This window comes from Equus quagga, chromosome 3 (assembly GCF_021613505.1).
Source record: "Equus quagga isolate Etosha38 chromosome 3, UCLA_HA_Equagga_1.0, whole genome shotgun sequence".
Classification (NCBI taxonomy): Eukaryota; Metazoa; Chordata; class Mammalia; order Perissodactyla; family Equidae; genus Equus; species Equus quagga.
Window position 1 is genome coordinate 91,376,078 of NC_060269.1, and position 144,179 is coordinate 91,520,256.

General features: G+C 40.4%; 1 protein-coding gene and 1 long non-coding RNA gene across 2 annotated transcripts; one reads left to right on the plus strand and one right to left on the minus strand.

The window, feature by feature from the left end:
* Positions 1 to 57,007: 57,007 nt before the first annotated feature.
* LOC124237361 (uncharacterized) lies at positions 57,008 to 82,094 on the minus strand. Its single transcript, XR_006887987.1, has 5 exons — positions 81,501 to 82,094; positions 65,658 to 65,811; positions 62,303 to 62,395; positions 60,714 to 60,875; positions 57,008 to 57,046 (listed from the first exon to the last, which is right to left on the minus strand). It is a non-coding gene; the product is annotated as an uncharacterized LOC124237361 (long non-coding RNA).
* Positions 82,095 to 82,409: 315 nt separating this feature from the next.
* On the plus strand, positions 82,410 to 115,642 carry RASGEF1B (RasGEF domain family member 1B). The gene is made up of 14 exons (XM_046656732.1): positions 82,410 to 82,536; positions 93,078 to 93,260; positions 94,935 to 95,057; positions 95,409 to 95,546; positions 101,266 to 101,478; positions 101,969 to 102,043; positions 103,377 to 103,472; positions 103,589 to 103,691; positions 104,433 to 104,512; positions 105,590 to 105,685; positions 109,562 to 109,657; positions 110,025 to 110,148; positions 111,331 to 111,403; positions 114,255 to 115,642. Exons 2-14 carry the CDS (start codon positions 93,084 to 93,086, stop codon positions 114,277 to 114,279), a joined length of 1,419 nt encoding a protein of 472 aa, XP_046512688.1. The 5' UTR covers positions 82,410 to 82,536; positions 93,078 to 93,083; the 3' UTR covers positions 114,280 to 115,642.
* Positions 115,643 to 144,179: the final 28,537 nt, after the last annotated feature.

The window sequence follows — 144,179 nt, forward strand, 5'->3', positions numbered from 1 at the left end:
GGCGACTTTGCTTGCCTGGCCATCTCCTAGGTCCCTGGTGCCTAGTTACATCCTCTAACTCTTTAGCCCTAGATAACTTTCTTACCCAGTTTCTGTATGCCCGTTTTCCATTGAACTGGATCTTGCTTCTCGCCTTCCTTACAAGTCTCATCCTGGACTTCCAGTGTTAAGTGGACATTCATACCATGGCCAACTAGTGTCAAATAGCTTGAAACCCAGACAAGATGACCTGCTGATGCCGCTCAGCTCTGTCTTTTCATTGATGACTGAGTCTGACTCAGATTGGGTTGGGGTTCCTCACCCTCCCTCAACACTTGTTTTCTAAGGGCTTTCCCAAGGGCTCTGACTTGGTGATGGCTTAGTCTTGTCTCCCAGGCAAAAGCTTCTGTCACAGCATGGCCTTGGCTAAACCATGTGTGAGACCTAGAAGTGTTTTGCATAACCCAAAGTAAAGAGAGCTTTCCAAGAGCATCATTTTCCATTTCAGATATTCTTGTAGATGAGAAACTGCAGAGGGTAACCACTAACATTCTGTTTGCAGATTCAAGAGTGTGGCAAGCTTCAGAAAATATGCCTTTCAAGATCCATTAAGTTGTAAACCAGGAGTGAGTTGTAGAAGTCACATCACATGGAATTTGTTGATGGTTATTATTCTCTAACATTAAAATATTTGAATTGGATGTATTCAACTGGTATAAAGCAACACATCTCAAAAAAAATTTAGTTATTAGCCATTAATAGCCATTAAATGATTTTATTACATTGAGTGCCAGATGAATTTGATTCTAGTTATAGTGTATTGATAATCAGAAAAATAATTTACCCCAAGGCCCTTTCCTAAAGTTGAAACACTATATAACCATAATTGACATTGCAGAAACTGCATGTTGAACATACAGAATGGCTTTTTCACAGAAAAGCTCCACTTCACCTTGTGAGAGGCCTAGGAAAACCTCTCAGAAAGGGTAACAGTTCCTAGAGAGAATGAATGATCAATTTAATCCTCAGAAGAGACCAACTGTACAAAGTAGCCAACACATATAATCTGGTTATTATCTAAGAAAATTGGAGCTTACATGTAGGATCTGTACTACTTTTGGACCCCACCAATTCACTACTTCGTTTGAATATTAGAAAAGCATCTTTTGTTTGAAGAAAGAATTGGTGGCTGAGCTCTGGAGGTAGTGTCATCTAAGAGAGTGGTCTTCAAGAGTTCCAATGCACAAGAATTACCTACAGAGTTTACTAAAAGGGCAGATATCCAGTCTCTACTATGAGAGATTCTAGTTCAGTAGTTTTGGGGTGAGGCTCAGTAATCTGCATTCAAAATGAGCACCCAAGTGATTTTGAGCTGGTTCCGTGAAACACACTTTGAAAAACTGAGGAAAGAATATAGATTTTGAAATCAGACAAAAGTCTTCAAATCCTAGTTTAACCACTTATTTGTTTGTAGCCTTAGGCAAGTTAATGCACGCTCTGAGTCTCAGTTTCCTCATCTGTAAAATGAGGATATAATACTCTCATAGGATTGTTGTAAATCCAGAGTGAAATTTGTATAGAAATCACATGGAACATATACTGGGTGGTCAATAGATGTTAGTTTTCTACCTAAGGTCCTTGGTGGAGTATATTAAAGATCTAATGATAAGATGAGACTTTGGGGGGAACTCTCAGTCCTCTATTGGTACATTGCTATGTAATCTATTGGCCAAACTTGGACACCTTTGAGAGTGAAAGGGGGTGCTATTAATAATTATGCCAAGATAACCAGTGTGACCTCAGGACAGTATAGTCACCCTATTAATTAGTAAGATCAAAGACCACATAATTGCATTGCCTTACGCCAGTCTACTCTACATTCTTAAACTGAGAGAGCTGGATGTGAGCTTTGCAGCTGTTTACCTGGCAAAGCTTTTCAGCCATTGTTAGAAATCTCCTTGCAGTCAGAATCTGCCCTTAATGTGTTTCTACTGTCTCCGCACTGCCTAGGCATTAGTACCGTGTACTGAACCTAGCAGGTTCCTCAGAAAATAATTTTGAATGATTAAATAATTTATTTTCTGTGTTAATCCAATTATTCCCAAATAAAAATCATAAATAGTCAATTCTCATTTTCTATTGTCTAAAAATTTCCCAAGAACCCAACTAATGAGAATCAGCACAATTCTATTCAAATTCTTGTATTTTTTTCCTTCCATGTAGACTATTTAGAATAAAACCCTATCAGTCCATGGAGCTCAGAATGCAGGTCAACTGACATCTTCCTATACCCAAGGTGCCATTTTAGTAATAGAAGCAGTTGATCTCTCATTTTAACAGGATCTCATACTTGCTATCAATAGATATTTTGATAGTCATGATAAGAGAGAGAGAAAATAAAGGATTTTTAGCTCTTTTAATACTTTGAAGCTTAAATCATTTTGAAAGTTGAATGTCAAGGAATGTTGATTTGATGATATTTATTGCACAAAAGTTTGTATCAGCACAGGACCAGAAACAATCTAAACATCCAACATGGTGGGACTGGTTAAATAAGTAATGACGACAGTTCTCAAAGTATAATCCAGACGCCTGGGATTGACTGAGAGGTCAAAGCCATTTTCTTAATAATACTAAGACATTATCCATCTTTTTCATTATTTTGACATTTGCACTAATCATGCAATGCTAGTAGTCATTATATTCTTCACCACCACACATGTCCATTAAAAAAAAAGCCAGTTTTACTTAAGAATGTTCTTGATGAAGCAGTACAAATGACCAATTTCATTAAGTCTTGACCCTTGAGTTCTTGTCTTCTAATATTCTGTGTGACAAAATGGGAAGCATGCAGAAAGCATTGCTTCATACTGAAGCACAGTGTGTGGGGTTACCTCCGGGAAGAGCACTTATGCAATTCTTTGAGTTTCAAGTTGAAGAATAACGGAACATTTTTACTTGAAAAACTGATGGGCAAAGTGTAGTTATTCAGAATTGGGTATTTCACAGATACTTTCTCAAAAATAAATAAAGTGAACTTATCACTTCAAGGAAAACAATGGACTGCATTTCTTGCCACTGGTAAAATTTAAGTTTTCACGAGGAGATAAGAATTTTGGAAAGTCCGCAGGAACTTGACAAGTTCTCAATACTTAAAGACTTTTCTGGGAAAATTGTTGGTAATATTAATGAATATTATTTTGTGATATGACATAGTAAAGTAGGTCAAAATTTGGGAGATCTGCATAGCTCAGTGAATCCTATTTTCCAAATGATTTGCATGATGCTACAAAATCATGCACAGCTAAAAGATCCATTCAAAGTTTAAGATAGAACAATAGTTAATAATCCTGTATTGCATATTTGAAAGTCGCGGAGAGAGTAGACCTTCAAAGTTCTCATCACAAGGGGCCGGCTCCGTGGCCGAGTGGTTAAGTTCTCATGCTCCGCTGCGGCGGCCCAGGGTTCGGATCCTGGGCGCGGACATGGCACCACTCGTCAGGCCACGTTGAGGTGGAGTCCCACATCCCACAACTAGAAGGACCTGCAACTAAGATATACAACTATGTACAGGGGAGGTTTGGGGGAGATAAAGCAGAAAAAAAAAAAAAAAGATTGGCAACAGTTGTTAGCCCAGGTGCCAATCTTAAAAAAAAAAAAAAAAAGTTCTCATCACAAGAAAAAAAATTCTGTAACTATGTATGATGACAGATGTTAACTAGACTTATTGTGATCATTTTGCAATCTATACAAATATCGAATCATTATGTTATACACCTGAAACTAATATGATGCTATGTGTCAATTAATAGAGCAATAAAAAATGCATAAGATAGACCAATAGATTTTAATGTAACAAAGTAGGAAAAGTTTACTGATGTGGTTTCAGATTCTATATTGCAACTAATCTTTAAGAAACTCCCACTTTGTTGAGTTTTAGTGTAGTCAGAGAAGAATATTCACAGTTATCCAAAAAGGCTAATAAAATACTCCTCCGTTTTCCAACTACATATCTTTGTGAGGCCAGATTATTTTCCTTGTATATTTCAATCAAAACAGCATTTTGCCAACAGATTGAATGCAAAAGCAAATATGGGAATCCGTTTGTCTCTTAAGCCAAACATTAAAGAGATTTACAAAATTATAAAGCAATGTGATTTTTCACACAAAATCTGGAAAATAAAGTTAATTTTCACAAAATGCATTTATGCTAATGTGCAGTGGGCTTATAATTGTCTTTTTTTTTTTTTGAGGAAGATTAGCCCTGAGCTAACATCTGCCGCCAATACTCCTCTTTTTGCTGGGGAAAACTGGCCCTGAGCTAACGCCTGTGCCCATCTTCCTCTATTTTATGTGAGACACCTGCCACAGCATGGCTTGAAGAGCAGTGTGTAGGTCTGCACCCAGGATCCAAACTGGCAAACACCAGGCCGCCAAAGTGGAATGTGCAAACTTAACCACTGCACCACTGGGCTGGCCCCGTAATTGTCATTTTTAATTAATTATTTAATTAATAAATACTTTCATTTTCTCAGAATTAATTTCTAATACATAAACATTTCTATATAATAAGTGTTACATAAATATAAGTGTAAATAAGAAGAAATATTTGAACTCTTCAGTAATTTTTTTTTTGAGGAATATTAGCCCTGAGCCAATATCTGCCGCCAATCCTCCTCTTTTTGCTGGGGAAGACCCTGGGCTAACATATTCCTCCATTTTATATGTGGGACACTGCCACAGCATGGCTTGATAAGCAGTGTATAGGTCTGCACTTGAGATATGAACCAGCAAACCCCAGGCCACCAGACAGATTGCACAAACTTAACCACTACACCACCAGGCCTGCCCCAGTATTTTTAAGTGTGTAAATGTTCCAGAGACCAAAAGGTTTGACAGCTGCTGAGTTATGGTATATTAGTTAAGTGGAGTTGCACACAACAATGGAAAAGAATGAAATAGATTTATAAGTACTTACTGGAATTTACTTCATTATATATTGTTAAGCAGATGAAGTGAGTTGCATTATAATATGTACAGTATGTTTCTATTTGTATAAAAATGGAGGGACTATAGATGTATAGTAGAAATAGAGTTATATATACATGCATATACACATTATTATTTCTGAATGGAGATTTCTTGTATATCCTAAACTATGGTTGCATCTTGGAAAGTGACGGGGGGTTTGAGCAGATGGGAGAATAACTTTTATGTTATATACTTTTGTATTTGAAAAAAATTTTTTACAATGGATTTATGCTGTTGAGAAAGCTATTTGGTAATTTAAAAAAGCAAAAATCATACAAAGAAGTGATAAATTGTCCAATATTAGATTAAAATACTTAATAGGACAGAATTGGTAATAGACCCTAGGTATATTAACATGGAGTTTGCCAACTTTGGCTCATTATCTATTAAACAAAAAGTCTCCCTTTGAGTTCAAATTTTAGCTTCAACCATAGCAAATAAGTTCTTTTTGTCCTGCTTCCTATCTTTCTGCAAATATTTATTTTTCATTAATGTTAAGCAATTCTACTGGCAGTGCTTATTTTTGTTAAAGTGGAATGGCAAAATTTCACGGGCAGGAAATCTCTTTTCTTCTTGCTAGATCCAGTTTATGGGAAGAGGGAAAGAAAGACAAACAGAACGTGAAGGATGAAAAATAAGGATCATGGGCAGAAATTACCAAAAAGAATAAGGGAAAGGATTAAGATGAGGAAGGGAATGGGTGATGATGGGGGGGGAATGGGGCAAGAAAAAGTGAAACAGGAAAGAGAGTAAAGAACAATATGGAAAGAAACTGGGAGAGGCGGAGGCAGAATGAGTGCAAGGTCAGAGAACCGGCACTTAGAGTTAGTGGAAAGGGGAAAGAAAAATAGACATTCAAACAAGGGAAGGCAGAGTTGAAAACAAAAAATAGTCTATTGAAGAGAAATGGCTCCCTCAGCAAGTAACTGAGGGATGGCTGACTTTGGCTCCAAGAGAAAGGGGAGTGAAAATCACTAGATGGAAATTCAGTGGAAATTGAGAAATTGAGTAAGACATCCACTTGATAGGAGGGGATCCAGAATATTTTGATTTAGACGAGACTGTTTTTTTTAGATATACATTCTGAGTAGATACTTTCCAGGTGCAAATGCTGGATCTCCTGAACTTTCTGTGTTCCACGTGGAAAGCTGAAAACGTAGGGAAGGAGACATTGAGCTGTGATGGGTGGGTAAAGGCAGAAACAGAGAAAGAAACTTCTGTGATTCCTTCTCCTGTGAGGAAGATAAAGAGAGGGGGCGCTGAAAGAGTCCTTTATCCACTGGCCTTGCAGCTGGAGCCCGCGTCTGTCTCTCAGCTGAGCGTCAGCCCAGTCACTCCTGACCCAGACAGCCTCTGACAAACAGTGTTCCACCCACCAGCCTTGGGCTGCGGCCAAGGGCTGTGGGAGGCGGGGAGTAAGCAGAACAACCTCTAGACTGGAATATTAGGGAAATGGAAACTTTGAGAGAGAAGGGGAAAGAAGGGATTGGCATTAGCAAAAGTGAAACTTTCACAATAGAAACACTTGAGTACTTAAATTGGGGAACAAAAAAAGATAGGGAGAGGAGCACTGGATGGAACAGGCAGAGAGTACACTCAACTGGATTTTGACTTAAGGGTGTGCTTATTCTTCTTTTTAATGAGTAAGATTTATTCTGTGACGATACAGAATTTGGGGGATCTGGGCCAGCAGCTTTTCAGTGTTGTTATCATCTCCTACATCTCCCAGTTTTATCTTTTAAGGCTGAGCTCTGGCAACCAGATTATGTCTAACCATGATCTGCTGTTTGCAAGCACTGATTGTGCCAGAGAGAGCTATTCAAGTTACACAAGGCGCCAAAGGAACTAGCTGCACAGGAATAATTCATTGATTTGCTAGTGTATGACATTTATCACATTTATCCTACAGTGCATACTGACACAAACATCCATAGAAAGCAAAGATGGGACAGTTTAGTCATATTCTTGTTTTTAAGTGCTGTTACCTCCTGTTCTAAATGGTGTCAGTCTATGGCAGAACTTAACATAATAGTCTAATATCAGGTAACACGAACCAAGAAGCAAGTGTTCTCAAGTGATGAGAAAAGTCAGTAAAAGTTTAAAAGATTACAATAAAAATAAATTATCTTGAAACATCTGGGGATGAGTCATTCAATATAGTTGACAATTTATCCCTTGAAGCAGAAGAATATTTTTACTGTAATTGTTTTATGTGGAAATCATATTAAACAACATAATTCATTCTTCTCTTTCTTAGAGAGTGTATTCTGGTCATACTTTTGCCTTTCCTTTTCACTCAGTGTTAATTATTGCTAAAATTAAGTTACCTTCCTCTACAACTATACAGTGATGAGCCGGGTCCTACAGAAGGGTGTAAACTTGTTTGCCTCTGTGCTCAATCTCTAGATCAACTAGATGTTTAAAGATTTTCTCTTAAATTTTTTTTTTATGGCTTTCTTTCCTTTTCCTTGTTGCCAGGCTGTCAGCAGCTACTCCACCCCACCTGGCTTCAAAGTTGTCTCTAATCTCCTAATGGCTTGAAAGTCAAATAGCGGTGTATACCAAAATTATGGGTAAGGTACCAGGAAATAGGCTCTGAATCAATACAAGAACAAAACACCTGAACTTCTGTGTGTCAAATTTGTCAGTCTGTTGGTTTTAGTGTGTGAACTGTGTGACATCTTTGGATGCTTATAGTTGTTTTTGTTTTACTTTATACTCTCACCTATGATCTTGTTAACAGAGCCTTCGAGGTGAATGAAGGAAAAAATGAAGTACTTTGAACATAAATTGAGAAACTCCTAGCCAATTGTTAAGACTTTATTGAATATAAACTTGACAGTGGAAATATAATGTTTGTGAAAGGGAGGGCAGATTCTTCTCTCAAAATCAAAATATATTTATAACTCTCAAAACTCAAATTCATGGTTATTTTACAAAATTTCAAAAATGAAAAAAGGAAAAAAAAGTCTCAAAAATATTACTGAAGATACCCTCTATTGATATTAAGATCTTTCAGGAACCACCGTTTAAATGACGTTAGGTTTTCTGTTAAATGAGAGCAATGAGAGAGTTAGAGGAGTTACATAACTCTGGTTATTTTGTATGTACAAGTTTGTAGCCTCTCTACTTAATATATAATAAATACTTTTTGCCTTGCTAAATAATCTCCATTAACAGTTAAATTATTGCATAATATATTGAATGGAGGTACTTTAATGCGCATGTTTAGTGGTCATTGTACATACTATGTATATTCTATGTGTGTACAATGGTGTATGTACAATATTTTGTATGATGTGTGTACAATATTTTTATACTTATACATTTATTTTGGCATTTTGAACATAAATGTTCTTTTATCAGATTGTCATAATTTTTCCTTAATATTTTATTTTTAGTTACTTTTAACTATACTAAAAATGAATTCATTTTTCTAGCAAGACATATTTTACAAAGATACGAACTAAAAAATAGAATTCATTTGGATGGGAATTTTCTTGACAGCAAACTCTCTGGAAACATGCTAATCAAAGACATCTGAGGTTGTTTTGCTCACTCAGATGTCAAAAAGTTTTTTCTTGCTCATCTTGCTTGTTTTTAAACTCTGTCTTCCCTTCCTCATCCAAAATAATAATTTTCTAAAGGTCACTCCTTTTCTGAATTCCCTGTATTCTCCAACTTCTAAATAAAATCCTTGACTCCTTTTGAAGTAGCAGTGACTCGAATCTTAAACTTAAACCAGGTGTATTGTTTTTATAGTCATTGGTAATAGAAGATATTACTTCACAGCATCCAAAGGCACCAGGAAAATTGCTATTATAGAATGCATGTGCCTCAGGGACGTCTGCTCACTCTTCGTCTTCCTCACAGGTATCTTGAGAAAGAAACACAGCTTTTCCTTCTCTGCGTCTGAAGTACATGACAAAAAATAGCAAGGAGTTTAAAATCAGATTATATGACTTATTAGATTTATTGGAATTTATTCATTTTAACTGTCTAGCCTGAATTTCTGTAAGAGGAGAAACTTCCATTTGGAAACTCAGTAACAGATTTAAAATACTTAAGTCAGGTATTACACCTCTCCCCAAGATTTACGGTATCCTTGGGCAAGAGTCTAAAGACAATAAGTTAAAGTAACATAACTAATCTGCTGAGGGACATGTTAGCCATCTCAGATGTGCCAGTAACAGGCTTTCTGACCTTGGGCTAGTCGCAAGCTTATCTAGGTCTCAGTTTCCCCATCTGTAAAATAAGATGGCGCATGAGGAGATCTCAGAGAATCACAGGACGTTCCACCTGGAGGGAATCTCAGAGTCAGCATTAGAATGTTGATCCATCTGAAAAGCTAAGCTAAGGATACCCTTCTCTTAAGACATTGACTCAACTGCCTATGGAGATTGTAAGGGGAAAAACCAATCCTTTCCCATTTTCATTACTACAGCTGCTGGTTTCATTTCCTCCTTGGGAGGAACCCCCTGCTGTGACGTACAGGAAGGATGCTTGGAATGGAAGCAAAAGCAGAAACTACAGGCAATATAGGAAACACCGAGTGAAACTATATGCCTGCACGGGGGTTCTGGTTCTTTATTGTTCTGAGTAATTTGGAAGGAAAGGTATTCACATCCTCAAATAAGACCTACCTTAAGTGAATGAACCGCCTAAATGATATTAAGCATATGAGTTAAAATTACAAGGTAAAACCTCCCTAGGAATTTTCATATAAGAGATGTAAATGTTGTCACCAACTGTCAGAGGTCAATTGGAATTTCTTTTTATAAGTATACCAATTAAATAAAACTGTTAGGGAGCCATTAAGTAGAAAAGCTCTTGAATGAGGCTGGTAATAGAGATGTCTTGTAAAAAGAAAAGATTTGTCAAAGATTTGTTTATGAGCGACTAGTTCAAACCCATCCAAAGTACCATCTTATTTTGCTAAGTATGTCGTTGGTACGAGTATGGACATTCTTCATGAGGGCGAAAGACACTGCCCCAAATCCAGCATCTCTCTGCTTGATTGCTTGTGTTCCAAGCTATTTCCAGTAGCTATGGCTGCCTCCAAGGCTAGGTCTAGAATAGCATTTTTAGATCTTTTTGACTATAATCCACAATTGAAATACATTTTTAACCAAGAACCAGTACTCACGTATGTGAATGTATGCATGTATGTATATAACTAGATGTCTCAGGAAATGATACAATCACCATATGGGATGTGCTCTGAGTCTTTCTATTTTAGTCTATGCTGCTTCCTTTGTTAAAATGCTATGGTGACCCACTATATCGACTATAAATCCACAAACAGGTTGCAGTCCACAGTTTGAAAAACATTGGTCTAGATCAATAATAATGATGATGATAAATATAATAACAGTACATAATAATAATATAATAAAAGCATCAATCAACGGAATGCTAAGCCTTATTTAGAAGAATCAGAGTTATTAGGAGTGACCTAGAGCGGAAGATGTGGAGGAGCTTTCTCACAGTCCCAGAGAATTTTCTGAGATAACAATTGACAACCACTTTGGAGACTCATTGTCCCCCTTCCACCTGTATTCCTGATTCGTCTAAATGGGGTTGCGTTAGATCCCTGAAAGACCTGCTTCTATGTATGCTCTGACCTTAACTGGATTTGCGAGTTAAAGGAAGATTCAATTGTATAACACACCATTATTTTATGAACTGCTAAGAAGGAAAACATGTTGACAATTATGATTATAAAATGTCATCAGTTATATGACGTATCTCTATCTTATAGATGTTAAAATATGAAAAAGAATGTGCATTTTAAAATCAAACTGGACTACTCACTTGGAGAGCTGTCCTCGAGCCTTCCAGGTCTTCTGTTCTTCCCTTGATAGGACCAACAGGGGCTTTCTTATCCATGGGGGAAATTACCTACTATTGTATTGTTATGCAGTTTCATAGGATTCTAAATTTGAAAGGCATCCTCAGTGATAATCTAGATTGTACCTCCTCATGTTACAGTTGAAGAATCTGATATCCAGGGAGATGAGGTGGCTTGCCCCAGATAACATACCAAAGTAGAGACAGAAACAAGTTAAAAACAACTTTAAAATTCTACGTTGCCACACTGGAAAGGGGAAATAGTAGTGCAGAGAAAATCAAGGCTGGAACCATGAGCCTCTGCTCCATTTAGTCTGTCTCCTCAGTTTTTGGTGTGGAATTGCTCGTATCAAAACAAGGTCATTAAAAGGGGGACCATAGAGCCCTTCTATCTTTTGGATCCAATATCTCTATTGTGTGGAGACAGATCAATTATTGCCTGACACTGTCTCCCTCATACATCCTTTTACTCATGATACTTTTCCCTTCTCAAGAACTCAATAGCTACCTTGGTTTCAATCAAATTATTTGTTTTCTGTCAGGCCACTATCTACTTAATTTGTTTATTTATAATTTATATCCTACCCATTTCCCATAAGGATTAGTTGGATCAGCCTTTCCACCTAGTTAACTTAATCCAGTCATACTGTCCTCATTCTCAAGGATTCTTGATGAAATCCCAATCTACTGTTCAAAGAAATCCTCCTGCCATCATCCAAACGTGGTGTGAGCCTTCTCACTTCCACTGCTTTACAAATGCTCCTCATGCCAATTCCTGTTTATCTTTTCTTTTAAATTCAACATTTACCCCCCTCTGGAAAACATTCTTTAATTAGTGTTGTTTTGTGGTTCGTGTGCTTAAAACATATTCTACATTCCTTTCATTTTTACTCAGTGGTTTGCTTAAAAGATACTTTCTAACTGATCTTGATTTTTACATGCTGTGAACCTTTAAGGGTACCATTTTTGCACTGCCCATAATTTTGAGGATGATGCTTAGTCTGAAACCTTCCCTGATTCGTATGGCCCCTGTCCTCAGGGATCTAACCACTCAGTAGGAAGGAATGTTCCAGCACACATACACTGAGACACAGGAAGGAACACGTGAACCAAACAGCAAAGCTGTATTAATGTTTATTCATAAAGGATTGGTTCATCACCTAATGAACAGCAGAAGGTACAGAATATTTGACTGAATTAGAGACTCTGATCTACTCTCCCAACACTCACCATCTGCTTCTTAACAGTTAACCCATGCTTAATTGTTTCCAGTTCCTCAAGAGTACTTTGTCCCCCTTCTGTGCCTTTATTGGTAACTTTCTTAGTCTAGAGTGCCCCTCATCACCTTCTTCACCAAGATTACATGTCCTTTCTGAAATCTCTCAAGAGAAGTTCTTTCTTAGCACCGCTCTGTCCATCTTCCCCTCACTGTGCGTCCATGGAGCCCTGAGCAGCGATGGCCCATCATAGCATTTGTCATTATTTCCTAATTGTCTGCTTATGTGTTTCCATTCTCAACTAGCCCGAGAGGTACTTGAGATAAGGCACCAAGGATTTTCTTTGAAACTTTGGCACCTAGAATGGTGCTGGCAACTGTAATTTGTGGTCAATTCATATCATCCCAGAAAAATAAGAAGAAAATAAATTTGAGGGAAATGCTATACCCACCACTGGAGGCAAGGATGCTTTTTCTGAAATTAGTGAGCAAACAGAACCACAGTTATTTCTCCTAGATATTAGAAGTTATTCTTAGAACCAGATTGCTCTTTAGGGTCTATCTTTGGTGTGGAATAAGTCATATAAGCTTGTTAGCAACATCTTAGAAAAAATATACTGTCTTCTAAAAGGTTAGAGCCAGTTGGACTTCTGTTTCAATGACTCATCAGGCAGCCTTAGAAATGCTCTTTCTCTCTTTAATGCTGCAGCAGTTTCATCACTGCCATTACATTGTGCAGGTTGGATAACTCATGTTGTATTGATTTACTCATTTTCTCTAGAGTTATAGTTTTCTTTACCCTTTAAAACTAGTTCTGTAGGTATTAGCTTTAATAAAGTTCTATTAATTCATTTCAGTTCACTTTATTCCTTACTGCTGCTACCTGCTCCCCCATTGACAATGTCTTCAGAGCCAGGGAAGGAATCCTCTGAAGGAAAGAGAAGACAATTGAAGTTTATTTTCATGTGCTCTATGAAAAACCTGAAGATCAGTCAATTTGCATTCTGGAATTCATAATCTGAGAGGTATTTCTTTTACCCTGAACCATACAAGAAGGACATCTCTGGACAGACCAATGGTGAGACTCAAATATAAGTCATATTAGAGTTTCTCACGTACCTGCTTTGCCAGACATCAGGAAGTTTAGCATAGTGGAAATGAAATGGACTCTGTAGTCATACTCCTACATCTGTGGAACGCCACATGCATTGTAAGCATGATGCGAAGGGCATCTGAGTCACACAAAGCTTGATTTGCCATTTGCCACTTGGGTGATATTGGACAGTTTACTTCTGTGCCTCAGCTACCTCATCTGTAAAATGGGATTTAAAACACCTGCCTCATAGAGCTGTTGTGAAACACATATGTGAAAGAGTACATGTAAAGGCTCATACACATTTAATGTTAGGTACATATTAAATCTTAAAAATGTTGATTATTACTAGTATTATCACTTCTAGGCTGTTTTATAAAATTATTACCTCATTAAATAATTTTTCATTATCATCTCACATTATTCAAAGATTTAAATCTGAAAAATGGTCAATAGCATGTAGGGCTTTGGCACCAACATTGACAATGTAGATTTAGGATTTCTTCTGTAACTTGTTTTGTTTTGTTCATCATCCAAGATTTACTGCTGGCTGACCCTGGGCCAGGCACAAGTATTATTACAAAGCTGAATAACTCGTGGGCCCAGAATACTGTTATTGATATTCACAGAGTTCCTGGTATGCAGAGTCCTTGTTAAAACTCTCGGGTGGCTTCTTTTGGCTGAATCAATTACTTTGGAAAATGTTATTGATCCAGGAAAAGTCTGAGCTGGGGAGACAGCACCATAAAATGACTCATAAATCCAAAGAGCAGCTTCCAAATTATTTGTCCATGATATGTGAGAAGACAGCTCTTGGTAAATCAGCAGAAAACAAGAGGAACTTATTCTCAAAAATATAGCCATGCCGACTTAAGCCATGAGGGATTACCTCAAGGTTCTGCTTATAGATTCAAGGTTGTGGGGCAGATTCTGTAAGCAGCAAGCCTATTTAAACCAATATCTATTTAAAAGCAGTTTGGAAAGTTGTTCATGATTTAGTTTTAAGTGAAAAGACAAATTCAAAAATACAGAATAGCTAGATGTATAAACATTAAAATATGAAGAAGGAGTGGTAGAATTGCAGGCATATTTTCTTTTATATAATATATATTTCTTTATATATTTATGCAATATATATTTCTTTTATATAATGTTCTAATTTTTAAACAATAAGCATATCCATCTTCTGTAACAAGGTAAAAATTACATGAAAACGAAAGTGAATGTGGTTAAAAATTTACCTGAATGAAGTTCAAGGACGTCTATGGCAGTTCATATCACCTGGTAACAAGTCATTTGAATACTGATATAACAGTGAAGGGAGTGGTGGATTATATTTAAAGTATCTGAACTGAGAGGTCCCTAGAAACTACAGTGCTTGCAGGAACCCTCAGCAACGCACGGGATTCCAAGATAGATGTAGACATTTGTTTCCTATTCATATGGGTAAAAGCATCTTCCACGAAATATTTTCAAAGGCACTTTTGCCAGGATCACTGAGACCAATATGCATCCTTCAATATTTCAGTAAAAACAGTTCTTAAAAATTGTGTTACTTATATGTTAAAATGATGATCCTATCATAGTAAGAAAAGAAGAATCTGCTTGTCATTGCAAAGGAGTGGCACAGAAGCCTCTTGGTAAAGAATTGGTTTATCCTACTAGTAATAAGATTGCAGAGTTTATTCTAAACCCAGAGGATTAAGAAGAATGGAACAAATAGAATCTTACCAAAAAAAAATTATATTTTTAAAAATTAAGATTGGCCGTATGAAGCAGAAACTTTCAAAGAAAAAGTAAGCTTGTCTTGCCTTCCAAAGTTAAAATCTTAGTAATGAGAATTCAGGAAACAAACAATACGAAGCTATATAATTGCTTACCACCGAAGAACGAAGCATGCCAAATGTCAGACCACAGAACCTCACACAACTCAACTTCTTCCTAAACCGAGAAGGATAAAGGAAGTCACAAAATAAAGAATGCTTTGTGTTTTTTACATTTTGGGTTAGATTTGAGGTAGCAGGATAAAAAGAGTCTCTTTACTAGAATGAAGCCAAGCAATCTTGAAGGTAAACTTTGTTGGCAAGAAACCCTTAGGCACTGAGCTTGCAGTTAGACCTCAGGTACACCAGGCCTTCAAGTTAGAGAAGGAACCCAGAGGCCACTACCTTGAGAGAGACTCCAACAATCCCACACCTACTAGTGGGTGAGTCTCACCCTCTTGTCGATTAAAAGCTTATGTTGGTTGAGGACAAGGGATGTGAGGGAGAGGAAAGATACTGGTATGCCAGGGAAGAATGGCATGATAGGGTTTGTTCGTTTTTGTATGGCTGTTCCTTTCGGATCTGAGTCTTTCCTGATTGAGGAAGTGGAGTGTAGGTTAATTGCATACTTCTTCACTCTAATGTTTTGTGATTAGCCTATACCTTTTCCTGCTACTCTAAACACTGCTTGTCTTGAGTGACAAATTACATGTTCTGCGAGTCATTGATCTTTCTTAGTTATTAACACTTATTTATCCAGAAATCCATGGATAAGTAGACCCCTACAATAGGCAGTTCCAGCAGAGACAGACAGTGATATTTCTAGTCTTCATTTGTAGACTTTTCGGGCGTGGGACGTAAGGGGAAATTCCCAATTGTTAAATACATATTTAGTTGAATAAAGGATGATTTTTACCATTATAGTATCACTACTCTAACAGAGTTAAGGAGAGTCAAGTGAAGTTGTATATCGAAATTATTACATATTATATAACTTTGCAATTAATTTATTAGGGTAGGCAAGTAGGAAGCAGATTGTGGGGCTCCATGTAGGTATCTAGTCTATCTGCACTTATAATACCAGTAACCTTAATTACAATAGAAAGTGTCATTTCTCTCCATATATCTTTTTTTTTCAATTCCATAAGCAGAATTTTTATTGGTACAAAGCGTTTCCCCCAATTTTTTTTTTTTTTTTTGATGAGGAAGATTGGCCCTGAGCTAACATTTGTTGCCAGCCCTCCTCTTTTCACTTGAGGAAGATTGTTGCTGAGCTAACATCTGTGGTAATCTTGCTCTATTTTATGTGGCATACCACCACAGTGGGGCTTGATGAGTGGTGCTAGGTCTGCATCCAGGATCCGAACCTGTGACCCCTGGGCCACTAAAGCAGAGTGCCCACCTGCACTTAACCACCATGCTGCCGAGTTGGCCTCCCAAATATTTTTAAACCAAGTACCATACCATTTCCTGCCCAGAAATATGGTAATTTGATCATTATGAAATCTATAGCTGTGTGATTTTTGTTTTAAGGATGGATTTTGGATTGTTCATTCAAAGAAATATTTATTGAACATCTGTTATTTGCGAGATAATAGGGAATTCAGATCTCCAGGCATTTACAATTTAGTGGAAAAAACAGACAAGAGAATAAGACTTCAATGTGATAAATGTGAATCTTAGGCATAAGGACAATATGCTAGAATAAATTCAGTAATTTCTTGACTTCTTTTTCTGAAACATAAAGTTATAGTAGCCTCAGGGCCAACTAGATCTAGGGGATCAAATGACACTATTAGGACCAGGGTCTCTTTCTCTTTCTCCATCTGTCAGCTTTGCTCTCATTGAGACAGTGTCATTCTTAGGCAGCAGATTGGCTCCAACAGCTATGAGCTTACTCCCACCAAAACAGAAATCTCATCCCACTAGTTCCTGCAGAAGTCCGAGGACTGGCTCTGATTCACCCTTTTTGAGTCGTGTCCACTTGTGATGCAAGCACTGTGGTCCTGTGACACACCACTCTCGCTGGCTACCTGGTCATGTGGACTGAGTTAGGGATGGGTGAGTCTCCAAGGAAAAATCAGGGTTCTACAAGCGGGGGAAGCAACAGATGCCCACCATACATGATCTCTGATTACATTAAACAGCATGAGCTCCCATAAGCTTCAGATCCACTGACTATGCTATGTCAATTTCTACTTTATACCAAATATATCTATTTTATACTTAAATATAGTCTACGGAGAGATCTGTACTAGATTATTCAAGGTGAACACGCAGAATCGCTCACTGAAACGGAGTTCCATCAAAGAGCACAGGAATTTGACTATTGCTCAAGTTGAGAGAAGCCCAAGGCATGAGCAGACAAGGCTGAAAACAAAAGACTGCCTCGGAAAGTAAGGTGGAATAAAGAAAAAGAAAGGAAAACAATGTTAAAATAAAGAAACCTGGTAGACTCAGGAGAGTATGTGCCCAGTTCCTTCGATCCATTGGTGTCAGGAGCTGCCTCTATGCATGGTTGTAATTTGTCCCATTAGCCCAGAGAGATACTATAGATCAAATGATCTGCAATGACTTCCGAGTAACAAACATTCTGAACTAAAATAAATGTTTTTCAGTTATTTAATTTAACTGAACAAAAGCAAGAAACAAACAAGAAACCTTGAAATTAATCCTTTCTTCTCGGAGAAAGATATTTGTTTGATTTTCCAAAATGTTGCTTGAATGGTGCTTCAGCGTGGCAGGTCAGTTACATAAGCAGGAAATAAGTTATCAGTAAACACATAACTGTGTTTTTCCACAGGACCAAGATGTTCCAATGGTTTCCCAGTAATTGAGTTTACTTTATTAAAGATCTATTTTCATAAGCCAGAGGTCATTACTGGTCGTTGCTACCATGAATATGCCATAATTAAACAAAAAAATAAGCACATTAAACAAATACTGTAATAAAAATCCAGGCCTGGGAATAGTCACGTATCAAAAGTTAAGCGTAGTACTTATCTTTTATATGTTCACAAATATTTTCAACTTAGGGACCTCCTAATGATTATATTAAAACTTAGTTGTTCCTCCCTCTGTACTTCACAGGACTTTATGCGTCTGTTTTAGCATTTGTCACATTGCATTTTTACAAAATTTACTGTGCCTGCCTTTTGGTGGAAAGGATTTACAACAGGTGTCATCTGCCTCTTTGCATGTCTGCTTCTCTACCTGGATGGTGAGCTCTTAGGGACAAGGATTAAACCTTTATCTTTTTATCCCCAGAAACTGTGTTCACTGCCTACAAAAATACTAAATAAATGCTGAGTAAAATAAAGAATAAATAAATGATTTCATGGACTCTTCCATTTTAATGAATTCCTGAATTCCTGTTCATTAGTTTCATGTTTTAAATGCTTCAAAGCTCAATTCTACATAAGTCAACCAGCTCCAAGTATATACTTGCTTACAAAATTAGATGATGACTTATGCAGAGAGTGGGGAATGACAGCTTGGGCCAGGGCCAGGTTCCCTGCTGCAGGACAGGCATGGTTGGCAGTGTCTGGTTAACTCACACGACAGACCACCAGTTGCTTTTTTGTTTTGAGTAAAGAAGAGACTCCTGGAAAAAAAAAAAAAAAAAAGCCCCAGCTATGTTTACTGCTGAGAATAGACGCATGTGGGTATGTTTGGCAAATTCTTGACTCTGCTCCAAAGAAGATTTTCATGTTAGGGGACTGTGATATCTCCTGGGAGAGAATTAATTTTAAGGGAAAATAGCCAAGCATGACAGACCAAGCCAATGGCACATCTTTTTTACTTTGGAAGGAAAGAGAATTCTGTGTGAAGCATGTCTGTCACTTAGATTGTCTCCTCTGCCTGCCCATTAGACCCAGGGAAAGCAGAAGGATGATAAGACCAAATTGGAAGAACTCTCTTAATAAACTCTTTAACATTTAGGGGCCCATTTCACAGTACTTTGGGATCCCTCAAATAGAGTAACACAAACTAGGGTCAGCCACTCTCCCCCTGCCCCTTCCTCACCAGCACTTTATCATGTTCTAGTACCTACTCTTAGGGGAAGAAATTTAATCGCCCATCTTCATGTGTTTGTTTGTTTGTTTGTATTATAAATTTATTTGTTTGTTCCTTCAACTTTTTTTTTTTGGTGAGGAAGATTTGCCCTGAGCTAACATCCATTGCCAATCTTCCTCTTTTTTGCTTGAGGAAGATTAGCCCTGAGCTAACATCTGTGCCAATCTTCCTCTATTTTGTGTGTGGGATGCTGCCACAGCATGGCTTGATGAGTGGTGCTAGGTCCGTGCCCAGGATCCAAACCGGTGAAACCCTGGGCCACTAAAGCACAGTGCGCGAACTTAATCACTACACCACCAGGCTGGCGCCTCAGCTTCATGTTTTCACAGAGGAAGGAACCTTTGTCCTCCTTCCCATCAAGACTGTGGCTTTGAAAGAAGGCTCCTACCTTCTCTCCCGGCCCCACACCTGCTTCCCCACAGAGGAGGGAGGGTAGCTCATTTAGGGGAGAATATCCCTGTGTTGACAGTGACTGCTCCTGCACAAGTCTCTTGCTCTCTAGGACCCACATGAGAGCAGTGGGCATTCAGGTTCTCTAGTTCTCTTTGTTTCTGTTCGATGAAGCACAAGGGGAGAGAATAACCTCTTACCCTCCCTTCATTACTCTCTGGTCAGTCAGTAGCAGGGTTGATGAGGCAGGCCTGTGATCTTCATGCACCTGGCTGGGTGGTGAGTTTACTCTGAAGACCTGTTTCTCCCTCACCTTCCTGACCCACCCCAGGCTGCGGCTGGCCCCAAGGCCTGCTTTTGGGTGGGGATGGCTTATATCTTACTTAGGCTTTAGATCTAAATTGTATTCTCCAATCTAAAATTTACCAGAGTTTGCAGAGCATCTTGCGCACTTGCCTAGTTCATTAATAAATCTGGTTCATTACTAAACACACAAGTGATCAATTAGCTGTCCGTCTCTGGAGTCTGTACTTTTTCCATTGGAATCTGTTGGAGAGGCAGGGTGGATCAGGACCTCCTCTCCCATACTCCCGAGATACTGTTCTGACACCGCCAAGGCCCGGAGAATCAGGGCTGTGTCCAACAGGGCAATGGCAGAGGAGTGGCACATGCCCTAGAAGAGCCAGCATGGCGGGCCTGATGGAGCATTGATGAAGCTCTCCAGGAATGGCTGGGCCTGGTTGGGCAGCAGGAGAAGCTGCGCATTGATGGAGGGGCTGCAGTGCCCAGCAGGAGTCTGTTCATGACTACATATGGGATACGAGTTACTGACTGGTGGCTTCCAGAAATGTTTGAGGATGGGGAAGCTTTACTTGGCTATCGAGGACCTACATCATATAGATGAAGCCAGTGAAAATGAAATTGCTATTTCAGGTGATCTCATTCATCTTCACAAACTGATGGCTGCTGACAAAATCCTGGTTACCCTCATTTTACTCTTAATTTGGGCGTTTGTTCATCAGAGCGCCTCGTCCAAGGTGGGCGATTATGATAGGGCTGTGAACTGGTTAATTCACTTGAAATGCTGACCATTCTCATGCTGCTGTTTAAGGAGTTATCAGTTGAAATAAGAAAGCCACTGTTGTTATGTGGTATTAATGTGCTAATTCAAGAATTTTAAATGATTTTTTGCTCATTTCTGTGTGCCCTGTGCTTGGAATATGGTGAAAAGTAAGACTGCAAACTAGAAATGAAGGCTTATTCCTTAAAAATTTTTTTCAAAGCTGATGTCATTATCTAAAGCTGATTCACTGTGCCTTAAAGAAATTCCCTTGCTTGCCACCTCAAAACCGCCTTGCAGATCAAAACTGTTTGGTCTCAAAGTGAATTTCTTTCAGCTAGGTTGTTATTTCAAAAGATAATGCCAAATCTGCATACAGTTTACATTTGAAAGCTGTTCCAACAAGTGGATGCAACTTAATGCAATTTTTAAGTTTGATTTTTTGACTTGGTGCCTAAATATATAGATATAGACACATTCTACACAAAATTTTATTTTGCTATAAAATGCCTTTTCATCTACAAGTATCATGGTTATAATTTTAGACGTTTCCTACATTTTGTGACATTTCCTTTTTCTGTCATAAACAATTACTTATTCTTTTCCAGGTAGTGGCAATATTTGTTTCCTATTTTCATTGAGATGGAAGCTAATATAGTCCTGAAACCATGAAAATACTTCTATTTGTGTAATAATATTCATATGGTTTCTGTTCTTTTTCCTCTCAAGAATAACATTTATATCAATTATTCTCTGTAGCCTGGATCAGTATTAGAATTTGGGGTTTTTCAAATGGCAAATTCACATCTAAATTGATTTTGATAAACTTTTACATCATTAGTCTACTCCATAAAGGGATTAGTTACAAAATGACATGTGTTCTCAATATTCTCAACAAGTAGGCAATCCTTAGGATGCTTTTCCAGCTATGTTGACAAATTGACAAATAGCTATTTTTTTCAGCAATCCTGCCCAAGTGTCTTTATCTCAGAGGTAATAATAATAATGCTCTGACCGTGGAAAGGGAGTTTGGTATGGTGAAGGAAAGGAGTGGACTTTTAAGAAAAGGAGTCCTGGACTCAGATCTCGGCTCTACAACTTACTAGTTGCACCCCTCTGAACCTCAGTTTCTGCATATGTGAAATAGGAATCATGCATGTGTGCTGGGCAGATTAAACAAGATAATATTTGTTGAGTACCTGTAACATGGCAGGCACTGAAAAATGCCCATTTTGTTATCTAGTAACATATTTCTCCCTGGAAGCTGAGCTGTCTCAATGGGTTTAATACACTATTCATATTTTTAACAGTTATAAAGTCATAGACTTTGGAACTTGAAGTTGCCTTAGGGATCAATTCATTAGTGGTATTTCACAGATGGGGAAAGCAGGGCACTGGAAAGTTAAATGGTATAGAGTGTTTTGCTACATGTTTTGTATAATAAGGAAACTGAAGACAGAATCATTACTTGCTCAAGTTCCCATCTGAAAATGGTAGGCAAAACCAACTCTCAGAAAAGTGATAACAGGTATGAGGCAAGCCTCAATAACAGTTTATGGTTCGCACCTAAAATGAGATAAACCCGACCTATTTCAAGAGAGAGGTTCCTTCACGTTACTGTTATACTGCTCCTGAATGCTTTGGAGGATCCTGAAAATTGTGAACTGAATGCATATAATCAGTTGTCCAATATCTGAGAAAGGAAAGTTTTACTGTGATTGATAATTCTACATCCCAAGGATATTTCAGATACACTTAAGATATTTTTATCTGAGACTATTACTATTACTATCAACTTGCTTCTAAGAAGTATGAAATCCTACGTCCTAATTCCCATGAACTTACCACATATAGAGGGCTTCATATTCATCAGCAGAACAAAAGAGTAGATGAGTGGAGTGTTTCCCACATTGCAATCCTTTACATTACCACAGTCACAATTTTTATCGTATTCACACCTGTAATGTTCCTTGCTTTTTAAAAATGGCCTCACTTATTAAACTTAACCTCATCCTAAATGATACTGTTTGGGTAGTGGCACATTCACTATACTGATTCTATTTTTTCTAACATAAAGATAATTTTATGACTATTAAAATAAAAGATGTCTGTTCATACCACCTAAAATTGTCTCAGGTGCCACTCTGGCTTCCTTACGGCCTAGTAGAGTCTCACTCTTACTCCTGCTCATCCCCAAGGCTGGTCAGAATACAGTTAGATTTGAAATGACAAAGCCCTTCCTATTCTCAACTGGTTGTCTCTGGGATAATAGAAAAAAGAGCCACCATTTAGATCCATGCGTTTTTTGGTGTGGGGGAGTCAGGTAGCATTCATGTGCTTTTGGATAGGCACTAAGAGAACACAGAACCAAATCCAGTAAAATTTCCTGTTTAAAATACTGTTTAAAGGAATGAATCACCACCATTGAGAAGTATTATTTATTTTCAGATTACTTCCAATAACATCAAATTAAGCCCAAATCTTTCCTATCAAGGAAACTTCATCTAAAAACTAACATTCTTTAATAACATTCCTAAAAGCCTATGGAAATTGTAACAAAACAACATTCCTTCAAAATAAAATATTTGAATAGGAACAAGTGGAAGAAAGTACATAAAAAATTAGCCCTCATTAATGAAGAATGTATATTTTGGAAAAGATCTTGGAGAGTAAAAGGAAATCCCAGCCCCATGTAAACGTTCCCCAGTAGACACTGACCTCTTGATTGTACTGGTTCATTTTCACAACATTCCTTCTGTTCACCAAGAACTTGAAATTGCATTCCACCATTTCTTTCAAATCTGAGAAGTCCATTTTCCCTTTTATTTTCATTAAATGTATAAATAGAATCATAGCTGTTTTCTATTACCTACATAGATGATTGATAGATGGAAAGACACGTATACATATGTATGTATGTCTATAGCGATATAATTAGCACAGACGTGGAATGCTTTATTTAGGAGGACTTTAGTGTTTGTTGAGCCCAGCATCACCCAAACTGTGTTCCACAATTTCCATGCAGAGTTAAATGGATGTTCCATTGAAAAAAAGATCCATGATCAAAGAACTTTGGTAAACATTGGATTAAATAAAACAACTTATAACACTATGCACATTTTGATTTCTAAGAAGAGCGTGTAGCAGTGTCTCTCAAACTTTAATGTGCATATAAAATTGCATATTGAATTAGTCTAGAATGGGGCCTGAGATTCTGCGTTTCTAACAAACTGCCAGTGATGTTGATGCTTCTGTTCCAAGAATCACAGTTGAATAGGAAGGATGTCTTTCTTAAAACCTTATTTTCCCAGTGAACTGTGCCCCCCCTTACACACAGTTGGTGTTTTGAGCTTTTTGGTTGGTTGGTTGGCTGGCTAGCTGGCTGGCTGGTCACTTGTGAGTGGTATTTGTTGGTTTTGAACATAAACAGCAGTGATCTACAATTTTTGAAACTCTTAATATAACTGAATCTCTTCATTTTATAGGATGGTGGATGTCATTTTTAAAATCACCCTAAATTACCTAATTAACTTTTGTCTTTTTGATGGCTTGGCCTTGTTTCACTCAGGTTCTGCTTGGGAAAATTTGAAATCCTATACCATTACCAGAAGGGGTGAAGGAAATAAAAGGACGGGTGTCTCTTGAGTCCTATTCCAATTTGCAAGAAAGATGTGGTCACTTTAAAAAGAATTTTTTTTTTTTTTGAGGAAGATTAGCCCTGAGCTAACTGCTGCCAATCCTCTTCTTTTTGCTGAGGAAGACTCGCCCTGAGCTAACATCCGAGCCCATCTTCCTCTACTTTATATGTGGGACACCTACCACAGCATGGCTTGCCAAGCGGTGCCATGTTCGCACCTGGGATCCGAACCAGTGAACCCTGGGCCGCCGAAGCGGAAAGTGCACAGTTAATCACTGCACCACTGGACTGGCCCCGGATGTGGTCACTTTTTAAGCACTCTAAAAAATATACTTGACTCCTATAGCCAGACTAAAATTTACTAGTAAACAATTGTTTGGATTTATATTATTGACATTTTTTTGTTGGCTGTTGAACACTTAATTGTGAGATCACACAGCAAATTACCCAACTGCTTTAGGTATGTAGCAAGCCAGTTGCCTGACACTCTTCCAACCTACTTATCCACTCACTACCATTCACCTCTCCATCCACTTGTCTAACTATACACTCATCCACACACACATCCAATCTCCACCCATCTGTTCAGTCATGTGTCCACCACATGTCCACCTGCCTACACAACCACCCTCCCATCCATCCATGCACCCATTCCTTTATGTTAATTTGTTCAACAACATTTATGTGACATTGTTTCTTTGTCTGAGATAGCACTGGAAGGTGAGAGAATGGCGCAAAAAGACCAAGTAGGGTTCTACTCTGCTGTACACAGGGTTCCTAGGATGGCACTAACAGCAACAATATACTTCCTATGTGCTAAACTCTCAATCTGTAAAAAAGAGTTATTTCAATGATAGATTTTAAACAATGACTGGGACGGTGCTAGTGTAGGGAGAGAAATAAGCTGCCTGTGAGCTGAGATCTGAGCTGTCCAACGTGTCTCCTCAATCTGACATTCCTAATCCTTCATTCTGTGAAGGATTCATTCAATCCTTTCCTACCACATTTCCTGGCATTCCCCTTCATGCTCCTCACCAGCCAGCTAAACTGAGCTCCTTGAAATTGCCCAAGCCATTCCTTTGATTACACGCTTCTCTCCATCTGGACTGCACTTCCTGTCCATCCTAGATGTCTAGTTCACAGCCCAGCACATCTCTTTCCCCCCAAAAGTTATCCCAGATCTGCTCTCTGATTTGTCATCTGCACTTCTCCTGTGGCGCTCACCACTTTTGACCTTATATTCTGGTCACTTATGGGTGTGTCTGATCTCACATGTTAGACACAAAGCTCCCTAGAAAACTGAGGTCTGTACCTGATTTGTCTTTGCTTCCTTCACAGAATCTCAAGCAGGGCCACTCAGTAAGTATTTCTGGAATGAATGAATTACTCCATCTACACTTCTAATTGAATGAAGACTTTGTGTGTGGTGATTTCATGAGTAACAAGAATTTGAGGCTAAGAAACATCCTGATGCCTATAAAATTCTTAATTAACTGTACTAGTGGATTATTGTTGCTGAATCTTCTGTAAAGTACTTTGCCATGCCTTTATCTAAGGATATTGGTATGTTTCAAAGTAATGTTATAGTCTTGGTTTAATAAAAGTATTGACTTTCTGGAGCATAAGCTGTTAAAATAATATGTCCTTACTCCTAGATGTATTGATTTTTACACTATTTATTTTCCCCTCTAAAACTTTCCTTCTATTAATAGTCAATTCATTGTCAAACTTGTAAAGAATCCCATGGAACTGTAGTTTGGAACTTATTATCTAGTGATAATTTCTGTTGTTACCTTTGGCTTTCAGATCACATTGGAGATGCAAAGTCTCTTTATCATTAGCAAAATTCTGACCTACTCTTTTCCATTTAAGAAAATGATGAAGCTTTCTATTGTTATTGCTATTCATTCCTTTACATTGTCCCAAACACTGTATGAAGTCTCAATAATTATTATATTAAAGAGAGAGAGAAAGAAGAAAAGAAAATGACCCAGCTGGTAGCTCAAAATAGTAGCCTACAGAATTGTCCCAAGCCTGGAGACAAAAGTGAATTTGTGTTAAAACTCTTACTTCCCTACAAACATATTTCTTTAAGATGTAGTCTTAACACTTCAGGTCCTAGTCTTGGTGTCTTTCCAAATCATAGGATTGTGTTGAGGTAGACATAGATTATATTTTGGGGTTTTCTCTTTTTATCATTAAAATCTTTGAATTTTAGAAGGCCAATTTTGACAATTATCTAATAAAAATATTTTTAATTTGAATAGTGACAGGAAAATATATGAAGGGCTTCATTAACATTAACTCAGTTGTTGATGGAAATTTACCTGGGCCTTTTCAGACTCTTATTGGAACTGGCAAGCTCAGAGCGACAGAGCAGCTTCCACAAATGCCCAGAATCACCTGGCATCCTTACTCAGTGACCATACTTCATCAGCCCTGTCAAGTGAATGGACTTTTCAATTTGAAAAACATCGCTTCATTTTGGTGACATTGAATAATAGTATTCAATGCATATATGAAATCTTCCCATGGCCCTCAGGTCTTCTCCATGGTATCCGCCCGCTCCAGGATCTCGATTGTTTCTCAGCTACTGCCATGCTTCCATTGGCCTTTAGGTTAGGGCTGTGGCCTGGGACTGTCTGACCACCAGGAATGGAGTTGTCGTGGCCTTAGGCATGCAGGATTTTTGCCCCTTCGTTAAAGAGAAGCAAAAGAAGAAAGGACAAGGAGAGTACATGCCAGCCAAACATAGTAGCTTCCTCTCTCTCTGAACCTTCAACAGTTTAGTAGACAAATGTTTGACATACTTTTTAATTTCCAACACTTCCAAAGGATACTTTTTCTCTAGTACTTACAACTAGGTCCTCTAGTTGCTTACTGGAAGTCCCATCTGGCCTGCCTCCCTTGACACTCGCATCCCCAACTGAAAGGCCCTCCCCTACATATTCCACCCCACTCTCACTGTCAACTGCCCAGGATAGAGCGCCACTGAGAAGTGGCCCATGAGGGACGCTCCCCAACATAGCATCTAACAGCTTCCCTTTGTTGGTATTTCTGCTGACTCTACAGTCCTGCCCCTCAGTCTTTCCCACCAAACCCTTCACCATGTGAGGACTTGGAGGCAAGAGGGGACAGGGGAACTTTGAGTACTTTCTCCTTTAGAGACCTAGAGAGGCCCATTCCATCATTTCTAACATAGTCTCTTTTGGAAAAGATAGTTTAAATTCCAAACAATCAACTTTCCAATGAATTTGGGACACAGACTGATTTGCGGACTCTGTGTACTTACATTGAGGAAGTGAGGTTGCATATACAAACTTCTGTCTGACTGCTGAGTGAGCACTTAACATTTTTTTATGATTTAATTCTCTAAGGACAGGAAACTGAAGGCAGCTGCTTTTCCACCCATTCAAGAAGCACTTTGCTCCTGTATAGAAAAAGAGCTGAACTCTGAAATGAGCTGTGTTGTCTGGGCTGGGACTAGATATTTTGGCAGCCATTCAAAAGTCTTTTTTGATGGTGTGTCCATCAAATTGCAAGTTTGTGAAGTACCGTTTAGAAGTGCTTGGTCTTATTCTTTGAAGATTAGAGCAAGATAGGAAGGGAGGGGGAATCCAGAGTTACACATAATTTTTTCTTTGCAGCTGGAGAAACTGAGGCAATGAAAAGAACATTATGCAAGATCACAGAGGGGAGCCTGCAATTTTGAGAAAATGATCTTCATTTACTCTGTCATTTCCAGGCAGCTGGTTGAAAGCTAATCTTATTTTTAGATAAGCTTAGTTGTCTGGGATATTATTGGCCTCTCCATCATTGGGAAAGGTAGTGTGTTTTAGGAATAAGGTTAGTTATCAGACTTCTATCAAAGACAAAATTTAAGAAACAGATTTATTTGCTTATAAAACTATTTTAGCAAGTTTACTTTTTATTATTGGATACAAGCAAAAAGTTAATGTAACACAAATTGAGAATATATTTAAGTTATGAAACATAATGAAACCCATTCTCCAACTTAAGAACTAGAATATTAACACCACAGAAATTACTTATGTGTTCTCCCCCACTTGCCTCTACTTTCCCTCCACCCTGCGCAAAGAGGTAATTATACTCCTGGCTTTTATGTTTGTCTACTCTGTGGCTTTATTTAATAGTGTTATCATATAAGCATGTATAATTAGACAATATAATATTAATTTTTGTTTTTTTGAAATTTTCTTCATAGAAGTGGTATCACATTGTATGTATTTTCCTGCATCTTAGTTTTTCACTCTAATGTTATCTTTCTAAAATTCATCTATACTGTTGCTTAACTTGTGGTTTACTCATATTCGCTGCTGTATAATATTCATTATGTGACTATATCAAAATTTAGCTTGTCACTCTTGACAGTGGATTTTGGGGTCTGTGAGTAAAAGATTAACAATCAGGACTGGGCTGATGTGCTTGTCCAAAAATCTCTCCTGCTCAGTGGCTTTCACAATTTTTTTTACTCCTCCTATAAAAACCAAATGTGTTTTATATTGCATCCCACTACGCATACACGTATAAGTAATTGAAACAAAGTTTAACGAAATAATACTATTTTTACCATGTGTGATGTACTCTAATATTTCTATTGTAGTCTATTCTATTTCCTTTTTCCTTTTTAACATTTAACTAACATTTGGTGAGGCCCGCCAAATTGGTGTCATCACTCTCTATGCTGCAGATCACAATTTGAAAAACACTGCTCTAAGTCTTACAGTGAAGAATGAATTCATAAGTGAAAAAGCATAGCATGCTTGTTTTTAATACTATGAATTTTATTGGGTCAAGAAAAACAATGTAGCAAAATCCATAAATATTCGTGCATGCTTTTCTTTATTACGATCACCGTGATTATAAGATTTTGTCCCTGATATCAATAAAGCTCTTTTAATGAGATAAAAAATGTTCTACAGACTTAAACACTTCTAGAAGTCTTTTTATTTAAACTATCTTTTGAAAAAGCCAAACACAAGATAAGAGTTTTTAATAAAATAATTCTTCAAATCACTTCAGATGATTTAATTTTGTTATCAGAAAAAGCAAAATACTTTTTCCTTTCCTTTGCCATAGGAGATAATAGGTGGCTCTCCAGATTAGGAGTCAGAGAGCTAAGCACCCACAGACCTTATACTTGGGCATCTCCTCTGTGAGTTTCTAACTCTGCAGCAGGCAAGCAATACTAATTTCATGAGAGCTACACCCTTCTCTCTTTGACTGCATAAAGACAGCAGGAAAAATGCTCTATTTTAGCCTTCTGAGGGGAACTTTGGAGAAAAGCATCTTTCATTCATCCCCCAATGCAAAGCAGCCATGAAATCCCCCTTTTGTACTTTATCAGAGCTGATGGGGACTTACCATCTTCCACTCCAAATTACAGACATCTTCAAACCTCAAGGGACAAAGTTTCCTTCCTGTGACAAGAGAATTCTGGAAAGCTGGGTAGGTCTGTGTGCCAGGTATCCTCACTCCAAAGAAGACAGAGTTGAAAGAAGGGATTCTGCAGCCACGTTGCCATTTACACCTCTCGTACCCAGTGTGAGGAGTGGGTTAAAGAGTTGGGGGTCCTCCATGAGGTACTCAAGATCTTAGAATATCCACTCTCTCTTGCTTGGGAATGGAATTATTCGATATTAGAAGATCTGCTGGTGTCCTCTCTGAGTAAAGCAGGAAATATTTTTAGGAAGGATTAAAAGCATATTTTTGTAATTATGATAACACTGGGTTATTCTTGGATCGTGAATTGGTCTCTTCTTAACCTTCCTTTCTCTTTCTTCAGAGACTAGTCAAAAGTCACAACATTTCAATTTCTAATTCTTTAAGCAGATTTTTTATTTTTCATGATTTCTCTCGTTTCTATATGATTTTATTAAGCACTTTTGATTAGCATTCACAATGGTCCCTATTCCTTTTATCCCTTTATTCTTGTTTGTAAATCATTGGCTGTTTCACAATTTTTGTTTAGGAAACAATGTTTATATAAGAAAGAGTTTGCATTTTGGAAAGAGTCTTTAGTGATGGAGAGTGAGGGCTCTGGAGCCAGACTCTTGGTTTTAAAGCCCAGCTCTTCTACTTACTAATTTTGTGCCTTTAGCAAGTTACAGAAACACTTGTGCCTCAGTTTCCTCATCTGCAATATAGAAATCACAATGATAATATCTTCCTTTGGAGGGTTTTGTAGAAATAAGCAAGTTAATACATATAAGTGCACAGACCAGTACCAGATATACAGCAAAGGCTCAATATGTGTTATTCTTATAAGCGTCATCATTACTACATTATTACACAGTTATTATATTGTGTGGTAACCCACGACGTCCCTCTTACTGCCTAAGAAGCTAAGACTGATTGTTTCTAAATTTGTTAAAACCGACACTTTTTTCCTCTTTGGGGAACTATATATGCAACATAACTTTCTGATGAAAGTTTAGCTTCGCTTAGTTATCAAATGAGATAAAGTATATAAAGTACTTTGCACATCATAAGGTGCTATATAAATATCAGTTATTATAATACATACTACAAAGAAAATTTCTATTTTCCAGATGCCATTACTTAAGAGAGGTCTTATCTCTGTTTTTGGAAATAAATTCAAAGTGATTTTCCCATAAAGAGTAATCTTTCTGGAGCCTCAAAGATCTTAGACTAAGATTTGTTGATGGCGTTTTTCATTATTGGGATAAGGATTTAGATTGTATCAGATTTGAACACATTTGCAATTTCAGCCTTTCCTTCAACAAAGATATGAACAGATTGCTGTCCCTGGTCTATCAAAAAAAGCAAAGCACTCTTGGTTGCAGGAATTTCAAAAATAAATGTTAAATAAAATAGGTTTCCAAAAACTTCAACTCTCAGACCATTTGATGCATACTTCATTTAGCTAACTGTAATTAATGGCATATCTTAAGAAATTTCCTGGGAAGGAGAAATCCAATGTGCAGACCAACACTCAATTGCTGAAATTTCTCAGGCCATCAACACACAGCATTCTCTCCTTCTTCGCTTTCCTTTTATACACGCAATGCAAGTCTCTCGTAAATGACGCCTTGTCATGATATGTATTAGTCTTTTCTCGGACTGTCAGTCCTACACAATCTGGCATTTTGTTATCAGCATATAATGTTATTATATGTAAAATTATTTCCTGAGTGTATTTGCCTCCTCAACTAAATTTTAAGCTCATGAAATCAAGGATCATATTTTACACTATTCATAATCTTTTTTATAATGGCCAGCAAAGTCCTAAGCATATAGTAATTGCTCACGGGGTGCTGACTGATTGATATTTGAAATTCACATGAACCTGTTCTAGAATCCAATGAGACAAAGCCCATATTTTCCCCCAAATGAAACAAGACCTCGTAACGGAATTTTTTCACTTTTCCTCAGCCTCTTCTGTAGGCTTCCCTGATGCTTCTGTGACTTGTGGATATAGCAGGACAAAGGAGAAAGAACCCCAATTGGAGTTAAAAATGTCTGGGTTTCAAGTACTGAATGTAAGCAGGATATTTAACTTCCCTGAGCCTCAGTTTTCTCATCAATAAAATGGGAAAAATAATTTCTGCCTCAGTATTTTTGGGATTGGAGAAAATATTTTATATGAAACGCCTAGCACAGCGCCTTGTTGGGGTGCAATAAAAGTAGGCTATTACACACCTGCTTAAGTGGAGGTGCCGATTTGGCATTTATAGCTGGTTTTCTCAAAGACTCAGTTTGTCCAAAACCAAGCTCATAATTTTTCCCAACTCTCAAACCCGGCCCTCCTTCAGGGATTGTCACCACCACCCATCCTACCTATGCAAAATAAAATCTAGAATTCATCTCTAATACCTCTCTTGCCCTCTCCTGCACTTCCTATCCCCAAACCAACACAAACTGATTACCTCCTAAGCCTTCCCACACCTCCCCACCTTCCACAACCACTGGATCAGTAGAAGCTGATCCATCATCTCTCCCTGGGTCCACCACACACCTCCAGCTGAGCTTCCTGCATCCTCTATGAGTGGCTCTAATCTGCTCATATCACCTGAGTTACCTTCCTTTATGAATGCAAATCCAATCACATCTTTCCCTTGCTACCTTTCACTTTGAGAAGAACAAATACCCAAATCCTTCACTTGGCCAATAAGATCTGGTCCATGATATTTTCCATTTGCGCCCCCACCCCCTACCCCGATCTACTTTATCCTTCTCCACTCCACTCTGTGACCTGGGTGCTGACTTTTATAGGCTGCATCAAAGGGCTCCCTCCCTGTCTGACTTACAGTTCATTTGACTCAAAAAAGGTGGGAGATGGGAAGATGGCTGGAGATTGCAGTAAGATATTTATTCCCCTGGATCTCTCCATGCTGTCTAGCCTCAGACTGGCTGCATCTCCTTACAGCCACAGCCACTGTAAAGGGTCTCTTTCCTGTAGCTATTTTCTCTGGTAAATGCTCCTATCTTCCACTTGGATGCCAAGACATAGGAGCAGCTTTTCATTCTTGGCTGCTGTACATGCCTTGTTGATTTCCCTTAACCATTCAGACACCATTGTAGAGCGTCCTTTTATTAAACTATCCTCAGTGGCCCCATTTGAGTGTGCCCTGTTTTCTGCTAGAACCCTGACTGAATCATTCTTCTCTCCTGAAGCCACTGGCCTTTCAGGTCTTCGAATATTCCATGCTTCCTTCCACCTCTGCCCAGATGACTCTTTCTCTTTCCCTAGCTGACACTAACTCATCCTTCAAATCTCAGCTCAAGTATCACGTCCTAGTGGAAGCTTTTCCTGACTCCCAAAGAAGGTCAAGTAGCTCAATGCTTTCCTACTTCTATGTAATTTTCCACAACACTTATAATAAGATAAAAATACATCATTTAATTAAAGTAGTCTCTGCCGTGAATGTAGGAATCACGTCTGTTTACTCATCACTGTACCCCAGTTCCTACACAGTGTCTGGCACATGTGGTTCTCAGAACACAAATGGTAAAAGAATAAATGCCTTCAATTTGGTAGCCATTAACTAAAAACATGCTGATCTTTAGGTGTTTACAAGTGGACCACATTTATCTGTTTATTTTGTAAATCCATACATGTATGCTAATCATAGTTTGGACAGAGAGCTTATCTTTTATTATTTCTTCCAATCACAGTTTCCAAAGCCAAGCATTTCAAAGTCACATTGTATTAGGAATTTCCTGGCTACCTACTTGCCTCAAATGACTGTCCCTTTCTCCTTCTTCCTGTATCCTGCTCTTTCTTTTTTCCTCAGTGAATAGTTTTCCACTTTCCATCATCTCTGGTTTGTAGCCTGGAATGCCCTTCCCCACCCATATCCATGTGACTAACTCCTTCACCTTCTTTAAGGCTTTGCTCAAAGCTTTCCTATCCTCACCACACTATTGAAAATTTCAGAAGCAACCCTTTCTCCAAAGCTCCTGTGCTCTGCTCTGTTTCCATAGCTTTTATCATCGTCTAGCATCATTTATGTTTTTATGATGCTTATTGTTTATTGTCTGTCTCCTCTACTAAGATCTATATATCTCTTGTACCTGCAACGGCGCCCAGAACACAGTAGGCCTTCAAAAGTGTTTGTGGAATGAATTAGATCCGTGTCATTCTCTCAACCTTTGGCTGGCCTGTGCCTCTTCATTCACATCTGCTCTTTCCCGTAAACCAAAAGGCAGTTATAGGGTTACGGATTCTCCCTCGCCCCTCCCTCTGCCTAGACCAAACTCTACCTAGACAAAACCGTATGAGGCCACAATTTTAAAAGAAGTCCCATGTGATTTAAAGGGAACGCTCTTACCATACATACTTCTCAAATTATTAATTAAGCAATGTGAACACAGGAATTATGCTTTTTGGATTAAACGTCCTTCACCCAGTAAATATTTTGTTATGAGAGCAATAAAGATGAAAGCAAGTGTTAGTGAAAGTCCGTAAAGGTGTAAGTGAAATGCCTAATCTCTATTTGCTAAGCAATTAATTTCTATCTCCATTTTATCTGCAAGCTACTTTAGAAATATTGCATAAAAAGCAAATTTATCATATAATCTAGCAAAAGAAACTCCTTATGAGTTTGTACTTTTGCCATTCTGTGTTATATTCATCATTGATGTTCAAAATAATTTGTCAAGGCTCTGCAAGATCCCAAAGTGCCTTCTGAGTCATTAAACACTAAATTTTCAATAGCATTTTGGGCCCCATCTTATTTATTGAATATTGGTTATCCATGCCCTGTATACATAGTTACCCTCCGGTAACCAGAATATTCCAACCAATCAATCCGACAGGAAGTATATATTAAACGACTAGGGTGTGCTTATCCTAGCATTGTTTTAACCAGAACACCGTGCCTCTGAGCATGCTGCATGCTGAGAATTTAATGTATTACTAACGAGTACTAATATCTGTTAGTTTGAAATTATTTTCACCCAAACGGCACTAAATGGCTGAAGAAAAAGAGAAGTGAAGTCTGGTTGACATTCATGCCACTTCTCATCCCTTCGTGACGCTGCCTCTTCCCAGAGGATGTCCCTTCTTTCTCCTCGTGATTGGTCATGTTGAGACTCTCATTGTTTTTTTCTCCTTTAAGGGAAACATGGTAGAAAATCTTATCTGAATTATTTTAAGTGTCTTTTTTTCTCCTTTTTACATTACATGTTAATAAAGGAGCAATTAGGAATGACAGAGGGGAGAATAAAGAAAAATTAATTCCCAATTCACCCACATATTTCATCACTAAAGGTAACTACTGTTAATTTGGGGATCTATTTCTTTTCATGGTTTTTACACACACACACACACACACACAACAGTGATCTGAGACATGTCAGTAGTAGTGAGCTAGAAAAAGAACAGCCCAACCTATAAAAGTGACATCTATGAAAAACATACCTAAAAGAAAAAAAAGCCAAGAATGAAAATCTAGCCTCTAGGGTAAAGGTTAACAACGGAACTGTCATTTATTGTTGATGATTTGCTTTCTCCTAAGCTCAGAACTTTCAGGGAATTAGTTTATGATCCCAGGCAGCTTGCTCGGCCCCGGGGGAGGGTGCCCAGTTAGCCCTAATTATTATGTTTTGTTTCACATTCCCACTTAAACAGCTAACCTTTTTTTCTAATGGGTCTGGACTCTGGCAGCCACAGCTTGAACTGACTGAGCTGTTCTTTCTCTAAATGGCCTTTTGTGTGTGGATAATGACCCCACTCTCTTGAATAGGGTTTTTCTCTACTTGCTGTAGCTAAATGCATCATTGGAAAAAACAAAGCAAAGAGAAATTACAGTAAAATGGTACATAATGGCCCCCTGGGGTGGGAGGTGGACTTGGCGCTCAGACTTTCACACTTTCCTTCTTCTAAAGTCTCCTACAGAATAATAGTTTACCTCACAGGAGCAAGTTGGGGGCTGCACCCTGTGGGATTTGGGCTGTGTTTGGGGCTGTGATTTGAGAAGATAAGCTGTCACCAAGTTAAGGGTGCCTTGGTCTTCTCAGGAGAAATACTGTTCTGCTTCTTAACTCAGCTTATTGAGTTAGAACCTACCTCAGAATAAGTGCTTAGAAATATGAATTTCTTCCTGGTCAACCTCAGGCTTCCAAGGGACATTGGTCATTCTTGTCCTTGTGCTACAATTCTGTCGTGATATCTGAATTTACCGTGTCTGTGGCACCGGGGAGCCTTGTGAAATAGATGAATGCAAGCTCTTGGAAACCCACTTTATGTACCAAGATTTAGAATTATTAAAAAAAAATTCTATATTTTAGACAGAATAATGGTATCAAAGTTCACAAAACTTTAAGGCAGATTTTGATCCACTTATTTTACATTTAAAGTTAATTAAGAGGATAACTAGGTTCTTTGTAGTCTCAAAATATTTCATTACCTCAGTGTAACTTACAGTCACAAGAAGGCAATTTTAAGGTCTAGAGACTGTATGTGTTAGTGGAGCCCCCCACCTCTACTCCTTCTCCATCCTCTTCTCCGCTCCTTCTCTTCATTCTCCTCCTGTGTGTGAAAAACACTTGGTAAGTTACTAGACATTATATAAATACTAGTCAGCGCAATCTAATCACTCACCCTTCTCTCCTGTACTGAATTCCCTCCTTGTACCTTATTTACTTGATACTTACTAATTCCGACCAATCCTTTTCTCCCCCCTCATCCCTTAGCTATTTTAATAGCTTCATTTAATAAAGTAATAACCCATAATGGGTTACTAAAGGACAGTTAGGAATGCTAGGGGACAGCCCTTTGAAGATCTGTCAGTTACTTCCCTAAGGTGATTCATTCACTTCCACTTCTGGGTGCCTTAGGGGGTAATAATAATCATACATATCTTCTTTACTCAAATAAGTGGAGATATAGCTGTGGCATGTGTATGTGTGTTTAATATTTTTAAAGTTCAGCATCTGCATAAGCAAGAGGGCAAGTCATAGGACTGACACATGGACAGAAGGAAGCTGAAGAGATTGTTTCCTCCCAACGACTAGCTTTGTGAGGAGAGACAAATATTGGCAATTACAATGTATATTAAGTGAACATGATCATTTTTGTTTCATCACAAGAAATTCTGAATAGGTTTTAAGCATGTTTTCTGAGGCAAGTGCACCTTTGCCCAATAGCTTTGGGCTGCAGCTGCTGAAGAGGAGAGTGGCACTAAAGAGAAATACTGATCAGTTTTTAGCACATGGACCACCTGCCTTTTTGCTCTATCGAACTTAAACACGTTACATGTGACCTCGTCTTTATGGCCCATATGAGAATCTGAAAGGTGCCTAAAGTTTCTAACACTGGGAAGGTGTCTATGGTTTAGAGTAACACTTCTCTGAAGTGCTCTTTATTGGTCTGTACATGTGTCATCATGAGTCAAACCATTTGCTAGTGACCCGGATCAGTGCAGACAGGCTTGGAACACTTTCAAAGCAGATGCTAAACAGTGAAGGCTGACATAAAGAAAGGTCATAGACTGGGGCTAGAACAATTACAATTAGATCATTACTGATGAAATACTGACTTTCTATATCACTTTACACTACATGTGGAATTCATTCATTCATGGATTCACAAATCCTTATTGAGCGTCTCTTATTTGCTAGACATGGTTTTAGGGTCCAGGGATACAGAAGATAAATAAAACAGGATTACCACCGCCCTCATAATCACATTCTACTGAAAGAGACGGAGTATAAATAACAAAATAATAGCTCTCATTTGTTTATCCCAAGTGAGTTCCTCCTACTGTGCTAAGTGAGTTGCGTGTACTCACCCACGTAATCTCACAATAACTAGATGGGTAAGTATTATTACTATCCCTTTTCTACAGATAACTGAACTGAGGCACAGAGATGTTCGTACTGGTACAGGGTCACACAGTAGTAAGTGATGGGGCCAGGATTCAAACCCAGACCCCTGCTTTTCACCACTGCCTCTGACACCATATTCTAAAAGAAAACTATAAAAGGGGGGTCAGGAATCCCTGGGAAAAGATTGACACTGTTTTTAAACCTTAGTTTTATTCCTATCTCCCATATGTTAATACTGTTAAGAGCTTGGTGGATTTCCTTTCATCTTTCTATGCAGCTGGTTTTGCAGCATTTTTTTTAAAAAAAACATAGTTGTAATTATATTGTATATATAATTTTTACCATGTAACTCTGAAGTCTGTCTGTAGGCTTTGAATGTTATTAAGCAATGATGGAGGGAGTCCTTGCAAATGATTGTTCAAGGGCTTTCATGGCCCAGGAGATATTATTTTTTTATACTACATTTAAAAAACTGATCTCACCATCATTTGCTTGTATAAAGTGTATATTATAATAATAATAAGCGATTTATCTTTAAGAATCATCATGAAGGCTCACCTACATATTGAAGTAACTAGAAGTCTCAAGTATCAAAATGATATTTAAATACTTTTACATCCTCTTATTTAACATGTGCAAGTTAAATTGGTGCATCAGAATTTAAATGCCTTTATAATTTTATAAACTTGCACAAATATTCACCAAGAACTCACTGAGAATAATGTTTCTTTTATAGCAGTGCTAAAAATTGGAAATGGAGGAGGGGATTGAAAAATCATAATTATGACCAGTCTGTCCATAAAGCGCATGTCTGTTTAAACTTTAATGGTGGTAAAAACAGGAGTACATTGCACTCCGTAGGTTACCCATCTCCTCTATTAAGAAGGCCCGGGAAACTCTCGTTAGACAGATAAGGAGGTGGGTAGGGGAAGGGGGAGAAAATTCACACTTTTAAACTGTAGCTACTGCCTTTCATTTCAGAAGCCAGTTCTTGCATTTGCAACCCCAACTGATCTAAGCAAATTTTTAGCCTGCCGACTAATGAGTTTAAAAATGAAGCCCTCCTGTTGTTGCTTGATTTTCTTTCTGCTTCAGTTGTGCTTTCGAATAAAACCCTGAAATGCCAAGGAAGCAATTTTCAGAAATGCGTTGGTAGCTACACCACAGCCGTATGTTGAGCACACACGTAGGTGGACTTCACTCGTGTGACCTGAAGCCTCGAGACATTCGAATGTTATTTAAAGGCGGAAAATCAATGGCTAAATAGGGGAACTTCTTTGTCTGGGTAGACAAAAGCAGAGTAGAATTGCACGGTCATGAAGTCATAAAAAGACACTAGACTTTTCTTTATGATTGCCAAATTCACTAAAACCTCACTCCAACATTAATTTGATAGTAAATTATTCAATAGAAGACAAATTTACTTAAATTTGTTCCAAAATAGGCTTGTAAAAAGCAATGATGTTAGACCCAAGCACTTCACTTAGATGATCTTATTTCATCTTCATAACAACCTTTGAGAAAGCTACCAGAATTTCCTTCATTTTACAGATAAGAAAATTGAGGCACAGGGATTTTAAGTGACTAGCCCACTTTTACAGTTAAGGAGTGGCAGGGCTGGAATGTGAACCTAGATAAGGCTTCCCAAAGCCTTACTTTTTGCTACTTCCTCATCCAAAATCTCCAATGGCAGCTAATAGCCTATCAATCCAATTGACAAGAGACGAGTGGGCCAGGAGATGTCTTTGGAGGGCAGGGAATAAAGGAAGGCACAGGGAAATGAAGGCACGAAATTTTTTAGAATCAGCTGTCCTGAACGTTGCTAAGAGAGTGAATCTTAAAAGATCTCATCACACACACACACACACACACAATTTGTACATACATGTGCATGTTAACTAGACTTATTGTGGTGATCATTTTGCAATATATGCAAATACTGAATCATTGTGTGGTACACCTGAAACTAGTATAATGTTATATGTCAATTATATCTCAATTAAAAAAAATGGATTTCCGTTTTAGTTCACCATATGGACTGGTGATTCTGTCTGCCTCCATTCCTAGATCCGTTCTCCAACCTTCTCTGTCTTGCTCTCATGCCTTCTGGCTTCTAGTTGGGTTCGGCCAATGGAAGGCACTGGCAGGAGGATGGAGGCCCGAAGGAGAGATGTTGGGGTACCGCTTCCTCACGTCCTCCCTACTTCAGTACTTGTCTCTCATAATAACTGCATCTTTTCTGCCAAATGGCTGCTTCTGCCCTTTCAGCCTTAGGGGTGCTATCAGCCTCCTGTTGCTAGTCTCTCGGTGCTTTGACATCCCTTATTTCTTCCCTCAACCATACCTCTTTAAGTCATCCCTTCATTAAAGTGGAACTTGAATTATCTGGGGGAAATTCTGTTTCTTGCTGAGACCTGACTGATAGACTTTATCTTTGTAGCCTTATTCCTCTCTCATCTCTACATAAATCCATTCATTCATTTATTAAACAAATATTCACTGAGCCAGGTACTTTCCAAGGGCTGGTGGTGAGGGAAATCATGGAATAAGGCGGACAATGTCCTTGCTTTCTTGGAACTTAAAATATCTGATGCCTTCGCTTCCCTATGCTTTTGTTCATTCCCTCCTCCTCACTCATCCCTTGCCAATTGTAATACTTTAAGCCCCAGTTCCAATATTTCTTCTTCAAAACGGCAACATTTAGACTTCTTTTGAGCACTGTGAAGGGCTAGGTTCTGTGGTAACAACAAAGATTCTAAAAAGATTTCCGAAAGTATTCATTGGTCACCCCAGCACTCCCGATCTTCTTTCCAAGAATTCATAACTGAAAAATCCACAGAAGCAGATGGAATTTTCCTCAGTGGACTGCAGCTGACGATTTGCCTCTTTGAAGGGGTTGACTTCCCTAGATGATAAAGAGATGCTTGTGTTGCAGGATAATTTATGGGATTATTAAAGTATTTTCCCCTAATCATTTCCAAACAAACAGCAAGACTTTGGGGCTCCTTTGCCTCAGGATAGAGGTGTGTTGAAGAAAGCAGTTTTCCACATCAACCTACTTTTTTGGCTTTTGTTTCTAGAGGCCGGAACTCTTGAGGAAATCACGGTGGTGGGAGGGGAGAGGTGAAGGTAGTTGGAGGCAGGAGATGGAGAGGTGATTGCTGAAGCCTCAAGAAGGAGGAGAGGCCGCTGCACAGCATTCCAGAGAGGTGTCAGTGGCTGTATGTGTCCCCAACGAGTCTGACTTCTAGTCTCAGCCAGAACAAAGACCCAGGATGGCTACACCAGGGTCTTCCTGGACTCCCTGCCTCCCTTGCCCAAATTGGAACCAGAGTACTGACCCGCCAGCCTTCAAGGGACACAAGGAGCAAGGTGCAAGCCTACCTTCATCTTCTCTGAAGTTTGGTTTCCAAATAAAGTAATTACACACTTTCAGATGCCAATGTCATTTGACCTCGTAGCAGCTGGGCGTACTGTCTACTATTGTTTTCTCCAGCATCGAGGTCATAATATTTAGTTGACATCAGCTTAAACCTGTATCTAAATATGTGTATGAATCATTAAATTGTATTTACAAAACCCTAAGCTGCTTATGAGAAATGAAATTGTAGCCCCTTGCGTAAGGAGAAGTATTTCTTCCAAAAGGGCCTCCTGTTCTTCCTGTCTGCTTGTCTGTGACAGTGGGACAGTGAGAGAGAGAGAGAGGGAGAATGAATTGGTCCAGTTCAAGAGATGTTTTATAAAATCATCATTTAGGGTAGGAGTTGGCAAACTGTGTCCCACAGGCCAAATCCTGCCCATCACCTGCTTTTGTATGGCCGATGAGCTTAGGATAATTTTTACATTTTTTAATGGTTGAAAAAAATCAAAAGAAGAAAAATATTTTGAGACACGTAAATTATGTAAAATTCTAATGTCAGTGTCCATAATAAAGTTTTATTGGAACATAGCTACACTTATCTGCTTATGTGGCTGCTTTTGTGCCATGATGCAGAGTTGAGTAGTTGTGACAAAGACCCAAAAAGCAGAAAATATTTACTACCTGGCCCTTTATAGAAGTTTGTTCACCCTTGATGTAGAGTGAATGTGGAAATACTTGTTGCTAGGCTTTCAACTTGGCTGTCCGAGACAGGATCTAGTGACCTAACACCTAGATTTATTTCTATCTATTTAAGGAATAGACCGAAGTTATTACTCACTCAGGGGTATTGTCAATATCAGAATAGGCTAAATCCAAAAGGGGGGCCTTCTCTATGGGACAGATAGAAATCAATACATTTTGAATGAGCTTAGCCTGACACAGGAAGTTCTCTCAAAGACATTATAATAACAGCTTCCATTTATGGAACTCTTATTATCTGCCACATGCTTCGTTAGCGACTCAATTTAATCCTCAAAGCCACCCTGAAAGGTGGGTGTTTTAAAGAGGTTATGAAGGTGGGGCAATGAGTCGAAATATAAAAATCAAAAGGTGTGCGATCCACATAAGACTCTAGAGGTCAGAGAGTGAAGAGAAAGTACTTCTAAAGCACAGTGCAAACAGCTGGGGTTTCTGTCCACCTGACGTGAGGCCTGGTGGTGAGGCAGATGAAAACACCAACTTTACACAGTTGTTACAAGGAATCAGTGACCTCCTTCATGGAAAAACACCTACCAGTGCCTGGCAAAGAGTGGTTGCCCAATAAAAGTTGGTTTATTTCCTCCCTCTTTTTTTTCTAACTAAATTTCATATTTACCAACTGTAAGTGCGTTCTATGTAAAGAAAGATTGGAAAAGTACAGCAGAAGTTAATAAAATTGTTATTGATGGGGGCTGGGGTGACAGGGACAGGAGCGGGAACATTGCTTCTTTTTATCTTATTTTCATATTGTTTTGATTTTGAAAAATGTAAATAAATTAGCTATCAAAAATTAAATTAAAAATCTGTAATGAGGCTTAATTTGGGACGTATACACTTTAGACCCTCCCAAGTGGACAAACCTACCCAATTTTATGATAGTAGTTTTCCTTGTACATTGATTTCATTCCATTCTGTTCTTTTTTTCCATCTACTTTGGAATTAATTTAGTCCTTGATTTGAACACTTAATAAGTATCCCAATTTCTTTGTTTACACAGATAACTCGTACGACTAATAGTGAGTCTTCAGCCAGTGGTTCATTTTTATAACTGAAACTTAGCTTCTGAGAGCTTGTTACATCTGGTTTTCGTATACCTTTTCTACCTACTATTGTTTCAATCCAGCAGCAGTGTTGTTACAAACACATGTATTCTGTAGTAGGTAAAATACAGACTGTAAATTAAATAGTAACATACAAATTAAAAGAATTGTTTCTAAACTTCCCAAAGTTGTTTCTAAACTTACCAAAACATTTCAATGGCTTGTGATTGTAGAGAGAATCAAGTCCTGGCTCCTTAGCAGAAAGTGTACAGTCCTCTGGGGCCTGCACCCTGCCTTCCACCCTATTCTCTCCTGATGGCCTCTGATTCATCCTCCAACATCACTAAGCCACTTGCAGGTCTCAGTGTTCCCATGCCGTTTCTCACCTAAGTGCTTGTCACTTAGTAGATGCTTAGTAAATATCTGAGAAATTGGTGAATGAATGACCAATAAATTTCTGATATTGATTTAATTTTCCAGAATGCTGTTCCTATTAGAGAGGAACTAGATAGGCTAACTTCCTTAACATGCATACACCCCGTTCTTCTTAATAATTATCTGTAGCTTTCTAAATTATTAAACTGGCTTTTTATGAACCAGCTCTCCTGAGTTTAGTTAACACGGATCAAACCTATAGGTAAATTGGTGAAAACAAGTTTCAAGACCCACTGAGCGTATGGCTTGGAATGAACACTCTAGAAGCAAGCATTTGAGACACACAAACAGCTTTCTCACCTCTGCTCACATGACTCTAGCAGAGTTCCTGGGCCTAAACCATGTCGCCAGTCTGTCCTGAATAGCAACAACCACTCCAGAACTCTGCTTTCATTCTCTTTCTGAAGACTGCATAGACCACATTCTATTGGGTTCATAATCAAGGCTCTTTATCAACTGGTCCCAATTTGCTTTTTGAGCCGTTTCCCCTAATAAAGCTCTCTGCTCCAGGTCCATCGGTTTCCTGCACACAGGAAATGTGTTCTGTTCATTTCCACCCTCAAATCTTAAACCACAGTCTTCCTATTAAAAAAAATCCCCCCAGGTTTGTTTATTTTATTTATGCCAATTAAAATTCTATGTCGTAAAAGCCTAACTAAAGCCCATCTCTTTCCCTTAATCTCTCTTGGCACCTGCTCTTTATACCATAACCTCTAGTCCTTGTCTATAGGTGCCCTAATTGCTTCTCAGTTGCGTTTTATTTATACATCTTGTCTTCTCAGATAGAAGGAGTGTTCTTCTGAGACATGGTTGGGTTTTCTATTTCTTTACCATTTCTCATAATACCTACCGCAGAGCTGGCTGGACTGAGTAGCTGTTCCAAGGATGCCAATTAAACTAAATCTCCAGAAAGTACTTTCAAATTGGAAGGAAGAAAATGAATAGAATAAATACATAGTATCTGCCGTGATAGGTGTTTGTTCTTTGTTATCCAATGTAATCTTCACAAAATGCTGCCGAGCACGTATGGTTAGCCTTATCTTTTAGAGATGAAGAAACAGATGTTCACAAACGTTTAGTGACTTACCCAACATCACACGGCTAGTATGCGGCAGAGCTGGAATTTGAAAACACATCTGCTTGATGTCAAAGTGTTTTTTTCTCTCTCTCTTTCCACTCAATATTTTACTAGTAGCTAACAGTGGTAACAATCTTTAAGACCAAAGATCATAAAATGTTAGTATTCAGTCTTAGTGGGTAATTTGATGAAAAAAAACTAGTTTTGCCTATAAAATGGCATTTTTATCTTTCTTTTAAAATAAAATTAAAATTACATAGGGGACAGCTTCTCTTTATCAAATAAAATATGGAAACAAGGAGAAATCATTAGGGAAATGCAGTCAATAGTTAGAGAAATAAAACCTTGCCCATTTTAGTTAACTAACAAAAAAAATCCTGAGTTTAGACAAGCTTCAGGATCCCTGATTTCTTGGAGAGGCAGCGAGAATATTGAGACCTTTTGCCTGAAAAAACGTCTTTCAAAAACCGAGATTTTTTTTATCTTTTCTCTTTTGTTTAACTTTAGAAGACAAACTAAAATAGTAGTACAAGTGTAATTTCTAAAACTTTCCAAAATAAAATCCAGGCCCAATATCCCAAGAAGGCAAAAGGGCAAAAAAGAGATCTTGTAAACTTCTTCCTGGAAACCCAGATCCTCTTCCCACTTACAAACCTCAACCACATTCCCCTGTCTCCCTGTTCCTGGGCCCCCCACCTGCCCTGGAAGCAGAGTATGTGGGTTTTTTAAAATCTTTTCTCTGTTGGGCCTGGTTTTGTTTCTCTCTGGTTCTCACTGAATGGGAGACACCTGTGTCCTGTGGCGGGCGTGCTGGGTGTAGCCAGACTGTGTCTCGCTGCCTGACCCGGGCAGGATGGTGTGTGGCAGACAGAAGGAAGGATTCAGCATGTGAGCATGTGTCACAGCTGGGCAACTCCCCTGAGAAACTTTCAAGCTCCTTTTGTGAGATGACTACAGAAAAATACATTTATTGACATCTTCGTTTCCAGTTCTTCCACCGCCTTTCCTTCCCATGAGATGTGGAAACTCACATGATAAGCCACACCCCTGAAAGTCCTCTAGCTGACAGATATCATTCTGAGGCGGGATAATAAGAGGAAGGGAAAGGATGAGGGGGAGGATGGGGGTTTTTTGAGTAGGCTGAAGCTTTCTTTACATAGAAAAACCATTTCCCTTTATTCTAACCCCGGGCTTGTTTTAATTTTAAGCTACTAATTTGAAATAGCTAATCAGTTGCCACAGGCATACACACATTGCCCAGACTGCAAAATACCTGCCCTTTTCTAATCAACCCCAAAGAGAGAATGATTTATATGTATAATGTGCACTTAGCCTGAAAAGCCCAGGCACTTTCCACGGGATGATTTGCACAGATTATTCAGTAGGATTTTCCAATTCATACCAATGGCAGAGGGGCCCATGGAGGATTCCAACATTTTCATGATTGAACAAGACAGGGAACATACACTTTAAAAAACCCACAAACTTTAGGAAGAGATTTCACAAAGCTTATTTTGCTCATTTATTTGGACAAGTATCATTCTGTTTTGAATGTTTACCATTCTCAATGGAGTACAAGTGGAGATATCCTAGGAGCCCCCAAAGAGAAGTAAGGGTTACACAGCGTGAGCTTTCATTGCTGCTCTGATACCAAATATTTACTGGGGACTAGGATGGGGTTTTCATTTAAATGAGAATTATTTGGTTTGGCTTAATGAAGCAAGAATCAACTGTTGGCTGTGTCTCTTAACCCACTGCTGTGATGTATCTGTCTTTATTAAGGAAACCTAATATATTCTTGGCAGGTCATAGCAACACTACACATTTGAGGGAATCGGTAAGAAAGACAATTGATTTTAATAGAAATGACAGCAGGAATTTGAGCAGAATGCAATAGTCTGCATTGAAATGTTACTGCCATCCCAATGAGAGTCTGTGTCCTGTCTTCTACCCAACTGACCAGTCAGAGCTTTGGTGACATTGCAAAGTGCTGTTTTGACCATCCCCTTAAATCCCACTCTGGGGATTCTATTTCCATAATGAGGTGCTCTCTCAAGGGAAAGTACAGCTCTAGCATCATTAAGTGCCAAACCCAGCATAGCAACTTCCCTTGGAGTTCTGCCATTCAAGTCAACTGCAGTGTTGACCCAATTGAGATTATGAAATATTTTGGGAACATCATAATCCTAGGGGACGTGGTTGCAAAAAGATCAGTTTACACTTGCTTGAATTTGACTCACTTTTTCCAAAAAGACTTTCTCAAACTAAGATATATTCAATCTTGTAATTAAAAGATTGAATTACAAAAATATTGAATATTGAATATTCAAATGAGTAGATTTCTAAGGCAGAATATTTTCATTAGAGATAGGGAGTCATGAGAAAAAAGAATGTGGGGAACAAGAGAAGTAACTGAAGATTAGTTTTGCAAATGGGAATTTTATTTGCTATGCTACTTTACAATAGTGCTATTTTATTTTAGCGCACGCCTGTCAAAGATCTCAATATACTTTCCCAAAAATATCCTTTTCTTATTTGTGTCTTGGTTTCTAAATTTTGTAACTTCAAAAATATGACTTTTCCCAGTAATAAGACAGAATCCTTTAATTTTTTATAGCAGATCCCTATAACATCATTTTGGTAGAATAGTAGAATAATTTTTTTGATCCTTTCTGTAGATCCTTGTTGCTGTTTTCTGATGTCATATTTCAAGAAAGAAAGAAACCCTATACTGCCTGGAATGGATAGGAACATGAACATATTCAGGCCCCATTCTCTTTGTGGAATTCATTTCCAATTCAATTGGAAACATTGAAAATAAGGAGAAGAATATCAAATTAACTTGTTGCATTGCGTGCCACTAAGGTTGCCAGTTTACAAAGTGAATCAGTTGGACCTCATATCCAATACTTGCCCAATACTATTTGGATAGTTATAGATTGAGCAAATTGGTGACGATATGTTTGCAGAACACAAAGATACCTCGGGAAGAAGTATCAAGAATTCAGTTCCCCCCAGCCAATTCTGCACAAATTCCTGTACGTATCTGTTGTTATGGGAAATGAGCATGTTCCTCAAAGATGCCCCATAGCTCTTCTGGTCCCAGGTTTCTCTCTTCCTGTTATCACAGTCATATTCTGAGGTAATTCCATCCTAATGTGCCTGTCACCTATCCTAATAGAGGTCACAGTACATTTCCCCCACAGGAGATGGTTTCTGTGGATAAGTGATACACAGATATCTGGATTGTCATATATTCTAGAAACCCCTTGGGTTTACAAATGTTCTAAATTTACAGTTGCTAGTTTTAGGACGTGTGAGTGTGTAGGAGGCTGTCAATCAAAAATGGAGCTTCACATTTACTGTGACTTGATATTGAAATACGATTCTTTTTCTTCCTCTGCTGTAAGCTCAGAAATGGAGTGGAACCAGTTAATTAAAACACTGGTGGCTTAATACTTTTCAGCCACTGATAATTTCCAGTCAGCAGTTCTCTGGAGCATTCTTTTGTTATTGTGAAGCTCATCTAGAGCCAACAGAAAGATTCTTTAGAAAACACAAACTAATTTCTTCTAAGCTCTCTCTGCCCTCTTTCCAGATCTGAAGGCAATAATCTTGTGGGCTATTCATTACTGCTTTAACCCCTGTGTGGTACCATGGAAAGTGTGGGTGAACATCACATTTTATAAGCACATATCTAGAAAATAGCTTAGCAGCCGGGATCAACTTGTCTTTACCTGTGCGCGGACGCTGAAGTGTCTGCCCACCGGCAATCAGCTAAATCCTGAGGAAGAAATAACAACAAAATCCTTCAGAGGTTTTTTAGGTTATTTTTGGCCCTTGATGCCCTAGATATAGAAATATGCAGGAAGAGATTTATTTGTACATTGGATTCTTTGCTCTGTGTGGAATTAGTTGAAGAATCATTTTAAAACTAAAATATATATTTTTTTCAAAGATTGGCACCTGAGCTGTCAACTGTTGCCAATCTTCTTTTCTTTTTTCCTGCTTTTTCTCCCCAAATCCCCCCAGTACATAGTTGTATATTTTTAGTTGTGGGTCCTTCTAGTTGTGGCAAAACTAAAATATTTCACGATACAAGGAGTGAGAAAGCAATAAGGAATGTTCCTCTTCCAGAAGTTACAAACTGGTGGCCCAAAGGCCCCATCCACCCTGTAGACATGCTTTTTGTCATCTATGTGTGTTTTATTAATTGAATTATGAGCCCTTTTTGTGAACTGGAAATTTCACATAGAAATATGGATTTCGGGATTAAAACAAAAAATCTGTCAATACGGGGTCTGCACTACCCCTAGGTAGGAACTAAGCAGCAACTACTCACTCTCTTTAGATGGGGCTCAGGCCCTGGGTGGAGGTGGACCCCTTATATCAGACTTGAATCCTTTAGTTGCCCCCTTCAGATGGGACATGAGCCCTCCTGTCACCTCCTTAGGTCGGCATGGCCCCTCTCATTTGCCACAGTTTTCCTCCACAAATCACAAAATCAGATCCTACTGTGAGTTTACCGAAGACATTTGCTTTTGTGATCCCTGCTCTTGACACAGAACTTTTTGATATCATAATCATTATTAGCAATAATGAGAAAAAAACCTATAATTAATGCTTTTTTGAGATCCTTAAGTAACTTCCTTTACAAGAAGATGACCCGTCATTCCTTAAGCACTTCTCATGTGCCAGGCACCGTTCTTACCCTATCTCATGTGATCATCACAACTCCAAGTAGGTGTTTTACAGACAAGGAAAGTGGAACTCAGAGAGACTGCGTAACATGCCTAAGATCACACAGCTCTTAACCGGCAGAACTAAACTGCATTTCTAGGCCTGCCTAGTTCCAAAGCTCAGACTCCTCCACTAAACCTCTCAAAGACTTCAGATGACTCCATACAAAATCTCATTCCTCTTACCACATCCTTGTTGAGAGTAAGGAATTGAGTCAGAAAGGTGGAAGAGGAAAGAGAATTTTTAAGTTTTTTTCGCAATTGCTATGTCATCATTTCTTTCTTAGAACTGCAATAAAATTACCTATTTTGGTTTTCCTAATTCCTCAGGACAAGCTGTAAAACTTATGTGTGGCTCCTGTAGGCTGCTGGAAGGTTGGCATCCACATGGCTTTTATTTCTTCATTGGCTGTGTATTCTCACCCCTCAATTCTGCACAGCTGTAAGGAGCTCCAATTGTAATAAAAGTGGTTTAGTGCAAACCGTACATACATAATGGTCTTTGATTTCCCCCTAGGCTTTGAAAATCTCTCTTAATTATCTGCCTGTAGGCTTGGAATTTCTTTGCCAAGTCTATCTTCATTTGCTGAAGTGTCTCCAGAGCACCACTTTTAGAAGAATTTCTTCAGAAGTGGAAACTGGCCTCAAGCGCTCATGTCAGGAAGGTCAACGTAAATGATAAGTTGACTTAAAAACTTACTCCAGTGAGGAAGGCCCTTCAGAAAAGACACGCTGTGTCCATTCTGTAGGAAAAAGTTGTAGAAATGGGAGTGAGGGAGGCAGAGAAGAACACTGTACAAGCCAGAGCTAAGGAAATAACAACATCGTTGAGCTGATCCTTGGGGGCAGGAGGGGGCCTTCCTTCTGCTCTGTATGCCTCCAAGTTCCTCCTTGTCCCAACACACTTATGCAACTCTCCACATCCCTTCATTTGTAGATTCTTTCATCCATTCGAGCCATCTCTGAGCACCTCTATAAAATGGCACCTCTCTATCCCTCTCTATCCCCTTGTTGTGCTTTCCTCTTTCTTTTTCACATGCATCACTGCCACATTCTATTATATATTCAACTGTTTTAGATGTTGTTTGTCTCTCTCACCTAAATGTAAGCTCCCTGCGCACAAAGACCTGGTCTGTTTTGTTCACCACTATACCCCTAGCACCTTGTGTGTGGCGTGTAGTAGGAACCCAATAAATATAAGTTATGGAATTCCCACTATGTACTTAGGATCTAAAAATGAGTAAGAAATGGTTCCTACCTTCAAGGCATTCATAAACTTTTTGGAGAGAGAAATATTAATATAAATGCAACTCATACTATGAGAACTTGGCTTGTGTTCATGACTTTAGCAAAAGTGATTTAACTGACTAACTATTAAACTCCATGGGTGTGATGGTTAATTTTATGTGTCAACTTGACTGGGCCATGGAGTCCACAGATATTTGGTCAAAAATTATTCTGGGTGTGTCTATGAGGGTGTTCCTGGATGAGATTAACATTTGAATCAGTAGACTAAGCAGATTGTCCTCCCTAATGTGGGTGGGCCTCATGCAATCAGTTGAAGGCATGAATAGAACAAAAAGGCTGACACCACATCCCCACCACCACCACCCCTACCCCTTCTCACACCCCCACCCCAGGGTGTAAGAGGGAACTCCTCCTGCCTGACTGCTTTGACACTGGTCTTTTCTGTTCTTCAGACTCAGACTAAAACGTCAGTTCTTCTTAGATCTCAAGCCTACTGACTTTCAGATTAGAATTTACACTGCTGACTCTCAGGCCTTCGCAGTTATTCATCCTACACATTGGCTCTCCTGAGTCTCCAGCTTGTCAACTGTAGATCTTGGGACTTCTCAGACCCTTTAATCACATCAGTCCATTCTTTATAATAAATCTCTTTATGTATAGAATATATAATCTATTGGTTCTGTTTCTCTGGAGAATCCTGACTAATACTGTGGGCCCGGCATGCACACTTTCAGAAGTGTCATGCCCTGCTTCTCTTAGAAGCAGATGCCAAATGGAATAAAATGCACAAGAGGTTTATGGAGGGAATTACCTGTGAAGGATGAGGGATAAGGTGGGAAGGAGCAGGAGTAGACAGGGAGAGCCTTCAGCCCACAGTGTAGGTCTGAGACCCATGAAAGGAAAAAGGGAAGGAAGGATTGAGTAGGAAGAGTTTCAGACCACAGCACAGTTCTGAGAAAGTTTTTGCCATCCTGATGGAGAGTCCCCAAGCCAAAAGTGCCCAAACCAGGAATTCCCCTCGAGCCAGGAATGGCCCAGCTCTAGCACCCCCCCCACCCCCCGCTGTGCTGGGAGCAGCCCTGGGGAAGTGTGACCTCAGAGTGAACGATGCCGTAGATCCAAATAAGGCAGCCAGAGGCTGTCAATAAGGTAAGCGCCAGAATAGCTTCTCTCAGAGGGAGATCTGAGCAGGGCACCTTCATGATCCGTTCTTCCCGCATGCCCTTCTGAGTCTGGGGGTGGGCTTTTGCCCATTTTGGTAGTCTAGAATCTGTTTGAGGGAGGGACAATGTGTTTTCAGGGGGGAATCCTAGGGAGTTATCTTGGAGCACATGGTCTTACTTAGATTGTTTATTTATCAAAGCCAATCTTAGAGCTATCTTTGCCCACGAGCAAGAGTGGGTTAGGCCGAGGAAGGATGATGGCGGGAATCTAGGGAAAGGGGACCATAGAAGCTGAGCTATCTGAGAACTCTGCCGAGGCCAGTGGTATGGGAACAGCAGACTCCTGTCCTCCCAAGTGATGAGAGGAAGACCTGGTTTTTGAAACCAATAATACATCAATCCATGGACCAGTTTTGGTACCCACACTCTACTTGACAGACCTCTGGCCGAGACTCTGAGGATCTGGATACATTTCAATAGAACTGGGAGGAATATGGCAGACATCAGCTCTCCTTAGTTGGAGCAGAAAATCTCCTTTGAGTGGGCAGGAAAAGATAGTGGGCCACCTGTTCTTCTGGTAAACCAAATAGTTCTTGTTTTGTTAAACGATTATAATTCAAGTTCTTTCTTTTATTTCTCCTTTAGGATCAAAATTTATTAGCAATTCAGACAATTTGTGTGGGCTGGGCTTCCCCTGTAAACATTTCCCTTCTTTAATGTATTTCCCCATCTCTACAAATTAAGAGAACTGCCACTTAAAGCTTGTAAAAAACAACCCTGTCAATTAATTTTGATGGAATCACAGTGATAAAACATTAGTGCTAGACAGGAGTTTGGAGATCCTTTATTGTTACATTTAGGGAAATTGAAACCCAGAGAAATGAGTGGTTGCCCTGGCTGGCTAATGACAGAAAGAAGGCTGGAACCCAAAGCTTTGGGTTTTAGGCCAGAGCTCCACCCACCACGGCAGCCTAGCTTTCTTCTCTGATTGTACTGCTTTTTATTTCAAGCCCTTTAAACACATATTTGGTTAGCCAAAGATTTTTCATCACCCCTTTACTAGGAAATCATTTTTTTCTCTGGCTAAGAGTTTTGTGACCTTACTTATTGTTAGAAAAAAACAAAAACAGAACAAAAGATCAGTGCTGTGCTGCAGGAGCCTTGAAAACTGACAGTGGCAAAAGCCTAATACAAACCCTGTGTGTGGAAAAGAAGGTCCCCAAGTCACCCAGCTTTGTAACTGGTAGAGCCAACACTTGTTTCCTGATGTGTAAGATTCTGGCAGCTGCTTGTCTGTAGATGCTGAAACGTCGTTGAGCTGGAAGGAATCTTGAAAATGATCTATGAGGAAACAGAGCCCCAGAAAAAGCAAGTTAGGACTGGAATCCACACCTTCTGACTCTTAGCCAGATGACTGTCTACAACAAAATACTTTGAGGAGTCCAAAGATGAGACTTTTAACTTAAGATAAGCAAGGGCAAATTAGGAAGTTGTGTCAAAAGTCAGAGCACATTGGCAATGATAACCACTATTGTGAGCTACTTATGTTCCAGGCTCTGTTCTCAGTGCTCCACATGGACGGAGTGCTTCTTTCACTGGACTGGGAGACACCTGCACCAGGTGATGTCCCAGCAACAACCCCCAAATCTCAGTGGCTTACAACAAAGTCTTATTTCTTGTGTGCTATATTTTGATTGTGATGGCTGAGGCTCTCCCCCACACGGCTTCTTCAGTGCAGGATCCAGCATGAATGAGCTGACCCTACTGAGATATCAGTCTTGTGGCAGAAGGAAAAGGATGCAATGCCCTGAAAGCTTCTGATCAGTCATGGCATATGTCACATCCACTGACATTCCACTGGTCAGAGCAAGTCATATGGCCAAGCCCAATGCCAATGCAAGGAACATGGCAAATCATGTGACAATGGGCAGAGGAATACATATATTAAACATGAAAGGCAGCAATATATTTGAAACAATATTGCAATCTACCACAGTGGGAATCACTGCCTCACATTTATTACCTCCTTTAATCTTTACCAAAAAACCTATGAGCCAGTACTGATGGCTTAGTGGTTAAACTTTGGTGCTCTCACCACTTCGGTGTCCGGGATTTGCTTCCCTGTCTTGGAACCACACCACTCGTCTGTCAGTTGCTGTGCTGTGGTGGTGGCTCACATAGAAGAACTAGAAGGACTTACAACTAGGATGTACAACCATGCACTGGGGGCTTTGGGCGAGAAAAAAAAAAAAAGAGGAAGATTGGTAACAGATGTTAGCTGAGGCAAACCTTTCCCTGCAAAAAAACCCAAAGAAGTACGTAAAAATATCATGTGATGTCCAAAGTTTATACAACAGTGAAGAGACAGAGCTGATATTTGAACCCAAGCTGTCTGGCTCAAGAACCGACGCGTAATCAATAGGCTTTTCATAATATGCCTCCTTTAATCTGATAACCCTGACACAGTTCCCCTCTCCCCCTCCCTCTACCAACTAGCAAAGTCTGCCTAATGCCTAATGCCCAGACTTCAGCCATCTGTTATTTTTACCTGCATTGCCACATTCATTTATTTATTCAAAAAATATATATTGAGCATCTGTGAGCATGACATGATACAAAGCAGTAGGCGGAGAGTGGTTCAAAGATAAATCAGAAACAGCTGATGGGCCCTGCTCTCAGAAACCTAGTCAGGATAAGTATAAAATAAAGTGCATGGAATAAAATGATAAATCATAAACACACAGGAACCTACTGTTAAATTGCTATGGGGAAGTAATAAGAGATTTCTTTAGAGGAGGGAGGCCCAGGAAAGAATGGAAGAGGGATATTTTAATTTAGCCTTTGAAGGAGAGGTTGGGCACAAAGATGTACAGATGGAGGGGAAGGAATGGAATATATGAAGACAGAGCCTGAGGAAATGAGGTGGGGCAGGAGAGCCATTAGTTCAAGGCACACGTCCAACAGGGGCCTCAGAAGAGTTTATGCCCTGTCTCAGCAACGTATACTGGCAAGAGTAAAGACCTTTGTCACCCTATTTTAAACTGGTGTTCCAGTACTGGGTCACACATTCCTAGTGACTAGCAGTGAATGCTTTTATAACTCCTGTAATTATCTTTGAATAGCACAATTATATTACATTGTGTTTAATAAACATTAAAAGCATTAATTTGATAAACATTATCTTTTAAAATATATCAAATATTTCAAAGTCCTGTTTCGGCTTTTCTTCATTTTTGAACAGTATACCAGCAGCTTCAGAAAATGAAGGCAGATTTCATGCCTTTCAATGTCCAACAGGCTCTACAGTAAAACACAGGGGAAAGAAAGTATAATAATTTGGGCTGGGAAAATTGTTTTCATTCATTCATTCATTCAACCAGCAAATATTTAATGAGCCCTTAACATAAACAAGCCATTATTCTAGGTTTGGGGGATGCAGCAGTGAATGAGAGGCACAAATTTCTGCCCCCGTGGATTCTGCATTCTGCTGAGTAAGCGAAGAGAAGTATTAAGAACCAAAGAGCTGAATTGCACATTTATGGGAGAAGCAAACCTCGACTGTCAGGCTGACTAGTATCATTTTTCTTCTGCAGACTGTGGGGTGTCATTGAAGGTCTCCTGCAGGGAAGACATAATGCGAGGTTTGCAGCCTAGTCTCTGGGAGGAGCAAGGTGGTTTAGCCCAGAAGTATAGAGAGAGGGCCTCGGCACCAGGTGGCCCTACCTTCAAAGTCTGGCCCAACATTTAACAGCTGTCAAGCTTTGGGTTGATTGCTTAACCTCTGAGCTTCAATTGCCCCATCTGTAAAAGTGAAGTAGAATCCCTAATTTGCAGGATTAAATGAGACAATAAAAATAACTTTAGCAACACAGACTAAGTTCTCAGTAGCTTTTTGTTGTGATTATCATGGTTACATGGAAGATGAACAGGCTTGGGGCATGCAATTGCAGGAACTGCAGGACATCCAAAGAGAGGTGTAATCACAATGTATTAACGTTTATTTTTTGAGCATCTACTGTGCTAAACATGACAAGCTTTAGCTCAATTAGTACTCCTGGGAAGCCTATGAGGAAGCTAGGGCAGTCATCAGGATTTGATAAATGAGGAAAGTGAGATCTAGTTAACTCAGCTTAGCCTAGCCTACACAGCTAAGAGGCAGGATTTGAATTCAGGTCCCCTTGACTTGAAAGCCCAACATTCACCTTTTGGGGGGCAAACTCAGAGGTTGCGCTTGTTTAAGAACACTTACCTCCCCTGCCCCTCTGTCCGCAGACACCTCTCACATCCCCATGTGGCCGCCTGATTCTCCTGCTGTGCAGATGAAGGAATGAGATCAATCTCAAGGGGACCTCCCTGTCCATCTGAACAGTACCTTGTGGATTGGAGTAGATTTTGTGTTTCCACTCAGATACCTGTCAGTCAGCCTAATCACCAGCACATACAGCTCCTTTGGTCTGGAGAGGTACTGTCCTTCCAGTCTTACTGTCCCTTTCTCTGGTAATTTGACCAAGCTCCCTGGGGCTGGGAGCTAATGTGATGGAAATACACCAACCCAAGAAGTCAAGGCCCAGGTTCAAGCTGGGCCTCCACCATTTACTACTTGTGTGATTTTGCGAAAGTACCTCATCCTTTTTGAGCCTGTCTCTCTTCCTCATTTGCGAATGAGAGATAATGACCCCAGGCTCAGCTCAAACTACAGGGCAAAGAAGGTGGTCTGCAGAAGGAATGACTGTGTAAATAGCGGCTGCTCTCTGTGACCTCTCTGTCCTAACGGTGGCCAACTGGAGGAGTGGGAAAAATCCGAGATCTGAGCGCCCAGATGTCAAAGTCTTGAGCCACAGAATGCTCCCAAGGGGAACATCTTGCCCGACCTTTTTCTTAGACTACCTTGAACTTATGTAAAATCTATTTTAACTCTTCTTTTGTTTCCCAAGTGTAGCTATATTGAGTCATTTTTCACTCAAGAAAAAGTGTCATAGTCACAGTTCTGCCTCTTCTATTTTGATGTTAATTTTAGCATTACCTGTGCCGATTACAGGTTTCTGATCCAAAACAAGCTCTGCTTAGAATAGAATGGAGGCAGCTCTCTGACTTAGCTAACAGTTTAATATCGAGCATGCTGATAGCTTTGCCATTTCTCAGTGAACAGATTCTGGCAACAAAGCCTACTGTAGTGTTCTTTCCTAATAATTTTCTGTATGAGGATCCTACCAATTGGCTTTCAAAAATCCAAGGTATAAAGACGGCATTTGCCAGCTAGTATTTGGGAAGAATTGGCTATTATCACAAGAAAGCATGGTGCCCATTGTTCTACCTGTGAAACAGGGGGCTCGACTTTGCCTCTTATTCTAAGTCGATCCTTTTAAAATATTAACTCATCCCAGGGAGCAAAGACCTGCCTTTTTATGAACATTCACTTCTGACTTACACTGTCTCACAAGCAGGCATTTTCTTGTTTTTCTTTTCTTCTCCTCCAATGTACGATCTGGCCTGCCTAAGGAGACACCCAAATGCCAGAGCAGTGGAGCAAATAATTGGCATTTACTCTGGGCTCGGCCACATTTCCTAACCAGAAGGACGGTGGAGTTGAATGAGTGGGGGTCTCTTTGCGTGTGGCTTTGTGCGGCAGGCCCGCCAAGCATTACTATTCCAGCCTTAAACCTGTGCCAGACTGTTAATGTCTTAATGCTTATTCAAGTGTCAGGGAGTGCTGGCAGATGTCAGAGAGAATGGGAGGCTGTCAATAAGGAAATTACTTACATTCACGGGGTGATCGTGGCAGTCTGTCAGGTAGCGTTTGAGAGGATGTCAAGCTGAAAAGAAGAAAGCAGAGAAAAAAAGAAGGTGGCAGGAAACAACATTGGGGGAGGGTCCTTTTTTTTTTTAATAAATTGTCTAGAGATATTTTATTTGCCTTTGATTTCTAGAGCTAAACTCCAGACACAGCAGTCCTAGGTCAAGAAATAAACAAGAAGTTGTTTCCTATTTCTGGAGCCTTAACTATAAGAGCTGTGTGACTGGAGCCTTTTGTTTTTGACACATGACAATTCAAGTTCTAGGCAGCAGGAGCCAGTTCCCTGGTCGTCAGGGAACACACACGGTTTTCTATACGTTATATATTTCACTCAAAATCTACTTACTACCTACTAGGTGCCAGGCGTGGTAAATAACCCAATGACTAAATGTACACAAGAAATATATTTTAAAACACACTCTTTAAATTCTGGAGAGGAAAAGGCATCCTCTTTGCTGCGTGGTTTTAAGATTAAGAATCTGAACTCAGTAGAATCCCCCCGTGGAACTAACAGCACCTGCCTGTCTCCTTTGCCTGTGTAGTGAGGAGACTTGGTGACGGAGCTTCTGGAGAAAGAGGCTCGGAGGCAATCTGGCCTTTACAAGCTTCTCTCAGTTCCGGATTTGCCATGGCAATTCTATTTATTGCCTCTTTATGCCCATAAAGCTGTATTCCTGTCTCGTTTCTTTACTAGTCTCTATACCCGCGGCCCCATCCCTCCAGTGTGTGAATGTGTGTGTGCTTGGAAGACGAGGGGGCACAAATACTGTTGTCATTGGTCAATACTCAGATACAGTGGTCTAATTACAAGTGAAAAATGCGCACATAGTTACAAAACTTACGTTCTAAATGAAAGGCTGGGCCACTCAGAATCACCCTGGAAACATGAGACACCTTCAATGTTTATCCCCGGTGATGAGAAAAGCACCATTGCATTTAAAGGGAACGTGGCATTTCCATTCATAGTTAATGGTGACTTTTTAGGGCTGTCTACACTTAATGTCTCATATCTGCTATTGTAACCTAGCTCTCTTTAATATTTTAGAATTTCTCCCAGAAGGAATAGAAGAGAGGAAGTTAGGCACATTTGTGAGTTGCTTTTAGACTACTTGAGGAAAAGTAAATACTTTACTGACGGAAACTGCAGGGCTAGAGGTGCCCGGGAGTCCAGGAATCAAGGGCAGGGAAATCTTCCCAGAGTACCTGAGTCAACTAAACTCCTGAAAGATGCTGCTGCAGGGACTGGACCCTGTGGGGACCAAATCAGCTGGGTGGTAATGGGGGGTGAAAGCTCAAGTCCAGACTCAGCCTGGACGGAGATGGCCCTGGTGATGCCCGTGGGCCCTGCTCCCCACTGCCCTTCCTATGCTACCCAGTCCCTCTCCCCACCCCCAGATGAAGGTGTGGAGTTTGGATTCTGGATAAGAATGTGCTCGTGTCCACATCAGCTCAGCTCCCACGAGCACCCCGCCTCCCTGCTGACCTGGCTGTGCACTCACGGATTTCCAGGATGTGGACGTCCAGGGAGTTGGAAACTCACCATGGACGAGGCTCCTGGCCCTTTGAAGTGCCCTCTGAACCTTTCAAGTGCTCTCCCCAAGGGGGCATAAGCAAACCTTTCTCCGAAAAATGTGGTATTACTTAACCCATCCCCAAAGGGATGCTTCCAGGGACACCTCATGTTTCAGGAAAGAGTAAATAATGTTTCTATCACCTTAACCGACAGCTTTCTCTATTTTCCTTGCTAAGCTGAGGCAGAGAGCAATCAGGCTGGAAGCTCTCTGCGATCCATGTATTAGCTCTGAAACATCTTTCCTCCTTAGCGCTACGGGTTCTCTATGCTCACCCCTAAGCCTTACACACCCAAGTAAAGTCAGTCTAGCACTTTCTTCTATATGCTGCAATGTTAAGCTCTGGGTAAAGGAACATGTCAATCAATCAGTCTATCGATCCAGGACTAATGCTGAAAGAAATACTTAAAAACACAGAAAAGCATGCTATCAGCAGTCATAAGCAGTATCATGACAAAATCCTGGGGGTGTCAGAAGAACATTAACAAAACATTAGGCTTTCTGTATGCACGTATTTTCTCATTTGCTTACTTACAATATACTGCTTATTTTACTGAAGCACTCTACTTTTCGAAAACTAAAATCCATAGCATTTTCAAAATATTTTCTTTTTCTCCCTTGTCCTTTCTACTTTTATGATTGCTATTATTCTAAATCTTTGTTTCTTTTATCCTGTTCTCTAATTGGTTACTGGTCAAGGCATAATGAGAAAAATAAAAATATCAAGGCCAGTAACTACCATTAATTAAGTACTTACTAAGCGCTGGGATAAGCTCTTTGTATTATCTCACTAAGACTTTAGGACAATCCACTACCCCTACTTTACAGGTGAGGACTGAAGTTTAGAAATGTTAAACAACTCAAGGTCTCTTGTTTTGTAATCTCAGGTTAAAGGTCACTTCCCCAGGGACTGCCCTCAGCTAGGACACATACCCCTCTTTAAATGTTCTTATAACATCTTGTACCTTTCCTTCATACTTCTTATGAGAGTTTCTAATTTTACATTTGTGTAATTATTTGATATAAGTATTTCTCCCTACTAGACTGAGTTCTAGGGTAGCAGAAACGATGTCTATTTTTGCTATTACTGAGCTTGATACAGAGTAGGATTATAATACATATTAAATGGATGACTATTGGAATGACTGACTTAATGAATAAATAAGTCCTTATCTATCCAACTCCAAAATTTGAGAGTTTAGTCGAGGCAGTAAGATCGCTTTCTAAATGAAGTCCTAGGTGATAGAACATGTGAAGTGTTATGTCATAGGCAACATTGAGTAGTGGTAGCTGAACTGCCTGGGTTTGAACCCCAGCTCCACCATTCTTTAGCTGTTTGATTTTGGACAAGTTACTTAACCTGTGCCTCAATCTCCTCATTTGCAAAATGGAGATAATAATAGACCTCACTTTGTACAGTTACAGGGATTAAATGAACGTGTAATCTCTCAGATCAGTACATGGTACTTAGAAAGTTCTGTATATGTATTAGATATTATCATTATTCAGGAACTTACTTAGTCCAGAGAAATAACATATCTCTGGATGTTTTCATTTAAAGACTCTGTTGGGGAGGAAAAATTTATCCTCTATCCTTCTAAGTTCTTCTGGCTGGTCTAAGAGTTAAATAGACATGAGACAGATTAACAGGAGGAAAACTAACAGAAATTTAATAGCATGTATACCTCCTGCCTACATGGGAGAGACCCAGGAAAACTGAGTAACTCACCCAAATGGCTGAAGACATCACCTTAAATACCTTCTTCAGCTAAAGACAAAAGAAGATGTTGGGGATGGGTGCAGTTATGGGCAGTCACCAGGAAAAGCTCAGGAAACAAGGGTGAGGTATGCAAATTTCAGTCATTGCCTTCTCTATTGATAAGAGTTTCTAGAGACGGAGTCATCCCCCTCTTTGTGGTAAAGCAAAGTATATACACTTACAAACCAAGATTTCCCTTACAAATGTAAATAAATGTCTTTTACCAAGGGTAACTTCTACTTGGTTTTCCTAGCTTCTCCCATGTTGGCTGTTTCTTAAAAATAACCAGGTAAAATAATTTTTATGCCAAAAAGCCATATTTTGGGGTGATAGATTATGTTCCCCTACAGTCCTACCTTTGAAACTTCCCCCAAGAAGTTTCACAGTCCAGAAGCTAAGGTGATAGATTGCTCCATGTCATTGAAATAGTCACTCAGTCCTGAGAATAGGTCAGTTCAGTTAAACAGTTGTGTCTCATTTCAGGAGGTGGTGATGCAGCTGAATTCCCAAAGTTAGGCCTGTATTGTGGAGAAATCAGGTATTTAATAAGAGGCATTCCTATAGAAGCAAAAGAAAAACAAATGTTAATGATTGGAGGAGACTATAAACCAGTTTCTGAGCCCAAGAGGCAGCCAGTCAAGAAGATTTCTAGATTTCAAGGTCAAGCCATCTTTTTGCAGACTGAAAGGTCTCTGATGATGTCCTTGGGTGTTCAGGTAAACTTTCTGAGTGCCCCACACAGCAACAGGCATGAAGCAAACTGTCTAAACGTGAGCTATTGTGACAGTTTCTCTGAAGTTTATATCAAGTTGTTCATATTCAGTTTGCAGGGCTGCGGGGGGAAAGGCAGCTTTAATTCTCAATGATTCCAAGTCAAAAGAATGGGAGAAAATTAGAAATGTTAGTCTGGAGATGTGTAGCTAAAAGAAATTCAGGATCCAGTCCAGTTTACAGGCAGAAAATAAAACCTTACAAAGCAAAGAATGGCACTAGAATCTAATACCCACAAACATTACTGAAACATAATTTTTCTCTCTAAAACTATTCCCATTTTTACCAAAGATAGCCAAATTAAGACTAATTTGTCTGCAAAATAAGTCTAGTCTCATTATAATTGGCTTAGTTATTTACATAAGTGCAGCAAAAATAGTGATTGATCATATAGGATCTTTTAATCTGCTTTGCTGGAACTTTTCATAAGGATTCTTCCGAGTGAACTTTTAAAGACCTCTCGAGGCCAGGAAAGCCAAGCTAAGGGCTTGTCATCAGATTCTGCCTGCAATAGCTATAGATTTGGGCAAATTTCTCTCTTCTTAAGGTCCCCCAAATATCTTGAGTTTCCTGTACTTGCCAGGAAATGACCTTCTTTTCTCACCTAGTAAGATTGCTGGGAGCTCTGTAAGCAAGGTACCAGGCTGGTTTTTTTTCAAGGGGCTTTATTGATTCCATAAAGTCAATCTTAGTTGCTTAAAGCTGTCTGATCATATCTGAGTCTATGTATGTCTCTCTCAAGGATGGCATTCCAGTTGAAGCCTTGGTAATATAACAGTGTTTCCAATTGTGTCCTGTTACAAGGAAAACAGATTCTTATTGAACTTATGCAAATAATTATATTGCCATGAAAATTCAGGAATCCTCACTGGGGGTTTCTGAATTCTAGAGAAGTCAGGTAGGGAAAATAAGATCAATATTTCAATTCTGCTTACAAAGGTATAATTTACCAAGTTGCTGTAAGTCATACCTAGCTAAAGAGAAAAGTTTTTCCTTATATCTGGAAAACAAGAAATTAAAGAACCAGTAACATTTCAAACAGAAGTCATAAAAATTATAATCATCTTCATTAGTTTATTTAGTCCCATGTAATTGTTTCTTGTTGATCTTGCTCTTTTGTTAGCAGTTTTATGTAAGCCATCAGTTTCTCCATTAGAATTCTGTAAATTCTTACCTAGTTCAATGGTGTGATCTGAAAGTTTATCAGAAACCTGTATTCTGGAGTACAAGGTGTCAGAGTTCTTTCCATGAGATTCCATGAATCTCTCTGAAGAGGAAACATATTTGCAAAAGCATCAGAGTAAAACAATAACTCTCTGTAGATGACAAAGACTTAAAATGCCCATGGTTAAAGGTCAGATAAGAGTTAATTATAATGCAATAATGAAATTTGGTTATTTCTGTGGCACACAACATTAAGATAATAACTGGAATTACAAATGGTGACATTATACCAGAACATATCAGATTTTAGGAATTTTGTACTATTTCTAGAACATTTATATTAACATCCACACAAAAAATCTAATAAGGTTTAGCATTACTTCTTATTTGACAATATTTCCCATATAATTTAACATATCAAATACTCTTAATTAGTTAAACATCTCCCTTTTTATAAGGAGTATCCTTTTAAATGTTCCAGGGGTCCTCTGGAAAATTTCAAAGTTGGTTGAGGTCAAAAGGACTTCACTTAAAATTTGATTTGGGGAAATTTGTCAAAGATATCAAAAGATTTGGACACTTGGTCACATAGGATCGTAGGTCACTATGAAACAATGCTTAATTATCTATTTGACCAAAGTGATGATAAAGATTTCAAAGGCAAATACAGAAGGCTACATAGCTGTGAGCAAAACCAACCAAGGACCTGATAAAGCACTGAAAATTATTTTGATTAAACACAGAATTTTTTTTTTTTAGGAAGACTAAAGGTAAACAAAACTTTTCATAATACCTTATTAAGAGCAGACCAATAGTCCAAGCAAACATTGTCCTTTCATCAGATGAAAGAAAATTAAGTTTTTGTTTTATATAAGTATACTATTGATATTAAAGTTTAATCTTAAAAACTCTTGTAATTAATTCAATTTTTAGCCAACTTGACCCTACAAGATTCTCTCTTTATTTCTCTCTCTCCTTAACTTCAATGTCCATAGTTTGTCCTTCATTTTCTTTGTTTCCAGTTTTATTTTAGGACAAAATCATTTTCAATTCCCTCAACAAAATGTATTCCCATACCTCACACTTTTTCTAATCTAAAAACACAACTTACTTTCCTTGCATACAGAGCTGTTTCTCTAATTATTTATAGTAGCTTTAATTACATATATTAATTAGAATTCTTAACCCTTAGAAGCCTTAATTTCTAGTGAAAAGTAAGAGGTAAGCAATTGTGGTCTGTCTTTTATATTAGCATTCTATGACTTGGCAAATTTTATAAATATCTTTTATAATTTTTAGAAACATGTTTTACAGCATGGCATAAAACATGTTTACCAACAGACCTAAATATCTTTAGTTCCTCTGTAATAAGAGATCTTATAAAAGTAAATAAACTGAGATTTATTTAGCAGTTAATGTTTCCGTATTTGATTTTATTTGGAAATGATCTAGACATGCAATGAATTCCCATCCTTTAACTCAGCTTAGCAAAACTCTTAAGGTTTCAAGTTACCCAAAAGATTTTGGAAGCTATTTTTAAGTACACATGCTAAAATTTTATCTGTAAACTATTATCTCACTTACATCTATCTAAATCATTTGCTTCTACAATTATGTTTAGATTACCCACAAAAACTTCATGAGACATTAGCCAAAATCAGCTGTCATTCTAAATTTTTGTTTTGCTGACAAATTTTGCAACAGAGATAGCATGAATTTGACTAGTAAAGCCTAAAAGAATAAACATTTTTTATCTGCATGATATCCAATTTTGATAACTCTAAAGACATATCTGTTTTAATTAAGTCAATGAACTTAAACTAGCTTTAATACCTAATATTTTCCCAGATCCCATGAACGTGAAATTCATTTGGGTTAGTTTCTGTTATATTCTGAGAACTTAGAATGCCCAATCCTTAATTTATATAAGTGCTTGTTTGTTTTAAAGCCAATTGAATGGAGCTCTTTACAAATTAATTTTGGCAATACCATGCAGAGGTAAAAAAAATATATATATATTACACATCTACAACATACATATGTAGACACATACAGACAGACACAGACAGAGACCTTATAGTTCCTAATATTTGTAGAGAAGTCACTTAAGATTTTTCATTTGCTCAGTTTCCAAATATCTCTCATTTTTGTTGTGGTTTGGTTTTGTTTTTAGGAAGATTAGCCCTGAGCTGACATCTGCTACCAATCCTCCTCTTTTTGCTGAGGAACAGTGGCCCTGAGCTAACATCTGTGCCCATCTTCCTCTACTTTATATGTGGGATGCCTGCCACAGCATGGCTTGCTGAGCAGTGCCATGTCTGCACCTGGGATCCGAACTGGCAAACCCTGGGCTGCCAAAGTGGAACATGTGCATTTAACTGCTGTGCCACCGGGGTGGCCCCAAAATATCTCCCCTTTATTTCCCCCTTCTGATGAGGAACTTCTCCCTAAAGTTTGCATTTCAAAGAATGGCTCTTAATTCCTAGAGAAGATGGGGGTAGAAAATCTACAACATAAAGGCATAGAAAAAGTATTCAAGTCTTCTCCAAGATGGAGTTTTTGGGGCAGTTTTGCCTATTATCAGACATCTAGGGCCATTTAAAATTTTAAGTGCAGGACAATTTGGTTTCTAACATACCAGTATCTATAAGCAATCTGAGATGAATAAGGGAGGTTTGGGGGATGGTAAAGATAGGTGAGCTTTTGAGTTGCTTCTAGAGCCATATTTCTGGTTTTGTAGAAATTGGCAAGACAGACAGGTGTTTTCAATTCCTCAAAGAATTGTGTTGTAGCCTGAATAGCAAGAGATGGACCTGCCCATCCAATTAAACTTGCTTCTTTATATCAGAGAGATTTCCAACTAAGATGGAAATCAAAAGATTTCTATGTTCCAGAACTTCAGGTAAATTACTTAGATTGAGAGCTCTCTAAAATTTTTTTCAATTTAGAAGTTTTTCCAATTAAGAAGATCCATCATCTTGCTATTGACGAGTAGGATCTATTAATTTCAGTGAAAGAAATTGACCCAAAAGAAAAACTTCATCTGATTTTTACATAGGGGCTCAAACAACAGGCTCATAGGGCCTATGCCTGCATTCTTACCCTCTGGTTTTTCCTCCTTTTGACAAATGACACAACAGATAGAGACAAACAGAAACACTGACCATCTCTGAGAGGGGAAGGATCAATAAAAACTGAGAGTACTCTTTACCAAAGTTGCTAGACCCCAAAACTTAGTTCCACAAATATTTCCTCCTGCTAATCTAAATTTAGAAAAGAAAAAAAAAAAAAAAAAACCTCACCACTCTTGCTTCCATTGGACCCTGCAGGCAGAGATCTGGGAAAATGATGTGATAAGAACTTACCTTCTGCCAGCTTTTGTCATATGTCCCAGGATCTCTCAGAGGCAGCAGTCCCAGAGCAAGCAGAGTGCCAGCCTGTAAAGTTGGTCCTGCTGACTCTACCAACTGTTGGGGAGGAAAATTTTCTCTTCTCCCCTTCAAAGTTCTTCTGGCTGGTCTGAGAATTAAATTGACATGAGATAAATTAACAGGAGAAAAACTAACAGAAGTTTAATAACATGTACACCTCCTGTGTACGTGGGAGAGATCCAGGAAAACTGAGTAACTTGCCCAAATGGCTGAAGACACCACCTTAAATACCATCTTCAGCTAAAGAGAAAAGAAGACATTGGGGGTGAGGGGAGTCAGTTGGGGGGGGGGGGGGTGTTTACCAGGAAAAGCACAGTAAACAGGGGTATGGTTGTTATGTAGATTTCAGTCATTGCCTTCTCCATTGATAAGAGTTTCTAGAGATTGAGTCATCCCCCTTTTCCTGATACAGTGAGGGAGACACCCTTATAAATGGAGATTTCCTTTACAAATGTAAATGTCTTTTATAAATGGTAACTTCTACTTGGTTTTCAGAGCTTCTCCCATGTCTGCTGTTTCTTAAACATGACCAGCCTAAAATGGTCCTTATGCCAAGGAGACATATTTTGAGGTGACAAATTCTGCTCCCCTACAACTCCTATGTGATAGTATTTATTCATTGACTCAAACTCCCTGTTGTGGTCCTTCTTAGAGGAGGATCCTAAAAGTGTTCATCTTAAAGAAGTGGCCCCAGATTTTTCACTCTCAAACAGAAAACACCCAACATGAGTCCATCTTGAGATATTTACTAATCTTTCATCCTACAAGTTCAGAAAGTACATATTTAGTGAACATAAATTATTTTTAAATTTTGAACATGTATTATAAATATTCTTTAAAAAATATCTAATATGCTCCCATTGGGCCCACATTCTCTAGAATCTTTATCAATAATTGTGAAATGAGGCAGAGCAATCAGGGGCCTGACTCAGGGTCCACAGTCCCAGATTTCATCACAGCCCTGCAACCTATTAGCTGTCCGGTCTTGCATCGTCTGTTAACTGCTTCTTGTCTTGTTTTCTCAACTAGAAAATGTTGATGACATTAATTAGATTGTTGTGATAGTTAAATGAGATACAGTTCTAAAGACCCTGGTCAGTCAGAAATGCTTAATAAACATTAGTTTTCTATTACCCCTTCCCTCTTATTTTCCTTTTTATGACCATCCCAACCAGGATTTGACCAATACTCTGCTGTGCCTTTGTACTTTCTCTGATCACTTCTCCAGTGTTTCTCCAGCCATCCTACGACCAGGGTCATTGTCACGTGGCCCTTTTGTTTCATCACATTTTCTATGTGCTCTTAAAGCTTAAAGTAATAAAAGTATAGTAGTAGAAAAATGAGACATTAAACCAAAACACCTGGATGGGAATTTGTCTCCAGTTCTGCCTCTGAATGGCTACCTGATTTTCAGCAAGTTATTTAACCTATCTAGGTTTCCTTTAGCTCATCTGTAAAAATGAGACTAAGTCTCCATGAAGCATATTCTGGAATTATTTTTTCCTTCCTCTGCCCTGTTTATATCTGTCATAATAACAGTAACAATGGTATTATTTTCAATGTACACTTTCCAAAGTCTTTCATATTTACTGTATTATTTGGTCACCATATCAGAGTTCTGAAGTATTCCAGTTGGGTACTATCATCCCATTTCAAGATAAGGAAATTGAGAGAGGACAGGGAGAAGATATATGACTTGGCGAGGTCACAGACGCCCTAGAACACAGATATATTTTACTGTGATATGTCAGACTTTTATGGTACCCCTGTTGTGTGTGTTGCACCAGGCAAAGTGCTAGTGATAGAGCAACGGTCTCCTACCTCTTTGTAATATAATTCACACACAAAGATAACCGATAACTGAAAGGAATAGATGCTAAGAGCCAAGTGACTACACTGCAATTTCTTTTCATCTCATTGATTTGCCTGTGAAGAAAGAATCCCTTCTTTTGTTTTGATAGAATTCCCCTATCTCTTTGCGAGTCCACTCTTGTGGAGTCCATGGAGAGCTCCCTGGGAGAAAAAGACTAATTTTACTTTGACATCATTACTCGAATTTTATATAAGCACTAGCCTTTCAAGGGCTATCTTTCAACAATGGTCTGTTTGGACTTTAAATAGTGCGTGTTTTAATGTATGCTAAAACTTTGAAATTCTGTAGAACAACAAAAATCAAGATTGGAAATTATCTTGATAAGTTTTCTTCTGAGTTTTTCCCTGAGTCCATGTTTTAGATCTGGGTGTACGAGAAGTATGCAGAGTTTCAGTTTCATTTTTAGTGAAATTGAGAAGTAACAGAATTTACTCTGAAACTCCACAAAAAGAAGACTGTAAGAATATCTGGGATACTTTCTATTTTTAACAAGAATACATTTTTGGGTCAGCCCTGCTGGCCTAGTGGTTAAATTTGGTGCACTCTGCTTCAGTGGCCCGGGTTGGTTCCCAGGTGCAGACCTACACCACTTGTGAGTGGCCATGCTGTCACGGCAGCTCACATACAAAACAGAGGAAGACTGGCCACAGATGTTAGCTCAAGAGAGTCTTCCTCAGGAAGAAAAAAAAAAAATTCCTAGGACGTTTGATAGGGCTTTTAGGAATATTTAAATTTTTGAATATGTCATATATTTACACAATTCAAACATGATAAAGTGTGAGAAGGTGTCTTGTGAAAAGTGTCCTTCCTGTCTGTTTATCTCACTGTCGTCTACCTACCTAGTTCCCATCTGCTCCCTCGAATAGCTAACCACTTTTCAGTTCCGTGTTTATCTGCCCAAAGATTTTTCCTTTTTTGAGGAAGATTAGCCCTGAGCTAACTACTGCCAATCCTCCTCTTTTTGCTGAGGAAGACTGGCCCTGAGCTAACATCCATGCTTATCTTCCTCTACTTTATATGTGGGACGCCTACCACAGCATGGCTTTTGCCAAGTGGTGCTATGTCCGAACCCGGGATCTGAACCAGCAACCCCGGGCCGCCAAAGTGGGATGTATGCACTTAACCGCTGCGCCACCGGGCCGGCCCCTGCCTAAGGATTTTTTTATGTAAAAAATAATACAGTACAAATATATATTCCTTCTTGTTTCCTTCTTTTATATACATTATAGGACACACTACATAACAATCTGTACCTTGTTTCACTAAACACGAAACACTATAAGCATTCCATATCAATACACAGTTTCTTTATTTTGCATTATACTTGCAAAGTGTTTGATTCTGGAATGTATCAAAACTTATTTATCCAGTTCTCTAATCATGGACGGTTAGTTGCTTCCAATCCTTTAGCTGAGGAAATGAATAACTTTGTCATGTGTTATTTTGCATAATGAGTAGAGTGTATCCATAGGATAATTTTCCTTAGCTGGTATTGGTGGATCAAAAAGTATGTGCATATGTAATCCTTCACAACAGATTTTTGCTAATCTGATATAGTTAAAGAAAAAGATATATCAGTACAGTTTTAATATACATTTTTGTTAATATGAGTCAGACTGAGCATTTTCATCTGTGTAAAAGCCTTCTCAGATGCAAACTGTGTTCATATCCTTTGCTGATTTTCTCTTGAGTTGTTGATGATTTTCATTCAGTAGAAGTCCAATAAATAAGCGTATACTCACTATTTCTAAGTTTGCTATGGTATAGGCTTCTTTTTTAGGAGAAGGTGGCCATTCTTATCTCCTTTGTATTTCAAGCTACAGATGATTAGTTTTGCAAGGCCTAACAAACCATGCATCTTTTTATTCTGTTTTTAATATTTGGCCAAAGTTGAATTTGAACTAATAGAAGCGTAACTATACCCAAAGTTCCTCTCTTTCTATTGCACTCCACATGGTTGAAATTTGCTAAGTATATTTGAAAGAAACAACAATTACAACTAAGACAAATGCCCAGTCTTTCTTCCTCTGTAAGTAATTTTAGTAATTTCGCCAGTCCTTAGGATAAGAACTGGTAATGTGAAAAGAAAAAACAATGGAATTGTCTGCAGCAGAATGAAGCTAACACAGTAAACTCTGTTTTCTCTGTCTGCTTTGTTTTCCTCTTTTAGAAGTTTGATTCTATTTCAATTGATACGTAGTTTTCAGAAATTTGGAAAATAGTGACATATTCTGACTTCTCTAAACATACTATAAAATTCACCTATTGGTTTCATAGTACACCATTTAGAAAAAAAGAAAAAGCTAGAGTATGAAAGGAGGATCATTGCCTATATGCTGAATATTAATTAATTGATTCAGCATGTATTATTGAGCAGTAATTATGAACCAGGCATTCCACTGAACTCTGAGAGTACGTACTAGTAAGTGAGAAAGGTGCACCCTTGCCTTCTCAGAGCCTGTTCTAAACCAGCCCCTCTTTACCCTGATTACAATGAGAATTGCCTAGAGAAGCTTTACAAAAATATCAGCGCCTGGGCCTGAGGCAAGAAACTCTAGGGGTGCAACTCAGGAACAAATTTTTTTAAAACTCCCCAGATGATTCTGTGTGAAGCCAGAGCTGAAAACCACTGGTCTTGCCATATCCCCAAGATAGCTCCAAAACCACAAAATATTTTGAAGAGGAAGTGGTCATGGAACTTTTGATATGATGTAATATGAACTACGTAGCATCAACTTTGAAGCATTCTTGCCACAATGTTTAACTTAAGAGCAATAAAGCCTTAAAACCTGCATTTCAATTTAGAGATAACTTAGAGGATAAAAGAGCAAGTTAAATGGCACCCCGAGGAAAAATATCAGACAAATCCAGAAACTGGTATTTTCTCTGAGACAAATGGTCTGGTTTCTTGAAAAAAGGCAATGACAAGAAAAGAAGAGAAGGCCTAAGAGTGGGATGGGGACTGATGGAGATTAAAAGAGAATAAAGAAACAACCACCAAATATAACACATTAACCTTGATTACATCCTGGTTCAAAAAATCCTTAGGAATAATTTTGGGGGACAATTTAAGAAATTTAAATTCTTAAATACATACTAGAAATTAGATATTAGTTAATATTTGTTGATTTTTCTTAGGTCCTTAGATATATCAGTATCTATGTACAAGAATGTCTTTATTTTTAGGAGATGCATGCTAAGTATTTAAGGGTGTCAGCAATTTCAAATGGTTCTTCAACAACACAAAATGATATCACACATATACATAAGCAAATATAGTTGGATTTTTTTAAGGAGTTTGGAAAAGGCTGAGGTATTAAAGATGAAAGAGGCTTCTGAATAATGATGATAATTATATTTAATTAACTACCATTTATTGAGTTCTATGTTCCAGATACTATACTAATGACGTTATATGTATATTATTTAATTTTTGAAACAAACATTATTATTTTAACTTTACAAATGAGAAAACTGACGTTCATGATGATTACACAACTTATTCAGTTTCACACTGAGCCAGAATTTGAACCAAGTTCTTCCTGTTTCCCTTGTGGGAGATCTTAGTCACTATGCAGCATTGCCCTGCCCCCAAACTGCACCGTAACCACTTAGGTGGTAATGGAAAGCACATGAGCTTTGGCTGCACTTCAATTACAACACTTACTACAATGCAAATCCATCTAATGTTTACGTGTCTGTTCTATAGACTGTGTCCTCCTTGTCATGCCGAGACCATAGACTTTGGAATCAAGCCCACCTGGATCCAAATGTGGGCTCTGTATTTATTAGACGTTTATTCTTAGGCTAATCTCTAATCTCTGAATTTAATGGGACAGGAAATGGCAAGAGAAAGTAAGGGGAAATTTGGTGGGGAGGAAACAAGAGGATATAGCTGTTAACTCCATGTAGGCAACAAGCTTAAGTAAAGAGGCAAAGAGGGCTGTGAGGTCTCAAGCCTGAGTGACCAGGAGAATAAAGTTACTGTGATCAGAAATGGGGAAGTATAAGGGTGAGCTGTTTCAGGGGAGGTGAGAAATTTCCTAATGCAAAAGTGGAATTTCTTACACCTCTGCCTTCTCTTAATTCATAACCCCACAACCCACCGTTAGAGGCAGGTCATCATAAAGCTGATGACTTGAAACTATGAGGTATATCTCTCCTCAACTAGGTAGCAGAGCACCTAACATCTTATGAGCCAATACATGGGCACAGAGCAAAGGAAAGGGCTTCAAAAACTCTCTTGGATCCAGTGGGCACAGACTGGCTCAAAATAGCCCTGGGCCTGAAGCTTATGGGTATTCCATGGCCCATAGGATCTATACCTTTATGGACAGGCTAATTGAAAAAAGGGGAATAATTCAGGGAAAGTGATTTTCACAGAGCTACATAGTAGATCAAAAGGTAGCAATATTTTCACCCATTTATTCAATGGATACTGAACACCTACTATATACCAAGTATCGTTGTTGGCATGGAGTTATAGATAAGGTCTTTGCTTGCATATGCTTTTTATTCAAATTATTCTATTAGAATTTTTATTCTAAATCTATTTCTAAGTCAAGTATATAAATGGATAAATAAGATAATTTTAGAGAGTGATAATATTCTTCTAAGGTTTTCTTAAAGTGCATCTTCATTCTTAGAAATGACTTAGAACTAACCTGTCCTGGCAATACTCATGACTAACTCTTGTCCTTCAGGTCTTACTTTAAGAGGAGCCTTTCGTGACCCTCCCTCCACATCTGTTCTCCATCCCAGTAATGATCACCATCTATAATGATTGGTTGTTTATTTATTTCCTTGTTTAATGCCTGTCTTGCTCACCTGGATGGTAGCCTCATAACAGCAGGCACCTTGTCTATTTTGTTTTCATTGGGTTCCCGCTGCCTTTTGCAGGACCTAGCCCATGGAAGGTTCTCAGTAAATATCTGTGGAATTAGGGTGACCAACCATCCCAATTTGCCTAGAGCTGAGAGTTTGCCCAAGATATAGGGCTTTCAGTGCTAAAACCAGGACAGTCCTGGGCAAATCAAGACAATTGGTCACCCCATATGGAATGCATATCTATTGGATAAGAAATTAGTCCCGCATCTTCCATAATCGAAGTTGAATCTCAAGTCTCATTAAACCAGACCCAGAGCAGAAGTATCACTAGGCCATGGTACATTTAGCTGAAGCCATTGCTTCTGGTTTAGGCAGAGGCTTAGGGAAAGTGAAAGCAGATCCCCAGGGACTCTTTCAAGCATCCAAATCACTATAATAATGCAGCCCTTGAATTCCAGGGAAAGGCTATGCCCATAATCATAAAGTTAGTGGGGCTACATCAAGTCTATTACTTCTGGGCCTCCTCAAGCCTCTTGGCTGGCTGCTGAGCAATCCAGATGGAACCAGTCTAAAAACTAACAATTAAAAACAGTCAATATTGGGCCGGCTCAGTGGCCGAGTGGTTAAGTTTGCACGCTCCGCTACGGTGGCCGGGGGTTCGGAACCTGGGCGCGGACATGGCACAGCTCGCCAGGCCACGTTGAGGCGGCGTCCCACATCCCACAACTAGAAGGACCTGCAACTAAGATATACAACTATGTACAGGGGGGTGGGGTTGGGGAGATAAAAGCAGAAAAGAAAAAAAGATTGGCAACAGTTGTTAGCCCAGGTGCCAATCTTAAAAAAAAAAAAAAATACAGAAAAACAGTCAATACGAAGTAGCATTTGACAGCTAGAAAACACCTCTAAAATCATGTCATCCAATCCCCTCATTTCACAGTTGAGGAAACTAAGAATCTGAGATGTTAACATCTCAAAGGAGAGCAAAGTTTTATAGGATCCTCTTTATTCTGACCAGAGTCCCTTTGAAACCTTGGTCACTGCTCTTACTCTACAAGTGAGAAAATGAGTCCCTTCCATTGTTTACTCTCAACAGGCTGACCTGTTTTGCATTTCCTCCCTCATTTTGTATTCTCTGGAATAAGTTCTGCCAGCCCCTTTTTGCAAGTGACTTATTTCAATATACTGGTTTTTTTCTCCCCAGAAGAACTCCTGTTTGACAGGTTCAAACCTTCCCTCTTCCTTGAAGCATAGGTTGATGACGACAAAATTTGGAGTGAAAAATTTTCACCACTATGTAGTTTGTAGATCTTAAAAAACAAAGAAAGAAAAGAAAACCTAAAAACACCTATAAAAATTTATGAAGGGGCCAGCTTGTTGGCAGAGCGGTTAAGTTCACAGGTTCTGCTTCAGTGGCCTGGGGTTCCCCAGTTTGGATCCCAGGTGTGGACCTAGGCACTACTTGTCAAGCCATGCTGTGGCAAGCGTCCCACATATGAAGTAGAGAAAGATGGGCACGGATGTTAGCTCAGGGTTAATTTTCCTCAAAAAAAAAAAAAAAATATGAAGCCTAATAGACACCTTACTTGTGTCAGGTGAGATGTTCTTGGAGTTAAAGTCATTGTGATATACTTTAAAGGATTGGGTCTGACAATAGATATATGGGTTTTTTCCTCACCAATGGAAAGACACAGACCAAAATTCACATTCGTTTTTATTTTGTTGCATGTTCTGATTCTAAAAATGACAATATGTCTGCCATTAGCATTAATGCAAGAGCAAGGCCAGGCCTAACCAAAATCACATCTAGAGATATTTTCAAAACAGTATGTCCTAGTTCAACTCTTTTGGGAAAAAATACTGTTTGTTGTTAGTTATTTTGGAAGTTAGAAAGTTTGGGTTCACGACAGCCTTTTACAACAGCTGGTGTTTGACTTTTAACTTAGGAAGGCAGAGTATTCAAAAAGAGTTTGTTCTGAGTTCTTAAAAAACAAAACAGAACTTAAGACAAATGTTTTATTTGTCTGTGGAGCTTCATCCAGACTGAGACATTTTGTTTAACTCTTTGTTATGAATTTCTTGCTGCGAGAGGTGTTAAATTCATACCTCCATAGAGAAGGCCTTGGTCTTTCTTAGACTTATTTCCTTCCATGCTTTTTCTTAGGAGATAATCTCTTTAAAATCATTGAACAACAGTCTGGGCCAGAAAATTCCTCTTCTCTTCCAACTGTTTCCAAACTTCACCTCTACAAGCAACAGCCACGTTCTTTCAACCCATTTACTTACCCAAACACATCTCCAAACACACACCTTGACTCTCTCAACAGATCTTAAGTAAATGGACCATTCCACTAATAGGGAGCGATATCAACATAGTCAACCTCCATTTTCCTTCAGTTCGTGACCACTCTTCAGAGACAGCTAATTGGAGACAATTATGTAGATAATTGTAGATTCTAAAATTATCACTAGTTAATTCTAGGCCCTAGAAACATTAATCATATGCTAGTAGTGTTACCCTGTGGGATATTTAACTCTAAAGCAGGTTTCAGTCAAGAATCAAAGCTCTTTTGTGTGTTACCCACAAGACACATCTCTATCTGAGAGGGGATACACACAAGCACATCACAAAGCAGGAGGGGGCTCATTTTGATAAACCATGTGAGATACATAACATTCTTTAACACACTTTTCATGTATTATAATTTTGTATAGTGGGACCAAATAAACTCTGGACTTTTGACTGACAGTTATCCTTTACAAATGTGATTAATCAGTGAGCAGAAAAACATAAAACAATAACTTTACCAGTATATATTACCTTAAAATGTAAGCTTTAAATATAGAAGTTTAAGGTTATGCTGTATAGCTATATGAAAACATCCAATTTTGATTATAAAAATCTTTTGGCTTTTTGAAGAAATTTACAAAGTAAAAAAAAAGTATAGAAACCTGTGTACCCACCCCCCACCAATGATAATCATGAACATTTTGTCATATCTGCTTTATAGCTTTGTTTACGAAAGAAATGAAACAGCACACATAAAGTTGAAGTTCCCTTTGTCTCCCGTCACCAGTCCCGCCTCCACTCCTCCGCAGAGGCAGCCGTTCTCTCTAATTCACTAGTGAAATACAGTTAAATTATATGATCTGCTCCATTTGTTTCTATGCAGAAAATATATTTAGCATTATGTTTTTCCATAGCAATATCTAACTATATTGTACAGAAATGCTGGTTTTTCCAGGGAAATAATGATTATCCATGTGTCAAAATGAATGTTGGGACATTTTACAAAATTAAACTTCACAGAATTATCTAGAAATTATAACAATGCTGTAATATTTTTAAAAGATGATATAGTCTTATTAAAATCAAGTATTTTATTATATGACAGAGAAAATACCTTAGGTATATGTATTCATGATGACAACAGTAAATGCTTATTAAGGAAGCTTTTTTGATCAACTTTTTTTTTGTTGCAGAAGATTCACCCTGAGCTAACATCTGTTGCCAATCTTCCTCTTTTTTTTTTTTCCCCTCCCCAAAGCCCCACTACATAGTTGTATATTCTAGTTGTAAGCCCTTCTAGTTCTTGCATGTGAGACACTGCCACAGCATGGCTACTGACAGACAAGTGCTGGGGTTCCGCACCCGGGAACCAAACCTGGGCCTCCAAAATGGAGTGCACCAAACTTTAACCACTAGGAAATCAGGGCCAGCTCCATAATTTCTTTAATATACTTTATGAAGTCTCATTAATAGTCTAGACCATGGGTACTTTAATCATAAAGCCACCAAGAATTTACTATTTTACTATCTTGAATATTAAATAAGATAAATGGTATGAGCAATATTTAGAGAATTTTAATAAAAGTTATTAGCAACATCTAGAGAATTCTCCTTGATTATTTTATCAAGAAGGATTTTGTAGAGAATATTTGTCATCAATATTTGAAAACAAATTGTACTTCTGTAATGTCAAAGTAGCTTCATAGATTTCACCCCTGTAGGAATAATTAGGAAGTAAAATCATGTAGTTGAAGTCTCTTCAACTTGCGTAACTTTGCTGTTACCTTGTTGGATGGCCTTGGAGAGATCATTTTATCTCTAGGATTCAATTTCCTCATCTCAAAATGCCTTGGTTGGTGGCATGGGGGTGGGGAAAGATGAAAAGAGATGATCGTTACTATTTTTCCCAGCTATAAAATTTTATTATGCTATTATTCATTTTCTCCCTTCTCCCTTCTCACTCAATGTTCTAGGACATAGGTCGGTAATTAGTCAAAACTGAGAGGATCTTCTAGCAAAATAGTCAGACTTAACATTAAAAGGCATAAGAATTTGAAACAGGAAAATGTTTACTTAATTCACTATAAGATCAACTCATTCACAAGAAACCAAACAAAACCTCTAGAAGGAGAAATTAGAAACAGAGAAATATGTTTATATTTATAATTTACCATAAAGATGATATAGAATGAAGAATATTTATCTAAATAAACTTATGTTAAACATAGTTGAGTTTCTACTCAAAACAGTGATACATCATATCAAAATGATGCATGTTTAACGTTATGAAATATTTCTTTGTGCAGAAAAAATGTCACTATGTATTTTAAAATCAATGAAGATGATGAGACTGTCTCATGACCTCATGATCAGGCTAGGTTATATGATTTCTCAATATTAATATCCCTTCTGAGGATATTACAGATAATTACTTTGTAAGAGTAAATAAGAATTGACAAATGAGAGAGATAATAATGCTTAGAAAGGAAAAATAATTTTGCCTTTCAACAGTTCTTGTCTAATATGAAGGAAGATATAGTAATTTTTTGCATCTTCTTAGGGGACTTTGAAAACCTACTATCTGTTGTGGAATTTTCCATGCAGTCATTACACTGTTGTGCACAACTTTCAAGTCTGAGAGAGAAAAAGTGACAGTGATAGAGCATTGCATGGATATGTGGAAGAGACTTCCCCGAAGTTATCTTTTCTAGTCAATTTCCTTCTATTTAGGAGTATCTTCTCAGCAAATTTAAATGAATGATTCTCTATAATATTTTTAGTAATCCCAGGAAAGGAAAATATATGCCTCTGTAATGACCACTGTTAGAAGTGAATGACCCTCACAGACCCAAAGTTCTCCCTAAATGAGATAATGGATGTGAAAGAACATTGTAAAATATAATAAATGTTGAGAATTATTCTTGAGATGATCATTCCAAGGATGACCCTACCATGTGTTTCATCACAAAAAGCCCTTTTAAGTGGCAGGGTTCATTGTATAGTTAGCAAGGGATTGAGGTGACTGGGCAGGGACTCAGGGTCTTGAATGTCTAAATCTTCATGTCCTGCCTTCATCATCCTTCTTTCAGGTTCCAGGGAAATGGTATGTAGAGAGGTCAATGCCAAACACATACGCACTCTTTATTACTGTGAAATTCCACCATGGCTCCCCAGGAAGCTAGGATGGCCCATGGACAGAATTGCTTTTACTCTGGCTAGAAGCAGGAAGAGGGCATGAAACCAAAGCATGCCAAACAACCTCCTTCCCCCTTTCACTCTAGGCTGTCAGATGATGAGGAAAGGGAAGTCAAGGAAAAGCACACTAAAACACAAGGGGAAAGTAAGGGGTTTTCTCTGAGGTCTAGAGCCAGGCTGGTCTAATTGGCCTGTCCAACACCTTGCACAGTAATTCATCTTACCATTGCAGCCAGATGGGCCAGAGAGGCCAGAGAGAAAGGATCACAAGAAATGGAACCCAGATCCCAAGAAATGAGTCCTATGGCACCAAGATATCTTTGTCTTGACTGAGCCATCCCACTATAGGATTTCCTCCTCTGTGAAAGGGTGGAGGTGGCAGTGGAACAGTTATATTTTCTTCCTCTTCCTTTAAATCTATTCTCTGTGCAATAGCAATTACTTTTTTTCTTTTACATAAAATAAATACTTTGGTATCTGTGCAGTACTGTACGTATCATAGGTTTTTGTTTATTTCTTTCCTGTTCAAAAAAATAACTGGGTTTGTGTGTCCCAGAGAAGCCATGACTAGTTCAGAGATGTTATAAGTCAAGTTAATCAGCTGCAATGTTATATTAACATACCTTATTTAGAAACTGTTAAATGATTTTCTCAACATTGCACCTGATCATTCTTCATATTTCTGCTTTTTAAAATTCTTGTAATCTTTTGTCAAAATACATGACAGGCAGTGCACATCATACTTACCAAAAACTGGTTTGTCTTCCTTGGCTTTGAAGGTGAGGAGGCCAAGGCTGCAGTCTAGATGGACTGCCACTAAGCAGTGTGACCAACACCTTTGTTTTCTTTCATTTATAAACTGGGGCTAAGATTCCATATCCCTGGACTATTCATCTCCATATTCCAGAGTGACATTGAGAAAATAAATGAAAGAGAAAATGTGGAATTATTTTGGAGAGTTAGTTGGCCATTTCACGAGGCCCTTTAAGATCCAGAGAGACAGAATTCAATCTTGAAAAAGCCTGCTGTTTCACTTGGGACATCTTTAATGTTCTTCTTATGTTGAAGCTGTGATCCATTTCTTATACTTTTCTCTCTTTAGTCCTATCTGGTATTCTGGAGCCCCACTCCTCTTTGAGATGACAAGTTTTAAATATTTGAAGGCAGATATGCTTTTTGAGATTTTCATTTAAAGTTCAAGTGTTTTAAGAAAATCATAAACCACAAATAATAATTTTAAACTTCTATCTCTGAGCCAAATAATAGACATTGTTTTGCAATGAAAACAACTGGTCTCTAGTTTAATTTAAATATACATATCTACTGGTTTTAGCTGCAATATCTTGGACATGTAAAATGAATCAAATTCATGATAGAAGATTTTTTCAGACATTATTTCATAAATCTTACAGTAAGTAATTAAATCCATTTTATAGTGAAGGAGATGGGAGCATTGGAATCAGAGAGACATGGGTTTAATTCATGGCTTCTCCAGCTGTATGGCTTTGCCTAATTATTTACCTTCCTAAGCATCATTCCTTCATCTCAGAAATGGAGAGAACAGTACCCATCTCTCAGGGTTTTGGTGAGGATAAAAGATAATGTAAGTAAAAAACATAACACAAATATGGTGAAATACTCAACAGGGGGTAAAAGGAGTGAACAATACCAACATATGTCATCAACACATGGATAGATGATTAAAATCAAAAGGTAAAGGGAAAACAGTGAGAAACAGAACAAGACTGATTGCACAATAGCATTTGGGTAAGTGCACTCATGTGGTACTTGCATAAAACAATGCCATCATTGTTCGTGAAGATGGATTGAAAAACTCACACTAACTACAATGTGAAAGAGTAAGTGCCTTTGGGATGGTGAAAACGGGGATTTTAGATGGAAATGAAAGAGACTAAAACAAAAGAAGAGTGTTGGACATGGATCCATCATGGGGATTGCTCTAATTTTGTGCACTTGAGGTCCAAGAAGAAAGGAAAAGAAAATTGCTGTTTGGCACAGGACCTGCCATATAGCGGAAGCTCAATGCAGGTGGCTATTTTTATTACTCAGGTCAGGCTCTACTCAGCAGGGCTCTATCTGCATCAATTCAACTGGTATTCTTGAGCTTCCCAACATTTATGGGGATAAGAATTGAACCAATGGCATCAAAAGACAAGAAAGAAACTGTGAGAAGTAGAGAATGGAAAGAATATCTTTTTATGATAGAGAATAACTGATGCACAATCATTGCAGCTATTATTTATTGAGTGCCTACCATGTGCTAGGAAGTCATCAGTTGGTTCAAACAACATGTATCTAATAAGTGCTTATTATGTGTGAGACACTGCTCTAGACATCAGAAATATAGCAGGAAAACAACTACAATGACAACAACAAACCTGGCTCTTATGGAGTATATATTCTCATGAGGGGAGAGAGGCACTAATGAGTAAAATATATAGTATGTTAAGTGGCAGTAAATCCTGTGGAGGAAACAACCACAAAACGAGGAAGGACCATGTGGAGTGGGGGTGATTGTGATTTTAAATAGGGAGGTCAGGGAAGGTTTCTCTGAGAGAAATTGTTCCAAACCCATTTCATGTATTATCTCATTTAATTGATCTTCTCAACACCCAGTGAAGAAGTTACTTTCATAAACCATGATTGCTATTTTGAGACGGGGAACCTGGGGCCTAGAATCCTTTGGTGCCTTTTCTAAGGTTTGATACTTGGCTAAGTGAGAGAGACAGCCTTAGGGTTTGGGCTACCTAGCTGTGGAGCTGTCCCCATATGTATTACCTCTCATACAGGGAGCTGGAAGGAGCCCTGAGGCATCCACCAGAATGGGGAGCAGAATGTGGTTTGGTAAAGCATTGAATCAATATTATCATAGTATCCATTTTACATTTTGAAAAAGTAAAATAAACATATTTTGTTTTGGTGTAGAAAAACTTCAGAAAGTAGAACTAGGCAAAATCTTCCAGGCTGGAGGGTGTATCCAGAGGTTACAAAGGATATGTGAAATATTTCCATTAAGAAATCCTGATTTAGTCCAACCCTTTTAATTTATTGCTACAGGACCAGGAATTTCAAGACTGTGAATGACTTGCACAACCTCATATGGCTTGTTTGTTACAGAACCAGGATGGAAAACTGAGCTTGAAAGACTAACCAACCAGCACAACCACAACAGCTGGGCTGGGCCGCCCCAGCCTCCGAGCTTTCCCCTGCATGCCTGACCAAGCTGTCTTGGCTGTGAGGCTTTTCTTTTAAACTGCAGAGATAGGGAGAGAGAATTTCTGAGTCAGGCAGACCATTTGCAGAAGAGAAGGAAGGAGTATAATTAGAGGAAAAGAAGTGAGAGGAGGCACGGATGAAGAAAATGAGGGGAGGACTCAGCTAAGAATAGGCAAGGTGAACTTCAGGATCACTATTTCCACCCCAGGAAGGAGCAGGGAGGGAGGGAAGATGCAGCCGGGACAGAAAGGGTTCCTTTATCTCAGTAATCCCAATTATAGTCCTATAGGACAGGTGGGAACAGTGTTGTTTTATATGTGGGAAAACTGAAGCTCAGAAAAGCTGCTTTACTTACTCAAGCTCACATAGTTGGCAAGAGTCTCCTGATGCCTTTTTTTTTCTTTCCTTGGGTCTCTTTCTTCCATTAGTTGTTTCCATCGTTTCTTCCCTCCAGCCCGCTTTTATTTGTACAAGGTGAAGTCGTGAGGTTTTTACCTTTTTTCTAAAATAGTTATCAAGTATCCAGTGACAGAGTATGTGGTTACCGTGACAACCCAGCCTTTACTGAGGACTGGCCTCCTCGCTGTGCCTCCAGAATCGTATTTCACGGCACAGGTTCCCTTCCTTTGTGGATCTTGTAACAGCTTCAATTTCACATTTTGGTGTGTTAACGTTTGTCCTCCGCTAGACTGTAAGCTTCCAAATGGCAGGGACCAGCCTACTTTTGCCTGAAGTGTGCCCCCAGCGTTTTGCACAATGCCTAGCACCCGGGCTCTCCGTAAATATTTGCTGAGCGAACGTTCTTGTGGTTCCTCTCGGCTCTCTTCTGAAAGTTACATGGACAGGACTTTTAGCTCATAATTATGTTAAGAGATACTGTATAAACGAGTTGGGCCGGTATTTACAGGTAGTACACAGGTAAATGAACACACACACACACACACCTGACTGCACAAACAGCCCCAGGCAGGCGCGCTCAGGAGGAAACGCAAGCCGTCGGAGCGAGCCGAACCAGCGCGGGTAAACACCGCCGCGCCGGGCTCGGCCGCGTGGGCGGGCACCCTGGCGACCGCGCCGCGGGAGTCCCGGCCCCCTGGGACGCGTGGGCGGGTCCCTGGCGCTGGAGGCGGCGGCGGGGTGGGCGGTGAGCTGCGCCGTGATTGGCAGGTGCCTGCCGGGGCGGGGCGGAGCCGGCGGCGGGGGCGGGGGCTCGGAGCGAAGTGGGTGTGTGCGGTGGCTGGAGCAGTAGTTTCAGTATAAACAAGGCGTCCGACTGGTTGGACGGATTTTCTTTTCCTTCTTCCCGCGCGCTTTCGCTGCCTGTCCTTTGGTCGCGATTGTGGGCGCACGGCGCACAGCCCGAAAGCCGAGGACCCGGGGTCCATCTGCAGGTGGGTTGTTCCCTGGCCAGGCAGTTCTCCCGGGAAGGGCCAAGCCCCGCAGCGGGAACGCGCTACCGTGCTGCGCTCTGCGCTCGGAGCGAGTGCGGCTCCGTCTGCGCCCCGGCTGCCGGCGCCCCCGAGGCGGCCAGAGAGCCCGGGGCGAGCGAGCGCTCGCCGGAGCTCAGCGGCCGGCGAAAGCCAGGGACTGGAGGAGTCCGCTGCCCGGCCGCCGAGGGCGCCTGGGGCTGCCCCGGGAGCGGACCCGGCGCCAACAGGTGCGAGGCTGAGCCACTGGGGCCCGGGCGGGGACAGGCTTGGGTTTTGCCTTGCTTCCTGCGTCCGGATCCCGCAGCCAGGCCTTCTGTTTCGAGATCTTGGTACAGTTTTTGAGGATTTGTCTGAGTTCTAGTCGTGTTCATCTTTTATTCATCCTCTTCCCTTCCCGTGCACAGCTAGGTTGTTTCCTTCTATTTCTTGGCTAGTTTCGTGTGTGTGTGTGTGTGTGTGTGTTGTTTATTTTTGGTGTCGGAGCCTCATAATCTAAGGTCAGACACTTAGGAAGGGACAGGGACCATAAGTCATGTGCTCGCTACTGATGAGGTGATATTCTTTCACCCCAACGTTCAAATGGCGAACTTGGGACACACGAGTAGCCTTTCTCTTGCCTGAGCTCAGGAGAGTCGCCGCGGGTCACCTGGCCGGACGATAATAACGTCAACTGGGGGCACCTGGGAGCCTCAGAGGCAGCTAGCGTGAGGGAGGCTCCTCTTTCTAGGGGAACCGTGGGAACAACTTCAGTGCTGTACAAGAGAAAAGGGCAAACGAGAGGGCTGGTGTGTGCTCGCCTCTGTGTGTGTGTATGTGCGCGTGTGCCTGCGTACCACTTGAGTCTTGCTTCCCACCTTACCCCAGCCTAATTGGCGCAGTTCTGGGAAAGCAACGTAGCTAAGTGCTTTGACAGTGCAGAGGGTGGCGCAAGTGTAAATAGCAGGAGATACCGAGGGAGCGACTTTCTCTTCTCAATGTAGATGTGTCCGTCTTCGCCGATAAATTCAGAGGGTATAGTGTATACAGATGAATATGCACACAAATGTGTATATGTGTGTTTGGGCGAAAGCGTCTCCAAGGAGTCTTTGGTCAGCAGCGCCATGTGACGGTGATCAGGAACTGCTGGTGTGCGTAGAGCTATATTTAGCCGTGGATGATCTCCGGTGGCGAGGGAGGGTCTCTGAACTGGGTGCATAAAGGGGAAGAGTCCAGGGATCAGGGTTTCGCACTCTTGAATAATGTCTGGTACAGTCAGACTCAGATGGGGTGAATAATTATTCTTTCCTCCCGAAGACAGTAGCTAGCGCTGGGCATGTGATGGCTGTGTCTTAATTCAAAACATAGTTGGACCATGGTGATAAGCTTATGCTGAGAAACCAGGAGGAGCGGGTTCACCAGAGTGCATACCTGATTGGAGATCTGGGAGGAAAGTAACTGGTCCGATGAGGTTTAGACCATGTAGAATCGATTTCTAAAAGGAAATAAAAATAAAAGTTCTTGCTGTTGAGATTTTCATAACAGAAAAAAAAGAAGAAAAGAGTTGCAGCTTGTTAGACCCTCTCATTAATGGCCATTTTATTTTGGGAGGGACAGTGGTTGAGCCAATGAGGACCCGGGGCGCTTTTGACAGAAATCAGTGTTCACAAGCAATGCAGTATTGTGCCTTTTAGGCAGGTTCTCTGGCAAAGATGAGAAGATCAACTGCTGATTAGCAAGTTTCTTGTTGGCATTCTTCCACTACACCTCGGTCCGTCCTTTGTTTTCCTAGAGGTGGCAACGTTTCTGGCCACTAAGCATACTGGCCTTGTACTTCCCAGTTGTCTAATGGAGTGTTCAATTTTTAGAATTTATTTCTCCCATGGTGCATTTCAGTCTTGCTCCATTTTATGTGCTCTACTAGACACTTAATCTGATACTACCACACCTGGTACCTGGGAGCATACTGTCTTTTGGAATAGAGAATCACCAGAAAGTATTTAAATCTATTGGCTTTTTTTCTCAGAGTAGTAGTTAATCTAATATATTCTTAGATATGTATTACTAAATATTTCTAAAATTTATTATTTATTATCATAATACATATTTCTTATGTTATTACGAACATTACATTCTTACAATCTAAAACTAACTACTGGCTAATAAAATACAATAGACAAGAAAAAATTTAAATAACACCTATCTAGGAAAAAGAGAAATGGTAAGGAAATTGAAGGGAGAAAGTGAGCGAGTTTCTGTGTGGGGTAAAGTACCTGATGTGGCACAGGAAGTGATGGGATTAACTTTATCAGTCTCCAAAGGTGACCTGGAAGAACTGGACTTTGCAGGAGCATTTGGATGACCCCAAAGAGAGGGATCTGCTTGTACAGGGAATGAGGAAAGGAGGGCATTGTCCCTTACTTAGGAGAAAATTCTGGAATCCCTGCCGCAAAGATTGAGAATCTTGATTCTGATGCCACAGATAATTAATGGAAAAGCCATTGTAACATTTTGTGAGATCTTAAAGAGACAGATTGTGCTGTTGAAAAATATTGCTTAAGATTTCTGGGATTTTTCAGGTGGTTGAATTCAGGTGTTACCTCCCCACCCCCTTCACTTTTCAAGAACTACAGTTGTCCTTTTTGGTTCTCCAGTTAAATCTACAAAAGTTAGATCTGTGCAAACCTTGATTATCCTAAACTGACAGATGTTGCAGCCCGTGCTGTGGGCAGATTTCTGCCCTGGGAATAGACTTGGGTTCTGGCCCATCTGGAGCCCTAACGAGTCACTTGCTCTCTCCCTGTACCTGCAGTCTCTGTAAAGTTGACGGGGTCTTGAGCTAGATGATTTTTGACTCCCTTTTAGCTCTGTGATAACTGATTTATTTGGCTGTACTGTCACTTCATGCATTTGCACCCTGTATTAGAAGTGGAAGATGAAGAATGAAGTGTCTACAGTTCGATGTTTAGCTGCTTTCTGGGTGCCTGGAAATGAAGAGAGGACAGTGAAGTTTCTTTTTTATTGATAAAAACTATATAGAGATTCAATATTTTCTTGAACTGCTTTTTGCTTTTCTTTTTTTCTAGAAGTGTATTAAAAAATAATAATTATCAAGAAAGTTGAGTCAAATTTTTTTTGACCTATTAAGTCAGTGTTACTAACTACGAAATTTTTGTCTAATTTTTTAACCATTTTTCCTTAGGTTTATATATTTCATTTCAAGATATGTCTATATCTGGAAGTCATTCAGTTGATTCAAATTTTATTAGGAAGCCTGGTATGAAAATTAGTTTAACACAGGGAAAGTACAAATTAGCCTTGTAAGAAAGGAAAACACTCTATAGACTACCCTTATCTCTCCATTTATCAAAAAGAGAAGAATGGAGAGGGAGAGAGAAGCACAGTTTTTTAAGAACTGCAGCCAAAAAGTAAAATTATCCCAGTAACCATGTTCCAGAATAAAATGTAAATAGAAAATTCTGCTTGTTTACTGAGCATCCTCACTAAGTATCAGGTCATGTTCCTGCTGAGAGGAACTGGATTTAGAAGCATAATCCCTTTTAGTAAAGGATACTCCCATATGATATTCTATAATTTGGCTTAAGATCTATCATGTATAAATGACGATTCAGCCACTTATATCTGTGCTGTTCAGTATGGTAGCCAATAGCCACATGGGGATATTTAAACTTAAGTTTAATTAAATTAGGCAAAATTAAAAATTTAGTTTCCCAGTTGCATTAGCCACATTTTAAGTGCTCAATAGCCACATGTACTAATGGCTACTGTATTGGACAGTGTGGAAGAGGAACATTTCCAATATCCCAGAAAGTTCTTTGTGACAGCACTTCATTAGATAATGATGATTTTGATTATCCAGAAGATCGCTTTTATTCTTCTGGGAAAATGAAGTAATTAATTCTCATTATAGACGGGCACCTAAGACATAAGGAAATAAGATCAACTGGCTTTATAAGCCAGTGTATGTTTTCAACTGTACAGCATGAGCAATGCCACTTTCCTAAGTTCAATAATATGCTAGGATCACAAACACTAATTTCTCAATTGTTTTCTCCAGAACTCTAGTCCTTTTACTTTTCTAAACCAGCACCTACTGTTACTGCTGGAAAGCGCCAACCCTTACCAAGACAAGGGACGTGGAGCCACCTACTGTTAGGCTCAGGAACTGCATGGAAGTTGTAGATGATTAAAAACAATTAATATGTAAAGTGTCAACATGTTCTGTGATCAGTTCCCACACAGTGAAGATTTATCTCATGGAAAAGTTTTAAATGACTCTCCAAGCCCATTTAGAGTTGCCATGTACTGAAATGTTGTTTTATGTTTTAATAAACTGCTAACAAGACATCCCCATGACAAGCGATGACAAATTTCAGCTTTGTTTTGCTTCCAGGGAAACCAAAGATAGTAATTATTTACGTCAGAATCCCCTTCCTCCATCAATTAGGAATTAGTAAAGATTTTTTAAAGTAACGTCTAAGACAAATCAAGAAAAATTCATTTTTTGTAAAGAAGTCTATAACAAATCAGAAAATAATACTACCATTTCATTGTTGTAGAGAGAAATAGGACCTTCTTTCCTCAAAAACACTGATTTTTTTTTCCTTGACTGTGAAATCTACTAAGCATTTGGGACTCAGGTCCAAAGCATGCACTTATCTGGGAGTTACTTAGTTTTTGTTCACATGCCAAAGAAGTGAGTTGATTCTGAGTTGTCTACCCTGTGTTGTTTGTCCTCTTAACACAATCCCTCTGTTTCAAGAAGGTTAGCAGAGGTGTAGCATTTCTGCACTTTTTAGAGATGCTGCTAGAAATCTCTGCTTTTAGGAGGTCCCCTGGCTGAGGAAAGAAAGAAGAAGGTAATCTGCTAGACATTTTCAAGCTCAGAAAAAGGCATGTTTTAGATAGTGTCCGAAACTTGATTTTTACTTTCACCCTGCCTCAAATCCCTGATTACGTAGCCTCCATGAGCATGCAGTCAGTCCTTGTATTCTAAGATCCTGCAGTGCCAAGAGGAGGCTAAAAGTACTTGAGATAGCAGCTGGGGTGAAGCTGAGATCTGTGAACTCTTTCTCATTCAGATCTCTGGAACCTCAAATGAGGGAAGGAAGAAGATGCATCTCACCATGGTGCAAAGTTCCTTTGGAATCTAGCTGGGAATTGGGGAACCAGTCATTCCAGGATATTAAATTAAGCCTCTCCCCACTAAACAAATATGCTTTCAAAGTTCAGTGTGATAGGGAGGCCTTCCTCCACCTCAGTGGGTTTGTTTTTCTTCACTGGGACACATGCCCAGCATTTGAACAGAAACTGAGAGATAGTGATCAATATAAAGGCATTGGATTCATTAACTATTTCACCCAAGCAGGATGATGAAATAGGGATGGGAAAAACCACTTTTTTCTTTGACGCCTACCCTTTCTATCTCATTCTCTGAGTGTAAGGGAAGTGCTGACCTGACATTCTGGCAGAGGTTTACAAGGCACCCATAGCAGATATTGAAGGATCGCTTTTGATTTAGTTTCCGCACCCGTCTTTTCCTCGACCTCTTTTCCAGTTTGAATTGTCACCTGAAACCATCTTATCCTGGTGCACCTGCCTCGTCATAAATAACGTTGTGCACAAGTGGTCGCTAATTCAGACACAGTCTGCTGTTTAGAGAAAGGCAGCTTTTCATCTGGTGCCTTAGTTGGTTTGAAACCATTAGGCATGCCTTTCAAATCCATTCATCCCTTAAATCACCCGGAGCTTGCCTCCTTGCTGCTGGATCAATGTCAGGCTAAACTTTGTCAGGGTCCTTGGAAGAACATGATCTATCTTTGTGACTGAATTAGCTGCCCTTGTAAGATATCTTGTCTGTCAACCAACTTTTCAGCTTACCAAATTAATTTTAAGAAAGAACATTTATCTTGTATACCTGGGTTGGATATATCTTTTACTTCCCTCTGGGAAGTTTCCAGCAGAACTTGTAATCTGTATGCTGATCTTGGTGTGTCTATGATTTCTTTTAGCCAGGTTCATTGTTTTAAAAACCAAAATCTGGGGGCCGGCCTGGTGGCGCAGCAGTTAAGTTCATACATTCTGCTTCAGTGGCCTGGGGTTCACCAGTTTGGATCCGGGGTGCAGACATGGCACCGGTTGGCAAGCCAAGCTGTGGTAGGCGTCTCACACATAAAGTGGAGGAAGATGGGTATGGGTGTTACCTCAGGGCCAGTCTTCCTCAGCAAAAAGAGGAGGATTGGCAGCAGATGTTAGCTCAGGGCTAAATACAAAGCAAAAAAAAACCCCAAATCTGTTTCCCATTGTCTCATTGCCTCCTCCCCATCCCAGAATGCTGCCTCAATTTAGGGGAAAAAAAAAACCCCACCTATTTAAGTATCTCTACCCAAACCAAAAGAAGTGTCATTTTTAAATTCTCTTTAACTCCATTTGATTGCTACTATCTGAAAATAGAAGTATTCCTTGGTTTCTGAGGAGCTGATCTTGAATGTGTTAGACCAAGGTTCCCTTCAGAACCCCCATGTTCTCCTTCTTTGAGGAGGAGTAGATAGATAATATCGAGGTTCTGTGCAGGTCGGCACATGTGCTTCCTGATCTGGAGTGTGAACCCCTGAAAGTCTGTGCAGACCTGTTGGTATATTTCTCTGGGGCAATGTGAGAGAGGTTTGTGATCTCCCTGAAGAGTTAAGGGCCACTGCCAAATAGAATATATTCTGAGTTCCTCGGAACTGGTCTACAGGTGAAGCTTGCTGAGGTGAGAATTGCTGGTGAGATTAACCTATCCTCACCTTATGTTATTGGTAGTGATTTGAATAAAGTCAGCCACTTTTTCAACTGTGTCGTATAAAGCTCTCTTTTTCCAAAGGCATTAACTGCTTCGAAGTTTGACTTAAGGGTTAGTTAATGCCAGTATTTAATTTAATGGTGTTACACATTCTAATTTTGGGAAAGAGTCAGTTTTTCCTAAACATTTTTGGTGAGCATGTCTCCAAGGATAGGTTCACTGCATTGGACAAAGTTTGTGCTCAAGAAGGAAGGCCGACGGGAGAAGTTGGTTTTGAGATAATGTTGGAAAGGGTAGAGAGGAGTAACTTGAGAGTGTATAGGACCGCAGAGTCACAAAATATTAATTGTGAGAGCTGTCAAGAGCAGGTTGCTGCAGGCAGGGAGAAATCAGAACTACACTGAGATAAAATACATGAATGGAAACTATGGGATACCAGCAGGCTCAAACTTAGCCCTTCTCCAATAGGAAACCATTAGCGGGAGTGTTTCCTAGAGTTAATAGCGCCCAGGGGTACATACTTCTCTGGATTCTCATGTCCAGTAGTTGGATATTGCATTTATTTTCTTAAACAAGAGCCAAGCCAATATTTACCCTTCTGAGCCTCAGTTTTCAGTTCCAGGACGGAAGCAGGTAGGACTGCAGTCCTGGACGTCGAATCTGAGTAATCCTGAACAAGCAGTAGTTCCTGATGGGGGTGACAAGGGAAGATGCTGGAGAGGACAAATCCACTGTTTATTTTCTTAGGTATTTAAAAATATGCTTCACAAACAGGACTTTCCGTGCCATTCTGCTGACCTTTCTCCTTGTTTACCAAATGCATCTATTACATAAGGCAGTTGACCCTTCCAGAAAACAGCGAGACTGGCCACTTGTTAGAGATTGTCCAGAAATAGGTGATGAATACTGTGATCCATGCTCTTTTTTATGATCATTCGTCTCATTAAAGTTTTTTTATTGGACATCTATAAAGCACACACAAGCAAATACACTACATTTCATTGAATCTAAGGTGCGGTTCATTGTAAGATGGTCTTTTATTTCACATTTTGCTAAAAAGAAGACTGTCACTGAAACGTTTTCTTATCACTCGACTATTTACATGCATTCCAATTTCAAAAATGCTAAAATATAAAGAAATGTGTATTAGAATCTCTGCAATCTCTGTCTAGATGGGACAATGCCTTGGTTGCAAAGATCAGTAGCTTAAATATTTTTGTTTATAGTATCGCTTTTCAATAAGAGTAATTAATGGCATTAACACATCTTTGGAGCAACGATTTACATAGAACATGTAAAACTTATAAATTATTCTAATAGCCTACAATTTGGGATAGACTGACAGGCTGTTCATTTAATGGTTAAACATTAGAAGTTCAAGGACCATGTGCAGTATAATATGATAGAGTGTAATAAATTTTGAACCTGGCATCTGAAGATCTAGCTGTGAAACCCTGCTGCCCGTCTGTCCCTTATCTGATGTGTAACCGCAAGTGAGTTATTACAGTTTTCTGAACCTCAGCTTATGCAGTTAAAACAGAGTGAGGATCACTCAGAGTGATACGTTTCTAAGGAACAGCACGAAAGCCTTTTGCCATGGCTCTCCTAATGCTCTAGGAACTTTGCTATAAAGAAAATTGGTAGTTTTGTTTGAATTTAGAATTTTGGAAGGGGTGAGCAAAATTGGAAATAATTTTCCAGATGAAGAAACGTACGGTGGGGGAGGGGCAGAGTAAGTGCCTTTCCGAAGTTTCCACAGTCAGATTAGGACTTTGTTAAATCTGAGTCCTTGTCCAGATCTGAGTGCCTGTCCGCTTTATGAGAGTAAACAATTAAGAATTACAAATATTTGGTGCCTTTTGGTGCTGATTCCTAGAAAGGGGACTCCAAGTGACCTGTGACTGTTTTGTCGGTTAGTGCTTGCCTGTCAATAAACTGAGGGCAGCAGGGTGTGAGATTCAGGGAAGGTCCCTTGGGCTCGCTGGTGCTCTGGCCACAGCGCTGTGTGGTCCTCACCTGGTCACTTCACCTCACTTCCCAGGCTCTCAGTTTGCACATTTTGTGAAAAGAGGAGATTGGACCAGATTACACCTGGACTTCGGCTTCTTCCTTGACTGGTTTGCAGTCATTGCTAATCACGTGGGGCGCACATTCTCCCTCCCAGTTACGGCCTCGGAATCCTTCTCACTCATCCTCAGGCTTCTAGGCAACCGCTTCTAATTGATTGCAGTTGGAAAGTGAAATGAAATCTATTTTGCGTCCTGGACTAGATGATCTCTGTGGTCCCTTAGAACTTTTAACATTTTCTGATTTTCTGGAGTTCCCAAATCCTGGCCAACCATCTCCCAAAAGCACTTTATTGGGCTGGTTTCAGTAGCAATGAGTAAGTGGAGAAATCGGGGAAAATTCACGGTTTTTGGCAGAAAAAAGGAAAAAAACCAACTCCAAGGGCGTGATAAAGTGAGTTCCACTTATGATCCTGTAACTGAAGGACACTGGTTTTAACCATCTAAATGCTGTTTTCACCTGCCAGGTCATCATTACAATGGCTGTTGTTTTTTTCCAACATGGCACCCCTGGCCGCCCCCTGCGGAGGGACACACACATTGTGATGCTGTGGCCCCCTTAGCTCGAGCTGGAACAGATGTGCTTGCATTGACAGGATGTGGCTTCTCAGACAGGACTCCACACCCCTCCCCCATTCGGATGCAAATATTTTTTGACGTCTTGAAAAGAAGGCTTAGCCCAGGTTGTGTCCTCCTGCAGCCTCCACACACCCTGTCCTTGTCAGCCCAAGGCCTGGAGTTTGGCTGCCTCTCATTGTTTGCCTTCTGAACCCCTCAGTGTCGGCAGCTCCTGAATGCCTCCATTGTCCAGACATGCTGCCAGAAACCAGGAGTCTTCTCAGAGCTGGGGGCGCTGTGCCTCGGAATCCAAGTAATAACTTAATCGCCTCCGGCCTCCACTGAGCACCTTCTGACAGGGGCTTTGTGAGTGGCAAAGCACACAGATGGAAACGACTGTCACAGCGTTCCTTGTTCCCCAAATCAGGTGCCTTCTCAGCCTGTGTGTTTACTGAGAATCGAACCCCCAAGAGAATTTGACACAAAGGGGTGAAAATCAATAGCATCAGATCTTCCAGTAAAAGCTGGGGAGTCAGCATGAACTGTCCTGATGCACAACACACACACACACACACACACACACACTCACACACTCTGTGTACTTTAATTCCAGGCCTCCTTTGCAATTTCAGTGATCTCCTGATATGCTCAGTGCTAGTCTGATGTTTGTGAAGTGTTATGGACTTCTTCCCAACCAACTTTGAAGGCTTACGTATTTCCAACTTAGGATAATACTTCACTCGGTGGGATAAAACAGTTTGAAGCTCAGTTCCCCCCTCTGCCTTCGCAGCCAAATGTGAAGGAGTGATGTCTAAATATGGCAGCCAGAGACTTGAATTTAAGTCCAGATTGGATCCTTTGATCTAGCATTTTATGATATTTGATTGAATGAGATTGGTACTCAAAACTATGCATACATGTGTTATTCAAAGAGCAATTTGTTTCTTGATGGGTTCTGATATTGTATCAGAACCTATCCTATTTTTAAAATTGCCTGTCCCCTCATGACTGTTCAAGTCTGGTGTCTATTAAAGCTTGCTTTTCTTTTGGACTGCATGTAACTGACACTGTGTTTTCTCCTTTTTTATTCATTTTAGGAAAGTATGCCTCAGACTCCTCCCTTTTCAGCAATGTTTGACAGCAGTGGTTACAACCGAAACCTTTATCAGTCTGCAGAGGACAGCTGTGGAGGCTTGTATTACCATGACAACAACCTCCTCTCCGGATCTCTGGAAGCACTCATCCAGCACTTAGTACCTAATGTGGATTACTATCCGGATGTAGGTATCCATGTTCCTCTGAAACACATCCTTGGTATTCAGCAGAAATTGCACCATAATAGTCAGGGACCCTAGATACTACGGAATTAGATCTGGGTTGCTAAGAATTTTCCTAACAAGAAATTGCATATTTATTATTGAGTGCTTTAAGATCAAATTGAGCCTGGGTATGATTCAAATTTTGGTTGTTGTCTGCCTGTAGGTTTCTTTTCAGGGTTGGCACTACACGTAGGCGGTCAGAGACCAGCTAAATGAAGTACCTGTAGGTTTGATTCGTGCATATACCTTGGTCCTTAAATAGAAATTCCAGAGAACATTGGATGCTTCCAGAATATTTAATACCTTTTTTTGTTTCCAGGACCATCACTATGCTGAGAAAAGTGAAGTTAGATAGGGAAACTTCGTAGAAAAGGGAAGAAGAGTTATATTCAAGATGCAATTCTTTATAAATCGGACATCAGATGACATGTTTTACTCTGATAACTGACATTTGCATAGATAATACTTTCTAATCTAGGGAATTCGTTTACATTTTCTCAGTCTTTACAGCATTTCCAAGAGGCTAGAGAGGAGGAAACTGAAATTCAGAATGTTCAGTGATTAGTGCGTGGTCTCACTCCCACCATCAGTATTCAAACCGAGATTGTCTATTTATGGGGCAAGTGATGTTTTCTCCCCTTCCCTTGTGCTCCAGCTGCTCCTGTCACTCAACAGCTGGTTGTTGATAAAGATTTCATGAAAATATCTAGATACTAGGTTCCTATGTTTTTATAAATATAATGATGACCTTGGTGTGCAAAGGATAGTTTGTGCTTGCCACTGTAATTCACCATGATGTTTCTTACTTAGTTATCTCTCTGTGTGTGATTTGTTACATAGCATTTTCAAATACGTTGCCACACAGGGAGAACTTGTAATCAGAAGTAAAAGGAATCTCTTGTTCAGCCTGTAAGTGTTTATGAGCTACCAAAGGCGCCTAAGGGGGAAAAAAACCCATGGAATTTTCCTTTTCATTGGGAGTCTGAAACTATTATAACAAATAAGCACTACTTCATTACTGGCTTCTTGGGAGACAATGTGGTTAAAGAAAAGTATAGTATAGTGTGATATTGTGTTTTATCAAACTGCTTAGCCTTTAAAGCAAGTAGATAGATTACTTGAAAGCCTGCCTTTGAATGTTCTGACATAAGTACACAGACACTCCAGTGTGCCCCACTGGACACACTGGAGAATTCTTGAGCTGTTGTGGGTTGGGTGTTTTTTTTGGTTTCCATTGAGTTACCATAATATTTGGACACAGAACAAGATTCTGTATGGGTGGTATATTTAAGTTAGATTTATCTCTCTGGGCTGAATTTCATTCTTCTTTACTAGCGTGAGTTATATGCTCTGGTATCCTGGCTCCCGGAGGATGAATGTGAAAATGTGCTGTGAATAATTTCAATAGCTGAACTTGTCCTGTACTTCTGTTACTTTTAGTATGCTTTAAGGGTAAAGACATATCAGAAGGTAAAGGAGAAATCCACCTTACAGTGTTTTTCTACTAGTAAGCTTCACTTTTGAAACTGTAGCATTGACTTTAAGAGAATTTAATTAAATAAGATGTATAATATATAGGAAAGATGTTAGTTTCAGAGGGAATGTAACCATGATGTTTTTTTTCTCTTGCCGCAGAGAACGTACATATTTACCTTCCTACTCAGTTCTCGGTTATTTATGCATCCGTATGAGCTAATGGCCAAAGTTTGCCACTTATGCATTGAGCACCAGAGACTAAGTGATCCTAATAGTGATAAGGTAATGATATGTTTTGAACTTTACAGTTTTTTCTATTAAGTTTTGGTAACTCTGTGGCTTAGATTTTGTAAAGTTGGTCTCCTTGGTAACCCTAGCTTATCCCCTGGCTGAAGTGCGTAAATGGTATCATGGCTCTGCCAAGGGGATTGGGAATGGTCTAAAGAACACAATATAAATCTAATGCCCTGGGAGATCCTCAGAGCCTGCCTTAAGTTGGTGGCGCTTGGCATTGACTTGGGGGAGGGGACTAGAGCTTCCTCTTCAACCCCAAAGACTTGGCACTAGAAAAGTCGTGTAATCCATGGATAGATGGATAGCTATCGCTGAATTAGATTTGCTTTTTCTCTCTAGAACCAGATAAGAAAAATTGCACCCAAAATCCTTCAACTCCTGACAGAATGGACAGAGACATTTCCTTATGATTTTCGGGATGAAAGAATGATGAGAAACTTGAAAGATCTGGCTCACCGAATAGCCAGTGGCGAGGAGGTGGGTAACTTGAATTTCCAGGCAGAGCCTTGGTGGGAAAGGGTACTGAATTATGCAGCAGAATCTCCACTGCTTCCTTTCTGTTTTGCCTTTGGGCGTGTCTTCTACAGAGCATATTGGTCTTTTTGCTGTGTCAAATGGGGATGATTATACAATCCTACTTCAAAGGGATGCGATCTAGAGTTTTGTGTGATTAATTTAGGGGGATGTTCTTGTCAGTTCATGCACTGGATTCATGTCGCGCGTGTGTGTTAATTTTGCTTTACTTATCCCTTTCTTCCTTTCAAAAGGTTTGACAGAGCAAGTTAGATAATAAATACCATATTAGTAGATGTAAACACGAACAGATATAAAATAAATAACGTTAATGTATTAACAGATAATAAGTAGTATATTGATAAATCATAAATAGAGATAGACAGTTTGTACCATGGAAGGGAGAACACAAATATGCTAATGTTGGGATCCAGTGGACTAGGAAGGACTACTGTGTTTGAGTGTAAGCTCCAGGTAAAAGGGAAAGACAGTTGGTTATATCATTTTCACTGTCAGCAAAGAAAAGACCCACTAATCTTCAGGGCATTAAATTAAATGAAATTTTTAAAAACTTTCTTATGAGGGACTTCGTATAGGGGGCGTAGAATGAGATCATGGAAACTGCTCTCTGTAGTGTTTATAACAAATGCTCCTTGATTAAAAACTGGGGCCGTAGGATTAATGTGTGAATTAGCAAAGGGAATTCTTTGGGAGAAGAGAAGACAAAGAGAAAAGGATCTAAGTCTTCTCGTGCCCGGAAGTTGATTTAAGGCTAGCACCCAGAATAGGTGGAGGTGGAAAGTCAGTCTCCTAGATAATCTTTCATAAATATCACTTCCCTCAATTGGATCTTTGATAAGAGCTAACTAGCTGTGACAAATTCCAAGTTATCCTCTTTGAAGCAGGCCTGGAGAGCTGGTACTCTGTGTGGAAGCTTGTTGGGCAGGGATGTCTTTGTAGTTTCGTGTTGCTGGTGAGCCTCTGGGAATAAGTTACTTGGGCACAGATACAACATTTTCACCTAGGAAAAGAAGCATTTGGTGGTTGCAGTGATGTCTTGTTTCATTGTCTTAAAATGCATTCTCCCATTACCAATAACCTTCCTTGAGAACTCGTTCTTTCAGTGGTGTACTGTAAGATCATGTAATAAGACACCCTATCTATATTCTGTCTACTTCTGGTGAATACATTTAAATGCCATTTCCCCCGATTTAGAAAAAAATCAGTCTGAAATTATATAAGATTAGCACTTGAAAAATTTGCATTTGCTTCTCCCCATTATGTTCTTATGAAAATGGAATTAACCCTTTTACTGTTTTCTTGTGATATTATACTGAGCCCTGGTGCTCAAGACAGCTATTATCTCTATAAGGCTGAATGTGTGGTTTCCTGAGTCGTTTTGCAACTTATGACTGTTACAATCATTTTGCCAGTGTGCGTGTGACAGATTCTAGCAAGGTATGACTCGGTAGGTAGGTCTTTCACTCACAAAGGCAAAAGTTAAGCATCACAGTCCAGTTTTGCAGTAAATCTTACATTAGAGGGGTTAGCTGTTGGGTTGCTTGGCAGGGTCAGTGTTGGCTCAGTGACCTTAGTTTATGACAAGCTGCTCAAAAGATTAGTGGCATCATAGGACTTTTTCTTGTGTGAAGGCTGAACCCTGAGTCAGTCAGTGCTTCATGTCAGTTAAGTTGTATTTAGGTCCTTGACTTGATGTGGCAGTCAGGTTACCTTACCTCTATTGTCTCTTTAAATGTTAGAATTAGTGACTTGGTCCTTTCCAAAAGGAACACCTTAAAAATCGTTTTCTTTTTAGGTAAAAAGTTAGTGTTTTGAAGCCAAATGGATGGCTTTTTATCCTTCTTGTCCTGGGAGTCAGAGAGGGAGATGATTTCGACATGTGTTGGCCAGATTGGATCCTATCTTCTTTTTAACAGGATCAAGCCACTCAAGGGGTGCGTCCAAACAGCCCTCTGACCTGGCTTCTTATCAGTACTCCTGTGTTAATAACAAACCCTTGCTAAACCTTGAGATTTTCAGATGGTTTTGTGTGTGAAAAGAGGAGATGAGAAGATAAGCCAGGTCTAACCCAGGAGTTGATTAACCTTGGGTTGCTGGAGAGATGTCAGCTTCCTTGGGCAGGTTGGGCTCTACAGGGAGATGCTGTTCCTTCATCTACATCTACCCAGTGTTCAGAATCGGGTCCACCCTCGGCAGCCGGTTGATCTGAGTGTGCTTTGGCAAGTCCCTAAATTCCTTCTTCCTTCTGCATTTCTGTAAATCATAAAAGTAACTGCCCTGTGTTCATGTCCCTCTTAGCTCTAGAATTTTGTGATGGGTGCTCTTTCCTCAGTTCTTTGCTTGGCAGGCCACTTACCTGTCCTGTGCTTAAGTGCCTCTCCTCAGAGACCTTCCCTCACCACACTGACCACGATCACCACCCCATTGTTAGCTTCCACCGCTATTTCCTTCATAGCACTCTGTGGTTAGTAATTACTTGGTTTTTTGATGGCTTGTTTCTCCCCCACTAGACTCCATGCTGTGCCCCATTTGCTCACTATAGCATCCCTGACTTCTACCTCAGTGCCTGGCATTTAATAGGCACCCAGTAGTGTTTGAATGAACAGACGAACGAATGAACAAACTAATTAATTACTGGAATAGGAAAAAACCATTTCCCTCCGCGGGAAGGAGTGTGGGCTCTGGTTGGGACTTGTTGCTTCTTGCCTGGGATTTTAGGGATTTTTTTTTTTTTGGCAGTCAATGAATCCAGGTGTGCCCTATATGTGATTTAGTCTGGTTCTTCTGAATCTGCTAGGCCAGTTTTGCATAATTTGGCTTAATATGTTCCCCCCCTGGGGATTGGCCCAAAATGAAGCGGCTTATTAGGATTTGCCTGCAAGAAACACGAAATGAAACTAATGATTGAATTACATGACAAATAACTATAGTGGGTAGAATGCAATTTTCTCTTCCTTAAGGGGCTGGTCTTTATTCTGTCTTTATTTGCCAGGTAATTACTGTCACTGGCATTTGAAGTTATAAAAAAGAGTAAGTGCATATTTAGCAATTCATGACTCAGGAAGGAAGCATGCGTAACAACACAAAGCTTGGTTTCTTGAGTGGAATGAAATGGGAGCAGGAAACTTTTAAAAGAGGTCACACACATACATGTTCTCTCTCTCACACACACCCACACGCACACACAGACTAGTTCTTTGTCATTTGAACAGCTTTTCCTCTATACCCTATTGTATACATTTTCCCCTTATGTTTTGCTGCTTTTTGCTCACCAGCTGAACCCTTTACTGGACATTTATCTACCTCTTCCCTAAAGAAGCATTTTTTAAAGCGTAGAATGAGAATGTTTCACCGGAGATGCTGGGAGAGCATTGGTTCTCACACTTGGCTGTGTGTCAGAACCACTTGGGGATCATTGACTATGACATTTGGGACAGAAGACTGAAAAAACCGTTTAAGTTCATAGATTTTTAGTGTAACTCAAGATGATGAAAGAAGAAGCAAGAGAAACAGGAATTTATTTTATTTTTATTTGTTTTATTGAGTTAGAATTGATGTATAACATTCTATTATTTTCAAGTGTGCAACCTGATTTAATATTGGTATATATTATAAAATGATCATACAATAAGTCTAGTTAACATCTGCCAACCTACATAGTTACAAAGCTTTTTTTTTCTTGTGATGAGAACTTTTAAGATCTACACTCTTAAGCAACTTTTAAATATGCGGTACAGCATTGTTAACTGTAGTCACCATGCTGTGCATTACATCCCCAGGACTTATTTATTTTAGAACGAGTAGTTTGTATCTTTTGACCCTCCTCACCCATTTTGCCCACCTCTCATACCCTGGGATGAGGAAATTAAAATAGCCCTCAATTTAGCCTTGAACTGCTTTGAATTCCAAAGACAGAGACATTTTCTTCGAGTGATAAGTGTATTACCAAATAGATAGCATCTTCTAAACTGACAGTCTTAATGCTGTGTAGAAGATAGGTTTTTTGAAGATTCCATTTTTTAAACGCTTAAGGTATTTCATTAGTGATTTTAGGGTTGGCTGTGAATGTAGAGAGAAAAAAAGGTCAACTAGTGGACCAGTTTAAAGAACTCAGTGGTATACACACCAGACAAGTAGACAAGAAGAAAAGAAAAAGAGGACTGTGTTTGCTTTTTCTGTCTTGACTATGTGAGAATTGATCATTTTCAGATATGTTTGTAGTTTTCCTTGGGTTAAGTATGCAAATATCTATTCATTTGAGTTTTTGTAATATGCTCTGGTAAACCAGATTGCCTCTGTAAAAAAATATGGTACCAGGCACTGGCCCTGTAGCATAGTGGTTAAATTTGGCACTCTCTGATTGGGTGGCCTGGGTTCATGGGTTTGGATCCCAGGCACAGACCTACACCACTTGTCAGTCACGCTGTGGTGGCGTCCCACATACAAAGTAGAGGAAGATTGGCAACAGATGTTATCTCCGCACTAATCCTCCTCAGGGGGAAAAAAAAAGGGTACTTGTTAGTAAGATGCCATTTAATTTTCAGATGATTAATCTCAGAAAATGATACTGTGGTACCTTTTTAAAAGGAGCTGGTTAGGCAGTGAAGCATGAACATTGCTTTTCTACAGCTGTAAATTCACTGGGACTGTCCTCCTGGAGCTCTTAACCTGAGGACTGAGTTAGCACTGAATCAGCCTGTGTGCCTTTCTTTGATACAGGCATCATAATTAACCTAGGAGGACAATTGTTGTTTGGCAATTTTTGGCTAGAAAAGGAAGAATAAAAGAGCTCCATAATCCTTATCACGTTGTGATAACTGTCCCCTAGGGATTGAGTGTGAAGTGATTTCTTTGACTTAAGTGTTTTAAAAGTCAAGAGATTGACATTTATCTATAATACATGCATTGCTTTTAAAACCAATCTCCCTTAAGTGTTGGGACCATAGCATAATGCAGTAGTGAACACAGTGGCAGGTGGTAGTAGCATCATAGGAGGATTGCCATGTGGAAGAGTTTGGTTGTAAACCTTAACACGGATTCTAGAATGCAAAAGAAATGGACAGGAGCCAGATGGAGGTCAGATACCAAAAATGAATATCCACGGCTTCCTTGTGGTAGCCCATGTTATACGTGGAAGTCAGGAAGGTGGTTAGGGGGTGAGTGGGAGCTAATGGTGTGTTTCTGTGAGGTAGCTGTCCGAGCCTCGGACTAGTGAGACTGGGAAATCAAGAAGGTGGCCCTGAAGAAAAAGGATAGGAAAAGGATGCTCTCATTTGAGATCAGTGCATTTTAACCTACCAAAAGTAAACAGTGTATTTCTGTGCCAGCCCAGAGAACATTTAGTTACATGGGGTTCTTATTATGCTGGATTCCCTCAGTAGCTAATCTAAAACATCACTATAGTGTTTTCATGGTCCGATCTGAATTGTATTCTCAAAAGCAGCCCAAGAGAAGAACTAAATCTTACAGGTCTCAATAGACATTTTATGTGTGTTTCTTGTAAACCGTTAGAGCTAGCCTGACTCCTCCTATAACTCCCCTGAACCAAGGTGGTTCTCCAGTATCAGAGTAAAATCGTTGAAGTGCATCGTCTCTGAGTTTGCATAGTGGTGGAAATAGACTTGCAGAGCGAGGACGTAATCCTTTGCTGATTCCCTGGCAGACATATAGGAAGAATGTCCAGCAGATGATCCAGTGTCTAATCCGCAAGCTCGCTGCGCTCACCCAGTACGAGGAGGTCCTGGCGAAAATCAGCTCCACGTCCACAGATCGGCTCACAGTCCTCAAGACCAAGCCACAGTCCATACAAAGGGACATCATTACTGTCTGCAGTGACCCTTACACGTTGGCCCAGCAGCTGACTCACATAGAGCTGGTAAGGCCCTTGTCATCCTCGCCCTTTATAACCACAGGCTAGGTTTGCTTTGGCAACCAATGAGTTTGTCAGCAGTGATGTCACAGGAGAGGTTAGAATAATCCAAATGGGAAATAATCTATGAAATAACTGAAAGATGTTTTTTTTAGACATTTGAATATGAATGTTTCTGATATTCTGGGAATTCACTTTAAAAATAAATACTAAGCAAGACTGAAGAGCAAAGAGTTTATTGACTTTCCTCTTCTTCCCCCTCTAATTAATTTTTCCATAACTTGCTCAGTCTTTCGCTATCTGGTGAAGCATTGATCTAAGCAGAAAATTGCCTCTCTTCAGACCTTGAAGATGATGACAATATGTAGGGTTAAAGGTTCATTTTATAAGCTGCATAAAAAAATGGGAGTAATGCCAAAAGACAGTAGATGGACTTGTAGATGGAATTTCTTCTCATTTTCATTACTACTGTTGACCTGCTGGGTTTGTGTTTCAGGAAAGGCTCAATTATATTGGTCCAGAAGAATTTGTTCAGGCATTTGTGCAGAAGGACCCTTTGGACAATGACAAGGTAATCAGTCTACCCAGAGGTCAGCCTTGAAATGGGAAATGGGATTCCTTAGTCTGTGACAGTGGGTACAAGAGACAGAAATTGGAACTATTTGGTGTAGGTTTTAAAATCAGGAAGTTTCTTTTCATTAGCCGTGTCTGATTCACTGTAGTTTTTTTTGAGCTATGTCTCCCAGTGTCTGTGCGATATTTTTATCCTGTCACTAACTTTTAGCCTCTTCTTCCTCCTTACTGGGAAATTTAATAAGCAAGTGGAGGCAGGCATTTGTGGAGATGGAGGTAGGAGATAAAAGCTTAATGGTTTTAGCAGATTAAGTCAGAAAGAAAATAGGACAACGCTCTACTCATGATTCAACAATAGCGTGGGCAGTAAAGACAGGATGCACATCCAGTGTGCTGAGGAAGGGTCTTTACTGCCTTGCCTCTTGTTTTAAGGTGAACCCTCACGACAGGTTTATTGCCTGAGTGAAGCCCAAATGTAAAGAAAATAACACTGGGCATGGACTATAAAATCAGTATACGTACGTAACAAATGTTTTTCCCCAGCGTCCTCTAGAAGCGTTTTGAATTGTTAGGCAAAGACTGTATCACCCACTAATGAACGCTCCCCTTTGGGAGTAGGAGCAACAGCTGTCCTCCGGCCTGAGAATAGTTTCCCTGAGTACAGGAAGTGAAGATGAGGTTTTGCAATAGAAGGCTAGGGGACTTTTTTGTTTGTTGCTTTTGGAAGGAAGGAAAGAGGGCTGTAATTAACCTGTTCGGGCTTGGCCTTGAACTCTGAGATGAGCTTAATTCCTTTTGCTTTTGAACGATGTGTGATTCACCCTACACCCTGTGATGGTATAGACTCCCATTTATCTACCTTGGAAGATATTTAGTTTTTTGCTTCATGATGCTCCAAAATTTTGTCCTAGACTTAATTTAAGAGAAAATTTTCTAGTCCCTGCATGCTTCAGCTTCTCCTGGCTGTGTTGATATCAATTGGTATTCACACTCCATGCAGCATTCAAGATTGTTTTAAAATGCAGCCAAACTGTTCCTTTGAATTGTCCTTCTGAGAGCAGTTCCCACCCAGAGTAACTTCATTTCCTGGGAGGGAAGGGCACTGTCGTGAATGCATCAGAGTGCATTTCTAGACCTTAGGGGTTTCACTGGAATGTACAAGAGATTTTGATATTTCTGTAAGGAGAGTTGAGAATGTCAGTGGTTCTCCCTCTTTTCCTAGAAAGCTTTCCTAATCCATAAACTGAGAATAAAGGCCCATCTCTGACAAAAATGAGAGCCTGATACACCTTTTTCCCTCCAAGTCATCTGCTCCTTTGCTTTCTCTTCAGAGTTGCTACAGTGAACGGAAGAAGACACGAAACCTAGAGGCATACGTGGAATGGTTTAATCGCCTCAGCTACTTGGTTGCTACAGAAATCTGCATGGTGAGAAAATGACCGTTCTTTGTCTCCCAGCTCTCTACATTGTTTATTTGTACTTATTTTACATCTGTTGGGCCTCCATGTTGACTAATTGCCCTCTTTTTTCTTTTTCGGTACAGCCTGTGAAGAAGAAGCACCGGGCTAGAATGATTGAGTATTTCATTGATGTAGCTCGCGAGTGTTTTAACATTGGCAACTTTAACTCCTTGATGGCAATAATCTGTGAGTGTTTTCTGAAAGATACGTGTCCATTATTTTTCTAGGTCCTATGAAGTGTATCCACTGAAAATTTGCAAATAGTAGTTTTATTAATTAAAACTGTACTTTTTAATCCTGAATTGTTTCAGAACATTCAGAATTCTTTAAATATCCAAATTGGTGCAAATACGGATAATCTTTTTTAAGTATACAGGAATTAATGGAATACACTTAGTATTTAATTTCTCTTTTATGCCATTAAGAAAATATCAAGGCAAGCCATATCATAGGAGAAAATATTTGTAATACGTATAGTTGAAAAAGAACTTGTATCCAGAATCTATAAAGAACCCTACAAATCAATAATAAAACGGCAAATAACCCAATGAAAAAAGGGTAAAGTACTTGGACACTTCACAACAGAAGATATACTAATGGATAATAGGTATATGAAAAGGTGCTTCCCATGATTAGTCATCAGAGAAATACAAATTAAAATCACAGTGAAATACCATGTCAGACACTTGAATGACTTAAGTTAAAAAGACGGTTGAACCAAATATTGGTGAGGATTTGACCCTCTCGAACATCATTGGTGGGAGTGTAAAATGGTACTACTACTTTGGGAAACTGTTCGGCAGTTTATTATAAAGTTAACTTATCTACACTTAGTAATGAACACTTTTTCAGAGTGTAAGTTAGAATGGCTTTTCTTATTTCACTCTTTCAACTTTCTCCCCCTCACCTTCCATTTTAAATGAGAAGCTGGCATGAATATGAGCCCAGTGTCTCGACTGAAAAAAACTTGGGCCAAAGTGAAGACTGCGAAGTTTGACATTCTTGAGGTATGTGAAGCTGATATGTTAAGTAACATTTTACACCTGGAAAGTGGGATTCCTCTGTGTGATTTTGCTTCTTGATCAGATAGCACTGGTGAAGAAAGCCCATGTCTCCTTTCAGACCCAGGGAAAGGAAAGGGAGTAAGACAGGAGGAGAGGCATAAATCAGGTGGTAGACTAATGTAACCTAGAGAGAGGTGTCTGTTTTGGGGTGAATTGACATCACGTTGTATACATTGAATACGTCACATTGTATACATTGAATACATCACATTGTATACATTGAATACATCACATTGTGTACATTGAATACGTCACACTCACTTCATTGATTTACAGTGTCCGAGGGGTGGAGTTCCCATGCCTACAGAAATGTTCATTCACCATCCTTTCAGCAAGTTTAGCTAACCTGTGAAAAAGCCCTTCCAATGTGATTCTGAGGGTAGTTGGACTTGTGCATAAAGGCATTTGTGTTTGAATCATATTCATGTTATTATTTCCTTGGTGTGTTAGTGCTTTGAATCTACTGTCTTTGGAGATAATAAGAAAGTGTACTTTCCTAAGTTTTCCCCCAAATTGGGAATTATCATTGGGTATATTACATTATGCTTTATTCGTATTGTCAAACATATTTCTTTTCCTTGTTGACACTATACTTCAGTTATTTGTGAATGATTTACAAAGAACAAGTTCACTGCAAAATGTTGGATCATTATATGTGGCTAACCATCAACTGACCCACTCACTTTCAAATGAAACCAGAAAATTGTTTCTCATGCTGGTGTTTGACTCTTTGTTATCAGATTTAAGACTAATCTCAACAGTTAACCTGGAAAGAATTTGGCCTGGGTTTAACATTATTGAAGCTGATATCAGCTTATATAAATAAACCAAACCTCAGGAAAGAAAAATTTGTATTTTGATGTGTTTTGTGCCTATGTGTGTGTATGAGAGGGATAAATCATATTCTTAATGAGTTCCCTAACTTATTTTAAATTTTTTATGTAGAGTTAAAAGTATGATCCTGTAAACTTCTGCAGGTGAGAAGTAAATAATTAATACTCTCCTCTTTTTTGTCTATAGCATCAGATGGACCCTTCAAGCAATTTCTACAATTATCGAACAGCTCTTCGTGGGGCAGCACAGAGGTCTTTAACTGCTCACAGTAGCAGAGAGAAGGTAGGTGCTTAAAGGAGTTTTACTCCTGGTGGAGTTGCTATGTGTTGTGCAGAAATGCAGTGTGACCTACTACTGAGCCGCTTTTAGTGGTTCAGATCTAAGAAAAAAAGTTGATACACTATAGAAATTTTACCACTTGCCACATAGTGATGGGGGGGTGCTGAAGGAAAGTTGGACCATGGAAAGGGAAAGGTGGCTTGGTGTAAAACTTTGCAAATATATGTTACTGTGTTATTTTTGCGTTATTTAAATGATTATTTTGTAGTATGTCTTAGTTGTATTTCAAGCAATAAATTAAGTCATATTTTAGGATGACAAATGGCGTTAGAGAGTAATTTGATTTCATGGAAAAAGAGACATTTAAGCTCTCTACAAGGTAGCTGACTTAATATAACCTTTTCTCTTAAAAGAATGAGCTTACCTCCCATGGTTCAGTCATTTATTTTCAGAAAGTAGGTTAGTTGCAGTAACATTAGGCCTGTTACTAATTGGATATGTGGGTGGCAGAAAAAGTACAGGAATGATGTCTGAGAAATTAATGATCCTTACTCTCCCCTCCCCTTAAACAATTTAATATGATCCTGGATCGACCCTACTCTTGACTCTGAGAGTCCTTTCTTGGCACGTTTCAGTGTCATATTTCCTTAGATAGGAAGGATAAGTTGTTTCCACATTTGGGGATCATGTTATTTCAGAAGTAAATACCTGGTTATGGAAAATGGGCTAATGAAGTTTGCTTGATGAAATTTATTTTCTGCTTAGATTCTGTCCATCTTTCAACTTAAACTGTATCTTTAACAAATAAAAGAAAATGAGGGTAAAAGACATTTCAGGGCATCTCAATCACTTCCCTCTAAAAAGCTTTTGCCTCAATGTTGTAAAATAAAAACAAACACAAAAAGAAACCCCAGCTTTTCCAAATGCTGAATTGTTCTCAACAAAATCCAACATATCAGTTGTGATAATGTTTGAGAAATACTGTAAATATATTAACTTTTTTTTTTTAATAAAGAAACAAGGTCAGAGAGGGGACGAAGCAGAGAGAACTGTCTCAGTTTAGCCCAATGGAGTGACTAGCTTGTCAATTTTACTTGCCCAAATCCCAGCACTCCTGTGACTAGATTGAAAAAGATCTAATCAGAGGTTTTTTTAAGCTTCAGAAAGTGAGTGTGTGCATCAGAGGATCCCAGGACCCTGAAGTTTCAGGATACGTTGGAGGCTGTCTGCAGCCTCTCACTCACCTCTCTGGGTTGGATGTGGGGCTCCTCTGCGTGACCCTCAGTGAGAGTTAGGTGGGCTCCGCCTCAGCGGGGTGGCTGTAGAATCCTTGCTCTGAGTAGGGAGCTGCAGCATTGGCCACAGTAATTCTGAGGTCCAAGCCCCTGGAAAGATCTCACTGAATATTGTGTTTGTGGGTCTCGAATAGCTTTTTTCAGAAAAAAAAAACGTTCAAAGTATTTACCCTTTACCTCATTTAATAAATTGTCTGCTTATTTTTGTTATTTTTTTAACCAGTTCTATGTGAGCATATGAATTGTTCTCTCTAGTTCATGAAACAAATGAAATCACTACCATTTAAAAAAATTGGCTTTCTTTTTAACAATTGATCTCAGAGGCAATGAATGAAAATATTTCTGGGTAAAATCCATCTTTTATTTAAAAGAATTGGGATTCTTTTTCCTTTTTTGAAGTGAGAGTCGACTCCCTTTATTCCTAAGTAATTTCCTGTTTTAAGATCTTCTTGACAACATGACTAGAGTAATAGAATCTTTGATATTCTTTCAGATCTTAAGTTTATGTGGCTGAAGTGGCATATCTCTAGGTGTCATATCATAGAACAAATCAAATCTGTCTTCCACACAGAGGCCTTTAAATGATCTTTAAATAGCTATTTGTTCTGTGGCTACGCGTGTCTCATGTGCTTAATTGAGGTAAAACCTGTACTATTTAATTCAGTCCTCACCACAACTCAGTAAGGTAGTTACTACTCTTCCCATTTTAAGGTGAGGAAACTAAACTTTGTGAGTATGTTAGGTTTATACTAGGGGTTGGCAAACTTTTTATATTAAGAGCCAGATCATAAACATTTTAGGCTTTGTCAGCTATACGATCTCTGTTACCACTACTCAGCTGTGATGTAATGCCCAAAGGCAGACATGACGATACGTGGATGAATGAACCAGCATGGCTGTTTTCCAGTAAAGCTGTCTGGCCACTGTAATTTGAATTTCATATAATTTTTATGCTCATGAAATATTATTCTTTTGATATTTTTCCAGTCATTTAAAAATGTAAAATGTACGGCTCCTAGGCCATACCAAAACAGGTGGTGGGCCCAGGTGACCCACGGGCCACAGTTTTCAGACTCTTGGCTTATTATGTTAGTAAATGCTGGAGCCAAATTTTAAACTGAGGTCTCACAGAATCCAAAGCCCAGTGCTTCCCATCACAAGGGATCTTTCAAAGAAGCGAGGTTCAGGGGTGCTTTTATCATTGCTGCTCTGACTGTTTAGTTCTAAAATAATAGAGAAATGGCCAGTCATATTGAAGGAGAAGGTAGCAAGGGGATCTTTACTAATTCAGCTGTAGAGACTTCCACGGACAATAGCAAATGATTAAATGTATATTCAAAGGGGCTGTGGAAACTGAAGATTCACTTTGGCTGTTTTTGGAGATCAGTGAAACAAAAAATAATCAAAGCTTGGGTTTTTTTTTTAATGACTTTAAGGGAAAATCTGAATATCTCTCTAGAAGTGAAAATTGATACTTAATGTTTTCATGTATGAGCCAAAATGTATGTTTTCCAGATCTCCCAGTCGTTTAGTCTAGATGTACCGCATGAGTCATAAGCTTAGGGAAACTTCAAAAACCTGCTCTGGGTAAACAACATAGGCCCACAGTTTGTGTTTGGAGCCTTATTTGCATTGTGGCAAATTTAGAATCTTCAGAAACGTGTTGCCATTTAATGAGAGAAAGTAGACAGTTACTGTGTCTGAGCTCTGCTCTGTGTTCCTTATGGGCTTTGTAGGATTTAGGATACTTTTTAAAGAGATTATTATTTTAGGTTAATTAATTAAACAACACCTCCTCAAACCAAAGATGTGAGGCAGGAAAGTCTTACTAAAGAAAGTTCCTTGTTTTTTAAACAACCACTAATTTTAATTTACACACTTATATTCCTCCTTCACTTGGGCACATCTCACAATGCGTTGTGCAAGGTACTTCTTTGGTGATTTCCCATGAGTACAGGTGCTTGCTTGCTGTCATGCCAAGACCAGGTTTACTCAATAGAAAGTTTGTAGCAACTATTACCTAAAACCCTGAGCTCTCACGTTATCTTCAGCAATGTCTTCATGGGTGAAAAAATGTTCATCTAAAAAAAAGTTCATCTGAAATGTAGAAGTCTAAATGATATAAATAGAGATTCTAGCAGGGAGATGGGGCACACATCTTAAAATCATGGTGCCTGCAGCCAGGGGTATTCTGTTAATGTTTGGCTCTCACTAAGGGGTTGCTAAATGAAAAGCAAGAATTCTTTTAGATCTTTTTCCTTTGATTACAGCCAGAACTTTTCAGATTTTATTATATGCTATTGCAATGAGAAAAATAGAACTGTAGGAACAACATGAAGCCATCCACTTCCCAGTGCCACTTGTCTCTGCTGTGTTTGGGTTATTAATAGCATTTGCAGCTTAAGCAAAATTATGTAAGGGAGGAAGCTGCTCTCATAGGAGGTAAACAAAACACTGTATCTTGATTCACCATAGGCTTTTATGTAATCCAGAGTTAATGTTGTTCATTAATTTCTTGTTTTGTTTGATGAGAGACCAAATGTTTGTTTGCCCAAAACAAATGAGGATCTTTTGTTTTTTCTAGATTGTGATACCCTTCTTCAGTCTTTTAATCAAAGATATTTATTTCCTCAATGAAGGCTGTGCCAACCGCCTTCCAAACGGCCATGTCAACTTTGAGGTAAGGATAGGCTGCAAAATTCTGAGCAAGCCTGTCTAGCATGGCATCCCAAGCCAGGCAGCTTAAACTGACTCTGAAGTTGTAGAACCAGGTTTTCTCTTTCTCTGCTATTTTGTAAGAAAATAACAGTACCGAGTAGAATAAATTAGCTGCACCATTATTGTTAATTATTATCTGAAGGTACTTGAGTAAATTTTTACCTCTACCTAGCAAATACCTATACGTGGTTTTTATTAAATCAAGAAAACTGTGTAGTTCAGAAGATTAGAAGCCAGAGGGAAACATTAAATGGTATTATCTCTTCCAAGCTCATGGAAGCTCATTTTTGATGACTGCCTTTAAATTATTTCATTTTATTCTTCTCTAGAAATTTTGGGAACTGGCCAAACAAGTGAGTGAATTCATGACGTGGAAACAAGTAGAGTGTCCGTTTGAGAGGGACCGGAAGATCTTGCAATATCTGCTCACGGTACCAGTCTTCAGTGAAGACGGTGAGTAGGCCCTTCAGCTCGGGCTACCACCAGCATCCCAAAACCCTACAATTAGGAAATTAGTGTATAAATGCTTGGTGCCTGGTTCCTCGTACAGCATGAAGCCTGCCTTCTGACCTATTCCATCTTAAGAGTTTTCTGTTGCACAGAAAACTTTTTGATTTAGCCCTAAAATATTTGAGTCAGGCACTCACTATTGACCCAGAAATAGTACCTTTCTGTGTTTAAATATGCTTTATAACTCTAGCTCTGCAGTGCTTTCGGCACAAATGGAAACTTATCGAAAGATTTTTTTCCGCTTGTTTGGGCTTGCTTCAGTAGACAAAAAAAGGTGTTTTATGTTATGTTGATATTCAGGTAATTGGAAAACAAATAAACAAACAAAACATTTAGTTGCTGCCTCCTGCTGTTTTAAAAAGTAGTGGAAAGTCTTGACCTGTTAAAACGTTAGGGAATTTGAAGCAGAAACAGTGATTGTGTACAGAAAAAATTGACCAGAAGAGAGCTGAAGTTTGTAAAAGACTTGAGGATTTAGTCTATTGATCGGTGTCCTAATACTACAGAAATCAATAGCCTTATTAACCAACAGTTTCTCATAGTTGATTGATGGTGTTGATGATAATGACTGAAGAGCATTTTGAATGACCATTACCCATCCCAGAGGGCACTGGATTGATGGTCACCTCTACAAATAGGATTGAGAACAGGCTTTTAAATCTTTGGATGAAGACTCTTTTTGACTTAAAATTAAAGAAAAACTATTAGAACGGTGAAAAATTGGCCTAGAAAATCTGTCTTTTTACCTACTAAGGGTTTTTAAAAAATCAGTGCTATGAGGAAAGGATCTCCTCCTGTGGCCTTCTTTCTAAAGAACATAAATGTGAGCGTGTGATGGCATCGTGTGGCTTGCATTTGTAAGTCTTTTTGCCTCATGAATTGTTTCTTAGTTAGTTAAGTGCTTTTTTGGCCTAGAGGCCTTTGGAGTTTTATCGAGATGGTTGGTTGTGGCGAAGTGATATTCCATCTTCTTAATGAAACCCTGAAGCTTCTCAGGTGTCATTTGATATTTAAAGAGTGTGCTTTGCTGCAGGGTTGGGCTCAGGTTGAACAGCGGGTGGAGGATGATGCGTGAGTATCAGAAGGCCTCAGTAGTAATGCGTTCTTTCTTCTGGTTGTTTGCAGCTCTCTACTTGGCTTCCTATGAGAGTGAAGGGCCTGAGAATCATATAGAGAAAGACAGATGGAAGTCCTTAAGGTGAGTCTCATTGCTTCTCATTGCTGTACAAATCTAAAGGAGATGTTGGACTTACTTGAAGAAAGCCACCTACTTTCCATAGGAAGTCCCTGTCTGCGTGTCCAAAGTCCTCTGCACCTTTTCTCTCGTTAACTGGGTCTCTGTGGCTTACAAGCCTCATTGCCATCATTCAGTTTTATTGCCTTCCGTTTTTTTATACTGGCAGATATACAGTGACTCTGTTCTTCCTTCTATCTCCTGTTATTTTATGGAATGAGGAACTGAAATTACCCCATAATATGCAAAAAAGAGCACCAATTTGTTTTCTTCATTTAAAAGATAAGAAGCTCAGGCTATATTTCTGAATAGTTCTAATACTAAAATTTTATTTGACCTGAGATAACAACAGACCTAAGTACCAGTTGGTTCAGTAAATTTGAACGTGTCGCTTATGGACTGGATCTTGGTCCCCTCTTTGGTTTGAGCGAGAGAGAGCTGGGACTTACAACATAATCCAGAATCTCTTCAAATTTAGAAGTTGTGTTAACCCATTAGTATTTTCAAACAAAACTGAGATAGGTAAATTCGTATTGTAACCATGCGAGATACTTTAATAGGCAAAAGCAGCCCAGGATGTAGTAATAATAGAATCAAAATTGCTCTATTTGTATTTCTACTGAAAGTCTCTGGGAGCATGTGCTTTTTTGTACCAGGGTTGACACACACATTTTCTCTTTTTCCCGAAGTCATTTGGGAGACTTCAATACGATTGATATTGGGCTAGGTTTCAGGAACCAGGGTATTTACCATAACAGTTGGTTTCGTGTGACCTTGTTTGTGTCAAAGGAAAATTTAGGCCTTTGTACCTCTCGCTGAGGACGGGGTAGGTAGAGAGGCCTTGGAATTACTATCCTGAGAACAGGCCACAGTGATAGGTAAGACTGGAGATGTTTCTTTGAGTCCAGACACAGGGGAATGCATGGCCAACACCTGCTATCAAGAGAATGTGACAGATGCCCCATTCTACTTTTGTGAAATTTTTTGCCTGCTAATGGCACGTTTATATTAAAATTTTGTATTATTTTGTGTTGGTATTAAAGGATATTCACTGTGCTCTTTAATATTATTCATGTGTAAAGCATGAGCCTCAGAGTACCATCTTGTTGGATAAGATTTGGGAATTACTCCCTGTAGTTATCCTTTTTAGATGAACTTCGCCACTGATATTGCTCCTCTTTTTAATCCCCCCTTTCTGTTTTTTAAAAACTTGAAGTTGGTAAAGCCCCTGAGTATAGCTCAGCTATTGTTACTTTTTTTAGAGATTTTTTTTTTTAAAAAATTGGTAAGCAGATAAATTGGCTGTCCATAAATGATACCTGGTGTCTGCCTTTCCTGTGATTCCACACAAATATTACGGATTCAAATAATCCAAACCAACCGCGTACTTTTCTGGTTGTTATTCTTTTCTGATCGTTACTTTTTTATGCCATGCTCTTGTTGATTAGTGGTTAGTTTGGAAGGGTTTGTAAGTCAAAGGGTTGTTAGTAAAAGCCGAAGATTACATTATATAATCTCTTCCTGTATCTGAGTGTACTGTATGCACAGTGTACAATAACGCTGAACTTTTGATTGGTTGAAATATGACCAAAGAATTTCGTGGAGAATTTGGGAATATGACGTGAGAAAGAGAGTGCCCACTACCGGCTTAAATTCACGCGCAAATCCGTGAATTGTCTGCACTTGTGCTCAACTCAGAAGTGCGCAGTCATGATGCTTCTGATGAGAATTTGCTGAGGAACCAGCAGTGACACAAATAGAATGAATGGCACATAAGGAAATATATAAAGACATGAAGGTGTATTCTTTGGTATAAAGGACTAGTTTCCATGTTAAAATTGTTTTTGAGGGGCCTTGAAGGACAGACTCTCCTTCGAGTCTGCTGTAAGCCATGCTGTCTGCCTTTTCCACATCCTGTCTCTTCTCAAGGCCCCACTCCAGTGCCTCCCCTCCCTGACCATCTTTCCCCAGAAAGAGTCCCTCCTGAACTCGTGCACTCTAAGGCAATTGTCCTCTCCTGTGACAGACCACGTGTTGTTTTGTTTCTTTTACCAACCACCGTGTAGGACCCTTGAGGGCAAGCACAGGGTCTTCCCTTCACGTCTGCCATTGCACCGGACACATGCTCCTGTGCTGAGGAATGACATCGGGTGCCTGCAGGTGTTGGCCAAGGCATAGCCACCACAGAGGATAAACAAAAGAAAATAGGCTACAATGATTTGCAAAACCACGTGTTAAGTGGATGCTAAGACTAATTATTCTAGAATGATAGTACTTACCTGAAAACTTGTATATTTGTTAGCTTTGAAGGCAATAAGATATTTTTACATAGACACTTTTCCTGCCAGCCCCAGAGCCATTCATTCAAATATTTAGGTTCAGCAGTGGCAATGACAAACACACCTCTGAGGGCAGACACCTTTCTTGTCACTTGTTATTTAATGCTCTCAATGAGCATGGAATGTGAGGATGCTTATGTGTACTAAGTAACAGATGAGGTGATGAGACCAGTGCATAGCTAAAAGCTTTTATCATTAATCACATTCGTTTGTTCCTTTTGTTTTAATATAAAGCCACTCAAGATATAGATTTACTGTAAACAAAGCTTTTGCCATCTCCATTAATAAATATTTAAGTGACATGCAGTTCTCAAAAAAACCCGGAAGGACTTCAATGCTTGATATTTTTTTTCTTCCTCTTTTTAACTATGTAAAATGAAACTTAAATCCTAGGAAAGATGAAACTAGTATTAGGCAAGGCATTTTAATCCTAATTCAAATAATCGGCTACCTTCCTTCTTATATTTATTACTCAGGTCGAGCCTCTTAGGCAGAGTCTAACAGCTGGGATGTTGACCGCCGCTGCTGCTGCTGCTGCTGCTGCTGCTGCTGCTGCTGCCTCCACCACACAGATCATCGAGGGGCTGGCCTTTGTTTTCTGGCATCTCGTACCACAAGAAATCGTAAAGTCCCTGCAAGCAAGCCCAGTCCGGAGCAGATGGGGAACGTAATTTCCCACAGCGGACAGATTGACTCAGATTTTGTGAGACTGAAATGTTCACTGAAGACACTTGAGAAAGAGTTCTCTGAAGATCGCAGCTCTGCGCATGATTCATCTCCTGGAATTTCCATGTGAATCACTGCTCCGCACCTGGATGGAGCTTTCTTTTGTGTGTGTGTTTCTTTTATTTGGTTGAACATTTGCTGCTAATGGGACTTGCCCAGCTGAGTGCTGGCTCTTAGGAAGCCCATGTTTCTTTGTTAACTTAAATGAAAAAGGGGGAGGAGGAAGGGGGAAGAAACCCCTCCGTTTAGATCCCAAACTTCAGCTCAGTGGCGTTGCCAGGAGGGGTGAGACTGGTTGGACGCTGACTGCGGACTTCGTTTCCCTTAGCGTGTGCTGTGTTGTAAATTCCTCTCCCCCCTCTTCCTACAAGATTTTGAGTTGGCTGCTGGTTAGCAAACTCCTTTTTACCCATATAAGTTATTTAATATAATGATGAAGCTCAACACTGTGGTAGGAAAATAGCCAGTAGGGGAAAAAAAAATCAGAGTTTGTCATTGGACTGCTCAACGATCCAGCAGGACTTTTTGTTTTCTCTGCCCTTCTGAGCTGTTTACAACTGACCACTATGTTCTCCAGATGTATTTTTCAGTAGTGTTTTGTTACTTAGTTTTCCATGACGCCTATTTTTTTTTTCTCTTGTAAATTTAAATTATCTGACTTGCAGGATCTTGGAAAAACCCATGGCCTAATTACAATTTAATTTTTTTAACAGACTGTTATTTTTCATTACCTTGTGGTGTCTGTTGGTGACTAAACATGTGAACAAGGAATAAATTGGAGAAGTTACCACTGCCCCCTCCCCGACAGCCATGAACAAAATGAATGAAAAACATCTCACTGTAAACTCAGAGGTGCATCTGATTGTGAAATAGTTCACCTTGTTAAACATCTAAAGAAGTCTGTAGTCGCTCTGCAAACAGCCATTTATTTATTTACTCTAGAAACTGTAGAGTAGTAAACCGTGCTAATGAAAAACACAAAGCATCGTGTTCCAAACAGAGATGTATTTGAAAACTTAATGACATGGTTTCAGAACACAGAGCATGTCTGTATGCTGCACGCCATCTCAGCAGACCTCAGATGTCTCCAGGTTGTCCCTTTACAACCATCAATATATTTTACACTCTGCGGCCAGGAGTTGTGGCGTCCTTCCTTTCTTTTATGGATGGGATTGTTGGGTGGGGGGTGGCCGGAGTCGCAGTAGTTCAGCTCAAGTGACTGCCTGAAAAGGTGTCCTTCCTGGATGAATCGTCCTTTAGGAGTATGCGCGTGGGTGTTTATTTTCTAAAAATGAATCGTGGTTCGCATTTAATAAACAGCACTTGCCGGGCACTTTCTAGTGTTTAGCATGACTCATCATCCCCACTTTTTAGGCGTGGGCATATTAATGATCACGATGATTTGTCCAAGGCCACATAGCTAATGAGAGGCCCAAAGAGTTGAACTAGGCCTTCTCATTCCAGAGCTTTAAACCACACTGCCAAGCTTCTCAAACGTCAGTATAACCTTCAAACTTGCAGATAACCTGGGCATCTTGCTTACGCGCAGATTCGGATTCTGTAGGCCTGGGGGCGGCCCAGGGGATGCTGATGCTGCTGGCCCTGGATCCGCTTACGGTGGCAAGGCACCTACCCTTCAGGCCTGTCCCAGGTGCTGCCTTTCCCTGGAGTTGTTGCGGGAACAGCAGCAATGTTTATCTTTCAACCCTCTACATCAGGGGTCGGCAGGCTATGCACTGCTGGCCAAGTGTGCCCGTTTCGTATGGCCCACGAGGTAACAATGGTTGAAAAAAATCAAAACAAGGATAATATTTCATGATACGTGAAAATTATATGAAATTCAAATTTCAATGTCCGTAAATAAACTTTTATTGGAACACAGCCACACATTTGTTTACGCATTTTCATGTGGCTGCCTTCTGCTACAGAGTATATGGTTGCGACAGAGACTGTGACAAAGCCTCAAATATTTACTCTCTGGCCCTTTACAGAAAGTTTGCTGGCCCCTGATCATTGAACGTTACAGTGAGTTTGCAAAAATGCTATAAGGTCTCTATTATGGCCTTAGATACATAAAGGTATGTACTGAAAAAATTTTCCTAAAAGTTGTGTTAGGCTTAAAAAATATGTAATTTAAAAATGCTATTTAAACAAAAAGTTTTCACAGAAAGAGTTACCATTCTCATAGATAGCCCCAGATAGGCCAGAGGTTTAAACCGTGTATTGAGTTATCTGTAGAAATCATTTACTCTGCTCCTCTTTGTGCTGTGTGTGGATTGGCGACTCCCCAGCAGCTTATAGGTGCATTTATAATTTATGTGGGTGGATGGAAGCCTGGTAAATACAAGCATAAACAGCGCCGGGCAATGTCAGTCAGTAGATTTTGATCGGGGATGTGACCTGTCCGGGCACGCCGTGCGTTCCAAAGAAGCAGGCTTTGAGCTGAGGCCTGGAGGGAGCCTCTGAACTAGCTGGGTTTGGTAGGAAAAGAAGAGTGCACCTTTCACTACTTGAAATGTCCCTGGTTTCTGAGGACACAGGCCCAAGAGTTCCCCAGGGGTGGCCTGCCTTTCATCTAACAAAGAACATTGGCCTGCCTTTCATCTAACAAAGAACATCATTGGAAACGGGTTGTCTTGCCTTTGTTTCTGAAGCTTTTCAGCCTTCCCTCTCCACTTGACCTGGCTCCGGCCCCCCTGTCCATTTCCTCATCCCTCTGTACTTTTCTTCCAGCACACTTTCACTTCTTTCTGTACTTTCTAACTGCTGTCCATATGACTCCTGTGCTTAGAGTCTTGAGAAAGCACAGCCCACCATTGGAAGCTGAGTTGCTCAACTATATAGGAATGTTGAACTGTAGATTATTAACATCCTCTACCTCCTGCTTGGGTGCATTTTGTTTACCCCGTGGGCTGTCTCAACAAAAGACAGTGCCTGCCTCTATTCCAAACATGGCTCACTATTCTGATGGAGAGCGCACAACTCCGGATAGAAAAGAGGGCTGGGCTCATTTTCTTTCAGAGCTAAGGGTTCAAAGGAATTCCTGAGTTTGTTTCCTGGAAGAAAATGGCTAGTGACCTGGAAACTACTAACTAAACATATAAAACTCCAAGATACTCTGATGGCGGCTTGACCAGCTTTATCCTTAAGACATTTTAAAAGGAAAGATATTTTTCAGAATTGGGCTGGAAATTGGGGTGCTTCCTGGGTAAGTCAAGCCAAAATTGTTTTCTAGGTTTCAATGATGAGATAATTGCCTCGATTCTCTGCCTCATGTAATCAAGAGCACCGACTCTGCTCGATGCTAACAAAAGAGAGCTTGAGGTTTGAGGTCTGTGTATCCAAACCTTACAGGATGGGAACTGTCAATCAAAACCATCAAACAAGGCTTGCTCCATGCAAAACAGACCACTGCCTTAGTTCTGTACTTAAGAATCAACTGCTTTTTTTTTTTCTCAATGCAATGAGGAAATTCCCAGGTAGCTGATTCTGTTTTTAGTGCTAGCAGCTTTCTGCAGGCTTACGTGCCACTTTGCAAGCCTGAAACCTGGCTTCATTTCTCAAAGATTCAATCTAATAAGAGATCAAACATCCAAATGTGTGTAATCAGCTTCTGTATTGTATGAGGCAGTTGTATTACCGTATTGTTAACTGTTAGCATACTTAAGACTAATTATGCATATAACCCAACATTTTGGATTTAGGAAATGGTTTGTAGATCATAGTTTAGGGAATTAAAGAGGAAAAAAGGAACTGGTATTTCTTAGAATAAAGGAGAAAACTATGTACCCCTTGAAGAGTGCCAAACCAGTGAGTTCGGTACCGTGAAACAGTTTGCTTTCTTTTGCTCTTTCCACCTACGCTGCTTGGAGAAAATGAAAGTTAGCGTGAAATCATCTTTCTCTGGATGAATCATTGTGGGAAAGTAAGCTCAGCAGAATGTGTTGTCAACTTGGTTGAGACATGGCAAGTGGAGGACCGTGGGCACTGTTAAATTTTTTGCAATGCGATTATGAACCCTCATAAAGGCAAGTGGGGAGCTGTGTGGGAGGTAATGTGTGTGCAGTAAATACACGTTGGCTACTTGAGCAAGCCCATTATCTGTCTGGTCACTGGAGAGTCCCAGGTTTTTGCTTCATTTGGGTTGAATAAATCTCAGATGTACCACTAAGTCACCTGGATTTTGGAAACAGGTATAAATTTAAGTGATTCCTGTCTGTTCTCATGGGTGGCACTATCCCCTGAGATGAGCAAAGGAAATCCAAGCACTGAATTTTATTTATTTATTTATTTACCTTTTGTGAGGAAGATGTGCCCTGAGCTAACATCCGTGGCCAATCCTCCTCATTTTTTGTGCTGGAGGAAGATTGGCCCTGAGCTAACATCTGTGCCATTCTTCCTCTACTTTGTATGTGGGATGCCTCCACAGCATGGCTGATGAGTGGAGTAGGTCCGCACCCAGGATCTGAACCTGTGAACCTCAGGCCACTGAAGCGGAGTGCAGGGGACTTTAACCACTGGGCCACAGGGCCGGCCCCTTTGTTTTATTGTTATGATTAATTAGATTGTAAACACTCCCCTGTGCTTATTAGTGCCAATAATCATGACAAGAACTCTATCCTTAGAAATTAAAATCCATCATTCAAAAAACTGGAACCAACATTGTTTAGGGTTACGGGATAAGTTTGAAATACACTCTGAGAGTATTCAATGAGAAATATGAGACTCAGTGCTAAACCTCACTCTCCCCTGATTTCTGGGACATTAGGAAAGTCTGCCCGCCTTTCTGAACCTCAGTGTCCTCATCTGGAAGTAATGGGTCTGAACTAATGGATGTGGAATGGCCATTCCGTGGTCTGAGTCTGCGGTGTGGGAAAGCACTTTCTCAGCTTGGGGGACTGAAGGGTGCATTAGCAAGTAAACACAGCATCCTGCGTTTGTGCCTCCAGCCTCCTTGCCTGGCTCTTTTGTGTTTTGTTTCATTGTGTTTGAAGAGGGAAGGGATAAGAGGCTAATTGCCACTCATAGGATACAAAGGAGTGATAAAGACTCTACTTGCCCCTCCAGTCGATCGCCACACTGTAGGACGGAGTTCTTTATAGCAAAGAGTGATTGTTACCCAGACCAGGAACCAGAAAGCACCCTTTGTGCAAGACCAGTTGTGTGATAACAAAGATGCTAGATTAAGAAAGCATAGTTTCTAAAGACCACAAAAATAGCCTTGTTGTGCAGACTGTATCTTTGCCATAGCAGCTGCTGTGATTGTGCTTGTTTCTATCGATAAGATCATATATAAAATGCCTGTTCACACAAAGTCATTTACAAATGAGTCACTATTTGGCTTAAAAGGCCAACACTCAGACAAGCGATGATCAGAGTCCACTTCTGCATTTTGTCAACTTTGACTTCTTGGGCCAGAGGGGGCACCTCCTCTGAAGGCTGCCCAGACAGCAGGAAGCCGCTGCATTGGATACACCCGTCAGAGGACATCCTCCAGTGATGGGAAGCAGCAAGACTCGCAGCAGGCCATGAGGATGGCTGCCTTCTTCCCTTGGGCTATAGGTGCTCCCTGAATCCTAACCCAGGGAGACCTCCACGAAGGAGAAAAGATCAAAGGAAAAAAAAGATAAACAAGACGCCAGAAGAGGGAGGAAAATGTAGAGGGATATGTAAATAATAAAGCTTTTGGCGAGTGGGAGAGTTTAAGAAGAGGTGTGACATTAGCAGCGGGGCTTCTGACATACTCAAATATTTAAAATCTAGTAAGAAAATGATGAAGCTAGAAAATATGTTCTTTCGGGAAATTATAAACTATTTGCCATTAAAATAGATATTGGGTAGGGAATAGAACTAGATAACTAGAAAGATTATCTTCAGTTTCAGTAACTTGCTGAACTGACTCCATAAAACAAATTTTATAAAATTCTGGAAAACAAGTGTCACTAATCCCTCTCCACCTGTTCAAAAGGTAACAAGACTCTCATGCGGGGCAAAGAGGAGCCGGCTAGGTGCTTGCTCTGCCAGCCAGTTCAGACCTGGATGGGAAAGAGGATAAACCCCTGGGTTCTAGGTACCCCTAAGAGAACTGTAAGATGCTTTCTTTCCGTCAGAGTGTTCTCTCAGCTTACAGATAAATCCTGCCTTGCTGTGATGGGCAGGTACACAGTGGACTAAATGAGATCCCTTAGCATTGTCCTTAAATTTTATAAGGAGAGGAGGGCGCAGGCCCATGACAAAAATAGTCTAACAAATAGAAATTCCTGTATTCAGAGAGCTCAGAGTACGGTGCAAACAGTTCTTTGGTTTTTCCCCTCGAGTTATTTTTTCAGTCCATAGTCTGTCATTCTGGAATGATCCTGAAGGGATTTTGTGCTGCCCTCACCCAGTCCCAGGGGTAGGCTCTTGGCGCTTTCATTCGCAGGCTCTCTCTCCTCAGTGGAACTATTGGTTCTAACGGAGATGGAAGGAATGAAGGAAGACGGTTCTATTACTGCTAAGATTGGCCACCTCTTTCAGCACAGTTCCCAGGTGCTGTCGTGTCTATAGAGTCTCTCTTTTCTTTGCCTTAACAAAGAGTCCTATCAATTATCTCTGCTTGGAATGGGCCCGGGCCCCAGGAGGTCAGCAAGCACTTGCCCCAGAGGATCGGGAGATGAATGGAGGAAACTCAGCCTTGCCAATAACAGACAACACTATTCCCAATAAAGTCGGTATGTTCTCAGCTCCCATCCTACCTCCTTAACATGCTCTGCCTGCTGGAGCTTCCCCTCGCTCCTCTCTCTAAATCAAGACATCCATTTCTTCAGCGTCTACTGATCTTAGCTAGCAATTTGAAGGCTTAAACTTGTTAATCTAATTCATACTTTGATGTGGTTGACTAAGAATCATTTCATGTTAGCTTTCTAGCTGGTAGAATTTTAGGACATACAGGAAAGTAAAATTTAAAAATTTAGGCAGCAAGGGGAGAAATGTGGACGAGAGGACCTTGTAAAGTCATAAAATGTAAGAGCTTTAAAGATTTTACCAAGTATTTAATTCATCTAGCCATCAAGCTGGTTGGTGAGTGGCCTGGCACCAGAACCACAATCCAGGACTTTTCCCCTGGACTGAGTAGATTCCCTCCAAAGCAGGCCAGCCTGCCTGGGCCTCCACCCAGGTTCCCACCCTCAGCAATTCGTGGTGTCTTCAGCTATTCCAGCACTTTTGAATTCACAGATTCTCTACTTGTCAAGAAAAAAAAGGAAAAATCTTATTTGAGATTTACTGAGTACCTGTGTATGCTACACACTGTGCAAAGTGCAGAGAAACTGAGGTGTGAAGAAGACCCAGCGCCTGCGTGGAGGGAGCACCCCTTCTCCTGAGGAAATCCCCTTTGTAGTGCAGCAGGTGTTGGGAGTCAGCCTCTCCTTGGTGCTCCCACTGAATCCTCTATTCTTAGCTAATCAGCTTGGGAGACCAGAGAACTTTTCATGTTGGATGCAAACGCGAGATTTTATGACTGCTTGGCTGGGGAACTCCTAGTGCACGTGGGTACAGGGCTGGGCAGCCACACGTGGATAGACCATTTCATTCTGCACTGGCGGCGGAGGATGACCTGGGTCTGAAACCCAACCCGCCCCCACTCACCACTGTGCCTGGAGCCTGCCCTGAGGCAGCCTCCACTCAGAGGAAGGGGTGCTTTGTTGCAATTCATCCTCCCTGATGAGGCCCCTGTTCCTAGTTGGCACAGAGGTTCTTGATATGCTGGCAGCAGCCCTGCGAAAGAGCACAAACAAAATGCCCTATTCAGAGAACCACCTCCTGTTCGCTATGGCTGAGTTAGGCTTTAAGCTGAGGCTCGAGAGGTAGTCAAGATCCAGGTGGAGAAAAGATTCGGGCTCTGTGCTAAGAAATTGCACTTTATCCTAAAGGTCTATGTGGAGCCACTGAAGGAGTTTTAGCAGTGAGCTGACAAGATCAGAGGTGCATTTTAGCAAGATAGCACTGGCTGCTCAGGAGAGGATGAATTGGTGCTGGAGGAGGGGGCAGGAAAGATGGGGAGGTTCGGTGGGGAGGTGGGGATGGTCATCAAAATAACTTAGAGGGACTGGGTAGGAGATTCTGATGGTAGACCACACAATAAATCAGGAGGGCCTGAGCCAAAACAGGGTGGACAGAGAGGAGGAGGTGGATTTGCAAAATGTCAAGAAGGCAGAGGTAAAAGCCCTGGGTGGGGGTGAGTGAATGTGTGGGTGCCCTGCAGGATGAAAAGGAATGGAGGCTGGGGAGCAGCAGCTGTATGTGGGTCTGTGTTATGGGGTGAATAGCATCCCCCCAAAAAAGATATGTTGGAGTCCTAGTACCTAGATACTAGTCCTAGATGCAGTACCTCAGAGTATGACCTTATTTGGAGAGAGGGTCTTTACCGAGGTCATCAAGTTAAAGTGAGGTTATTAGTATGGAGGTAGCCTTAAAAAGGGGAAAATTTGGACACAGAGACAGACATGTACACAAGGAAAACGCCACATGACGATGGAATTACGCTGCCACAAGCCAAGGAACTAGCAGAAGTCAGGAGCGAGGCTGGGCACAGATCCTCCCCGAGTCTTCAGATGGAGTGTAGCCCGGCTGACACCTTCGTCGCAGACTTCCAGCCTCCAGAACTCGGAGACGATACATTTCTGTTGTCTAAGCCATTCAGTTTGTGGTACTTTGTTCTGGCAGCTCTAGAAAACTAACAGTCTGTCTCTTTTATGATTAAGTTATTTATCAGCTGAAGTCTGCCATTAATTAAGTCCCTCTAATAAAGAAGAGGTTTGTAAAGGGATTAAGTAATACTTCCTACATTTTGCCTTGAACTCCACAGCTACAATCATTCCACTTTATTACCAAACATCCTTTTAAGGTTCCGTATCTCATTTATTTATTACCTTTGATTGTATCATATCTTAATCAATGTAAAATGAATAGAGAACTTGAAATGTTTACGCAATCAGTGGATGCAATTAAATATGTATCGTGGAAACTGATGTGATCCAGTCCTGAGGCCCAGCCGCTGGTGAGATGCAAAATATGGGCCAAATGGTAGAGTGGGAAAGGACTCTGGAGAAATTAATATGCTCCCTCATTTTATAGATGCATACACTAAGGTCAAGAGAATTTATGGGACCCTGGGCTAGTAGTTTAACAAACTGATTGCAAGGTTAGAAGTTAAGATTTAATCTCTTGACCTGTAGTCAGTTCTTTCTCTGCATACTGCTTGTTAAATGCTGAATTTCCCTTTGAAGTGAATTTTTCTGATAGTACCCCCAGTTTTCGAATGCGGGTGTTAAAAGTCAAATGATCTGAGACTCTCCAGCCTGCAGTAGTTCAAGGCAAGAGATGTAATAAAAACACATAGCAGCCTATAGGAGAGCAAACATAAGTAAATGTAAAGAGAAAGGGAAATTGTTTTGTGATTGAGTACATCTCACTGGCTCCTTCTCAGTCAGCTTTGCTGATCACTTCTCAATCTCAAAACACTGGGTTCCCCCAGGGTTCAGGGGCTCTTCTTTATATTCACATCATGGGAGACTTCATTCAGTCCCATTGCTTTAAAATCCTCTATACCTGGTGACTTCCCCATTCACAGCTAATAGGCCTTCTTCTCAGAAGTGGATCCACCTTAAAGCTTACAAAGCTTAAACTTTAGGGTCTCTCATTTGTCCAATCCTTTCGAAGACCCGGTACCTAAGTTTGTATTGAGTCTTGAATTCTTTATCCTAAAGAAGCTTCCTCTAACATTATGGAAACTGCAGGTCCCACAAGCCTGGGTCCACCCCTTACCATCCCCTGGACTTCAGATTTGTTCACTACACCGCCACTTGGACAGCCACGTCCAAAAACAAAAATAAAAAACTCCTGATTTTCCCACCAGTGTAGTCATTGGTTCTAGTCACCAAATATTTCCAGCTCTCTGGTTTCCAGACGTGTGGCAGGACTGCACTTCCCATCATCCCCTTTGACGTTAGGCAGAGCTCTGTGACGGTTCTGTCTGATGAAATGTGAGTGGAAGTGAGTTCACTTCCCAGCAAGAGCTTTAGAAGCCAGATTTCAATTCACTCTGCTCCCTTGTGACTTCTGTGGTGACGGAAGAAGAATGTCAAGATGAAGCCTCAGTCCCTCTGGGTCCCTGAGTAAATACTCGAAGTAGAGCTCTCTGCCAACCAGCAACACACATGTAAAGTGAGAAAGATATTTTTGTGGGTTAAGCCAGTGAAATTTGGAGATCTGTTTGTTGCCACAGCATAATCTAGTCTATCCTGATTGAAACATTTCCCAAATCTCTGCCTCTTCCCATCTCAGTAAACATCAATTCAATCCTCTGGGTTGCTCAGGCCAAATCGTATGGCCTCCTCCTTGATTCCTCTCTCTTTCACTGCACATCAGTGGTCCTGTAGATTATAGACAGTAGTCCTGCAGACCTTCAAAGATATCCAGAAACTGACACTTCTCCCCACCTCCACCACTTCCACCATGTCAAGACACTATCATCTTTTGCAGGATTATTGCAACGGTCTTCCAAACCCTTGCCTTCGTGTGGGCTGTATGCCGCATATCAGCCAAGTGGTCATTTAGAACACCAGACTGCTTAGGTCACTCATCCCATTACTCATATTTCTATAATTTATATATAATAACTTAATTATAATTAATATAATTCATATAATTTCTCATCTCACTGAAAGTGAAACCCAAGGCCCTGCTGCCTTTCCAGCCTCCTGTCCCGCCACCTTGCCCTTGGCTTGTTCAGATCCGCTCTGACTCCCCTGGCTCGTCTGCACCCACATTGAGCCTTCCTTACCATTCCCTTAGCCTGGATCACTCCTCCCCAGACAGCCCCACAGCTCATTCCCTCTTCTTTATCAGCTCTGCTCAGATGTCTCCTTCTCAGTGAGGCCTTCTGGTTGATTCCCCCCTAAATCAGAAACCCCCTCCCCAACGTGTCCATTAGTTTGCCATAACATGTATTGAACTTACTACTGTATGCTAGGTTCTCTGTTAAACTCTTGATAGACACAAACTCACGTACTTACAACTATCTTATGAAATGGAAACCACTGCTACTCTCATTTAAGAGTAGAGAAACCATGGCATAGAGATGTTAGAAACTTGTTCAATGTCACAAAACTGGTAAGTGGTACAGCTCAGATTTATTGGTGTCAGACTCTGAGAGTCATGCTCTTAATTGCTAGGTAATTTTGCTCCACGGATTAGGAAGACTCCAAAGGCATTAAAATTTGATTTTGGCCATTTTTAAACGAAGTATCTATGTCGTCCTATTGGCAAACAAATTCAGACTAGATCACAGCACAGGAAAATTCAGAGCTCGCTGAGCAATGGTTCCCACAGAGTGTGGATTAAAAGTTCAGGTTTGTAATGGAATGACAGCATTCTGACTCCGTCCTGGTCTTGCTCTCATTTTTATCATTGACCAGCAGGAAGATTAAAAAGGTCACAAAACTGGTGTGGCAGCAATATTCAAAAAATTTTTGTTTTACTGAAGTAATAAATTTTGTCAAGTCAGATGAAGTTTGACGGACTGAAGCTGAACCGTGCATTTAGGTTCAAAATTCACTCCTGTAAATTCAGGTGGAAGAAAAGGGGTCTTACAAAAGTTCGTGTAAAGGACCCAAGTGATTTTAACTGACCACTTTCTCCACGTGGACCAATAGTGTGACATCATACAGGTGTTTTTAGTAGCCAGCTTGGTCTCATTAAGAATAATCCTGGGGACTGGCCTGGTGGTGCAGCGGTTGAGTGTGCATGCTCTGTTTCGGCGGCCTGGGCTTCACGGTTCGGATCCCAGGTGCGGACATGGCACCACTTGGCACGCCATGCTGTGGCGGGCGTCCCACATGTGAAGTGGAGGAAGATAGGCACGGATGTTGGCTCAGGGCCAGTCTTCCTCAGCAAAAAGGAGGAGGATTGGCAGCAGTTAGCTCAGGACTAATCTTCCTCAAAAAAAAAAAAGAGAAAGAAAAAGAAAAATCTTGCATCCAGGTGGAAGAAAACTAGAGGGCTATTGTCAAATGGGCTGCTACACCACATCTGTTTATTTCATCCTATTGTTTTGTCATCCTATTGTTTTTAGTTCTGAGGGCCAGGCTTTAAGAGGGACATTGACAAACTCAAGAGCACCAAGAAAACATGGACAAGGAAGTTGAAAACATGGATATGGGAAGTGAAGTTTTGGGAATCATAGCCGTGTGAGACTTGCTGGAGCCAGGGTTGTTAAACCTGAAGGGAAAACTTGGTGGGAAATAACCACTGTCAGAAGGCTTCCTCTATTGCGTAAAAGGGAAGAATTACGGCCCAAAAGTGAAAATTACAAGGAGGCATATTTCAAGTCAATGTAAAGAATTTTCTTTTCTTTCTTTTCTTTTTTTTAAAGATTTTATTTTTCCCTTCTCTCCCCAAACCCCCAGGTACATAGTTGTGTATTTTTAGTTGTGGGTCCTTCCAGTTGTGGCATGTGGGATGCCGCCTCAGTGTGGCCTGATGAGCAGTGCCATGTCCGCGTGCAGGATTTGAACAAGTGAAACCCTGGGCCACCCAAGCAGAGCACGTGAACTTATTCACTCGGCCACGGGGACAGCCCCTTGTAAAGAATTTTCTAATTGACAAAGATGTCCTGTGTCTTGAAGGGTTATGGGAAATATTCCACTGGATAGTAGCATAACCATAACCCCGCCCTCAAAGTGCTCACTGACAAGTAAGAGGGACGGTAAGTTTGCTACCTAACACACACCGACCTGCTTAAATGTGACCCTTGAGGTTGCTGTAGAAGTCAGCAGTGGCACAGAGAGGAAGGAGGGACTGATTCTCCCCAGGGGGTTGGGGATACTTCACAGAAGTGATAATTAAGCATAACAGAAGCACGCAGGTAAGAGTTCTGCAGGGACATACCTAACTAGGGAAATGCTCTCAGGAGGAAAAATAAGGGATTAGGGACATCATACAAGGATGGGGAGAATCCAAGCAAGAGTGCAGTTTCAGGTGACGTTCCAGATTCCTCCTGATCCCATGGCGAGCTCTGGAGCATGAACTGCACCTCAGAGTTTGTTGAGGCAAAAGAGCTGGGCTTTCGTACTTCCCCACCAGTCTGTCACCGGTTATGGGCTACCCTGATGAAAGAGTCACAGGAGCAGGTGCAGGCAGGGCATCTCCAGACCAACCTCCGAGGGTCATAGGTGCTGAGAGTGAGCCATTAGCAGCAGAGTTGGCAGAAGTTGGAGGAAGGGTGCAAGATATGGTTAAAAGATCACATATGGTTCAGGGGACCTGGTTCCACACCAACAGTGTTCTCTATCAGAGACATGGAAGGGAGGGCCTTCCAGCAAAAGAACTAGTTGAGCAAAGGTTTAAAAAATGATGTGTCCTTAGAGGGGTAGATGCAGAATCACTGGAACGTCAAGGGCGACTAGAACATAAGGAGGAAAAAGGCTAAAGAGCTAGGGTGGTGGACTTTTGTGGTACCAAGGGAAAAAATTCCAGCAGGCCAGCTTAAGAGAGGCAGGAATCTCAAGGAAATTCTAAGAAAAAGAACAATGGTGTATTAACCCTTCGTAGAGGCTCATCCTGGAAAATGATTCAGGTCTCTAGGGTGCTCTAGGGATCTCATACGCAGGAGCTATTGGATTATTACTTTAGTTGTCTGACAGATTTTCTCTACCTCTCCTGATTCAAAATCCAGCTTGAGGATCTCTTCGCCTAGCTAACCTTTGCTGACTTGTCTGAGCAGAAGTTTTGTATCAGCACATTTCTTGATTTGCTGTAAAGCTTTGGGCAGGTGCCTCACCCTGGCGCCCATCAGCTGTCACTGGGAGTTCAGGGTACTGTGTCATAGGACACACTTACCTGAACACATGTCATAGGACACGGCAGGGAGACTAAAGGGAGTGGCAGCCATGGTGCATATGCCTTGATTGACCAGAATAAACCTTCCAGAAGCCAGCTCAGGAAGATCTCGTGGCAGTTGCCCATGACTGTGTAACCAACTACACAGGGCCAGGACTAGGGTGAGGTGAGAGAGGCATCTAGGGTAGAGATTTAAGGAGGCGCTCACACTCAGGGTCACGGAAGTGCAAGTGAAGACCTCCTTATACCCTAAGTGCCTCACTTACCTCACCCTAATTCCGATCTCCAGCCACCCCAAAACTTAGTGGTTTAGTTCATGAAGCTGTGGGTCAATAATCTGAGATGAGCTCAGCTAGAAACCTCTTCCCCTGGTCTAGGGCAGGCTTATTCATGGGGTCAGCAGGGTTTGACTGGTTGGTGATGACCTTGACTAAAACATCTGGGATGACTAGATCCTCTCTCCACGTGGTCTTGTCCACCAGCCCACTGGCCTGAGCTTGTTCACATGGACTTCTAAAGGTCCCAAAGAAGGGCAAGAGAGGGCACAAGTGCTTTTCAAATCTCTGCCTGTGTCAAGTTTGCTACTGTCTGAACGGCCAGAACGAATCACATATGCAAGTCCAGACTGGAGGGGTGGAGAAATAGACTCCGTGTCTTGATGGGAGGAGCTGCAAAGCCATTTTGCAAAAGTTCATACATACATGGAAGGGAAAACTTGGTTGCCACTTTTCAATTTTCTAAAAGCCTCATATGCCCAGGAAAGGAGCTTGGTTTCCATCCCATAGTCAAGGGCCACTGAAGACTTCCAAGCCATGGAGTCATATGATCAGATTGGATGGTGAGAAATGGCAGCTGCATGAAAGAAGGAAGATTGGCAGGGTGAGATGGGAGGTAATGAGACAAGTCAGGTGCAGGTGAAAAATGATGAAAACCTGCACCAAGTAAGCAACAGTGAGGATGAGAAGAGACCGGGATCGGGAATAGTTAACAGAAGGAACAGGTACTGATGATATATAATCGGCATGCTGGAAGAGAAAACTGTGGAAGTGCAGATGAAAGTCACTTCCAGGTCAGGCTTGCCAGTTTCAGCCAGGCTCTCAGTGCCTCCCTCTTCCTGTGGCTGGTCCAGCCTTCACTTTCAAAACTCCTTCCACCCTCACTCCCATTCACTCTCAGCTGACCATCTTGCCTCCTGATTCATCAAGAAAATTGAGGTCAACAGGGGAAAATCAGCCCAACCTCCATCTTCCTCCACCCTCCTCTCCAACTTGTCTACATCCACACCCAACGTGACTATCTGCCAGGGCTCTCTGAGGACAGTCCCCTCCCGCCCAAGGTTCAGGCCTCTTTCTCTGATCTCCGTCCCACCTTCACCGCTCTCCTTAGATTTTGCTTCATCTCCTTTTATGAAAGATTATTGTTGTTGTTACAAAGTAGCAGTATTATGGGGACAAAGACGTTAAACGTATTATATTAGAGAGGCATACTTTCAAAATTTCTGTTATGAGTACAGCTAGCACATAGTCACGCACTTCAGAAACAGTTTGGACATTTTATACAAATAAGGTGGCCAATAATGAAGTGTCTTTGTTCTTGGTTCCAACTTTGAAACTGTATGAAAAGGGTTAACTCTCCCCTGAGTCTGCACACCATATTTTTCTTCTGTGTAACTCTGGTATTTTACCTGAGACAATAAATTGTCAGTGAGGTGCTCTGGGCCCCAAAGAGATGGAAATACTGGAAGAAGATCAGAGAGTAAGGACAGACAGGGCTGAGGGAGTGGGAGAGGTTCATTGATGTGGAAACATGAAAGCAGAACTAACTAGGCAGTGACTAATGAATGATAACTGCCTACAAACACCAAGTGTGTATGATGTGAATGCCAAGAAGTCATTGCCTCACCCTGCACAAAGATACAATCTGAGCAGTAACACAGTAGACAAAGAAACAGATAGAGCATCCTGAGATACAGACACAGAAAAGAAAAAAAAAAGAGTAGACATTGAAATGATTTCATGAAGCCTACGCCCTTTCTCTGAGGACAAGTCCTATTGATTGATTCATTCATTCATTCACTCCTTTCTTCAACAAACTTTAAGTACTGAAGGAGCTATAGAGAAGCCAACTCTTCAGCTTTCCCCATTCACTCCTCAGAGGTCCCAGCCTTAATCCTTTCTTTCATTTCCTGAGCGGCCTTCCTGAATCTTCTCCATTGTTTCTTTCCAACAATATTCAGCCATGGAATTATTGCTAAAAAGGCCAAAGAGATAGTATCTTGATGTCTAAGTTAACTTACTCATGAAAAAAATTCCACAGCAAGCTTGACATTGCACTCAAGCTGACTGTTGATCCTGGAGGCACACCAGCCTGGAGACGATGGTTCAGTGTGGTCTGTCAACACTGCTACAGAGGCTCATCAAGAATTGTGTCATGGGGGCCGGCCAGGTGGTGCAATGGTTAAGTTCGCATGTTCCGCTTCAGCAGCCCGGGGTTCGCTGGTTTGGATCCTGGATGTGGACATGGCACTGCTTGGGAAGCCATGCTGTGGCAGGCATCCCACATATAAAGTAGAGGAAGGTGGGCACGGATGTTAGCTCAGGGCTAATCTTCCTCAAAAAAAAAGAGAATTGTGTCATGGGGGGCCAGCCCATGACATAGTGGTTAAATTCAGCGTGCTCCGCTTTGGTAGCCCAGGTTTGCAGATTCGGATCCCAAGCATGGAGCTACACCACTCATCAGTCATACTGTGGAGGTGTCCCACATACAAAGTGGAGGAAGATTGGCACAGATGTTAGCTCAGGGCTAATCTTCCTCAGCAAAAAAAAAAGAGTTGTGTCATGGATTGGAGGGTCAGCACACTGTGCTCACAGTATTCTCCCCTCACTCACTAATTCTCCCATATGACACTGACTCACCCCTACTATCATCATCTTCATGGGTCACCAGGGCCAGTGGTAGGACCATGTCCAAGCAGGGTTGCTGAAAGTGTCCCTCTTCTCAGGAAATTTATCATCAGCATCACTGAAGCAAAGGAAATCACAATTACTCATTCATTCAGTAAACCTGCCTGCAGTGTAGACATTGTGCCAGGCTCTGCTGTCAGCCTAAAGCTGGCCTCACGAAGAATGCCCAAGACATGGTCTCAGCGTCAAGGAGCTGTCTGCAGGCTGCTTGTACCACCACATACAATGAGTTTGGACCTGCGTTTCAGGAAGTGTCACTGTCGAAGGGCCTGTGTGGAATGATGGGTAATGGAGGATCATGGGACTTGCATGTGTAGATGGAATAGGGCCAAACAGGAAGGAGTTGGTCATTCAGAAGCTATTTGAAGGAGGAACCCATGAAGGATTAGTTAACTGTGGAGGGGTGGAGCTTAGATGTGGAAAACTACTAAACTTGTTAGACCAGCCACAGAGAAAGTGTGAGTTTGTGAATCCCTCACTGGCTCCCAGGGACAGCTCAGAGAGAGACGATGGGCCTATTGAACGATCAAGGCATCCTCCCCGCAGCATCTGAACAGAAGGGAACTGGGAACTGTGGATGGAAGCGAGAGTGCTGGAGTTTTGGAACAGAATTACCAGCTTTCAAAAGAGAAAATGGGTATTAGATATTTAAGGGCCACCCGCCATCAAGTGGTGGAAACAAGAATAGCTCTAAAATAATCGAATTCATTTTTCTAAGCAGCCGAGAGGCTGGAAGCTGTTAAACTTGAAAGTTGTGATTGGCTTTGAAAACTTTTATTTCATTAGGGAACCATCACAATTTTGGAACTTTTCTTCTTTTTTATGTTTTGATTCAATTATCCTCTCTGATTTCTGCTTCTAGCTCTAGTGTCTGATTCTTCTTCGCGCCTGCTAACTGTATCCTTGGAGAAATGCTGCCACCTTGTGGGAGATGTGAAAAGAAGCACTGAGGGCAAGCAAGAAATGGTGATGAGAAATCTGGACCCTTTAAACTAGCAATTTAGCCCTAAGCAAAACTGTGAAGCCACCAGAATTCATCTTTGACATTTCTGTCCACCTTTTTGTGTGTGTACGCGTGAAGGAGATTGTTGCTGAGCTAATGTCTGTGCCAATCTTCCCCTATTATATGTGGGATGCCACCACAGCATGATTTGACGAGCAGCGCTGGGTCCACACCCAGGATCCCAAGCCTTGAACCTGCCTGCCAAAGTGGAGCACAGGAACTTAACTACTACGCCACCAGGCTGACCCCTGTTCTCCTTTTTGTAGGGAAAGCACATATGCTATTTAACAAAAATTTTTTTTATTGAGTTCATAATAGTTTATTACATTGTGAAATTTCACTTGTACGTTATTACTTGTCTGTCACCATATATAGGCTCGCCTTCACCCCCTGTGCTCTCCCTCCAACCCCCTTCCCCTGGTAACTACTGAACTGTTTTCTTTGTCTGAGTTTTTGTTTATCTTCCACAGAGGAGTGACATCATCTGGTATTTGTCCTTCTCTGTCTGGCTTATTTCACTTAGCATAATACCCTCCAGGTCCATCCATGTTGTTGTCAATGGGACGATTTGGACATACACTATTTTTGAATTGTAGTTTGGTCACTTCTGTGTGACAATAGATAAATTAATTTGTTAGCTTCAGTTTCCTTATCTGTAAAATGGACATAACAACACATATAGAACACAACAAATATTAATTATTTTCCTTTATTATTTGCCTCCTTTCTCACAAGAGCTTCTTGTATTTTTCCATCCCCCAGAGAGAAAAAGAGTGCCCTGCTGCATTAATTCTCACTAAAGTCTGTGTAACTTTTGTGCTGTTTTATAGTTACGGCGGTCCATAAAATGTAGGGGTGCAAAAAATAAATATTTTTGCAACTGAACATAATTTTCTAGATCCTGAATCCTCTCCATCCCTCTCTGTGGCAATTTCTAGTTTTTCGAGTTTATGCAGCATTCCAGTCAAAGTGAAGATTCATTTAACTCAGTTCCTGCTTAAAGCGTCCACTGCCACTTCCCCACACAGGTCACGTTACGAAGGTCAGCGCTTACTTTGGTACTCGTCCTACACACAAGGCAGATGTGCAATGCAGGGGAGCCCACAAACACGTTTCTCAGAAGAGTCCAAGGACGTTGTCTAAATCTTATCTACTTAAGGATATGGAACCCCTGCTTATACATTACATTATTTCTTGTTTGTTTACAGTGGTAAAGGGAACAATAGATAAGAAAACTGCACCAACACTTTCCATGAAATCATATTTTTAACAATGAAGATGAAATAGGGCCATTGATTTCCATTTTTCAAAGTAAACAACTCAAAAGATGATAACTCACACACTCAAAACCTAGGTGGTTCCAATATGACTTAAATTTCCCAAAAGATTTTGTTCATTTCCTGCTGGTCCCAAGCACCACCTACCTTCGTTAATAGTGTGGTAATTAAGGAGAAAGGCAGAGTCCCAAACTGGCCCCAGCTGAGGATTGTGAGGGCTCAGGAGCTCCTGGGGAGATGCTCCCCGCCTCGCACAGCCAGCAGAGGGAGGCCAGCCACTTTCTGGGTGAGAGGAGGGCTTCTCAGCCTGGGGTCTCCTTAGACCCACCCTGCTTCCGTCTGCACCAATCTTTCTCCCTGTATGATTCTTAGCTTTGCTTATGTTCAATTTACAACATAAAAGAATCATAGAATCACCGATTTTTCAGCTTGAGAGGGACCAGCCATATTTACAAATATATATTTCTCAGGAAACTCTTAGAAGGCCTCCGCCTTGAGTTTTAGGTAAATGCAGAAGAAAGGGCAATCACATATTAAAGCCACTTCTGTGTCAAGTGTAGTAATTACTGAGAGGTGAGGAATGTGTCCAGGTGGGATTCCCAAAAGTCTCCGAAAGTTACTTCACAAAGTTCAGAGCAATAGGTGAGGCAGGCAGAAACTGTGGCAGTGTGTTGCTGCTGTTACCCGGCGGTGTTCTGTTAGTACACGTAGAGGACATTACCTCCATAAGAGGAGAGCTGATCTCCATTATTGCCTCAGGGTGCTGCTTCGTTTCCAAATATCTCATCGTGTCTACCCGTGTGCCCAGCACAGCTAGCCTTCAGCCCCAGTCTCTCACAAGCCAAGTCGGGGAGCATTCCTTAGATCACCTTCAATTAGTGACAAAAGCAGCTTGCCTCCCACTCAATTCCACCTCTCTGTAGCCCTGGGGTCTTCTGGCTCCTGGAAACATTTCAATCAGACGTGGGTCATCCAAGTAGGTCATATGGACAAATCCTTTCATATGGTGCTGGGGCCAGGAAATTCAGCCTACCTGAGCAAGGCACATACAACATGTAAGTGTGTGCTCACACACATCCCAGATTTTCATCCCATGGTCTGGGTCTGACTCTGTTGTCATGAACATGAGGGACCAAGTGTCATGATAATTGTACTTGTTTTCTTCTGATGCTTTGGAACAAAATTATTACAAATGGCTGATCCTGACCTGGAGTTCATGGGTGGGTTTCAGAGGACCTGTGACCTCCTAAAAGGGAATGTAAACTGTATGTGTGTGTGTGTGTGTGTGTGTATTTGTATGTCTTTTGCTGTATTTTTTTTCTCAGGAGAAAGTTCACATATTTTGTAGAGTTCTCAATAGGATTCCTACTCCCTCAAAGGTCTACTAAATGGCTTTCCAGGGTATAAGAATTTGGTCTTCCAGATCAGTGAGTGATCCTCTTGGGACTCAACTATTCCATCTGCTGAAAGGAAAAAAGGAATTAATCAACATCTCTGTAGCATCAAATACATGCCAGGGTGTTCATATAGAGTAGCTCATCTCATCCTCTCAGCAACCGGGCAAGGTCAGCATCAGTCCCCTGTTCACAGATGAGGAAGTGGAACCCGCAGAGGTCAAGTAACTTGCCCAGCAAAACCTGGGATTCAAACAAGTATTCCAGGCTGCAAGATGCACGTCCCAGCTGCCAGCCCAGTGCACTGAGTACCCAGCAACCTGCTCAGTGCCTTTGCTGACTCTCTCTCTCCTTCTTGTTCTTTACCCACGTTTCTGATGTGAAAATCAACCCATTTCTCTCTGATAGTTGTCTACCTTTTCCTCATCCTTTGCTTACGTGCTGGTCACACACTGGTGGCCCTTAGGTCAAATCTGCCATGCAGATATTTTTGGTAATGAACGGTGTTTTACCAGTATTTTAAAACTGGAATAATTCACATAAATTTTGTATTTCAAACTGCTTTTGAAAAATCAGTACCCAGCAATACCAAGCCTACGTTTTCTCTGGACAAGGGCTGTCCTCTCTGGCCTGTGCATCATGCTCCTGCGTCATCTGCTGGGGGCTGTCAGTACCTGATGTTCACCTCCAGACTTCTCCCTTCTTTTCCTTTCCTCTCTTCTCTCCCTCCGTCTTCCATACTCACCCAGCTACAGGCTTTCCCTCCCCATGATAATCACCTTTTGTTTCTCTTTTGTATCTTTTCACTTCTCTCTCAGGCTCTTCTCTTCTCTCTTCCCCTCTCTATCCTAATAAAGAACTAAAGACAGAGAGATACATGGAGGCAATGCTGTCCCTCTATTCCTACATCTGAGCTCTGTGGAGCTAAGGTACTAAGTAGGGCAAAAATGGTCTAGGGCTCCCCCCCCCCCCCCCCACTCCAGTCAATTAGTATCTCCTTTCTAGTGTTTCGCTTAAAAAGAAAAGGAACCACCTGACACACATAAGTGTTTTAGATGCCAGGTTTATCCCAATTGTCTTGCCTCTCAAATAAACAAACAAAAGGGGCCGGTCTGGTGGCAGAGTGGTTAAGTGCATCTGTTCCACTTTGGCGACCCAGGGTTTGCCGGTTCGGTTCCTGGGTGCGGACATGGCACCACTTGGCAAGCCATGCTATGGTAGGCATCCCACATAGAAAGTAGAGGAAGATGGGCATGGATGTTAGCTCAGGGCCAGTCTTCCTCAGCAAAAAGAGGAGGATTGGCAGCAGTTAGCCCAGGGCTAGTCTTCCTCATAAAAACCCAAAACACACTTAAGAGCAGAACGGTCAAGTGGGAGGTCCTGAGCAAACAAGTGTGGGTACATTGATTCCACCCGTGTCTACCCCGTCTTGCTGATCGTGGAAGACACAGACACTGTGGTTCTTAGGCTGCAGCAGGTTTTTCTATGACTCTGGGCATGTGATTCTTCGAATTTCAAAATTCCACTCTCTGAGGTAAGCTTTTCAAGGCTAACATGGTTGGATGTTCCACTGGGCGGGTTCATTAATTATAAATTATGCTAAAGTTCCAACATCTCACCCTTTCTCTTTTGCAGATCTGGGAAGCAGGAGATGAGGGGGAAAGATGGCCCTAACATGACATAGTATTGAGGGTTCCCCTCCTTGATGGCAAAGTTGCATTCATCAAGTTCTCCAGGATAAATGCTCCCACCCAGTTCAGTAATGCTAAAAGGGGAAAGTCAAGTCCCCCAGGGGAGAGGGTGTCACGTATTATTTGGGAAGAAACCCACAAGGCCCTGCAGGTGGCCATCATCCCTGCACGGGTCAATTTTATACACAGTGTGGCCTTTAGTACTCCACTCTTTGTTCAGTGGACTTGTTCTAAATAGTACGTAATTCTGATGGGTTAGTGAATGGAAACATATTTTCCCACTGGGTGGGGATGAGCATGCCACTTCAGAGAAGTTTAATCAGAATATCTGGTTGATCTTTAGTAGACAGCAACTCTTACCTCTAAGTTGATGTCTCCATACCAATTTCTTCATTATCTTATCCATCATGGATACACTTCATACATTTAAAGAAATCAGCTAGTCCAATAACTTTAACCCTTAAGACCAGAGACCAGGGAGGACAGCTAAGATAATGCATGAGGCCAGAACACTGGCACTGCCTGTACTAGTCTGCGTTGAATACCTAAAGGATAATATTTAGATTTAAAAGGTTTTGAGAACCACTGAGTTAGACACTATTCATCTTTTCACAAATGGGAGCTTTTAGATGGGCTAATCTTGCTAGGCAGGAACCCAGCACGGTAGTGATGGGGCCCATTTCTCCCCGGCCACTGCTCCTCCTGCACACCTTACCGCTTGAAGCTGAAGACTCCATTGGGGAATCCTTTGGCAGTCGCCTCTTTAATATGTCTGCAGTATTATCATTTGTGGTATTAGTCTGAAAGCACTTCTTGTTCTCCTTTTCTTTATTTTCCTGTAAGGTATGGAAATAAAGCACCGATGTATGAAGGAGGAGGTGGGGACGGAGAATTATCTGAACTGTGGTTTCTTCTTGTTCATCTTACTTCTCTTCCTTTTGCTCATAGGCCACAGTGTGGGTGTTATTGTCTTAGCTAATAAAATGTACCTTTCAGGTATTGTTGAGCCTGTCTCTGCCATCCTGATGCCTTTGACAGAGGCCACAAAACTAGTATGTGGTCCGGGGCCGGCCCGGTGGCACAGCGGTTAAGTTTGCACGTTCCGCTTCTCGGTGGCCCAGGGTTCGCTGGTTCGGATCCCTGGTGCGGACATGGCACCGCTTGGCACGCCATGCTGTGGTAGGCATCCCACATATAAAGTAGAGGGAGATGGGCACGGATGTTAGCTCAGGGCCAGGCTTCCTCAGAAAAAAGAGGGGGACTGGCAGTAGTTAGCTCAGGGCTAATCTTCCTCAAATAAATAAATAAATAATTTAAAAAAAAAAAACAAAAACAAAAGTAGTATGTGGTCCATCCAGGAATTGCATTAGCTCTGACAAGATTCCCAGAAGACCTGCCATCTCCCTGCTCTGTTTTATTTCCTGATGGACCATTGCTCACTGTGAAATCATACATTTATGAAAGACCTTAGGTGACCTTGAAGAGCTCATCTAAGATTCAAGAGTCTTGACTTTATCTCAAGACCTGCCGCCAGTGTGTTCTATATCCTCAGACAATGCATTGGGCTTCTCTAGTTCTCTCTTCCACTCATTCATATGTAGGATTGTTGAATAAAAAATTTCTCCCTTCTTTGGAGGTGTTAGCTGCTTATTTTAAGGAATTCAGTTCAAATATTTTAAATGTCCATCACATGCATGTAAAACATTATAGTAGACACTGGGAGGTGGGGAAAGGAGATGCAAAGTAAAAAAGGGACCAAGAATTTTATGATGACGATGTTATCCCCGTTTTACACATGAGTAAACTGAGGCTTGGAGAAGCTAATTAAATTGTACAAGGCTACCAACCTAGGAAGATCTGGCATTCAAACACAAGTCGATTTGATACCAAAGGCTATGTCCTTCTTATTGTCCTATATGTGTTACAAAGGTGATTGGAACATGGCTTCTGTCCCCAAGGGGCTTTCAGTGTAAAATGGGCAATAGTACACATACAATAACTATAATTCGAGTAATAGTTTTTAAATTCTGCACAACAGGCAAAAAACATAGAGCTATGAGAAAATGGTAAATGCAAAACTTATTTAGGGTTGTGTTTGGGTCTTTGTTATTGGCAGTGTGGTTACCATAGCTACAGCTTGAACCTCTCTAGTAGTTCTGAATTAAAAGCTGCACAGATGCATATGTGGATACTCTGACATTAATGGGTAAATCCATGCCACAGATGACAGTGAATGCTGATGTCAAAGATACTCAGGGAGCTTTAAGCATTCCAACAGCTGTGAGGATCAGGCTGTTGATCCTCAACGATGCAATTCTCTGACTTTACCCACACTCTCTACCCATGGTTTACAATTGAGCCATTTCTGTGGCTCCGTGACATAGCCAACTCCTCTAGGAATCGGGGCTGATCTGAACTTGTCCTGCTCATGCTATCCAAGGACAAGTTAACACTATTCCCCAAATGTGGGAATGAAGGATTTCAGAAATCCCACTGCAACGTTCCGTAAGGAACCAAACACTCAAGCTTGGCAAAGGTTAAACCCCAGGCCAGATTCCAGATTCTTGTCCTCTGAAGCTCTATGAGAGAATTATTACTGTGTTCAGAGACTAAGGATCTGGCCCAATAAAAACAAGCCAATTTGTAACTGTGTTACAGACACATTCCACTTGTAACTCTGGACTGAGGCATTACATGCTACACGCGCAGCCCACTGACCATTGTTACTGCCAGACTCAAAGCAGATTTACTTGAGTTTTAGACATGGCATTCTTGGGATCAGACCCACCAAGTTCTGGAAGGCTGCTCAGGCTGGAACACCTGTAGCCACTGCACTGGGGATTAAGAAGCACTTGTTCCCACTCTAAGCCGTGCCAAATGTCTCCACACCACACAAATGGGATCTGGCCTGCGTAGAGGGCAGGGGGCCCCCATCTTGCATTGCATTCTTCCAGGCTTAATCTACTCAGCAACCAAAGTGGAAACAGCTTCCCCCGCACTCATGGCCAACTGAGTGTACAGTGCAGTCTACTGTCGCCATATGACAGGCTTAATGGTAACTAATTCTGCCCTGTGTTCCCAGACCGCTATCTAGGACTTCGCTGAGGGCATGATTTTGGGGACAACAGTTTTTTAATAGGAAGGAGAATGACCTAATATGCACCTAGGAAAAGGTGAAAAGGAAAAGGTGAAGCTTTGAATGGCAATGACAGTTTAGTTAAAATTTATCTTTAAATTGCTTCCTTTATTCAGTTGAACAGGTAAGAAGTTATGGACGTGGGACAATAATACAGACCAAGTGTTTCTGAAACCTCTTTTTAATACTATGATCTTGTCGCTTCAAGTGGGGCCCCACTGGATAGGCAGACACGTAGTCTCTTCAATGCGTCTCTCCCTGACTGTATTCCTAGGAGCAGGCGCTGGGAGGCAGCTTGAAGCTGACTTCACAAAGCAGGGCCAATGGAGTGCTCTGAATTGGTTCCAGCAAAGGTGGAGCCCTGATTGTGGTCTGCAATGTTCATGCTTTTTGGTGAGGAAGATTGGCCTTGAGCTAACATCTGTTGCCAATCTTCCTCTTTTTTTCTTCTTTCTTCCCAGAGTCCCAGTACATAGTTGTAGGTCATTGTAGTTCTTCTATGTGGAATGCCACTAAAGCATGGCTTGATGAGCGGTGTGCATGTCTGTGCCCAGTTCCGAACTGGCAAACTCTGGGCTGCTAAAGCAGAGTGTGCAAACTTAACCACTTGGCCACAGGGCCGGCCCCTGTTCATGCTTTTGAGACCCTCTCAGCCAGCCCCCTGGAGGAGGACTTTTCAAAAATGAGTGGCAAGTGTCACCTAGTGTTTGTTTAGTGGGTTTTTTGTTTTTAATACTAAGTCCATAATTTCAAAAGTTATTTCCAATAAGAGGCCCTTTGCTGCCTAACTTGTCTCACTTTAGTTTCCTATATTCTGTCTACTTTCTTCAGAGGTAATACAACAGGGTATCCTGGAAGAGACTTGGACCTGACTTTTTTTCCCCCTAAACTCTGATTGAGGAGAAAATGTCATTTAAAAATTTTTAAAGTATTTTCTGCCTTATTAGAAATGGTGGGTTGAATTCACCCTTGGGGCATACTATCCTTTTGTTTTGAGCAAAACTAAAACAAAACAGAAATACTTGATTGATAGACTACTTTAGTTATTCAAAAGTATCCATTGTTGCTCTTGGAAGGAAAACTAAATGCAATGGAGCAACTCAAAAGTGAGAAATTAAATGTACTCTTGGTAATGGAGCCAGTGAACTGGAGGTTGGTCACATTGCCTCTCCTGTTTCTTGCTCTATCCAGAACACAGAGAAGTGTCCAGCACAGAGCAGGCACTCAAGGCGTATCTGTTGTTTGGTCGACTGACTTGTGGCTACCATAAGCCCAGGACAAGGAACAGAATTTGCCACGCCAAAATATACCTCTTTACTATCAGGATTATTTTTTTAAAAAATCGCAGACACAGGGAAAGCTCTGAAAACCTACTAGAAGTTACCCCTTTGTAAAAGAAACTTACATTTTTAAGAGCGATCTCCATTTGCAAGGGTGCCTTCCTCTCTTCTCCAGGAAGGAGAGGACGACTAAATCTAGAAACTCTTATCAATAGAGGAGGCAATGACTTAAATTTACATAACAACCTTACCCTTGTTTTGCTGTGCTGACCTCATCTTAACAATAGAAAGCGCAGGCTATTTTTCAAGGGGCGAGCCACCCAGGAGCATGAGCAGAAGAGAAAATTTTGATCTGCCTGTTGTAACTCATCCTGCCAGCACTGCAGCAACCCAGCCTCCCTCCCTGATCGCTTAAACTTACCCTCTACCCTGGATCTGGCAGACCGAGTTGAGAGCCTTCCTTCTGTCTCCTCACCAATTGATTGTGTAATAAACAGTTTTTTACCTCAAAGACCCATGTATTACAGTATTGGCTTCCATGTATATCGGGTGGAAGAGCCCCTGCTTGGTAACACTACCACTTTATAAGGTGTGTGGGTTCCTTTGTCCAGGATTGGGTTGGTCTCTCTTCCTAGACTGCAATAGGGTGGGCCTTACCTTAAGCAAATGTTTCTCAAGTTGTGTGTAACTTAAATTCTTATAAAATAATCATTTAAAATGCACCAGGGAGAAACCATTTAGAGGACCCCACTGTGAAAGTTTTGTGGTGATTATCTTAGAAAGATGAAGGTGGGATATGTTTTATTTGTTTGCTTTTGTTTTTGAAAGCAGATCACTTTTACAATTAGCAAGGACCACTACCACTGATATAATTGATACAGCCCCTTCCCCCCAAAAAAGTCTCTGTTGGTTTGTTTCTTACATATCTATTGTTAGAAATGGTGTTTTCTCACCATTGATGAGAGATTTTCACATGTTGAGGTATATGGGGTAACTATTCGCATTCAAAACTGATTCAGCTTGAACTAGAAAGCCTGACGTATGCCCTATCAAACATACATTGTACATCTGCTTATCCATTAAAGAATGCATCCTTTCTTTTTTTTTTTTTTTTTTTTGAGGAAGATTAGCCCTGAGCTAACATCCATGCCCATCTTCCTCTACTTTATATGTGGGATGCCTGCCACAGCATAGCTTGACAAATGGTGTGTAGGTCCGCACCTGGGATCCGAACCAGTGAACCCCAGGCTGGTGAAGCGTAATGTGCGAACTCAACTGCTGCACCACGGGGCTGACCCCAGAATTCACTCTCTTAAGGTAAGAATGCATACTTCCCCTCCTATGCCCTATTGGTAATGCCTGGATTAGTCTAGTTCCTGACATAATGGTCATGTTGACCTGCTAATTTGCAACCGAATACCTCTTTGAAAATGCATCCTGGGTGTGTTTAATGTATCTTCTTTGTTCTGAAAAGATAGAAGACTGCACTGAAACCCACGCTTCTCTAGAACGCCTTCTAAGGCCTTCCCGGGTTATAATCCCACTCTGGCTCAGAATAAACTCACCCCAACTTTGATTTATAGGTTGGTTATGGATTGTTTGCGTCGACACCATACTGTGTACTTTTCCCGAACATCCCTGCCGAGGTTTTTCAGGAAACTCTGTTCTGCACGTAGGCAACATTTGTTCACTGATCGGAAGGAAACGGATCTCCTTTGAGCCCCTCTGGAACATTGAGAGGGGAAGGTTCTGGAAAGAGACTGAGTTTTGATTTGTTCTGTTTTCCAAACAGCCACTATATGAGGGTGTGGGGACCTGGAATTGGCCACCCCAAGATATGTCTCTTTGGCATCAGGATTATTTGAGGCTGATTGCTTTTGATAAACTGGGACAGGCAAGGAGGCTCTGAGGAAAAGCTGCCTCCCTCTCTGTACCAGGAAGAAGAAAGGAGATGACCTTCTCTCTAAAAACTCTTAATCAATACCAAAGGCAAGGACTTAAAATCTGCATTTTATTGTGCTTCTCTGGTAACCTCCTGCAACTGACTTCCCTCCCCCTCCCAACATTGGCATTCCTTAAGGATTAAGCATCTTTCCTTAGGCTAGGAACCGATTGCTGCTGTGCTCACCTGTGACCGCCCAGCTTCAGACAATAGACTTGCCTCCTGCTACGCCCACCAAGATAGCAGACCACTACCTGCTGTGTCCATCAAGCACTGTGCCGACAGGGCAATCTTGTGACTATTGTGGGAGGGACATTTCAATCACATGTGAAACACCCTGTTTGGGGGTATATAACCACTGTCTGCACCCCACTTCTTCGGGTGCCCTTTCTTCCTTCGGGAAGAAAGGCCCCGGGCCATGGTTCCTCATTAAAGCTTTGTTTAATTTTCTCTTGCTATTCTGTCTCATGTGAATTTAATTCCTTCTCCAGCCAGACGAACCCCCATCTGGGGAGAGGAAATGTCCTCCTCCCCTACAAGGGTATTGAGAGTCAGGAGGTAAGCTGGCACAAAACAACTCTAAGTCAGAAAAAATCATTTAGCCCGTAAGGAAGAGACAACAAGTAAAGATAAAGCCCCGGGACACCTGAAGTCACCAAATGCATTTAGAAAACTGTCGTATCCCTGCCTAAAAGATACAATGCACTACTGAGGGAATGTGCTACAGTCAAATATATGGCGTCTCAATTAAAAGGAAGCAGCAGCAGCAGCAGCAGAAGAAATCCCACAAGCCAAAATCAATAAAATTATTTGGTTACATAGTACTTATGGTTGTGTACATGTGTTTGTTTTTAAGCAGTATTTTTCTTTTCAGGTAGAGAAGAATCTTCTCATAACAACTATTGATTATACGGGTTCAATGCTTTGTAGGTTGAATAATGTTTCCAGAATCACTGCAACTAGAGATGGTAATAGCCTAATGGATCGCAATTGTGAAGCTGCTAAGTTAAGTGTGAATCCAGTCCCTTTGTCTGAGGCACAAAGAGTTTCTACTGTGTCTGTCACTTAAAGATATTCAGCTCACAAAAAGTGATAGCTAACAGAGGCCAAC

Excerpts from the sequence above, each read along its gene's own strand:
- RASGEF1B (XM_046656732.1), top strand. The coding sequence starts at position 93,084 with ATGCCTCAGACTCCTCCCTTTTCAGCAATGTTTGACAGCAGTGGTTAC. Across the intron at positions 101,479-101,968 it reads AGCTGACTCACATAGAGCTG|GAAAGGCTCAATTATATTGG; the intron begins GTAAGGCCCTTG and ends TTTGTGTTTCAG. Across the intron at positions 105,686-109,561 it reads CTCACAGTAGCAGAGAGAAG|ATTGTGATACCCTTCTTCAG; the intron begins GTAGGTGCTTAA and ends TGTTTTTTCTAG.